The 144,179-nt window shown below is 36.1% G+C and overlaps 2 protein-coding genes across 2 annotated transcripts; one reads left to right on the top strand and one right to left on the bottom strand.

The window, feature by feature from the left end:
- Nucleotides 1–90,845: 90,845 nt before the first annotated feature.
- On the top strand, nucleotides 90,846–120,211 carry POU1F1 (POU class 1 homeobox 1). The gene is made up of 6 exons (XM_043997882.1): nucleotides 90,846–90,987; nucleotides 94,818–94,886; nucleotides 114,879–115,106; nucleotides 117,449–117,613; nucleotides 118,384–118,444; nucleotides 120,016–120,211. Exons 1-6 carry the CDS (start codon nucleotides 90,846–90,848, stop codon nucleotides 120,209–120,211), a joined length of 861 nt encoding a protein of 286 aa, XP_043853817.1.
- A 5,860-nt stretch (nucleotides 120,212–126,071) lies between these two features.
- On the bottom strand, nucleotides 126,072–143,138 carry CHMP2B (charged multivesicular body protein 2B). Its single transcript, XM_043993427.1, is given in 10 exon segments — nucleotides 126,072–127,892; nucleotides 128,942–128,962; nucleotides 128,964–129,049; nucleotides 130,608–130,710; nucleotides 132,975–133,013; nucleotides 133,015–133,065; nucleotides 133,068–133,172; nucleotides 138,191–138,210; nucleotides 138,213–138,280; nucleotides 143,011–143,138. Coding segments are annotated over 10 exon segments (735 nt in total). The 3' UTR covers nucleotides 126,072–127,778.
- Between the last annotated feature and the right edge of the window lie 1,041 nt (nucleotides 143,139–144,179).

The following is a 144,179-nucleotide window of genomic DNA, read 5'->3' as shown; positions in this document are numbered from 1 at the left end:
CTAAGCAAGTTCATCAGAGATGGAATTTGTCTTCTTAACTCCAAGGCCAGCATTCTTTTCATGATGCTACCCTGCCTCTTGAATAGTTAATATTGGTGTACATTGGTATATTTCTTATATCATTATTGGAGACTCAGGATTTAAGCAGCTCTGTGTGGAACCATATGCCTAGTATGGGAGCAAGTGTTGATAGGATTATAGATTTAGAGCAATTAAGAGACCAAAACCTCACTTTAAAGCTGTGTTTCTTTAATCATTTTTGTGTCATGGTAGTCCAGTGAAGCACTTTTCAGAATAATATCTTTAATTTATTAAATAAAATACATAGGATATAAAGAAAAGCAGTTACATTGAAATAATTACAAATTTTAAAAAAAGAATTCATGGCCCCCTGGTTAAGAACCTCTGATGTCCAGTTAAGGAAGCTAAAGCCTAGAGAAGTTCAGTAAACTTCTTCCAAAGTCACATAAGTAGGGAGTAGCAAACTAAGTTTTGAACCCAGATCCTCTGACTATATCAATGTTCTTCCCACTGTAATATGCTGTTTCAGAAGACCTAAACTTAAGTCTTCATGCTACCATTTAAGATTTATATGCACTTAGTCAAGTAACAATACTTCTGAATCTATTTCCTCATCTGCAAAATGGAGATTAAAAAATATGTTTTTTCTTCCTCCCTTGTGTCAGGATCAAATGTGTATGGTAAAGGGAAGCTGGGTGGCACAGTGGATAGAGCACCGGCCCTGGAGTCAGGAGTACCTGAGTTCAAATCTGGCCTCAGACACTTAACACTTACTAGCTGTGTGACCCTGGGCAAGTCACTTAACCCCAATTGCCTCACTAAAAAAAAATGTGTATGGTAGAATGACCAAGAGAGAAGGCACCTACATTATGAGGAAGGAAGTATAGAGTTAGGAGCAAAGTCTGGAGAGGAAGAAAATCATGAACATGGGTAGCCTGAATTTTCTTTAAAATAAATGTTCCTATGCCCAAAAGGCTATAAAACTGTGCATACCCTTTGATCCAGCAATACAAATGCTAGCTCTAAATCTCAAAGATATAAAAAGTGGGGCTCTATTTGTCAAGAAATACTATAACAGCTCTTTTTTGTGGTGGCTAAGAATTGAAAATCAAAGGGATGCCCATAAATTGGGGAATAGCTAAACAAGCTGTGGTATATGATTGTAATGGAATATTATTGTGCTATAGGAAATGACAAGCAGGATGATTTCAGAAAATACTTGGAAAGATTTACATGAACTGATGCAAAGTTAAGTGAACAGAACCAGGAGAATGTTGTACACAGTAACATCAATACTGTAAGATGAAGAATTGTGAATGACTTGGCTATTCTCAGTCATACAATGATCCAAGACAATCCCAAAGAACTAATGATAAAGCACATAATCCACTTGCAGAGAAAAAAACTGATGTTGTTTAAATACAGACTGAAGCATGTTATTTTTCACTTTCTTTTTTTCACTCTTTTTCTTTTATTCAAGTTTTCTTGTACATAATGACTAATATGGAAATGTTTTACATGACTGCACATGTATAAACTATATCTGATTTTTTACTATCTCAGGGAGGGAGGAGAGAGAGAGAGGAAGGGAGGTATAAAATTTGGAATTTAAAACAAAAAAAAATTTAATTGTTTTAACATGTAATTGGAGGTGGGGGAATAAAATATATTTTTAAAAAATAAGATAGATGTTCCAAGTTGCTGTTGTTCAGTTGTTTCAGTATTGTCCAACTGTGATCTCATTTGGAATCTTCTTGGCAAAGATATTGCATTGGTTTGCAATTTCCTTCTCCAGTTCATTTTACCATCAATGAGGCAAACGAGAGTTAAGTGACTTGAATCTAATGTTGGATTTGAACTCAGGTCTTCCTGACTCCAGTCTCATGCTCTATTCACTGTCCCACCTAGGTGCCCTGATATTTTAAGAGAAAATGATAAATCAGAGGAAGGGGACTTAAGTAGGGACCTTCCAGGATTAGAAAGTTGCTGGAAGGTGGTAGAGAAAGAAGTCCAGAAAGCCAGGAGCAGAGCTCACTGAGGAATGGACTAAATTAGAGAATTTGTAATAATATCACTTTAAAATTTATACTTGCATGACGCAGTCATGATATCCCTTCAGTTACTTAAATTGTTCTTTATTTCTTTAAGCAGTATTCTGTAATCATATCCATATAGGATGTGCTTTGATAAATTTACTTTCATTTTTTTTCTTCTTTTTCTTTTTTAGTTATTTTGAATGGGACTTTAGGTTCTATGCACTATCTTTGTCTCTGCACATCTTGCTTTTAAGGTCAAACTATGGCTGATATTACATATCCTTTTAACACTGTTGCTTTTCACTTTTCTCCTACAAGATTTTTCTCTCACTTCACTATTTTTGTATTTCAAATCTATTAGAATCTCTTTTTTGCTTCTTTAGAGGAATTTACCACAGTAGGTTCATCTCTTTTTCTAATATTCTACTTGAGGGTTTTTTTTTCTTCCAAACATTAAGCCCTCTCTGTTCTGACCTATATTCATTATTAATTTCTTCTCGTATGGATTAAAATTTTTCTTTTGAACCATTTCTTGTTCCTCTATGCTCTCTTTAGGAGCCCACAGAATTCTATATTTCCTCAGGTATGGATTCATTTTCCTTTGCCTTGTAAAATTGTTAAGAAAGTTTTGTAGGGGGCAGCTAGGTGGCGCAGTGGATAGAGCACTGGCCCTGGAGTCAGGAGTACCTGAGTTCAAATCCAACCTCAGACACTTAACACTTACTAGCTGTGTGACCGTGGGCAAGTCACTTAATCCCAATTGCCTCACTAAAAAAAAAAAAAAAAAAAAAAAAAAGTTTTGTAATCTCATTGACAGACAGGTATTTTCCCATCTAGTTTTAGGATCCTCTATTAACTTGCTTATGCGCTGTTTTTTTCTTGAGTTGCCTTCCTTATAAAATCTTTAATTTCAAGCTTTTGTCCTTCTATTCCCATCACTAATTTTCTGATTCTTCCCTTTTTGCTGGTGGATATACCCTCTGCAAAGCTGAAGCTGTCTCTTATGTTTATTCCTCCCTTTATTCTTATTTCCTTCTGGGGCTGGTCTGAATCAACATGAGCTGGTTTTTGCAAGGAGTGGGTGGGAGTCGGGGAGGATGTTTGGGGCAGAATTTCTGCATTTTTCAAGGCCTCTAAGCCAGGAAGAAGGCATCTTAATCCTTTTGCACCCAACCCATTTTTCCTCATTTTTCTAGTAGAATTGGTATCTGTAAGGTGAAAGTGGACAGGGACTGAGGTATATCTGTGAAGTCTGAAGGAGAATATCACAGTATAGGCCCAGGCAAAAGCTTGAGAGTCATTTTAGCAGTTGGGAGAGGTTTACTTAAGGATTAACATTCTCCCTTTTTAATTTATAAGAAGGTTACTTTGGTGAAGTTTTTTTTTTCTTTTTTGTCTTGTGTATTCAATTGTAATTGCTCTGTATCCTACTCTAACCCTAACCTGTGACCCCTGGAATCTGAAGGGACATTTGACTTCTCCTTTTAGAATGTAGAAATTTCATCATCATTTGATGTTTTTAAATTCTACAAATGTGTTTAGCTTTCTAGTTTTCTCTTGATCCAGATGTTTGTATTTTAGTATTTCTACTCAGCTCTGGCCTTTTCATAAGTCAGGTTTAAAATTCCATTATTTTGTATAAACGGACTTCATATTAAAAGTCTAAAAGTATAAGATTATACTCATTTTGCTGTTACTTTTAGTTTCTAAGCCTTTTGAAATGCCACATTTTTTTATTTCCTCTCATTTATCAGAATTGCTGCTAAGTCATATATAATCCTGACTGGTTCCTTGAAATTTGAACTGTCTTTCTGACTGCTGGATTTCTTTTTTTCTATGATTTAGAAGTTGAAGATTTGGGCTATGATCTTCTTCAGTGTTTTCAGTTTTGGATTTTGTTCAAAAGGTGACTGATGAATCATTTCTAGTTTCACTTTGCTCTTTAATTCCAATAGATCTGGAAAGAACTGAGAAGTAGATATATCGAATAATTTTACACACACACACACATACATACACATGCACACACATTTGTGTCTAATGGTATCCATTTCTAGAGTAGGGAGTGAGGGAAAAGAAGAAAAAAAGGGGGGAAAGAAAGTTACATGGCAATTTTATTATATATTTAAAAGGAATAGCAAGTTGTAGATAATAGATTTGCAGTTTCATGTACAATCATCTTTTTCTTAAAAAATTCTACTAAGTTATGGAAATTCTTGTTTAAATTAAAAATAAAACAAAAAAAAAAGAAAATTTAAAAAGAAATAGAGTGTCCAGGTTATTGTTGGGTTTGTTTTTGTTTTTGTTTTGGGGAGGTGTCATGGTTTTCAGGTAGTTTGATAATTCTTAAATTACCTTCATTTTACCTCTTTTCCAGGTCAAGTGTTTTTAATAGTAGATGCTTTATATTTTTTTAACTTTATACTATTCTAATATTTCTTCTTATCTCATGATTCTATTGAGTATTTTTTACTTTATTTTAATTCTTAGATAGTCCAGTTCTTATATAAGTTTTTCTACTCCCTTTTCTAAATTATCGTTTCCCCTTCCATTTTCCCCTTTCCATTTTAGCTTTTTATTGCTTGATTCTTACCTCTTATCCATTCTTTGTAACACTCTGTTGCCAAGCCATGTTTCCCGTGTGAGGTTCTGTTTGTAGTTGTTGTACAGTTACTATCTCTTTTCTGCACCTAGGTGACAAAATTAATAGAGATTTGAGCCTGAAGCAAGGAAGACAGTTCAAATATAGCTTTAGACACTTCCTAGATACATTATCCTAGGCAAGTCATTTCTATTAACCTCAAATTTCCTCAGCTGCAAAACGGGGATAATAATAGCATCTACCTTCCAAGGTTGTTGTGAAGATTAAAAGAGATAATATTTGTAAAGCACTTGGCAAGGGCCTGGCACATACTTAATAAATGCTTGTTTCCTTCCTTGTGGGTTTACTTCTTAGGTTTCCTTTAACCCATGGTATTTCTTTATTGTGATTAGTTTTTTCTTTAATTGTTGTTTAGTTTTTTTTCATTGTGTCTGAGTTTTCATGACTTCATTTGCAGTTCCTTGGAAAATATACTGGAGTGATTTGTCATTTCTTTTCCAGTTCATTTTATAGATGAGAAACTGAGGCAATTGTGGTCAGCTGACTTGCCCAGGGTCACAGTATCCAAGGACAGATTTAAACTCAGGTCTTTCTGACTCCAGACCCAGCAGTCTATTCACTGTGTTGCCTAGCTGCCCTTTGCTATTTTATGTTAATCCATACTTTCAGTCTCACTTCTTGGATTGGGATTTTTGTGCTTGGCCCAATCTTCTATATATTTGGATGGGATCAATAGGGCTTGTTTAGTTCTGTCCCCTCTGTGCTCTTGATGTTGCTTTTTCTGTCTCTGCTGATCTGAATGGGATGGCTGGTATAAGGCCCCATCATTCCCCTGAGCCTGCCCTCAGTTAAGTTCCAAAACCCCTTAGAGTTCAAGAAATTTTGGAGGTAGTACTACCATAGCCATAGGCATCACTTCCCCATCTCACTTTGCTCTATATCCAAAACTTTGACTAGAATCCAAAAGATGAGTTACATTCATTTCTTTCTCTGCTCACATAGAGATTCTATAGTCACCCTTGGCAACATGTGCACATGTTGATAAACTATTTAGTCAAGAAGTTACTGGGAAAATTGGGCTTGTAATTACATTTTTCACTCTACCTCCAGGGCCTTTGATTGCACTGGGCACTTAGCCATATCACCTGTGTGACCTTGTTTCTTGGCATCAACTGAGATGTAAGACTGCCTGTTAAACAAAAAATAAAATTGTTCTTTTTCTTTGCACCCCTTGGAGAATGCAGACCTGTAGTCAACACAAATGGAATTTAAAGCCTTGAACAGAAAAAAAAAATGAAAGTAAGGAAGTGTGCCAGAGTTAGTCTCTATCTTTCTTTTTGATTGCAAAATTTTATTTCCCAGAATACAAGATACTTAACAACTATATTTTCTACTCACTTTGAATTATGTCTTGTTTCCAGGAAAAGTTTTCACAAACTTTTTTTTGTGAACTTCCAGTTTTGTAGTAAGTATGAACTCTGGCTTTGAAATCATAGGATGAGGGGGCTGCTAGGTAGAGCATAAAGCACCTAGAGCATCTAGGTAGAGATAAAGCACCAGCCCTGGATTCAGGAGGACCTGAGTTCAAATCTGACCTCAGACATTTGACACTTGACACTTATGAGCTGTGTGACCCTGGGCAAGGCACTTAACCTCCTCCCCCCCCCCTGCCCATTGCCCCACAGAAAAATTCATAGGATGAGATTTTCAAATTTTGGTTTGATTCCCAACTCATTGCTTGACCTTGATCCTCTTCACTTCTCTGGGCCTCAGTTTCCTCATTTCAAAAATGAGGTTAAATATCTAATTCCAGTTTAAATCCTATGATCCTTATGATTCAATTTCTTTCACTGTAAGATGATAATAATACTTGTAAAATCTGTACTTACCTCATGAGGTATGGCTCAAAAGAGATGCTGTATGTAAAGTAATTTTCACACCTGAAAGTACTATATAAATGTCACCCTTGTTCCAACGCCCATTGGTATGGAACTCTCTCCTTATTAATGGAGTTGAATCCCTTGCCCTATCTAGGGGTGAGGTAGAGTTGGTGAGTGTTGAGAGAGTTCCAGCCTTAGCTATTCTCCCTTAGGGACTTGTGAATGCCCTTTGTGTATTCATTCAAGCTTTGAGTCTTCTTTCTGACTCTCCAAGCCTTGAGTCTTTCGATTACTTCTGGTTTCTAGGTTGGAGAGAGAAGATGAAAGAGGCCAACTGCACTTCAGATTACTTCAAGAAAGATTCTTGGAAGACATGAGAGGATCCACCAATATCCATCATGTCCCTACTTCTAGCTAAGCTACAGCAGAAATTTGGGAAAGTTTTCCCTTGGGTGAGATCCAGGACAGTTTTTCTTGGTTGAGCTGAGTTATCTTGTTCCCAATGGGAGAGTTCCTTCACTCTGTATTGTCTGGTATATATTCTCCTATGTATACTTTCACTTATTTTCTATGTTCCTACCTATTTGGACAGATGGATTTCTTTGCTGTTCTCTATGAGTGTTCGATGTGAAGTTAGTATTTAGTGGGAAAGCATATAGACATAGAGCTTCCCCCTCTGCAAATGACAAAGAGATCAGAATCTAGATGGAACCCAATCACATTCCCTAGACTAATAGTATTTAGAGAATCAGATAGATATACTTTCTTATCCAGTACCCATCCCCCTCTCTGAGGAAAGCAGAGAAGCCTCTGGTCCCAACCTCCTACTTCCCCTCCTGGAAGGAATGAAGTCTCCCTTGGAGAAGAGTAGGGGAAGAAGAGGGTAGAAATGTCTATTCTGCTTTCCTTTAATCCACACAAAGACAGCCCCTTGCCACATGTCTATCCTCACTACACATGTGGGGTCTGATCTTCAATTACATAAATGACAGATGTTATTAGTTATTTTGGATACAGATTTATAATTTCATTGTCGTGGGTAACACCCAGTGAGGTACTCTTTATCAGATGCAGACTAGAAGCTCTTCTGCAAAATACAGTCTTAGAGAGTAACCTGGGGCACTAAAAAGTAAGTTTCTTATCCAGGATCACACTTCCAATATGTGTTTGAGGCCAGACTCTAACCCCAATCTTTTTTACTACAAGGTTAATACTCTATCCATTATCTCTCACTGCCTCTCATTAATAATAATGTTCTCAAATTAAAATTGCAAATTTTTCTAATATCATATAATTTATTAATATTACTATCATTTAAATTTCTATTTTGTTTTACAAAGACCAGATATTCCACATAATAGTGATCTATCCCTCTTTCCTCTAAGCTTTTTTAGTTATTCATCCTTGATTTTCATTTTGGGATCTCATTTAGGAGGTGGATCCTTTCCATTTCTATTTTACCTTCTGCTTCTAGAATATTTTCCCTGACAATCTCTTGGAAGATGATGTCTAAGCTCTTTTTACGATCCTGGTTTTTAGGTAGTCTAATAATTTTCAAATGATCTCTCCTGGATCTATTTTCTAGGTCAGCTATGTTTCCAAGGAGATATTTCACATTGCCCTCCATTTTTTCATTCATTTGCATTTGCTTTATTGTGTCTTGATTTCTCATAAAGTCATTAGCTTGCATGTGTTCAATCATAATTCTTTTTTTTTTTTTTTTGCGGGGCAATGTGGGTTAAGTGACTTGCCCAGGGTCACACAGCTAGTGTCAAGTGTCTGAGGCCGGATTTGAACTCAGGTACTCCTGAATCCAGGGCTGGTGTTTTATCCACTGCACCACCTAGCTGCCCCCAATCATAATTCTTAAGCAATTATTTTCTTCAAAGAGCTTTTCCATTTGACTTTTCAAGTTGTTGACTTTTTTTTCCATGACTTTCCTGCATCACTCTCATTTCTTTTTCCATTTTTCCTCTACCTCTCTTACTTTTTCCTCTACCTGTCTTTATCTTCAAAGTCCTTTTGGAGTGCTTCTATGTCCTGAGACCAATTCACATTTTTCTTGGAAGCTTTGGATGTAGGAGCTTTGACTTTGTTATCTTATTCTGAAGGTGTATTTTGATCTTCCTTGTGATGAAAGGAACTTTCTATGGTCTGCATTTTTTTCTGTCTGTTCATGTCCCTAGCCTATTTCTAGATTTTTAACTCCTTCTTAAAGTGGGGCTCTTCTTCCAGGACACACTGTCCTATGCTTCAGGGGGTCCCACATGGTACAATTTAAGGTGAGGCACATTCTGCACTCACCTGGCCTGTGTTCTGGTCTATAAATAACCCCAGGCCTATTTGCTCTTTAACCCAGAAACAAAAAACTGTTTTTCTGTGATTGCAAACTCCATGTGAACCTGCGCCCCTCCCCGACCTGGGCTTGCCACTTAAGACTGCTTCCTGGTTCCCAGCATGGCAAAATAACCGAGTTCCTCAGCACCAGCAGAGACTCCTGTAATCTCCCTCTGGATAGCCAGCTCATTCCTCTCACCAGACCATTAGCTTAGTTCCAGAAGAAGCTGCCACTGAAGCTGATTCAGAGGCTCCTGTTGTCTCTTTCTCTGGTGTGGCCTGGGACTGGATCTGCAAAGCGCAGCAGCTGGGCTGTGCTTTCATCCCACCCCAGTAAAACAGACTTTTGCTGCCAACCTTCTAAGCTGTATTTGGCTGGAAAATGATCTTACATCATCCTTTTGTGGGTTCTGCTTCTCCAGGAATTGTCTTATGGCATTATTTGAAAGTTTTTTTCATGACCATGGGGGAGCTCCAGGAAGTTACTGCCTTTCCTCCGCCATCTTGGCTCTGCCTTTGAATCATCCCTTCCTTCATTTTCAAAGAAGACCAAGGATATCAGGGAGTGATGTCTTGACTTGCTCATAAATTGGATTTAAGTAAGGCAAAATTGCCCAAAATCATCAGCATTACTCTCTCTTCCTGAGGCATCGAAGCATAGTGGCAAGACAAAAAGTCAAGAAGAATAGTCATGGCCTGGGATGCAATAGATAACCTTGGCATCTTTGATGTCTGATGAAGCTCAAAGTGATCCATAATGCCTGCTTCAGCTGCCTTCATGGCCATTGGAACAAATTGTTCTCACCCACCCATTCCGCCCGGGGAATTCTTTGCATGCTTTGGGTAGACATCTCCCTAAATCACCAACAGGTTTGGGACCTCTGAGCTCTGATAGCATAGAAAACATCTATTCTACACTTTTAAACTGTAAGTAATGGTATATTTATTTGTGTAAATGTTTTATTTCCTCTTCTAGATTATAAATTTCGTAATGATAGACACCATTATCATTCATCTTTATTTCCCTAACACCCAGAAAAGTGATTTATTCAAGCTGAATAAAATATTTGTTGATTGAAAGTTACTGATTGAACCACTTTTTGTCATCCTTAGGACCCAAAATGATTCTGGAAGAAGTAAACTTTGAAAAAATGTCCTGAGGTTTTTTTTAAGGAAAACAGAAGAAAGGCAGGAATGGGAGGAAGAAGGAGGAAGAAAAAAAACAAACTACAAAAGATGTGGAAAACAACAAAATATTTGATCAAAGAAATTGTCTTCCCCAGTGACCATGAATTTTTTGTGAACAGTAGCGACATCTAGTGGTTAATAAAGGTAAAGTCAAATTTAAATTCCAGTTCTTAGCAAAATCTAAAGCTCAAACTTTACTCAAAATAATTAAACATACAAAGTCTTCTTCACTTGACCTTTCCTGGAGAGAAAGAGAAAAAAAGATAGAGTAATAGGCATTTGCTAGTATAGAAAAGAGGAACGGGTGGAATTTGCTATTATTTCTCATAATGGAGATGTATGAAAAGGAATGTATGTAAACATGAAGGAAGGATTAGGAAGTAATGGATGGGGGCAGCTAGGTGGTGCAGTGGATAAAGTACTGGCCCTGAATTCAGGAGGACCTGAGTTCAAACCCGGACTCAGACACTTAACACTTACTAGCTGTGTGACCCTAGGCAAGTCACTTAACCCCAATTGCCTCAACAAAACAAAACAAAAAAAAGGAAGTAATGGATGGCATCAGATGAACCTTACTAGATGAAATAGACAAGAGAGGGTTTTACACACACACACACAGACGTGCACACACACACACACACACACACACACACACAAGGACAAGAGTAGGGGAATGAGATAGCTTAAGAAGGAAGATAACATTGGGAAGGCAAGAAAAGCAGAATTCCTCTTCCTGAAGGTGAAATTTAAAATGAAAAAGGGAAAAGCAAATGACAAGAATCTAAGGTGGTTCCAATCAATTGCACAAGCGTCAAATAAACTATAGGATATGAATGTGGTAGAATATTACTGCGCTGGAAGGAATTAAAAAAAAAAGATAATTGCAAGTAATCCTGGGCAGTATGAATTGATGCAGAATGAAATGAGCAGAACTAGGAGAAGAATTTTGAACCAGGAAAACATCATTGTAAAGAAAAACAACTTTTAATCAATGCAATGATCAACCATATCTTTAGGTGATCTTTGATTAAGTCTGTTATCTACCTCCTGACAGAGAGGTGATGACCTCCTGGTACAGGTAGAGACATACATTTTTGGATGTGGTCACTCTGCAGATTTACCTTGCTTGACCTTGCTTACTGGTTAAGTGGTTTTGGTGGTGTTGTTGGTTTTTTTCTGTCATATTTTTCATTTGGGGATGAAGTTTTTGTAGGAAGTATTTACAATACTGACACTAGAAAAAGGAAGACAGCACTGAAACATGTTTTTAATGCACACAAGTCAATAAAAGGAGGTCCAGAAAGAACATATAAGCCAGGGGCAGCTAAGTGGCTCAGTGGATAAAGCACCGACCTTGGATTCAGGAGGACCTGAGTTCAAATCCAGCCTCAGACACTTGACAACTACTAGCTGTGTGACCCTGGGCAAGTCACTTAACCCTCATTGCCCTGCAAAAAAAAAAAAAAAAAGAGCATATAAGCCAGACAGTTTCGAAAGTAACACAGAACTTATCATATGCTTTTTTTTTTAAGTGAGACAATTGGGGTTAAGTGACTTGCCCAGGGTCACACAGCTAGTGTTAAGTGTCTGAAGCCAGATTTGAACTCAGGTACTCCTGACTCCAGGGCCGGTGCTCTTTCCACTGCGCCACCTAGCCACCCCCTATCATATGCTTTTTAAAAAGCAGTATAATATGGAAATTCGTGGTTTCAAAGCCAATCATCTTTGTGTTGTTTTGATATATATATTTTGGAATGTTCTTGAAGATATTTAAGGTGAAATAAAATTAAATTGAAAAAAATTCCTGAGTGTATAGTAACTGGGCATATTACCACTTATGCACATAGTGAAACATGAAAACTGCACAAAGAATCCCCCTACTCCTGAGCCTTTCTCATTAAAATATAAAATTATAGAATATCAGAACTAGAAAATACCTTAAAGTTCATTTCATTCAGTCTCATTGTGAAGCATAGATAGTTTAAATCACTCACCCAAAATCACATATAGGACTAGTACTAAAATTTTGTACTAAAAATTCTTAACTTCTACTTCAGTGTTTCCATTGTTCCTTCAATGTTTTGATGGATGGGTAATCTTAGTCATTCATTCATCCATTCAATTAATACCCACAGGATGTATTAAGTGCTTACAATGTGCCACACACCTGTTAAGCATTTGGGATATGCTGCGCACAAGCAGCATATATTCTAATGGAAAAGACAACATAAATATAATGAGCTATATACAAGTAAGAGGGCAGGATCAATATACCCCAACCTGGGTCTGATAACTTGACTAAGTAGAAATATTTTGATTAAATAAAATAATTAGAATGGAATCTCAGCAGGGCCTACATACTTCCCTGAATAGGGAATATTCTGAATATTCTCCCTGAAAAGTCATTATGTGAGACTGAGTTATTCTCTCAGCAAATTCCACAAAAGGTGGGGCAGCTAGGTGGCACAGTGGATAAAGCACTGGCCCTGGATTCAGGAGAACCTGAGTTCTAATCTGCACCCCCTACCCTGCCCCAACACTTGACACTTACTAGCTGTGTGACCCTGGGCAAGTCACTTAACCACCATTGCCTGGCAAAATAAAATAAAACAAAATTTAAAATTTAAAAAATTCCACAAAAGGGAGACAGTACATTGATTCTTCAAGAAGCGATCCTAAGAATATGGATCTGAGAAGTTGGAATAAACATGGAATAAAGATTGCGCTTTGACAGAGAAGGGAAATATTGAGGTTGATCTTTGGATCTATTGGAGTCATTATAAATGTAAGATTGGGTAGAGAACCCTACCCTTTCCTAGGAGTTACAGGAAATATTCTTACATGGGAGCTCAGAGCAATTGTGACTGAATTCAGAAGTTTTCATCTAAAATAATCGCATCAGTGTCTTCCTGTTAATCATCCAGAGAGATCTATCCAATCAATATGCTCACAGTTTTAATATAGTGTGGATTCATAGACACCAATACAGTTGTGTGTTGTCCCTCCATTATCCTCAGCTCTTCCTATCTGATTGACCCATATTCCTTTTTGGTCATACAGCTATTTGATGATATTCTTTACGTAATTTCTCTTATGTCATAAATTATTGGTGGGGAAAAAATGTTACAACCTGTTCATGCTCCCATTCCTCTTTTGTCTTTTGGGTAACCTGTAATGTTAATTCTTCAGAGACTTTGGTATTCATGATTCACAGAACTATACCATCAATGGAAGAATACTGATAGTACTAGAAAAAGGAGCTGGACAATGAAAGCCTAGTTCTTATGACCATGTACTGTGGACTCTGTGTAGTATATGCAGGCATTCTGTATCTTTTTCTGATCTGTTTACCAAGTGGTGAAGAAGAAGACTTTGGATTGGCTGCCAAACCAGCACAGGACCTATTGGCCAAAGTTATCCCTTTCTCTTTTTCTCTGTTTTCTGAATGGATTTGGGTGAAGAGTTCGAACTGTTATGAGCCTCCAGGTGAAGAAGAGGCCTCAGGCCCTATCTCACCCATAGCTGTGATATAGCCCCAAATGTATGGCTTCATTGCTTTTGAGAGAGGTAAAGGGATATTGAAGATGACTTTGGCCTTGTGAACTTTGAACATATTAGAGTTTGCCTCAAGCAGAGCTCCAAAGAATAACCTATAGAATCCATCCCAGAAATGAAACATAACTGGCAGCAGAGATGCTATTTTTTGGAGCAACTTGGTGAGATATGATCCATTTATGGAGTTATTGCTTTATAGAAAATGTTATTAACTCCTAGGACTGAGATAGTATAAGGAAGTGTGCCCCCCCCCCCATTTGGCGCATTGGTTTGTACTACCATTCTTATTATATCTTCTCAGTAAATATCCCAACATAAAAATAAATGGATGTTGATTGGTTAAATTATACTGAGGCATTAATTATTGAGGATTATTGATGATACAATGGAGATAGTAACAGTAACTGGCAATCGATATTGGGGAAAACACTGGAATGGAGGCAAGAGCCTCCATTAGAATCAGATACCTCTAGAATTCTGATGGAAGGATGCAGCCAGCTTCATTTGGGGAACCCGACCTGTGAATATGGTGAATATGGGTTGGAAGAGTAAGTCCAGAGTTCAGTTTCATTAAAAAGACAGGTCATGACAGGGAGAGGTTTGGATAATTAAAACAGTGAGCATTTTCCCAAAGGCAATCTAGCCCACTTTTCTCTAGTCATTATTGGACACAGTTTGTTGTCTATATGCAGTTTCTTCCAAGATATATGTACTACTGATGACTTCCTGTTTGTATGTCTATCCAACTGTCTGGACAATAGGGATTCTACACTCTCTAGGCTTTTCCTGTGAATTCACACAGGAGATGTTTATTTCCTGATCGTCCATGCGAGCAGCAAAGGGTAACCTCAAATTACGCCAAATTTCTTTGAGTGATTATAGATCTCGTTTAGGAGGGTTTGTTTGATGTAATCTTACCACAATGCCATCCACTATACTTGTCTGTTCAAATGAATTTATATTCTAAAACAGTGTTTATATTATAAACTCATGTTAGATTTTGGCTATGTTGTTTTCTCGATACTATGATTTTCTTGGAGAACCTTATTAATGTGGATTTAAATGCTACTGAATAGCTGAAGTATATTTGATGTACTCTAATAGTTCAAATGAAAATGTTACTGAAATATGAAATATCATAAAGGCCTAAAATATGTTAAATCTACTTTATTTAAAGTAAACTTTTAAAATTAAACCTTCCATTTATTGAATTTTAAAATACAAACTTAAAAGGTCAATGTGGATGATTTTTTTTGGGGGGGGGGGGTTTGGTGAGGCGATTGGGGTTAAGTGACTTGCCCAGGGTCACACAGCTAGTAAGTGTTAAGTGTCTGAGGTCAGATTGGAACTCAGGTCCTCCTGAATCCAGAGCTGGTGCTTTATCCACTGTGCCACCTAGCTGCCCCTATTTGGATGATTTTTGACATATTTTGAGACTTTAAAAATGCATTATAATTCTTAAGCAAAATTCTAACCCTGGATTTCAGTTTTTCAAATGTAATTCTATATTTCTGGAGTTTCCATTTTAAATTTATTAGAATAATTTGCCAGATATTGAGTAAACCCTGTGATTATCTTTTTTTTTCCCAGTAAGAAGGTAATTTCTCAATCACACCAGTGCCTTTCTTTTACTTATATAATCTTTTTTTTTTTTTTAAGGAAAATGTCACAAATTTAGAATGGAAAAGGCCACAAGTTTATAATGGAAAACCACTTCTGTGATTTGGCCCCAAAAGATCTGAACTTGACTCCTAGCATGGCCACTTACCAGATTAACTATATCCACTTAGCACAGTGCCTGACACCTCGAAGGCACTTAATACAATACTTATTAGATTAGATTAGATAGATGATATCTGTGATGGAGGTAATATAATTCTGAGGGTATTGAGGAATGTATTTACAATATATGAAGGATATCATATGTGTAGACAATATTTTAGACCTTTGAGTAACAAAAAAAGATAACCAATAAAACACGAATAACTATTGATCTATATGCCTACTTCGCCATCTGATATAAATCATCTCCACACATATCAAGAGTATCCTTGAAGATTTTATTAGGAGGGCACAGACAAGGTTTCACAAATTATATCTGACAATGGACTGCAGTTTTGTCATTATATAATTAACTCAAATATAAAATAAAGGATCCCACTGTTTATTGTTTGTTGATTTTTTTTAAAAATTGATTGAGTTGAGGGCTCTCTTCCCAAAAGATACCTTTAATTCATAAATCAAAATCATTTTAAGATTCTTGAAATATGTAATAGCAAATATGCAATGCCTTCCTGACCATGAACATCAGACAAAGCCTACACCAGGGATACATATGCTTACTAAGGTGATTGCCATTGTGATGGAAGATACCCATTGCAGAATAATACTTGAAAACGAATTTACTGTGGCTGGTGAAGTCTTCTCTCCCTGTAAGCACTCAAAAGCGTTACTCAATCCGCTCTATAAACTTTCCATCAATTCCTCTGTTTAGCTTTTAAAGCTTTAAATTACCTGGCCCCAACCTATCTTTTCAGATTTAAGGGACTTTACTTGCCAGCCATTGGGCATGCTGTTTTCCAGACAACTGTTTTTCTATCTGTGTCTTTATGTAACAAGAAATTCTTTATAGTTGGTCCACACTGGCCAGTCCCCCATCATACATGCAGAAAGCAAGGAAATATTTAAGAGTAAGAAATTACCATGATGGAGTTACAAGTTTAAGAAAGGGAATATAACACTAAGTATAGTTAAGGCATTTTGTTCTGGGCCAGACCTAGCTCAAGCCAAGCCAGAGATTCATGCTTACAAATGAAGTGCATCAAAACATTCATGAGTCAAAGAATTCAACAAAAAAATAACTTTATTTAAAATAGGATTAAAAATATCTTATTCCCTAAAAACACATATTGCTTCCTCCATACCTCTGCCACTAATGGTGAAGGGATATTACTCTAGTCTCTAGGTCAACAAAGCAGGGTTAGAAAGATAATCTATAGAACAAGTTTCAAGAACCAATTTCTCATAAGCTGAGGTCTTTAGGACTCATGTGACAAGGGAACCATGCCATTGGTTCAAACTTTAGTCATCCAAACCATATAAATCTTAAGGACATATTCACTGCCCTGTTCAAAAGAAACCAACCTAGCCTATGTGAAGCTGATATGATTCATAGCCTAGATGTATTCTCCTAAAGTGCATTTGTTACATGCAGGGGAGTGCTGGAACTAGCTTCAACCAGCTTGTGATAGGGCATTACTAAATTTTCAGTGTGAGCATCTATACTCCAGAAATTAGAAATTGTTACAAATCAGAGTTTGAGGTTTTATTTTATTGATTTCTCAACTTAAGAAAGTATTAACAATGCAGATTAAACTTAAAGTATCTGCATACTTTTCCCCCCAGACAAGGACAGTTAAATTTTTACTAGTGGACCCCTGTATAATTCTAAAAACAGGAATTCAGTAGAATGCTCAAGGAATGAAGTCATCACTAAACTGGAGGCCTAGTGACTGGAGGCTAATAATAATGATAACAACAATAACTGGCACTTTAAGGTTTACAAAGTGCTTTACATCCATTATCTCATTGAGCCCCACAACACCCCTGCTTACATGACTCATCACAAGGGAATGATGTAGAGGTTTCTTATCTAATCACATGTAATTAATTATTTATCAAAAACAACTTTCAATGTATTATCTGGATTCTTTTAAATGTCATCATTCAACTTACTAGAAGGAAAAATTATATATTGTTGAATATTAGTGATAGCTTACCTATCAGTCTACCCATATTTATTGATCTTGTCTCTGTAGCCCACCAGTTAAAATAAAACAAAAATGAAGAATGTGTGCTATTAATCCAACTAGCATTTACCTTTTTCCCTTGGTAGGAAGTTCCTTCTGATTCCACTATCGCCATCCATCCAGTTGCTGTCCTATTGATTTTATGATCACATGTCCATGAGATGGCAGCATAGCACAGTGGATGGAGGGCAAGTCAGACTCAGAAAGAGCTGGGTTGAAGCTATGCCTCTGAGGTATACTATGTGACTACTTGCAAATCATTAATTTCTCAGTGCCCCCAGGCAATTCTCTAAAAATTATACATTACAGATAATTTGCTGATCTGCTTCACAGTAGAGATCACAGGCAAGGATCCACAAGCGAATGAAACTACAGATCTTTCCCATAATTTTTTTTAATTCTTCAATTAATCCATAAACATTTATTAAATACCTATTATGTGCCAGACACTGTCCTCTCTACTGCCATTGACAATACTTTAGTGTATGCACTAATTATCACCTTTTCCTACACCACTGAAATGGGGGCAGCTAGGTGGCACAGTGGATAAAGCACCAGCCCTGGATTCAGGAGGACATGAGTTCAAATCCAGCCTCAGATACTTGACACTTACTAGCTGTGTGACACTAGGCAAATCACTTAACTCTCATTGCCCCACAAAAAAACAAACAAAAACACATATACCTATACCACTGAAATAACCTCTTCACCATGTCTAACCTTTACTCTCTCCAACTCTAATCTATCCTTCATACTACTACCAGAATAATCTTCCTGAGTTATAAATATGATCCTGTTGTTTCTTTGTCTTCCTTAATTTTTATTAAAATGTATTGTCTTGCAAATAAAATTCAGAATCCCTATAAGAACATTCAAAGCTAATATACCTATATCCTTCCTATTCTCCCAACATTGTATGGTACTTGTCCCTTCATACACTTTACTTAGCATTTCCTGTGCATGATCGATGCTTTCAGTTTATCTTTGCTCAAATTAGTCACTAAATATTTGTAATGTATTGGGAGTAAGCAAAATGCAATGGAAGAAGTGATGAACTTCAAGTCACAGGTCCTAAGTTAGAATCTTGATTTTTTCCCCTTACTAAACTGTGTGACTTTGGACAAGTCACTTAACCTCTGACTGCTTTAGTTTTCTCATCTTAAAATAAAAGTATTGACCAAGAGAATACCTGATGGAAAATGCCCTCCAAATCCAGAAAAAAAGAACTATAGAGATTGAATGCAGATTGAAGCATACTATTTCTACTTTGTGTTTATTCTTTCTTGCGGTTTTTTTGTCCTTTTGTTCTGATTCTGCTCTTACAACATGACTAATGTAGAAATATGTTTCACATGATTGTAAATGTATAACCTATATTGGATTGTTTTCTGACTTCAGGAGGGAGTAGGGAAGGGAGAGTGGGAAAGACAATTTGGAACTGAAAAATATCTTTACATGTAATTGGAAAAAAATTAAAAATGAAATTAAACTAAATTTTAAAAAAGAGAGAACAACTGAGTTTCCTGCTAGCTTTAGTTGTACTATTCAATGTACTGCTTTTGTTTCTCTTTGTCTCTACCTTGTTTCCTTATCCTACCTGTCTTTGAAAGCTCATGTTGGGTGTCACTTACTCTATTGGGAGTTAGAGAAGGTTGAACACAGACTACTGTATGCTATTTTTCACTTTCTTTTTTCTTTTATTCAAGTTTTCTTATACAAAATGACTAACATAGTAATATTTTACATTTTAAAAATCATGTATTTACCTTTCTCCCTGTATAGTTTGGCAAAGAATCAAAGGACAGTGGACCCTGACCATACAGGAGAGATGGGGGAAAATATTGCCAGTTAATAAGTCTCCCTAGCACATAAATAAAAACTTTGAGTAATGCAATGGAACCCTTAGAGAAATTTGGGGATCATTAAACTCTGAGCCATTGGAGTGATCAAATTGATCAGGGACAAATATCTCTGAGAGAGAAAGCGAAGGAAGAAAATGAAAAGTAGAGCAAAGAGAAGGGAGATGTCATCTCAGACCAATGAATCAATTGTAAGCAAATTTCATTATAATCCTTCAACTGGTTGTTGTTGTTGCTATTATTATTATTCTATAGTTTAGAAAAGAGATTTTTGAATCTTGTTTCTTAAGGCTGATTTAGTTCCCAATTTAGTTCCTAATCTCACCTAAGAGAAAATTATCTGAAGTCTCTAAAGTGGTAATAAGGAAATAAGGGATATATTAAAGTACTACATTTCCCCTACATATTTGATATCCAAAGTCTGCCACAAACAGTATAGAACCACATATGTTCTCTCTCAAAACAAGAAGGAAGAAAACCTTTTTTCTTCCATGTTTTTTGTTCCAATGTTGTCCCCACATAACCAAGCAATAGAATCTTCATTCTCTTCACTGAAGAGGAAAGTCTTATCCAAATGATCCAGATTTGAACCCCAAGTGGAGTTAGGACTAATATCTACCAGTGTTTCTCCACAACATGATTGACTCATACTCTCCTCCTTCTTACCTGTGGCTTGGATTATGTTTCTCTCTAAGATGGTTACTAAGAAGTTCCAGGACCTAATTGGCCCCCTTTTCCCTGGCATAGCTTCTTTCCCCCCACCCACAATGTGCAGTTGGTCCAGGCACCAATATATCTGTGCTTGGACTGTGCTATTAATATTTCTAACAGTGACTTGAATGAAGCAAATGATGGAATGTTCACAAAAATCTGTTGATGGGAAGACAGAGTTGTCATTCAAAATGGATCTTCATGCACTAGAGCATTGGGTTAAATATAAGATAGAATAAATAGAGATAAATGTAAAAAAAAAATGATAAGCAGAAGGGTTTCAGAAAAACCTGGAAAGATTTACATGAATTGATGCTAAGTGAAATTAGCATAACCAAGAGAACATTGTAGGCAGTGTCAACAACATTGTGTGATGATCAACATTGTGTTATATACTTAACTCTTCTTAGCAATACAATGATCCAAGGCAATGCCAAAAGACTGAGGGTGCAGTCTTGCAGATTGAATGCAGATTGAAGCATACTATTTTCATTTTTGTTTTTGTTATTGTTGTTTATTCTTTCTTGCCTTTTTTACCTTTTGTTCCGATTCTTTTCTTATAGCATGACTAATGTGGAAAAGAATCATTACATGATTATAATGTATAAGCTATATCAGATTGCTTGCTGACCTTGAGAGGGTGGAGGGAAGGGTGGCTGATAGAAAACTGTGGAACTCAAAAAAAATATCTTTATATGTAATTGGGGAATTTTTTTTTTTGTGAGGCAATGGGGGTTAAGTGACTTGCCCAGGGTCACACAGCTAGTGTCAAGTGTCTGAGGCTAGATTTGAACTTGGGTACTCCTGAATCCAGGGCCAGTGCTGTATCCACTGCGCCACCTAGCTGCCCTAATTTTTTTTCTAATTTTAAAAATTTAAAAAAGAAAAAGGAAAAAAATGTAGGTCCAGGCCCCTATGCCTTTCCTACTGCAACATGGATTAGCTTCCCCTAAAAGGCTATGCTAGAGACCTGATTGGCTATTGCTTCCCTGATTCAGCTTTCTGGTCACCTAAGGGCATAAAAAGTCCCAGGTGCATGGAATCAGAACCCCTACAATTCAATGAATTTCTGAAGACCACATAAGTCAACATGTCTTTTACCATATCCTATCCTGATGAATCAACTTGTCGCCACATGGAGATGAAGAGGGCCTTGTCCAGAAAAACTAAGTACCACCATATCCTTTTTGCACATCTTTGGCAAGTTATAGAAAAGTAAACCTCCTTTGGTTAACCATCTAATAACTTGTGAGTGCCTTATTTAGTCTCAATATTAAGCCTGAACTAAAATGAAATTTATTTTTCAGTCAAATCCGACAGCAGGTTATTTATATGTAGGCCCAGAAAAATTTTATGACTTGCACAAAGTCAGGTAGTAAGTGTCAGAAATAGGGCTGGAACTGGGTTCTTCTGTTTCCATATCTATTGTTCTTACCACTATACCACATTGCTAGAAAACTTAGAGAGTTCAGTGGCTGTATTTTTTAAAAATAGGGCATTGGAGAAAAGGGGAATGTTTGCCCCATTCTGCAAGATATGTGGATGAGAGGAATCCAGGAAAATCAGTGGTAGTGATTTTTCCAGTACAGACTGGAAAAAATGGATTCACTGTGTGGTGATGGGAGTTTCTCAAAATTTAGTAACAGGGAGAAGGCCCCCTTCCACCCCTTCTACCTAGACTAACAGAAAGTTATCCAATGAGGAGATAAATCTTCAGACATGATCTGCTCCTAGCTTCCATTTTAGTTGTAAAGCTCATTATCAGTTCCCTAATAATTGTTTTCTCTTCTCAATTTGTATCCTCTAAGGAAGAGTCAGCATTCTTCTTGAATGTGATAAGTCTCTTCCCCTTAAGGATGCCAGGTTTTCTCACCTTGCTTTCTAGAGAAATGATTGTTAATCTGGGAAAATGAGTGCAGTTAAAATGACAAATACTAAGTGAATCAAGCAATGATTGCCCTTTCTCTCAACGTTCTAGTGGGCATTTGATGAGGCTTCATTTCACAATCTGTTTCCAATGTTTAAGCCATGGCCATCTATAAGGATTTTTCAGCTCACTGAAGAAAGGTTTTATGAAGAGAAGTGGTGAAAATTATAGCATTTTTATAAACATGTTATGTTAATAGCTGAAAATGACTTCCATTAACATTTGTCACCATCTGTCCATACATCTGGGAAAGAAGAAATAAAAGTATGGAACATATCAGCTATCAGGTAATTTTAATGAGAACAAAGCTACATTCTTAAAGTCAAAGAGAAATTTGGAATGATATCTTTCATCAATATGTGAACATCTTTGTATCTTTAAAGAAATTTCCAAGGGGTTTTGGTGCCCCCAGAAAACTTTCTCAGTTTGAATTTTTGGAGTTTGAATTCACAAGCATCTAGAATAATAACAAGCAATTAGTAAGTGCTTTTTCAGAGTCATTCAATCATTCATTCTTCCAATGCACATTTTTCAATGGGAAAAAGTCAAATTACTCTTAGTTTGAATATATAGCTTAACCTTTAAAATATCTGATTAGTACTCCCTGGGTTTCTGGGCAGCATTATATGTTTGAATGACTGAAAATTATGAACCACTAACTACTGCAGTGGGCAATTTTCATTCCTCGCACAGATGCTGCCCCCTAATTCAAACAGGTTATCACAGAACCATTTTACTTCAGGACTGGTGGCAGTCTGAAACATGCCATTTCTCTTTCTGATGCTACATTAACCTGGATAACATGAGGGAATGTGCTGAAAATCATCAATATCCATCTGTATCTTGAACAAAAAGGAATGAAATCCTATACCTGCTCAGCAAAACGTTAGGCTACAATTAACAAAAGCAAGTTTATGTAAAGCTCTGTAGGTTAATGTAAATAGTATTATGGTGGTCCATAATTTTCATTCACTCAAACCTATACAATTGCCCAGAAACCAAGAATAATTTTTATTAATATTCTAATGTAAAAATGATTTTCTGTTTTCTACTGTGTGAGGACTAAGCAGGTATGTTATATTTCAATCCCCCCCCCAGGGTTCTCTGGTACCCTAAGGGGCTGGGGGTGGTGGTCTTTCATCTCTGTCATTGACTCAAGACCCCATTAAATTTATTCCCCTCAATTGGGAGGGTCTTAGCACTCCAGAACCACTAAACAGTGATATCAAATTTTACAAAGGAATATTCACTTCAGAGGTATAGAAACAGCAAACATTCAAACATCTTCCCTTAGACACCTGAGATGCATAATGCCTCTGTGTGTATGTATCTGGGAAGAAGAAGGGGGTTAGGTTCCCATTTTATCTCATTACTACATAGCATTAGTCCCTCAAGTTCCAAGTCTACTGTCCTACCACCATCCCCCGAGGTTGGAGTCCTGGCACCTTTGTTTTCATAGCTTCTCTCCTTGGCTGGCAACAACAACCAGTTTGGAATCCGCAGCTCCAAGGTACCCACAGCTCAAGCTCCACAGTCAGAACTCCATTCCCCACACCTAAAAATGAAAAAGACAAATGAAACAGATTTAAATCCCAAACTCATTTCTCAGGGCCACAGGGCCTAACAGAAGGGGAAGGTGCACCCACCCCCTTCCCCACTTGCTTTCCACCTGGTGTCCTTGTTGTGGTTGAATAAGATCTTCACCCCTGGATGCCACTGGAAAGAGAGACTGTGCCTCAGGAAATTCTGGCTATATAGACAATGGAAAGAAGAGGCTGTTTCCAAACACGTGGTAGATCACACAAAATGTCAACACATATAAGAGTCCTGTTTCCCAGGAGAAGTTCCCAAGTGTCTCACACATGGGTCTCTCCATCTTAAGTGGTTTGGGATTGTGCCAGATCTGTTTTACTAGAAATCACAAACGTCCAATTTTTCCATAAGGTGATGTTTCCGTTGTTTGTTTGTTTTTGCCATAGTCACCAATAAACAAGACAAAAAAGACAAAATAGACTTCACTTCTACATGAGTATGCCCAGCACATTTCATTAGGGTATGGATTCAGAGAATTGTATTTGTATCAGGGAAGTTAAGTTCCTGAGGCCTTGAATGTCCTCACCTGTCCTTCTCCAAACTGACTCCTGCCAGGAGGGGATACAGAAGATTGGCTTCTTTAGACCTTTCCATCACACCCTTGGGAACTTCTTTATCCTGCAGGATCACATCCGCCTTTGAACCCTTTGCCCTTGGAATACCTCCGACTAGAGTGTGGAGAGAAAAGCAACTTCTACTTAAGGAAGGTGACCAAGCCAGCTATTTTTTTTTTTCACTTTCCACTGGCCTTTGAACTTCTCCATTAGATCTCTGGCTCACGATGGACTTTCCCTCCCATACCCTTTTTCAACTTCCTTCTGTATGTTGTCTCATTTCATGTGCTATCTATACTAAATTATGAGCTCCTTGAGAGCAGGGACTATCTCCTTTTTTGTATTTTTATCCCTAGTGCTTTAGCACAGTGTTTGGCACTTATTAGGTTTTTAATAAATATTTATTGAGTCACTGACTGATCAATGGCTAGCCATTCTGTTCTCTTTAGAGAGAGGGACCAGTGCCCTATCATTGTATCTACATGCTACCACATAAATACTATTACCCAAGGGGAAATAGATTTTTAGGTTCAAGCTATGCTTCTGATTGCTATCCCTTAATGAAGAAAGAATACTTCAAACTGTATATACATGACTTGACTCCTTTCCCACCAAAAAGCAGTTCATCAAAAATCACACAGAGCTGATAAACCCATTTATCCAAGCCAAAAGCAAATAGAAGGTATACTAGCTAACACAGAGAATGAATAAGCTCTTCCACCAGGAGTTTGCTATCTCAGTAAAACAAAGGGACAGAAAGAGACACAGACACAGACACAGAGATAGAGCCACAGAGAGAAAGAGAGAGACAGAGACAGAGACAGAGACAGAGACAGACAGAGACAGACAGACAGAGACAGAGGCAGAGATCTCACTCAAAAAGAAACTGCCCTACATCTCTAGTTTAGTAAACTAGGGATAGGAATGTGATTATGGTGCTGGCTTCTGGGTACGTTGGCTATTTCCAGGGGTCTATAGTTTCAAAGACCTCTCCCTGAAGGGAATCTGGAATCACATCTTCCTTCTTGATGCCACAAGATAAAAGACTAGGATATCTTTTCCCAAACTTTCATCAAGTCTATCCTTCACACAGGTATGGAGCATTGAATTATCAATCTCCAACATTTAGGAGAGTCTAATCAGGCTTTGAGTTCATGCATGACAATTTTTTAAGGCAAAAATGTATAGAATACGTTCATAATAAAGGGCATTTTTAAATCATCAAACCAAAGAAACTAAAACAGAGATACACAAACTTTTAGAAATTTAGCAACAATATTATGGCTCACTTTAATCCAGTGTTTCTCCTTATCCTCAATACATAACAATCTTTTCAACCATATTTTCTTGGTTAAAAATAATCTTTCTGGAGCAGCTAGGTGGCGCAGTGGATAGAGCACCGGCCCTGGAGTCAGGAGTACCTGAGTTCAAATCCGGCCTCAGACACTTAGCACTTACTAGCTGTGTGACCCTGGGCAATTCACTTAAACCCAGTTGCCTCACCAAAAAAAAAAAAATCTTTCTAACTGGACCCTGCTCCTCCAAGTGCATGCTTTGCCATGAAGGGTGGGTGGTGGAGTTTAAGGACTAGTGACCAGAGGTGCACCATTTAAAATGTGACTTTTCAAACCTCGTCTTGGACCATTCAGAAATCCAGGGCCACATACTATGAGCTGAATCATCAAAAGCAAAGTACCCAAAGCAGTCAAAGGAGGGGAAATGCTTTGTTAATGTTTTGTTTTGTTAATGTTAATGAAGCTCAGAAAAAAAAAAAAAAGCAAAAACAAACAAGCAAAACAAAACTAAGAACTTAGCAATTGGTCCCATTATTTCCTAGCAAACAGAAGGAGAAGAAATAGAAGCAGTGCCAGATTCTATATTCATGGGTTCAAAGAATGCTGAAAACAGTCTGTAGCCATCAAATTAAAAGGTGCTTGCTCCTTGGAAGGAAAGCTATAGCAACTCTGGGCAGCATATTAAAAAGTAGCAATATCACCTCATGACAAAGGTCTGTATGGTCAAAGCTATGGTTTTTCCAGTAGGAATGTATGGCCGTGAGAGTTGGACTATAAGGATAGCTGAGTGCTGCAGAATTGGCACCTTCAAATTGTGGTGCTGGAGACTTTTGAGATTCCTGTGATTTTATTTTTTTTAATTATTGGGGCTAGATTGCATTTTCTACAATATTGATACTTTTTTTTTAAGTGAGGCAATTGGGGTTAAGTGACTTGCCCAGGGTCACACAGCTAGTAAGTGTTAAGTGTCTGAGGCCGGATTTGTACTCAGGTACTACTGACTCCATGGCTGGTGCTCTATCCACTGCGCCACCTAGCTGCCCCGATACTTATTATCAATGGCTATTTATATAATAATGGCTACTGCACCCGTTTTGGCAGTAAGTATTTGTTATTAATTAATATTGAATTTTAGTAAAGAAGTGACTGCATAGCAGTTAACACAAGCAGGAGGAAAGTCCCAGAGCCATACTGTGTCTAAGAGAACATATGGCCTACCAGCCTACCCTGTCCTAAGAGAAGAGTGTTCACCAATGGAGAACAGGTCAGGGAAGTGAAGCTCCTGACCCTCACCTGGTCTCAGTTTTTATCCTCTTTTGATAGAGGCAGGTCACTATACACTGATCAAAGCTAATTCCTTAACATTATTCAATTCCATTGGTTGACATGACTTGAGGGTGGTCCATATGAAAATGAGCTCTACAGTTGACATCAGGGGGAAATATACAAAAGACTACCACCAAAATTGCTCAAGGCAAAGTCCATTATCTAGGTGTGACTTAATCCCATCATTCTCTCAGTCTCATCCTAAAACCAGCTAAAGTTCTTAAGAATTGGACTCTCTGGGGTGAGGGCTAAAACTGATCTGGGTCTCCCCCAAGAAAACTTGTTATTAATAATTCTTTTCTCACAGTCCCTTGGACAGCAAGGAGATCAAATCAGTCAATCCTCAAAGAAATGAATTCAGGCTATTCACTGAAAGGTCAAATACCAAAGCTGAAACTTAAATACTTTGGCTACATAACAAGAAGATCAGACTCATTGAAAAAGACCCTAATGTTCAGGAAGTGAAGACCAAAGGAAAGGGAAATAGCAGAGGATGAGATGGATAATTAGTATCATGGAGACAATGAACATGAACTTGGAGGATAGAATGACCTGGTCACAAAGAGTTGGACACAACTGAATGACTGAACAACAATAAACAAGTATTTTCCTGCTCTATCTCCAGTCTCCAGGAAGGAGTGATGGGTTCTTAGAGATAGGAAGAAGGAAGGCACTAACTCCAAAAGGCATAGGGTTCTACCACAGAAAAGCTCTTTAGAGTAGTTGAGGTAGTGTTACAGAGAGAATAAGCAGGGCAGCTAGGTGGCACAGTGGATAAAGCACCAGCCCTAGATTCAGGAGGACCTGAGTTCAAATCTGGCCTCAGTCACTTACTAGCTGTGTGACCCTGGGCAAGTCACTTAACCCTGCTTGCCCCCCCCCCAAAAAGAGTGAATGGGAGAGAATAAGGAATACTATTGATTGGGTTCCAAGACAAAGGTATTCAAGTATCTATATTTGCCTCTTTCTTCCTTCCAAACCAGAACCTCTTTTTAAAAAGTTAATGGGAAGCAAAGGAAAAAAACACTACTAGTAGATGGCAACTGCAGAAACTGAGGAAATCTGCCCACTTCTTTGGAGGGCTCTAGATGCTAAACAATCCCCCTATCATGGTAGGACTGTGGGAATAATAGAGTGTATGTGAACATACTTGGCACATTTCTGCCCATGCATATGAGTAAGTATCCAATAACTATTTATTGACTGAATGAATCCAGCAAAGATAGAAGCTACAACAAGCTTTTAGCTAGAGTAGCAGTTAATTTTTTTTTTTAACATGGGGGTTAGGGTAAGAATAGGAGCTGGACTGGTGATTTTGTTGGTATAGGAAACTCCTAGATGAGGAGAATCCTTCTACTAAAGCAGGTCAGCACTTCCTTTGCAGCTTACAATATTAGAGAGTTGCTTAGAGTCCTGAGAGATTAAGTAACTTAACTCAGGATCACATAGCCAGTATGTTTGAATGGCTTGAATGGAAATCATCCTGACTTCAGGTCTGACTCTCTCTTTAAAAAAAAAAAAGCCTTCATTTTATAAAGTTTTTACTTATTTATTTATTTTAATTTATGGAATAAAATAAGCAATTCCATAACATAGTACAATAAAAATGATTATACATGAAACCACAAATTCACTATGTACAACTTGCTATTCCTTTTAAATGAACAACAAAGTTATCATGTAAATTTCCTTTCTTATCCTTATTTTTTCTTCCCTCTTCCCTGCCCCCCCCACCATGGTTATCTTTAAACACACACATATGTAAAATTATTCTATCCATGCTTATATTTACAAGTTCTTTTTCTGGATGCTGATAGCATTGGACTCTATCTACCACATAATGCTTCTTGTCCCTTTTAATAAATTTGCCAATTTGGGGACAGCAAGTAGTATTTGACTCAACTGTGGCAGCTAGGTGGCTCAGTGGATAAAGCACTGGCCCTGGATTCAGGAGGACCTGAGTTCAAATACAACCTCAGACACTTGACACTTACTAACTGTGTGACCCTGGGCAAGTCACTTAACCTTCATTTCCCCGCAAAAAACAAACAAAAAGTATTTAACTCAACCTTAATGTGATCAGTGATGTTTTTGTTTCTTTATATTCCCAGTGCTTAGGATAGTGCCTAACTTAAGTTATTGTTGTTCAGTAATTTCAGTTTGTTTGACTCTCCAAGACCCCATTTTGGGGTTTTCTTGGCAAAGATATAATAGGCATAATAAGACATAGTAAGTGTTTAATAAATGCTTTTTGACTTGATTCAGTAACCTTCATTATTCTTGGTATTTTATATTTAGTTAAAGAGGAAGGGAACAAACATTTACAAGGGCCTACTACCTGCCAGCTAGTTGACACAGTGGGTAGAGTGTCAGACCTGGAGTCAGGAAAACTCATCTTTGTAAACTCAAATCTGACCTCAGACACTTAACTAGCTGGGTGACCCTGGACAAGTCACTTAACCTTGTTTACCTCAATTTCCTCATCTGTAAAATGAGTTGGGAAAAAAAAATAAATTAATTAAAACTTAAATTTTTAAAAAAGGGGGCAGGGGACAGCTAGGTGGCACAGTGGATAAAATACTGGCCCTGGATTTAGGAGGACCTGAGTTCAAATCCAGCCTCAGACACTTGACATTTACTAGCTGTGTGACCCTGGGCAAGTGACTTATCCCTCATTGCCTCACAAAAAAACAAAAACAAAAACAAAGGGGACAACTAGGTGGCTAAGTGGATAAAGCATTGGCCCTAGATTCAGGAAGACCTAAGTTCAAGTCCGGCCTCAGACACTTGACACTTACTAATTGTGTGACCCTGGGCAAGTCATTTAACCCTCATTGCCCCACAAAAAAAAAGAGTTAGATAAGGAAATGGCAAATCACTCCAGTATCTCTGCAAAGAAAATTACAAATGAAGTCACAAAGAGTCAGACACAACTGAAAAATGACTGAACAACAAGACTATGTGCCAGGTACTGTGTTAAGCATTTTACAAACATTAACTTTCTTCATCTTCATAAGAACCCTGAGAGGCAGGTTATCCCCTTTTTACAATTCAGGGTTCTTGTCACTTGCTGACAGTCATGCAGCTAGTATCTGAGACTAGATTTGACCTCATGTCCTCCTAACTAGTGCTCTATCGACTATAGCACTTGGCTCCCTCCAAATTGAATAATAATGATAACAACAACTAGAATTTTTATAAAACTTTAGAGTTTCAAAGTACTTTTCAAATATGGATTCATTCTATCCTCACAACAACTTCAGGAATCATGTGCTATTATTATCATTTTCCAGATTTAAAAAAATAAGTAAAAATTTTTAAAAACTGACACAGGCAGAAGCTGAATAACTTGCCTAGGGCTATGCATCTAATAAGTGTTTGAGGCCTGATTTGAACTCAAATCTTCCTGACTCGAGGTCCAGTGCCCTATGCACCATGCCACCTGGCTATATCAGTTCATTGAGCATCAAAAGCCACTGAATTTCTGGCTACTGCGTGGTCCATTTTTCATGTCCCCAAACCCACTCAGCTAATAAGAAAAGTAGGCATAGTCCTGATTTAGTACTATAACATGAACACAATAAATTATCTATGTTAATTATTTTAAAATATTTCTCTTCAAACCTGACCCAAACTCCAGACATGTATTTCTAAATGACATTTGCTTACCCACATACCTTCCTTTTGTGAGGGTTCTTTTTCCTAGTTACTTGCTTTACTACTGGACACAGGTAATCGCCCATCTACCTTTTTAAAAAACAGCTAGAGTTTTATTAGCGTTATAATTAGGAATTTCTGGGCCTGGGGCAAAAAACACAGAGTACTCGCTCAGTTGAAAGGACAGCAGTATATAGCAGTATATGTTAGGACACTGGCCCAGATAGAGAAGAGACTTTAGGACACCTACATGAAACCACTCCTGGGGAGGCTGCCACACTGGGAAGAGTAGGCTTTGTGATAAGCTTGCCTTGGGCAGCCCTTGATAACTTCCTATTTTAAGCAATTATTCTAGCTATTGGTGTTAATCTCTGTTTCCTCCATGCTGCTGTGTTCTAAGTGCTGCAGGATTCCTCTATTTTGAATAGCCTGGACAGAACCTAGGTCATCCTATGGTAGTTAAGGCTTCTCTTTTTATCCTGTTTCTTTTTTATTTTCACACCCCACCCATGTATACCTACAGCAGACAACTACAAGTCTCTCAGGGAGATGTATGAAGAACACCACAGGATGCTACGGCTGCCTGCAAGCAGGCCATGGCTTGTTATCGGACATCAGGTATGTTGGAACATGGAATCTTTAATCTATGATGTTGTTCAGTCATTTCAGCCATGTCCGACTCTTTGTGACCTCATTTTGAATTTTCTTGGCAAAGATATTAGAGTGGTTTGCCATTTCCTTTTCCAACTCACTTTACAGATGAGAAAACTGAGGCAAATACAATTAAGTGACTTACTCAGCATCAAAAAGATACTAAGTGTCTGAGTTCTCATTTGAAGTGAGGTCCTCCTGATTCCAGGCTTTACCTTTAGCCTGGCCACTCCTCAAAAAAGCAGAAATACATTATCCAAATAGCCGAGATAAAAGGAAGCAACACAGCTGGAAGTTAGAAAGGGAACACAAGTGGTGTTATAGCATAAGGAAGGCTCCGTTTGGACCCTTACTCTACTAAAAGAAATAACTCAGGTAATGGGAACCTTAGATGTGAGAAACAGCTCAGGAGAATAGCATAGGCATCAGCTAGACTCTCTAGTGGGGCCAGATAGGACTGTCATTTTTACACCTAGGACATAGTTGCCGTACAAACAAACCATGGGAGGAGGAAATGAGAGAAAGCAATGATATGAATCATGTTCTCTGGGGGAGAAGCCCATATCACCATCTGATAGCTTCCTACTATAACTAATTACTCTTAATATCTATTCTGTTTGTTTTAAGCTATGGAGTTTCTACTCTGCTGAAGGACTGTAAGTGTGCTAGCTTTCTCTAAATTTGACACGTTGTGGCAAAACCCAGGTCACTCTGTCTGAGCCATACTTCAGATGGGAGAAAGCTGTCTTTTATGGAAACCAGCCTATACCTGGCCACAAGAGAGTTTTTGGTGAGATAGGATGCATTTAGCTAGAACTAGCAAAGAGACAACGGGCTGAGGTTATGTGGGATAATGCAGGGATCATCACTTGGTCTTAGTGCCATTGGTTTTGGTCTTAGATTTCCTTCCTTTGTATAGCCATTATGATGAATGTGTGTGTGTGTGTGTGTGTGTGTGTGTGTGTTCCTAAGATGTTGGGATTCATCCAGCAACATGGATCATGCTACCCTAGAGTACACACACACACTGCAAAGAAGAGTGCTACAATCAGAAACAACTAAGCATTGCCTCTGAATGGTACTTGCTGGAAATCTTTACTCATTTGTGTGTAGTTAATAAGGAAAATAGACATGGACCCCAAATGTCAAAGTGGAAATGTCTGGGTTTTGTGACACGACTCTCTTCTGGTTCTCTTCTTATCTATCTATCTAGCTGTTCACTTTTATCTCCTTTGTTTGGATCTATTGATATTCCCCAAGGCTCTATTCTGTACCTTCCTTCCTTTTCTCTCTATACCCTTTCTTCTGGTGATTTTATCACCTCTCAGGGGTTTACTTATTTCTATGCTGATGACTTTTTGGTCTATATATACAGCTCAAGTCTCTTCCCTCAGTTTTACTTCTGCATCACCAATTGCCTATTGGAGACATTAAAGAAGATATCCCAAAGACATCTCAAATTCAACATGTCCAAAACAGAATTCATTCTCTTTTTCCCCCTCTCCCCCCCAACTCCTCATACTTGTACCCCTCTTCCAAATATCAGTATTTTTGATGAAGACACTACTATTCTTCCCTTGTCCAAGGTTCATAACCTCAGTATTATCCTTAATTCCTTACCTTCTCTTACCCAACATATCCAATTAGTTATCAAATCTTGCTATTGCTACCTCCACATCTCCCATATTTGAGTCATCTCCAGAGTCACATAACTACTTTAGTTTAGTACCTCATCACCTCTCATCTAGATTGTTGCAACTGCCTTCTAATTGAACTCTCTATTTCATCTTTCCTCACTCCAGTCTGTACTCCACCCTGGCAGCAAAGTGATTTTCCTTAAGCACAGATCTGCCAATATTACTCTCCTACTCAATAAACTGTAGTGGTTCCCTACTGCCTGAAAGATAAAATATAAAATCCTCTATTTGACTTTTAAAGGCCCTTCACAAACTGGTCTCAATATATCTTTCTAGCTTTATTGTACATTCCTCCCCCTCCTGAGTTCTACAATCCAGCCAAACTGATTCTATTTTTAATCCTCATACACAGCACTCGATTTTCTGACTCTGTAATTTTGCACTGACTCCATGCCTGGAATACACTCTGCCTCATGGAATCTCTCTCTTCCTTTAAAGCTCAGTTTGAGGCACACCTTCTACAGGAAGTCTTTCCTAATCACTACAACCATAAGTGATCTCTCTCTCTCTCTCTCTCTCTCTCTCTCTCTCTCTCAAATTATCTTGTATATTTAATTACTTTATACTTACTTGTTTATACTTACATATGCACTGGTTGTCTTTCCTGTTAGAATGTAAGCTCCTAGAGATTAGACATTATTTCATTCTTTGTATTGGTATCCCCAGCACATACCAATGCTTTCACATGGCAAATGCTTAATAAATACTTGGTGATTGATTAACTAGGGGCATAACCTCCATGCTTTCCACTGAAGAATACCCTCGCATCCTCTCCAGGCATCTAATAATCTTGTGAACTAATTTAAGCGCTAATTATCTGTTCTTCTAGCAAACAAATACAGTCTATTGTTTCCTACACAGCATCTATTTGAGACAAAAATTATCGTTTAATGATATTATCACTCATTGAGAATAGACATGAGTAACAACCAGGGAGTCAGAATTATCTGTAAATGTCAAGTGCAATCAATTAAGTTACATAGTTCTGTAATGATGAAAGAATTAACCCCTAAATATTTATTCTGATTACCTGTCAAATACATAATATGCACATAGTTAAGGCACAGGTGGCAGGCCCAAGCAGTTTAGTCTCCCTGTCATCAAGTCATGACATTTTATGATTGATAACTAAGCAATATTTGAAGTTTGTAGGGAATACCTTTGCAGGGAAGATACTCAAAGTTACCCTTCCTGATTCTTGTAGACCATGCAAAAATTTGGGGCCATCTTCTGGGAATGTGCTAACCTAGAATTGAAAAGATTTAGTATTTTGTAATGATGTGGCAAACCCAGGGGAGTCCTTTGGTCTTCTCCCTACCCCATGATAACATGATAAGATCAGGATAAGCTTGCTACATGTTAAAAAGAGATAACTTCCATTTAATTTTCTTCCTTTGACCCTAAAGATGTCATCATACAATGCTCAGAAATTTAGTGAAGAGCGGCAAAGGGCTGACATTCTCTTTTCTAGCATCATAGCTAACTATGGGAAGATCATGTGGCAACTAATAAAGAGCGAATAAACAAAGCAAAATTGACTTTTTCCACTTTTCTGTTTGTTTTGGCCTCATTTAGGTGAATTAGTATCTCTCTCAAAATAATTTGAATTCAAACTTGAAGGCTATCTTGCGAATTTGACAGGCTCAAAGGTCCACTTAGTAAAGGTGACTGTTGTTAAGGGGAGTTTCTTTTTTTGGAAAAAATTACTGACAAGAAAAGACTTCCCCAAACCTTCCTCATTTAACCAGCAAACATAATAGGAATTGCTTGGACAGTGCAGAGCCAAGGTGATATAAAAAATGACTAACCAGTTGTCCTGCAAACTGATCTTCTGATCTTCCTGATGTTCTGATCTTCCTTTCAGCAGGTTATAATAGTAGTGTAACGATTGGAATAACGCCACCTGCTGGATACTTACTGTAGAAGAGTTCTGCCCATGAAGGGAAGGTCTTTGAGGGCAAGACCAGGAGTCAGGAAGTGACGTCTGTTAAGGGGTAAAATTCTAGCTAAACTGTCTAAAATATCTAATGTGTGGTCGCCAATAAATTATAAGCTTTAGCAAGAGTTAGACTTTTAAGCATTTATTAAGGAGAAGAAGAATTTGGTAAAGAGAGAGAGAAAGGCCTAGATTTCTATCTATTAAAGGGAGAGCACATTTTTAGCTCCCTTCTCCACCAGCATCCCCAGGAAAGAGAGAGAGCCTAAGCGCCAGTCTCTTCCTTCCTCCTCCCACTAGCCCGCGTCACTTCCTGACTCCTGGTCTTGCCCTCAAAGACCTTCCCTTCATGGGCAGAACTCTTCTACAGTAAGTATCCAGCAGGTGGCGTTATTCCAATCGTTACAGTAGTTATAAGGGAAATTACATAATCTTGTATTGTTTGTTTTTGCTAAATGCTTATTTGTGAAAATTCTGTCTTTAGCACTCCTTTTGTGTATGGGAAATAAGTATCAGTTCCATTTCTGATTTATATTGTACATTGAGTACCTTTTTAATCTCACATTTTTTTAAGTGGGGGGGGGGGGAATCCAGATGTGAACTTAAACCTAAGCTTTAGATAATTTGCCCTGGTGACACCCAGAGCTAAGGCTGAATGAACTGAGTGAGAAACAAGTGATTATATCATTTCTCCCCAACCCCCACTCCTCTAGAATTAAACCTTCTTTGCATCATCTGCCCACGTCTAAAATTGTTGTTGTTGTTGTTGTTGTTGTTTGTCCTTGGCTCTCAAAGAGTACCAATGAGGTCTAGAATACAGTGATTCCCTTAAAGTAAAGTCAGCGGAAATATTTCTCCGACCCCTGTGGTCCCAGCAATCATTTTTTGGAATTGCTGATATTGTTTTCCAGAAAGTTATCAGCCATGACTTAGCAGCTCTGTGTCTGATATGAATTATTAAGTGTATCTAACTGAAGCAAATTTAACTCTGTTGGAGTCACAACTATAACCTTTTTCTTTCCTTTGTGCACTTAAATACTAATGTTTTAGAAAGGCAATAGGTTTATTTTTCATTGCTTAAGAGGTATATAACAGTGTAAGAATGTTTATCACTCAATCTTTATAGCTTAAGTAGGAGAAATCCAAAAACCTCACTCAGGAGACTGAGTTTGGCTTTTTTATAATCTAAAAGCAAACAACTCTTAGATTAGGCAGCTCTGTGGCGATCCAAAAATACCTCTGGAGAACAACTTCATATTACAATTGACAATGAGGAAATATAGAGATATTATAATAGTGGTGGTGAATAGATCATATTCCTTTGAAAATTTGGTCAATCCTTGTTACTTTTTAGTGTATACATACAGGGTCTGTCTATGTTCAGATCAAAAGAGCATATTAACATATGCATCTTTATATACACATATGTATATGTATAAAGATAAGTATCTTTAAATGTGAATATATGAATTTTACATGCATGTGAATATTATGTTTGAACATTGACACACATGTGTTATGTTACACAAATATGCACATGTAAGATAAATTACCATGTCCTATGAATTTTGTATCTAAAACAGGAAGACTTGGAATCAATTATTTTCTCTGGTACTCCAGAGAAATTAATTACACATGTACACACATATACATATATGTATATACAGGACTCCATTCTCACCATGTACCAGCCAAAGAAACTCGAGATATATTTTTCTCAAAGTAATTTCCCCTAAAATTAACAAAAAATGTGTATATGTATTTATCTCCATTAGAATAGAACCTCTTTATTTCATTTTTTAATATTTGTTTCCCTGGAATTTAGCACAGTGTCTGACACATAGCAGGTGCTTAATAAATGCTTCTTGTTGTGCTCGTTTGTCTTATGAAATTTCCCCATCCCTCTAGAAAGACATAGTTTCCTGAAAGCATCTAAAGTCTGTGCTAGGCTGTGTTAGGCTGTGGATAGAGGGTTAGGACTGGAACCAAGAAGACAAATGCAAATCCCACCTTGAATAATTCCTAGTTGTGTATCCCTGAGCAAGTCACTTAACTTCAATCTGCTCTAGCTTCTTCATCTGTAAAACGATGATGATGATATCAATAAGGTTATCATCAGTATTAAGTGAAAAATTAAATGTAAAGCTCTTTATAAACATTAATGCTATTTTGTTGTTCTTATAATTGTTTATTATCATCTGAGGGCATCCTATGGGGGGGGGTGGAAGGACATGTCCCTGTGATTTTGTATTGGCACCTTTTCTGTATCCAAGAGGAAAAGCGACTTGACAATTATCACACAGCAGCATGTGTCAAAGGTCAAATTTAAGCCCATCTTCCTAACTCCAAGGAGAGCTCTCTGTTCAGTATACTTTGATGTCATCTCAGTTAATCAATTAAATTGAGTGAGGGAAAGGGAGAGCTAGTCCACCCCTCCTTTACATATCTAAGCCATTGATTAATCCATATTATTAAGTCACCTTTTTGCACAAAGCAAAAACATTTCTACTGACATTTCCCATTTTTATGGTGTTACTCTAGGGATAGAACTTAGCACATTGCTTAGTATAGAGTAGGCATTTTAAAAGTATGCCTAATATGGAAAATCAGTGTGCTAGTCATACCACTTAGTCATACCTTTAACATTTTTTCCAAGTCTTTATCATGACCATTTTTTAGTGTTAGCTGTTCTAATAATTCATTCCAAAACATTTCTTTTCTTTTAGAACAGGTTTTGCTTTTATAAAAATGTCTCAGATTGATAAAACTAAAATCTGATTCCTTAAAACAAATAGGAGCAAAATCAATAAATCTCTAGCCAACCCACTTAAAAAGATGTTGGCACTTATTTAGTGGTACATAATTACATTGTTATGTAGAAGAATATATATGGTAGTAGGCTAATCTGTCTATATGTGATGTCTCAATCTCACTACCAACTCTCTGCAACACTCTATTAAACAGAGCTCCATGTCAAAAGAAGAGGGGTAGGATCACTTACACTAAATATCTATTTTACATAAAATGAAGTGGAGAATTTTCACTGTATGATAGAGTAAATTTAAACAGTTAAGTACGTTCATTTTAGAGAATTTATGTCACCAAATTGTCTCTTAAAATAGCACATTTTTATTATTAAGGTAAAGTATGTTTGAGAGAACCTTGAATGCTTGTCCCCATACTGAAAATAATACCCCTTAATTCTACTTTATATAGACTTGGCCTGATTTCAATGATCATTTTTGTTTTTCATCATTTTGATAAGAAAAAAAAAGACTTTTCTATCTGATATTAGTTTCTAAACGCATCTGTGCATCTCTTCTGTCTAAGAAATAATAGTTCTGTCATACTAAGATGAACTCTTGCATAGTCCAAACTCCTGTGATTCAAGTAAAAATGTTTTATCCTTTAAGAGTAAAATAGCTATCTAGATTTGGAGTCAAGAAAACAAGTTACACCTCTGAAAAGGTTGAGTGGCCCTCATTGAAGGAGAAGGTACGAAGGTGAAGGGAGTTTATGTATCTGGGAGTTCCCTATGCCAATAAAATTACAGATCTACTACCTCTCTTTTTGTTAATAATGAGTTCTATTCATGAGATTTTTATTATTACACAAACAATATATTTGGAAATAAAGTTCAATGTTTATTTGAAGAATTGTGAAACAATTCATATAACTAGGCAAAACTGCTTAAGATCTGAATTGGTCTAAGAAATTTTATGAGAAAAATATGACATTAGATTTATAATTTTTATGTTAGCATCTTACCATCCTTTATGTTTCACAGATTGCCAAATGACCTTTAAATGAGGCTGAGATTTGATTTGAATATGCTGATGAAATCACTTTGCTCAGGTGATATCGGGGAGGGAAGTGAAACCCTAAACTGCTAATTCTGTAGAACAGATGAAGTTTTTGAGTTGAATACACTAATATTCATTATTGCAAAGTGTGTGTCCAAAGTTCAGATATGAATATAAATCAAGATTTAGATTTGGGTGCATTCAAATACTAATCTCTACTAGGACATGCTTTCTCAATGCTATTATGATCTTTGCTTTTCCCTGATATTAAAAATAAGCAATTGGCAAATTAGTATTATAAAACTCCATGTGGTAACTGAGGCTTTTTTGTTTCCATTACCGATCACTCATTTGAACTAAGATTTCCTTTTCTGTGTGTGTTCCAGCTGAACAAAATGTTGTTCATATCTTGGGACTAGCTTATTTATTTCTTGTTTACAGTTTATACCATCCTAAAATATTTTTATTCCGAGTGTGGATACAAGATATAAGTAGAAGATACCCTAAAGGATTAATTTCAGGAAAACTGCATAATTTTAACATATTTCTCTACTATCATTCCATATGAGTTGAAATGATTAATGTGTCTCCACTTCTCAGTCAGTTATGAAACCATAAAGATATGATCTGATATAGAAAAGTGACCACATTGTTTTGTCTGCTGGTTTTTCAAAATTATTTCCCTTTGATACAGAAGAATGCTTGAGGGGGAGGGGGGAGGAGGGTAAGTAGTGTATCTACAGAAATAATTGAGATGTAAATATCAAAAGAATCTATAAAATGTTAATATAAAAGTAGACTAAAAAATTGAAACAAGGAAAAAAGACAAACCAGCCGTGAAAATTTGGGTTCAAAAATTATCTCTGATGTTTATAACTTAATTAATATCCCTCAGCTTCATTTTCTTCATCTATAAAACAAATGTGTTGGACTGTTGGCCTCTGAGGCCCCTTCCAGATCTAGCTATGACCCTATGATTTGCCTATTCTTTTCTCATTTATTAAGTATAATGCATGGTATACATTTTTTTTACTTCTTTTACACAGTTCATCCATAAATCTTCCTTATAATCTGCCAATAACTTCCTTCTTTAACAAAGCTCCAGAGTCTTAATGGAAGTTTTGGATTTTTCATCCACACAAAAGCTTTGATATTGGTGCTATTATTTTATAGTTCATTTTATAGTTCAGGAAACTAAGACAAACAGAAGTTAAGTGACTTGCCCAGGGTCAAACAGCTAGTAAGTGTCTGAGGCTGAATTTGAAGTTAGGGCTTCCTAACTCCATGCCCAGTGCTCTGTCCACTGTGTCACCTAGCTGCCCACTGCTCACTTTAGTTCCAAGACTTAAGCTATTCCTGAGATGAGTTACCTAATTGCTTAAGCTTCTGGAAATATATTTAGAGGCTTCATGACATAAGGGAAAAGTGATGAACTTGGAATCAGGAGACTATAGGGTTTAATGCTACATTGGACACTGTACTAGCTATGTTACTGTGAGAAAGAACCATGTAATTTTTTTTTTCTTAGAATCTGTTTTCTTATTGTAAAGATCAAATAAGAAAATGCATGGGGAATGGCTAAACAAGTTGTGGTATATGGATGTAATGCAATACTATTGTGCTGTAAGAAATGATGAGTAGGCAGATTTCAGAAAAACCTGGAAAGACTTACATGAATTGATGCTGAGTGAAATGAGCAGAACCAAGAGAACATTGTATACAGTATCAGCAACATTGTGTGACAATCAACTGTGACAGTTCTTCTAAGCAATACAATTATTCAAGGCAATGGCAAAAGGCTCATGATGGAGTCATCCAGAAAAAGAACTATGGAGTCTGAATGCAGAATGAAGCATACTACTTTCACTTATGTTGTTATTTTAGTTGTTGTTTTTTTCTTTCTTGTGTTTTTTTTTTCCTTTTATTCTGATTCTTCTCTCACAACATGACTAATGTGGAAATATGTTTAACATGAATGTAATGTATAGCCTATATCAGATTGCCTGCTGGATTCTGGAGGGGGGAGGGAAGGGAGGTGGGAGAAAAATTTGGAATTCAAAATCTTACAAAAATGAATATTGAAAATTATATTTACATATAATTGGAAAAAAGAAAAAATATAATCTATATAAAATGTTTTGCAGACCTTAAAGGATTATAAAAGTATTGAATATTTGTATTAGAACAGACCAAATATTTATTTGATTTTGTACTTGTATGCCTTTGTGGGAATATCTCAAAAATATTTTTCTTTTTTTTTTCTTTCAACAAACATTTATTTTATTTTCCATTTACATTTAAGGGTAGTTTTCAACATTCATTTTCATAAGATTTAGAGTTTCAAAAATATTTTTCTAGTGGTTTCAATATATCTATATCTATATCCATAGCTATCCATCCAACTTTATCATCCAGCCATCCATTTATTTATCCATCTATCCATCTATCCATCTAACCATGCATCCATCTATCTATCTTTCTATCTATCCTGTTTTATGACTAGCCTAACCAGAAAGTATTTTCAGCAATGGTATTTATAAAAAAAACATATTAATTATATTTCTTTGGCGGAGGATGTTGCAACTCTTAGAATATGAATTTTTGTCTTTCTTTTAGCAGTTCACAGAAAGTATTTCTCTGACCAGAAGAAGGAGGTTGTATATAAAACAACCAATCAAAAGACAAAGAAACAAATGTTTGTCAAAAAGCAGCTATATTATATTTATTTTTATGGGGAAAAGAGGGGTTAAGTGACTTGCCCAGGGTCACACAGCTAAGCTTAATCGTTTCTAACTGATTTTTTAAATTGATATCAAATTCAGTTGTCTGAAATAGAACTCTATCTTCTTCCTTCACGTTTCCCCTGCTCCTAATTTCTCTATTACTGTTGACAGCAACACCATCCTCCTAGGCCCTCAGGCTCAAAACCTGGGAATTATCCTTGATTCTTCACTATCTCTCACCCTCATATCCAATCTATTGCTAAGGCCTGTTGACTTTACCTTTGCACTGTCTTGAATACTTCCCCTCTGGCACTGCCAACACTCTGATGAAGGCCACCATCATCCCATTCCTGGACTAATGCAATAGCTTGCTTATGTGTCTACCTATATCAAGTCTCTCCCGACTCCATTCCTTTCTCCATTCAGCCACTAATGTGATTTTCCTGATGTAAAAGTCCTACTGTGTCACCCTTCAATTCCATAAACTCCAGTGGTTCTCTATTGCCTTCAGGATGAAATGAAAAATTCTCTGTTTGGCATTCAGAGCCCTTCATAACCCAACCCCTTCTTATCTCTCTGGTTTTATTATACATTGTTCCCTACCATATATTCTTCAATCCAGTGATGCTGTCCTCCATGAACAAGACACTCCATCTCTCATCTCCAGGCATTTTCTCTGGCTGTCTCCCATGACCAGAATGTTCTCCTTTATGATCTCTGCCTACTAGCTACTCCAGCTTCCTTTAAGTACCAACTGAAAAAGAATCCTTTTTTTTTTTTTTATACCAGAAGCCTTCCCCAACCCCTCTTAATTCTAGTGCCTTCCCTCTTTGTTAATTATTTCCTAGGCCAGCTAGGTGGTTCAATGAATAGAGTACAGGCTCTGAAATTGGGAGGACCTGAGTTCAAATATGATCTCAAATACTTACTAGCTGTGTGACACTGGGCAAGTCACTTAACCCCAATTACCTTAAACATCTGGGGGCATCTCCAGTCATCTTGATGAATATCTTGCCACTGGACCCAGATGGCTCTGGAGGAGAGAGGGACATTGGTGACCTTGCATAGCCCTCCCTCACTTAAATCCAATTCAGTGTAAGTCATGACATCATCTCCTAATGTCATGGTCCTCTTCAAGAATGAAGGACAGACAACAACAATTATTTCCTATTAATCCTATGTATATATTGCTTTGTATTTATTAATTTGCATGTTGCTGAATTGGCTTGTTTTTTAAAGCTATATTAAAGTGGTTGGGGGGAGAGGGGGCATTGGGTGAGTACAGTCTAAGCACTAACAACTTCTGCTTGATCCCATATACGTAATATGCCCACCAAAGTTTCCAGTAGTTTTGTACTCACATGAGTTCTATATACCCTTCACATTTTGTGCTCTACAGAATAGCTATAAAATCCCACTGCAAAATGATATGCCAATATATTATTTTACTGCCTTTTGAAATTACTTTTTAATATAATCAGTGCTTGATGGACTATGTGAGAGTTTCATTTAATTTTAAAAATCTTATTCTACGACCTTGAACTGACCCTCAATGCTTCCCTTGAATTCTTACCACTTGTTAAAATAGAACATCCCACTGGGCCTTTAAGTCCACTTTCTCAGTCATTTCTTCCCTGACCACTTTAGACTAGGATTATATATCCTAATGACATATAGATTCACAGTGTGTTTGATATTTTCTTTTCTGACTCCCCCAATTCTTAATGCTCTCTTCCTCCTTAAAATTCCTTGTATCACCTTATTGATCTATATACTCTAATGACCATAGGCAAGTCATTTAATTCTCTGGACCTCTGTTTTCTCATCTGTAAAATGAATATAATAGACTAGATGATCTCTAAGATCTTTCCTGGTTCTAAATTATAAGATACCATGAAGATGGTACTTGTCATGTTTTATTCCTTATATTATCTTTTATACTTAGCGTAGTCTCTCACACATAATTGGAGTTCTTAAAAGCCCTTTGTTGATGATGTGAATCTCAGGATTTTTTTGCTTCCTACCCTCCCTCCCCAAACTGCTTGACAGCTATCTTGTATAAGCTTCCGTACCTGTTGTCTTTCTTGATGGAATGAAAGGGGTATTTTGAGGACAGGGGCTGTTTCATTTTTGTTTTCAAAATCCTAGTTCTTAGCACAGACTCTTCTATATAGTCATCCGTTAATAAATGCTGGTTGGATAATAATAGTCTTTCATTGACATAGTAATCTTATGAATATGGTGAAGTCTATTTTGTAATTGCTGTAACATTTTTGGTAATTCACAAACATTACCCAAATCAGTCCAGAAGTTCCCTCCAGCAATGTAGATCAAAACCCATTAATACTTGACCACTCCAAAATCTTATCTATGACCTTCCTTAAGTTTGCCATAGAAGGTCTATCCCACATGCTAAAGGCCTTCCTTATTTTCTCCTGAATTTGGGAAAATACTAGTGGAGCATTGTGTCTGTCTACCCACAATCCCTTATTCTTGCCACATATAACATACATACATACATAAATACATATGTGTTCCCAAATATATATGTGTGTGTGCACATGTGTGTATATAGTATACCATGTATATAGTACATATGTGTGCACACTATGTACACACACACATCTATAGGGTGTGTATCCAAATGCATGTTGAGATCTTAGCAAAAGACATTCTTCATCCATTTGGCCTTTTCCATGTCAATGAACAGGCCAAATTCCTTGGAGTGAACATAGATCTCTTTAAGGAGACTGTCATGTTCTGTGGATTATTACAATTAGCACAATGTAATCTCAGGGTCCCAAATGACTTCTCATTCCTTAGTCCATGGTATTGTAGGCGTTAAAATTAGCCTCAAGCTCCCTGAGCAGAGGTGCCCCTCCCCATCCATTTCAGCTGTGGGGGGGGTCCTCTGAGGCGGGCTAAGCTGCGCATGAAAAACTGGAGAGATGCCGGGGTTTGCTTCTCCCAGCCCCCAGCTCTTGGCACAGGCAGCACGGGGCTCAGCCAGCCCTGGCAGGGCCAGCCTGAGTTTCACCTGAGAGAGAAGGTTAATAAAAAGAGACACTGGGAGTTCACAGAGGGGCGGACAGAGAGGATGGAGAAAGAGCTAGCAAGAAGGTAGGGAGATGCCAAAGGAAGGAGGATGCTAAGGGGCTTTTCAGTAAGGTCGCTACAGTGGAGAGGAGAGAAGAAAAAAGGGGGAACAACAGAGCAAATAGAGAAGACATAAAGAGGAGTTGACAAAGTGAAAGGGGCTTGGACTTAGAAGAAAGAAGTGGAGCAGTGAAGCAAGGGGCTTTTGAGTTAAAAGAAGCACAGGACTGAGAAAGTTGGAGAGGACTGAAGGTGAACCTGTCCGAGCAAGGCATGGCTGTAGGCCACAGCAGCAGCAGCCAGCACACCCATGGGCAAGAGGTGGCAGAAAGTTTAAAAACTGACAGGTCATATTTTAATTTTGTTATCCTTGTTTCTACATTTAACTCTAAGTTTATTCATCTAAAAAAACCCATATTTGCTTTAATTAAAAGAGGCATTTTAATCATTTTTTCTTATCAGTCTGAGAGGCAGTGGGGGAAGGAACAGGCCTTTGTAGACTGGCTTAGGCAGCTCTAGCTTTACTAGCTAAACACAATCAGATAGCCAGCCAAAAGTCCCCAGTTAGCACCAGTTAGTTAAAATATTTTTACAGTATTTACTACAGATCTCTGCAGCTTCCAGAATGTAATGTTGCTATTCTGTGTCCCTCCCTCCACTTTTTTCAGGAAAAAAAAATCTCCTCTGTCCTGGGCCTCATATCCATAAAGCAGAGGAGAATATTTTAGAATCTCTGTATATTGGAAGTAGACACAGGTTCTCCCTGTACAAAGCACTTTACATATATTACCTTGCTAAGCCCTTACAATAACTTCATTTGGTAGATACTACCAGTATACTTATTGTTCTATCTCACACAGTTAAAAAGTCTGAGGCTTAAAGAGGGTTTAGTGATCTCTAGGCTGGCCCTAGACTGGGATATGGTGATGACAGACTCCAGTGTCCTCTCTTCCCCAATTGTCAGGGTGCTAGATTATTTGGCCATGTCTGACTCTCCCTCGGCCACCATCATTCAGCAGTATCCCCCTTTTACGTATCATGCTATCCATTTATTTCATCATATTCACATCATGTTTGTAGTTATCTACCAGCTCTTAGGTTGTTCTCCTTCCCTTCTCAAGGAACTCAGTAGCAGTTTCAAAGCCTCCACCCAACCCCTCCCCTTATAGTGCACTTTGATACACATAGCTCTTCAAACATCCTGTCCATCCAGGATGGTAATTCATCAAGTACCTCAACTACCATGACCTAAATTTTGACTCTACCTCATCAAGACATATGCGTATCAATTCCTTTGATTTTCCTTTCTCTCATCACAAACTCCTATCTTTATGATTCTTCCTCTGCCTCATTCTTCCCAAATCCATCCTTCATATTTTCTGCAACCTCCAATCATTCCCTCCTCTCATAGGAGAAAACTGAAACAAACATTAAAATATTTGGCCAGTGTTGCACAGTAATCAGTGTCTGAAGCAGGATGTAAACTCAAGTTTTCCTTCTTCAAGATCCAGTGTTCTATCCAATACACTTCCTAGCTCCCTCTTAAAAAGAAATAGCTTCTCTCAACCCTACCAATCCCTGAAGCTGTTGTGCTATGTCTTTACTGCTTTTCCATCTACACATGCTATCTCTCCTTCCTTACTTGGCATCCACTTCACAATTCCATATAATCTGGTTTCTGTCCTCAAAAGTCAATTGTCACTATCTTCAATGTTGCCAATAATGTTTTAATTTTTAAATTTAAGAAACTTTTCTCAGCATTCATCCTCATTGGTCCCTCTGCAACTTTCAACGCTGTTGACATCTCTCTCTCTCTCTCTCTCTCTCTCTCTCTCTCTCTCTCTCTCTCTCTCTCTCTCTCTCTCTCTCTCTCTCTCTCTCTCCTCCCTGGGTTTTCATAATACTTTTCTCTATTGGCTCTCTTCCTAATGACACCCAATGGTGTAGTTACAGGTTATACCTATAAGGCTTAACTCCACACAAAATGCTAATTACACCAAAGACCACCATAATGAATAGGAAGCATAAATAGATTATTTACCCAAGCAAGTAGCTAATCAAAATCATGGGAGTTCTACAGAGTAGAATATACAAGAAAATATATAAGCAAATGAGCTCTTTAGATTGTATTAAAGTGGGATCTAACTCAATTAAGAAAAGGACCCCAATTTCAAAGGGAAATTACCTAAATTTTCCATGGAGGTGAACTGCAATTCAAGACCGGTTGAGTCATCTCAGTTCCTCTATATGTCTGACACCTCCCTTTCCTCTCTCTCCAGTCTCTGAGACAATCTGTCTCAGAACAGTATGAAACTACATACATTTCTTTTAAAGAGAGAATAAAGAATGTCTATGCTCTCCAAAGCTCTTGAAACAATTTCACCCCTCACACAAGCGAGCAACATTGAATTATTCTCTCCACCAATTAGGAATCATGATTAAGCAGCAACTTGCAAAATGCCTCAAAATTGAAACCCAGGTTAAAACAGCAATTACTACATTTTTAAAAATTCATCATATTTCATGTGCTTTTAGGGGTATCAAAATAAACCATGATTATTCTATGAATGCCTTTGTTCAGAATATTGTGTAATTAAAAGAAAAACAACAAGGTACGGGGCAGTTAAGTGGTGTGGTGGATAAAAGCACTGGCCCTGGATTCAGGAGGACTTGAGTTCAAAACCGGCTTCAGACACTTGACACTTAATAGCTGTGTGACCGTGGGCAAGTCACTAAACACTCATTGCCCCACCAAAAAAAAAAAAGTTGATTTCACAAGGAATCTGATGAAATACTTTCTGAAAACAAATCTGTTGGAGATATTGTGATATTTTCTTTCTGCCTTGTTCATTTTAAATTATTCTTCTCATTTTTCTAAAGCACCTTGCTTCATCAGCAGTGATGAAATGATTGAAATAATACAATGGGATGCTGTTTCATTTGAGAACTGTGAAAAAATCTTGTTTCATTTTTCAATGGGAAGATGGAATGCAGGCATCTTTGATGTCCTTCACCCTCTTCCTCATCATTGCTTTGGGGGGAGGAGAGGCTTACAATTTGGATAGCAATTATAGTTAGGGTGTCAGAAAAGAGCTTAGAAAAGTTAGACTGCAGTTAAACATAAAGGAATTTTGCTAGTGCTCAATTAAACAGAAATAAAGAATATTTGCCATGTCACAATTGTATTTTCCAGTTAAATTAAAGGAGGAAAATGAAAATAAGAAAATGAATTCACTGAGGATAGGAATTTTCTGAATAACTTGCAATCTCTTTTTTTTCCCCCAGTTATTTAATTTTTACATTTTTCCTACTTCTAGCTGTGTGGTGGTGCCACCTGCTGGTTTTTGAAATACATTTTATTAAATAATTACTGGAGATGAGTGCATTTGAGCATTTGATGCAAGCGAGGAAAAATAAAGAAATAATGTGCATTTTTACCTTAGAAATACTTCACTTGTATAGGTGATGGTGTGAAAATAGGTGTAGAGGCAGGTAGTTGATATGATGGGTAAAAGTACTGGACAGGAAATTGGGAATATCTGAGTTCAAAACCCTCTTCAAGTACTTAATAAGCATGATACCCTGGACAAGTAACTTGACCTTGTCTGTCTCAGTTTCTTCATCTGTCAAATGCGGGTAATCGTGGCACCTACCTTATAGGGTTGGTGGGAGGATCAAATGAGAAAAGAGGTGTAAAATGCTTTCCAAAATTTAAAGTGTTATATGAATGTTATTGTTGTTGTTATTATGAAGTAGGAAAAGAACAAATGGATACTGGGAATGAACAGTTATTGGCAAGTTGCTGGAATCTATGAAAAACTTGCCTTATTTTAGTTTGGAAGTTATTCTTCTTCCCATGGTTTGTTTTTGTTTTGGTTAGTTTTGGAGTTTTTTTTATGTTCTGATACCATTAATAGTTTCTGGCTGTCTTGAAAAAAGGAATTTCAGCCCCCTCCACCCCCTTCAAATACTGACTGCATTTCTGGAAAGTGACTAGAACATCTTTTATTCCCCACAAAGTTAGATTCCCCCAGTACATACTCCATATGTATGTTAGGTATCTTAGAAAGATATATGAACTCTCTCAGGGCCTCAGAAAATAATTCAGGGAATAAATACTTTTATGAGGATTTGTTTGTCCATGTTTCTCTGTATTCATTATAGTCATCATTTCTTTTTTTTAGTTAAATTAATTTTTATTGCATTTTAAGTTCCAAGCTGTCTCATTCCCTCACCTGCACTACAGAAGGTCACCATTTATTCTTTTTTTTTTCTTTTTTCTTTTGCTGGGCAATGAGAGTTAAGTGACTTATCCAGGTCACATAGCTAGTAAGTATTAAGTGTCTAAGGCCGAACTTGAACTCAGGTCCTCCTGAATCCAGGGCCAGTGCTTTATCCACTGTGCCACCCAGCTGCCCCTATAGCCATCATTTCTTACAGCATAGTAATATCCCACTGCATTCATGACCAACAATTTGTTTAACCATTCCCCATTTGAAGAGCATCTACTGTGCTTCATGGTCTTTCTTCCCTCAAAAAGTGCTACTATAAATATTTTGGTGTATGTGAATCTATGCTTTTTCTCAATTACTTCCTTGGGATATCTAACTAACCATGGGATTTCTGGGTCAAAGGATATAAAATTTTAGTCATTTTATTTGCTTAATTCCAAATTGTTCTCCAGAAAGGTTATAAGCAATTCACAGCTTGACCAAAAAATCATCAATGTGTGCCTGTCTTTCCACAATTGCTCCAATACTGATTATTCCCATCTTTTGTCATATTTCCCAATTTGCTGCTTATGAGGTGAAATTTCAGGATGGGAGTGGGAAAAGGGGGAAGGAAGGGTTGATTACTTTTTTTGTGGGTTTGGTTTTTTTTGTTGTTGTTGTTATTGTTGTTTTTGGGGGGTAGTTGTTTGCTTTTTTTTTATTAGTGACTTGGAGCTTTCTTTCATATGGTTATTAGTAGTTTGCAGTTTGAGATTTGTATATACATATCCTTGACAGCATATCTATTAGGGAAACATAACCTTTTCTTAATGACTCAGGGTCATTATCAAGAACATGTTATTCTACTGGGCTGGAATACTTTGATGGCCTCAGGGATTATTGAGCTGACAATGAATGAGCCTAGTCTCCTGTACTTATTTTTGAGATTTCAGGTCTTCTTTTTATTTTTTCTGCCCATTTGCTCTTTCCCTGTTATCATTCTTATTGCTCTCATTGTGATTATCTCTTACTCCCACTCTGATTTGTTCTAATCTTACATTTGAACTGTTGATCTTATGAGCTCGATAGCCAAGTGCTAAAACTATGTATAAAATATAAGTAAATATTCTTGAGGATTTAAGCAGTTCTTCTATAAGAACATTATATGGTCTTCAGTTCATGAACTTTGTGACCTCTATTTTGGCTGCTCACATATCTTTTTCCCTTCCTCCTTTTGCCTGTTTTCTGGTTTGGTAAACTTGGCAGATTAGTTCTGTGTAAGTGAAATGTTGGTGTGTTCAGTCGTTTCAGTAGTATCCAACTCTCCATGACCCCTTTTGGGGTTTTCTTAGCAAAGACCCTGGAAAGATTTACCATTTCCTTCTGCAGCTCATTTTACAGATGAAGAACTGAGGCAAACAGGGTTAAGTGACTTGCCCAGAGTCACACAGATAGTAAGTGTATAAGGCCAGATTTAAACTCCAGGCCCAGAAATCTATCCACTGTGCCACCAACCTGCCCTTAAGTGAAGTGTTACTATACACACACACACATACACACACGTGTGTGTGTGTATATATACATATATATACATACATACATACATAAAATAGAATGTCATACCATAATGTGAAAATGAAAACCTTATACCTTGAAAGTTTCTTGTATCTAGCTTTTTTAAGGCACTGTTCTTTTAAGTTACTACCCTTTCACATGGGACAAATTAGTGCTGAAAGTGTCAGGGACAATACTTTTCAGTAAAGAAAAAGACAAATCAACTGGTAAGGCATGTGAGAGATATGAAAAGAGGGAACTATTGGCAAATGGCATCAATTTTTTCAGTGAAATATGAGACCAGGTTGTCAGCTGAGAGGGTCTTCTAGTAGGAGCTATGGGAAAGAATCTAATCTCATTTGAAAAGGAAGAGACAGGGGCCAGCTAGGTGGTGCAGTGGATAGAGAACCGGCCCTGGAGTCAGGAGGACCTGAGTTCAAATCCAGCCTCAGACACTTAACACTTACTAGCTGTGTGACCCTGGGCAAGTCACTTAACCCTAATTGCCTCACCAAAAAAAAGAAAGAAAGAAAGAAAGAAAGAAAGAGAGAGAGAGAGAGAGAGAGAAAGAAAGAAAGAAAAAGAAAAGGAAGGGACAGGGGAAAAACCTCATACCATATATAGTAGTTGATACAATCTAGGAAAAATAAAAGATCAGTAATTCACAAAATCTAAGAAGAAATCTATTAATAAACACTTGGCTTCTGTTGTAGATAAACAAACAGACAAAGTAGGTTTAATAAACAGACTGAACTAATGAAACTAAAGATCTTTAGGAAAATAGGCAAATTTAAACTCCAGTCATTGAGATTTGTAGGATACGATAAGAGAACAGAATATGGCTATTGAATAGTATATACCTTAATAAAAAAGGAAAAGAATAGATAAAAGGAGGAGATGATAGATTGCCATTGTGCTTTAAAAAGGTATAGCTGAATGAAGCAGCTGAATCAATCCGTGAAAAGGTTACAATTACCTAACAAGAATAAGTATAAATTTCTTCACATTCAAAAAATACACTTTGCAAGTATAGGAGTGAGGACACATAGGCTTGAAAAAACAGTTCTGTAAAAAAAAGTTTAGGAGTTTTGATGGATTTTAAGATCAATACTGTGACAATGTAGCAGAAAAAAAATCTAATGTTCTCCTAGATGACATTTATTAATTCAGAAAATGCCTTCTATGTGCTGGGCATCATACTAGAGAAAAACGAAACTGTTCTTGTTCTCAAAGAGTTTACATTATATTGGAGAAAAATCAGTCCATATTCCAGTTGTCTAAGGTAGGTAATAGATATGTTTTGCTCTGTCCAAGACAAGCTACATAGGGTACAATGAGTTCAGCTGGAACACCGTGGTTTAGCAAGGACAAAGACAAACTGAAGTGCAACCAGAAAAGGATAATCAGGATATTGAGAATTTAGGAGAAATTGACATATAAGAATTGGTTGTAGAAACTAAGCAAATTTAGCTTGGGAAAGAGAAAATTTAAGAGAAGGCAAGTTAGATGTCTTAAAGTATTTAAAGGACTAATATACAGAAGAAGTTCTAGACTTATAATGTTTGAATTCAGAAGGGAGTGCTTGAGGCCTCTTTTGTATTTCTTTCCTTGGCAGAAACTTTGTGAGTTTGAGAGGGCTAGTGGGTTCCTCACTCAGTGCTGTCTTTACTACCTGAGAGAGGACTTCTATAGGTACTACAATATGGGGAGGATGAACTCTGGTATGTAAAGGAGACCCGCCCCACCACCTCCCACGTTTTTTAGCCAGAAGACAAAGACTTTGAGGGAGACATTGCAGAGCCAAAGTGAATATAAAATGCCTATTCAGAAATCCTGTAAAATACTACATGTTTTGATATTTTAAGTACCAACCTCCAAGGAGAGTATAATTGTAGTTGTAATTTTATTGCTTCATGTTTAAGACTTTGTCAGTGTTCATTTGTGAATATTTTTTGTTTTTTAATAATTTCTTTTGAAGTGGAGAAAAAAAATAGCTGTCCTATACCTGCTCTATAATGTAGATTGACTACCTTTTTATTCCCCATTGTGGGAAAAATTGGACATGAGCCTTTAAGTGATTTCCCCTAAGCATTTTAGTATAAAGTGCTAAAGAGTTCTAGAAAAAGAGCACAAACACTCTTTAGGATCGAGGCTCCCCCACAATTGATCCTGAACCTGTACGTATAAGCCTATACTTGGGGGACATCATGGAAGAGGGAGAAGACAAGCAACTCAGATTGTAATGTGGTTCTATGAAACATAATGCATCAAGGGCACATCCTACCAGTCAACTAGTTTCTTAACTTCAGTGGTATCTCCCTCTCTTTAAGCATTCTATCCCTACATATCTAATCAGTTGCCACATCTTCTCTCCATAATATCTCTCCTGACCTTCTTCCTTCTTCCTTATATGCATCATTTTATCTCCCCTATCCATGTCTTTTCAGTTTCCATGTCTAGATTGTACCCCCTCTAGCTATAAAAATCCCTAGTTTCCTTCAAAATTCAGTCCAAATGCTACCTTCTACTCAAAATCTTACTTGATGACTCCAGTTGAAGTATTTAGTTTGCTGTGTTCCAACTATGAAGCAGGAAACAGAAGTTTATGAATAAGACTAGAAACCAGGCCTGAAAGACACAGGATGTCCTCAAAATCCTACAGATATTTACAATTGTTTGATATATAGGAAGAATGTCAGCACTCAAATTGGATCTGAAATAGAGGTTAAAAAAAAGGCAACTCAATTAAAAACCAAAGGGAAAGTGAGAATGAAGATGTAAGCAACTCCATTGTGAGGGTCCAGAGGGAATGTAGTGGCAAGTATAGATTGGGGTCAAAATGCCAGAGCAATAGTTCAAGTGTGAAAAGCTCAGAATGGTCATAGGAGACAGTTTGCTTTCATGATGCACAGTTGTCTTTAAATCTCATGCTCCTTGTTCTTTAAATGAATCAATCTTTCTGATGTTAGTGACTAGACAACTATTTTTCAAGAGCTTGCTGTCTGCTAATGAGATTGTTTGTGATAATGGCTTGTGCCATTTTCTTTCCCTGAAAACAGGAGGGGAATGTTATACCTGAAGGAATGTTAAAGATCATCTGACCCTACCCTTCTTTTTACAGATAAAGAATTGTGGGCTGGAAGAGTTTAAATCAATTAGTGACAGAGTTACATCTTGAGAACCCAAATCTCCTGATGCCTAGTATAAAGCTCTTGCTGCTTCATCCCATTGTCTCCTTCAAACACAATGTCTTAATAGAAAAAAAGAAGGTACTGTTGTTCATAATTGCATAAACCAAGCTGTCATGATGGAGATATTTGAAGGGCAGAGAGATACTTGCAGCTCCCCTAAAATCACAATCTTTTACTGGCTGCCTATTGCACTTACAGGAGCGTGTCATGGAGTGTGATAATATAGTCCTCAGGATAGGATTCAATCTAATTAAATATGTAGCCCTCTATAACTTGAAAGAAAGGATGGAAGCCTTTAGGGGAACCATGTACTCCTAGTAGGCTACCAAACTGAAAGAATGATGTAGTTATCATTATCGTTATTAGTTCATTCTAATCTTTTCCCTGGAGTTCAGCTAGAAATGGTTCAGGTACAAGTTGCTATCCTATTATTCTTTTAAAATATTCTGTGGACTGATGCACAGGAAGAAAAAAATCACTATCATTTTTATTTGAATAAAAAGCCAAAGATGTAAACTCGTCTTTGAGTTTGGAAGCTTATTGAAAACTTATTTTGGTCAACTCCAGTGTTGTACGGGATTATGGGAATGATATATAATTCATTATGTTTCCATATGGTTTTAATTTCTTCTGCTTGGTCTCTATATTTTGATAGTTTTCATTTCACATAGTTTGGAGATTAAATATATAATACAGGAACATCTATTTAAAATGTTATTCTTCAGTTTCTTTGGGTCAATGTAACATCTGGGTTATTATGGAAAACAATCTTTTTCTGTGATAATGCTCTAGTTACAACATGGTTGTTGAATTCTCAAGAATATTTTGGGCTCAATATTCATAATATGGGGATTAATCTGAGATTATAGAAAAAACTAAGCTTCTTGTGTTATACATATATATATATGGATAAACATATAGGTTGATGATAAAAAGATAGATAGAAAGATCTCATTCTGATCAACTGATGATGTCTTTGTAGATACCAATATTTTATGATTTGCAATGATAATGTTGCCACTTCAACAATTTATTTACATACTCAACTACTCAAATGTATCTGTGATCTTATCAACTTGAGAATCTCCTCCATTAATACAGATCACAGCTCATCCATGTTTGCTCATCATGTGGGACACTCATCCATGTACCATTACAGGAAATCTATACATGTTAGAGGCCTTTCTTGCTTTCCTCTGACATCATGAGGGTAACCCTTGAACTATCTACCAATTAACCCTTCCTCTTGCCATATGACCAGCCTATCTTTTCTTTGTGTCATTACAATCCCTTAATGATATCCTTTTTTTCCTGTTCTTAAAAGTTTCCCACTGGTTATGGGTTGCAGTCTGCTTATGCTCATGTGTTTTTCCTCTGTGCAATTAAGTTACAGATATTTAGTTCTGCATTAATAGTGGTATTCTAAGTCTTGATGCCATAGAATACAAGCAAAATATTTGTATTAAAAAGAAAGGACTTTGTTATTGTGGGAAATACAGAAAATATGTTTCCCAGTTTCCCAAAAGCAAATCTAGCCTGCTCTCTTTATTCTTTTAAACTTTGGGACCAGCTCATTGTCCCATCTGTGCCACATATGCATATTGTTGGAAAGCTCTATAGGGTATACATTCAGATGCATATTAAAATCTGAGCATCAAACATTCTTTATCCACTTGGTCTTTCCTATGTGGATGGACAGTTCAAACTCTTTTAAAGTTATAGATCATTCCAGAAGGCTCTTCAATTTCTTGGAACTTGATCAACACAATATCAATTATAAACAGGAACATCTGCAGGACTTTACCATCCACAGGGAATCCCTTTCAAATTGTACTGTATTCTAGGTCTCCTCCATTGCAGTGGGAAATATTTTGGTGAGAGTATTTCTTTATGTCTTGTGCATAACCTTATGGTTATCATCGGAGGGTCATTGAATAGAGCTATTTCTAAAGTTACATCTTCCAAAGAATCTTTAATAATCCTGATATATGGATAGGGCACCCTTATTATAAAAGAGCCTGTTAAGCAATGTTTTGCTCTACTAAGTTAATTCTTTCTTTTCATAATCAACAAACAATAAGCACATTGGTCACCTATATTTTCCATATCTTTCAGTCAATTGTGATATGGTAAAGAAATAATCTATTATTGAATATGCTTTTGAAAGCCTGATTGCTCCCTAATACTAATATAAAGAATGCCCTCAAACCGTATAGATGTCCCTCACAAAGATTTTGTATGTATACGTTATTTGTAAAACAGTTATTTACCTGTATAAAAAACAACTGCCTGTTTATTTTTTAAAAAGGAAGAGGAAGGATTTAAAATGCTAATTTATATGTACTAGAATATATCTAGGTATATCTAAATGTAATAATGTAGAAAATATACATTATATATGTCATATATGTGTGTATGTGTATGTTATATCTATGTTTGATATATGTATGCGATTTAATTATATAATCACAAATAAAATTTTTAAAGTATTTTGTATGGATTTCCTTACATAACAGACATTTATTTTTCTTGGTAATGACAATCATGATGATTATGGTTATTATAGAAATACATTAATGCTTCAAAGATCTATGGTTTCACAGGTAGGATATAAACAAATAGCACAACTTCTCAGTGACTTATACATTCTTATTGGATTTATGTGGCCAAAGAATTAACTATCCTCCTTCTGATCCTATGAGGAGCCTCTTCAAACTTATATTAGTCAATCAACAGATAATAATGTTTAGCCCAATATCAGACTCATTCAAATAATAACAATGTTTAAGATTTTATCATGCTTACCCATGTTCAACTCTTAAGGTCATATTTTAGTACCTACATGTATGGATATTTGTCTTTTTAAAAAACCCATAGGATTTGAGATCATAGTGACCTGATAGTACTGTTAGTTAAATGGACTAATTTCCTTTTTTCTTTTCTTTCTTTCTTTTTTTTTTTTTTTGGTAAGGAAACAGAAGATATCAGCACTGCTTTTAATTTTCCTATTACATCATTATTGAACACCAGTTACCATTGACCATCTGTTTGGATGATCCATCAGGGAAAATGACTAAGTCTATTTTGTACTTAAAGAAGCAGTGAGAAAATTTGTTAATTATTTAAATTGGAAAAAAATAAGATACTGTATCTTCTAACATTTGCCACAGCTTATCGTTTGGACAAATTCAGGAAAAGGTCCTTTTTCCAGTTCCAAACATTTATGACACTATGACTCCAAAACTATCATGTTGAAGATCTCATCATCATCTAAAAAGGAGGAACTGCTGCTGAACCTATAGGGGCTATGGTACTCTATGGACCATTCCCTCTTCTAAAACCAGGCATACGGTTTAGTCCTCTCAGGAATGGGGAAACCAGACACCAAAGAAGAGCAGTTTAGAGTTCCTGTTCTTACACTCTTTGGCTTTTTAAATCCTTATGCCAGTGCACCAGGGGCAAATGATTTACAGATTAGGTTCTGGTTCACTTTTATGTTTTCCCCAAAATGGGGGGAGTAAAAAATTAATATAATCACTACAAAATCAAGTATGAATCAGGTAATATGTTGCTATACCAAAACAAATGCTAAACATTATACACTCAAAGTGCACATTAATAGAATGACTTGAAATAGAATTCAATTTTTTAAAAAAATCTTTGAAGCTGATTCTTAAACCTCATCAGACCATAGAGCAATTTATAGAACTGTTAATTAGATATTTTATTTCACCTTGGCTCTCCATCGACCAAAAAATCCCTAAGACATGTCTGCTGACAAAATGGCGAAGCTTAGGTCAATCCTACTGCCACTGACTTTTCCCTCCAAGAATGCTCAGAAGAGTTTCTGAAGACTCCTTCCCTTAAATTATTCAGGTCTAATCTGATGGGACCCAGGACATCTGAACCCTTAGGTTCACCTAAGATTAGGAAAAAACAAATAAGCATAAAAGTTGAAATGCCAATTAGAAGCCTGAGTTCAAACTTACCTAGTCAAGTCCCTTTTCTCTAACACTGACACTGGGATAAGGTCACTGTGATGCTGGGGTAGAGCAGCTCATTCCTTCCCTACCACTTATTGAAAGCCTTGAATTACATGATGATGACTGAAACAAGAGTGATTGCACTGAAATTTGTCTCTTAGCCATAGAACCCATCTCTCCTGCTGCTGTCATGGGGGTGAGAGAGGACTAAGGTATCACTCAGGGTTTATCATGTTATACCAAATTATAAAAGTTTTGTGTTTGTTGTTTTTTTCAGTGTGGAGTCAGTTCACAGCTGGAAGCACACAACAAAAAGTTCCCAATAAATCATCTAGAACATGGAACTCTAAGCATGCTTTCCAAAAGCCAATTCAAAGGATCCAGCTACCATTTGGTAGAGAAGGGTTTTTCTTTCTCTTGGCTCACTTCTAGCCCTCTATCTATTATCAATCTACCTCTCTCTCTCTCTCTCTCTCTCTCTCTCTCCCTGTCTCTCTCTCTCTCTTCTCTCTCTCTCTCTCTCTCTCTCTCTCTCTCTCTCTCTCTCTCTCTCTCTCTCTCTCTCTCCCTGTCTCTCTCTCTCTCTCTTCTCTCTCTCTCTCTCTGTCTCTCTCTCTCTCTGTCTCTCTTCTCCATCTGCCATTGATCTCTCACTTGGGGCTCCAAGAAGCTGTAGCATGCACAGCAGTCAAACCTTGGTAAAACCATGTTTACAGAAAGGCCAAACCATGTTGAGAGTAACCAACAGACATCAAACCTCAAATGGAGTGAATTAGGGGGAATGTCTACCCAAAGCATGTGAAAACCTCCCCTGGCAGAAAAGGAAGATGAGAACAATTTGTTCCAATGGCCATAAAGGCAGAAGAAGCAGGTGCTATGGAGCACTTAGAGCTTGCTTGGTCAGACATCAAAGACACCAAGGTCATCTACTGCATTCTGGGATGTTGACAGTCATTTTGACTTTTGTCCTGCCACTGGACTTCAATGACTCAGGAAGAGAGAGTGAGACTGACAGCTCTGTGCAACTCTGCCTCACTTAATGTTAATTCACATGCAAGTCAAGACTTCACCTCGTGAGGCCATTGGTTCTCTTTGAAAATGAAGGACAAACATTATTGATCTATCTTGGTCTCTCTATCATCTAAAGTATAAACAATCATCTACTCTAATTAATAATGATTATTTCAAGTGAGTCTATTTACAAAATACTTTGCCAGGTGGGGAAATAGTAATATCAATTACTTCCCACTTAAAATATTAAGTATTCAATTAATAAGTTTTATTTAGTCTTTGCGTGGTTTGTTATCTTGCCAAAGTTGAGTCTTTCTTGGATAATTCTAAGTAGTATGTTGTTCTTTTAGTCAAGGGACCATAGTCCAGGAGCACTAAGGAGTTACTTATATATCTATCTTTATCACCTATCTCTATTTATTCTTCCTCCATTTATCATCTCTCTGTCTATATGTGTCTATACATATACATATATTTATAGATATTGCAAATAGACAATAAGCTGGATCCTGAAGTGGAGAATAAACTAGATTTCTTTGGGGAGAATAACCTAGATTTTTGGAGGGAAATTATCCAGAGCTTTCAATAACCCCAAATTGTTTCCAGTTGTCAAAACCTATTTTAACAGAAATATTCTTTCAGTAATTCCATGTGAGTGCAAATTATGACATACCATAATCTTAGAACAATGTTACAGTGGAAAGACCACTGGTTTGGGAACCAGAGTACTCAAGTTCAAAGTCAAAGAGACAGGAGATGGAATATCATATCCAAGGAACAAGTTGGCCAATTTAGCTGAACCACAGAGGGCATTGAAAGGAAATAATTCATGAAAAGCATGAAAAGGTAGCCAGACTGTTCAAAAGTGATTTTTGGTTTTGGTTTTTTAATACCAAGCAGAGCAGTTTATATTTTTAATTCTAGAAGCAGTAGGATGTTGTTGGGTCTTTTTGAGTAGAAGAGTGACATTGTTAGACATGCTTTCTAAAGATCAATTTGTCACCTGGGTAGCAGATGGATAGGAGGTGGGGGGAAACACCAGGCTGGTAAACCCCATAAGAGGATTTTGCAGAAGTCCAATAACATTCTCTGAGAGCCTGAAGTAGGTTTGTAGTTATATGAGTACAGAGAAAGAGACATTTAGGAGAGATACTATTGAGATAGAATCTTAAGACATAGCAATTGCTTGAGTATGTGGAATGATGGAGAGAGAATAGAGTCTTCTAAGGAGTATTTATATGGGTAGTTGAAAATTCTAATAATTAACTGAAGCTACAATTCTCTCTCTCTCTCTCTCTCTCTCTCTCTCTCTCTCTCTCTCTCTCTCTCTCTCAGAAGAGTAGGGATGTCAGTTGGCCTTGCAATCCCCAAATCTTACACTTTTAGAACAAACAAACATTTATTAAGAACAACCACTGTGCTAGAGGCTTTACAAATATTATCTCATTTTATCCTCACAACAACCCCGAGAGGTAGGTGCTATTATGACCTCCATTTTGCAGTTGAGGAAACTGAGGTAGACAGTGGTTAACTTGCCCCAGGGTCACACAAGTAATAAGTGTCTATGGCTGAATTCTAACTCAAATTTTCCCATGCCATCTTGCTACCTCATCATATCAAATTTGGCTGGTTTTAGAACTGCTTGTCATTGAAGATATTGTCACTCACAAAATCTCTAGCCTAAGGAATGGGAACTAATATAGACAGTTATACCAAATCTCAGTGAGGACTCTAGGGCAAGCTTTTGAGCATTTCCTCACCCCTGGCATTTTGAAGCTTTCAGTCCTCTCCAGTAAGTAGATAGCCACCATTTGCAACTTGCGAAATATAAACAATCCTCTCCTCTCATTAATAATGGTTATTTTAAATGGTTCTATTAATAAAATACTCTGCCAGGTGGAGATACTTAGTAATATCAATTAGTTCCCACTTAAAACATTAAGTATTCATTTAATAAATTTATTTATCCTCTATATGAAGTTTGTCATCTTGCCAAAGTTGATTCTTGCTGGGACAAATCTAAGAGATACATTGTTCTTCTGGTCAAGGAACAATTGTCTGGAAACTCTAAGGATCTGTTCTTGGCAATCACAGGGAAAAAATAAGGGGGAAAATCTGCCCTAACAAACATGAAGATGACTGTTGGGTGCTGGATTAAGAAAAAGGATTAGGATTGGATGGCTTTGGAAAAATCTTCTACTCAGGTAATGTATGTTTGCCAGAGTGGGCAGCTAGATCTTCAGGCAATACCAGTGGCCTATGCTTTCTTCAGTAGCTCATTTCTTAGAGATGATCTGGGCAAAGCTTTAAAGTGGAATGGAAAAGTATTTATTGAGCACTTAGTATGTGACAACCACTATGCTCAAATATATTGTATTAAATTATTAACATCTAATATCAGTACTCACAGTTAAACTTGCTTGGCTACTAGACAAAGTGTTTCATAATAATAATAAAAAAAATCTTATCTTGGCTACTATAAAATGTATAGCTTATATGTTTTCATCATAAATATCCTATCAAAGAAGTATTGCACTAATTTGAGCTGTATAAGTTTAAAAGGAAGCATATTTGCCTGGAAATCCTTCCCATATGAACACTTGAAAATGCAACATTGTAAGACAAGTATCATACCCATGTACATATGAGGTTTTTCTCAGAGTGTAGAGTTGTAAAGTCTAGGTTTGTGACAGCAACTACACCATTATAGTGTAATTTTATTCTGATTACCCCATTAAGATTTTTTTAAGTTTTTAATGAAAATTTTAGAATGAAAAAAATTAGAATGAAAGTTTAGAAAAAATAATTCTGAGCTGATTTCATATATTGCTGATCTCTGCATTAGCTATATCTCAATTATTCTTAAAGGCAACCATCTAAATATTTATAAGAAAAATAAAATTAACTCAGTTTTCTAACAACACTGAAAATTGAAAAGTTATTTGGCTTCTTTTCTGTCTTACTTCCTTAAATAATTTTTTCTATCTCCTTTCAAAAGAGCACAAAATATTACATCCATAGGCAAGAAATATATTGAAAAATGTGACCTAACTTCAACCTTTGTTTAAAAAAATGAAATTACTTCTTTAAAAAAATAAATTGCTCTTTGGATAGTGGGTTAGGGTGGGCAAGGAAGTCAAAACTGGAAAGGAAAAATAAGATGAAGATGAAGATGAAATGATTGATATGAAACAGAACAGATGCCAGTAAGGGGAAAAAGAGAAAATGTGCTAGTATGTGAGTGTGTGTGTATGTTTAAAGAAAAAAATAAGGGATATGGAAGAGAAATTATTCCAACTTTCCTTGAGCGGTCAATTCAGCTATAACTATGTATGTTTTATGAACTATGGAAAATATATGCTGTAATTTCCCTCATCTCATCTCTACGACGACATGTTTTTCCCCTCAGGGAGTAGATGTCATTTTAGAGAGTACTTAGGAAGGCTTGATGAGCATTTGAGAAATAGAATGATGCTTCACTTTGAATACAAGAACATCTTATTCCCAAAAGGCAAAGAAAAACCTCCTAAAACCTCTTCCTACATACCCCTTAATTAGCTAAATGCTAACATTGAGGGTAAATGTATATGTTCCTCGGTTCACACAGTGGGCAGATTTTATCCAAAGTAGAAGTATGGTGACATACAGCTTTCCCTTGGCTCAGGTATGGGTTAGATGGGTGTGTGATAATATCATCGGAGGTTACCAGGAGCAAATTAGCAACAACTGCTATCTGCTTACCACTATGCCTAGAGATAGAAGCATGCAGACAACTTCTTTTTAAGGATTTTCCTTTTTTATTATTATGTCTGACAAACATCAACATACATAGGTAAAATAGAAAAAGAGTACTGTATATGAAACAAAATCACTACAATGAAAACGGTCCAGTTTTGCTGTTGTTGTTCAGTATATTTCAATTTTGCCATGGCATTGCCTGTATTGTCTGCATCCCCTTCTGACTTTCTCTGTAGAGACAACTCAACCTTTCATTCTTATTCTCATTCTCATTCTTTCCTGCCTTTCCTTGTCCCAATTATTCACTTGGCATTGACTCCATTTCACACTTTTTCTAGTTAGTTCCAAAATTAAATTTTTTAGAGCTATAGATGTGGCAGAAAGGTCTTAGCAAGCTGAGGTAGGGACAGGAAGGAATTTGGAACTCAGGGAGAATGATAAATGTTATGTACATTATAAATAAATAGGCAATGATAAGAATTGTAGGAGGAAGTTCCTGTGGGATGGTTGGGTATCAGTTTCCATTTGCATCTTTGTTTATACATTTCCTTCATTTGAGAAGGGAGAAAGCACTGTGCTGAATTTATTGTGGAGAACAAGGGAGTCTCCCAGAGGTGTGTGGGAGTTCATTTATACCAGTTCAGACCCAATTGTCAAATTATCAGTGTGAGTGTTTATACCTTGGAAATCACAAAATGTTATAAATTTTGGCTTTTGTAGATTATCTAGATGAAGGAGCTATGGAAGATATTAATAATGTATAATAAACTTTAAAATAAGTTATATGAACTCCCCCCCAAAGCTGGTTTTTAAAGATTTACCAGCACATTCTTGGTAAGTCTCCCATAAGCATTTACCAATCCATCCCTGGAGTCTCCCCTAAAAGAGAAAAGGATCAAACAATTATAACTATATCCATCAGAAATATCTAAGATAATACCTGAATTTCAGAATTAGGCTTTTAGGAGCTTCTTAATGTCAAATTGGAGCTTGGCAACACTGTGAGTTGAAGTGTGACCATGGGTGACTTACTTAAATTCCCTGTTACCTCAATTTCTTCATCTGTAATATAATTGGGTTGATGGATAACCTCTGAAGTCCCTTTTAGCTCTAAATATGATTCCACAACCCTAACAGTCTATGATTTCTGAGGTTCCTTCCATCTATATAATCCCCTTTTTGCAAGAAGTTGAAGTAGTTCATAAAATTAGTATTTTGGACTGGAATGAGGTTATCTAGTCTTAACCCCTTATTGCAGATATGAGGAAACTGAATCTCAGACAGGGTAAATTGCCCAACTTCAAAGCAGAGCTGTGGCTAAAAGCCATATATCCTGACTTCTAGGTTGGTTGGTTGGTTTTTAATAATTTTTATTGATATCTCTTAATTTAACACTGCCATATTTCCTTTCTGCATATCTACTCCATAAACCTTACCCCTAATTAATTGCTCTTTCCACTGTAGCAGGATGCCTCTTTTGAATGTATGCTAGGCTGAAATTAACTTTTGAACTCCCTATGAAGGAAGTTTTCTATTCAAACCAATGGTGTAAACAAGACTTCAATGGTCGTTGAAATTGGTTAAAAGAAGGAGCATTTTTGTAGCAACCTTTTGTATACCAAAATATGCTAATCAGGAACAGTTTAAGGGCCTTAGATGGCACATACTTTCAAATATAACAACATCTTAGTTGTTTAAAAGTAATAACATTTTATTTTTAAATTGATTTTCAACATTCCATTAGTTCAAAAGCCCTGCTTGCTGTCTACCTCATAGCAATTATAAGATTTAAGTGTATTTCTTAACCTTCTTGTTTGGACTAGGAGAAAATTAAATTAATGGAATTTTTTATTTAATTGTAAAGGTCTATTTTCTACATCTTAATTAATACATCTCATTTATTTTCATATTTAATACTTGGAGTGTACATTAAGATTACAGCCTGATTTCCTTTCAGCCAAAGATATAAAATGTGATTTTTGAATCCTCTCATTAAGTTATGCATTCAAATTTCCAATGTAATTGTGTAGAATATTAAATATACATTGAAGAATATTAGATGATCTTTCTATTGTGTTGTATTTTCAGTAAATGGGTTAATGCAGCGTTGCAAATGATAATTAAAAAACAAACAAAGCAATCATCTACCTCGAAGTCCCTCCAATGAATATGAGGGTTGGGAGTAGAGAAAATCTATTACTGATGAGAGTAAAAAGTAGCAATGGTGCCTTCCTCTCAGAATGAGATTCACAGTGATAGAGCAGATAAGAATCAGCTTCTGGAGGGAGAGTCATTTCTCTCTCTCTCTCTCTCTCTCTCTCTCTCTCTCTCCTCCTCCTCTCTCCCCCTCTCTATGTGTGACCCTGGGCAAATAATTTAACTTCTTTCTTTTGGCCTCATTTTACTCATCTCTAAAATAAGAATAATAATACCACCCACCTCCCAGGATTTGTTGTGAGGATCAAATGAGATAATAATTGTAAAGTGCTTAGCACATAGTATTAGACAAATGTTATTGTTGTTGTCCCTCTCTTGAACTCCCTCATTAAATTCTTCCTTGTAATAAAAAATAGTTATTCAAAATAATGGATTCAGTTACTATGTCTGGCATCTTTATAACATTATATCTACAACTGCAATTCCCCATATTTCTATCTAAAGAAAGGAAGTGTGTTCATTATCTGTTCTCCAGGACTGACATTAATCAGTATCATTAATTACCTACTGACTCCTTTTAATGTTGATTTTGTAGTTTGATGCACCTTCACTTTCTCTGGGTTGGCTCTTCACCCAAACTGCACTGACATTAGCAGATTGGAGAATTTCCAGAAGGAATGATCACTGCTAAAATTCACTCTCAAAGTTCTAGAGGGAACATGGTTGGGAAATAAATTTTTACTCTATGCTGTAATCATGAATCCCCACTGGTGTGCTTCCCACTTAACCAGCTGAACTCCATTAACTCATTTAAAAAATTCTATTTTCTTTTAAAACAAATTTTTATTGATATATTTTGTTTTTATAGCACCAAAATTGCTCCCAGCATCCCTCCCTGAACCAACCCCCCCCCCAGAGCCATTCCATATAACAATCTTTTTTCGAAGGAAAAAAAAGAAAAAAAATCAGCAAAACTAATCATTAAGCAAAAAACTTGATAATATGTGAAATATTATATACCCATGTGTTTTCCACCTCTGTAAAGGAGTAATATGGGGATGTCTTCTCATATCTCTTCTTTAGAACCAAGGACTTTTTATGTGATGGTGGTAACATTCATGAAGCTTGATGACAACATTGGTAACCATTCACTTTGTCTCAACCCCTAAAACATGTTTCCTTTATGAAAGTTTGAAGTGTTTGTTGTGCCTAGTAGATATTGGTGGCGAAGGTGGGGATTCAGGTAAGCTATAAGTCCTAAAAGAGCTAAAGTGTGTGTTTACCAGCTTATATATGTGATTTTTGAGCCCTGACTCTCCATGACTCCATTTGGAGTTTTCTTGGCAAAGATACAGGAATGGTTTGCCATTTCCTTCTCCAGCTTATTATGCAGATCTGAAACTGAGACAAACAGGGTTAAGTGACTTGCTGCGTGACGCAGCTAGTGAGTGTCTGAGGTCAGATCTGAACTCAGGTCTTCCGGACTTCAGTCCCAGCACTCTATCCACTGTGCCACCTAGCTTCTATGCATGATAGCCAAAGCCTACTGTTAAATTTTCAGTGTAACCCTTTACATCTCAGAAAGTAGAAAACACTACAAATCAAGGTTTCATTTATTGTTTTGTTGATTGTCTAGACTTAAGATAATGATGAAGAAAGTTTTAATAATGCAAATTAAACTTTAAAGTGTGTTGTGCATGTGTGTGCATGTTAGCTATTAGTTATTAAACATTTTCAACATTTAGCAGCACTTCAAGTGATTGAATCCCAACTCTAGCTTTACACTTCATATTTTTTTTTAAATCTCTGACATGATTCTAGCATTATCACTTTTCTTCTGGAGGCAGAGTTAAGTGACTTACCTAGGGTCACATAGCTAGTAAATATCTGAGACTAGATTTGGATTCCCATACTCCTGACTCCAGGGTTAGTGCTTTTTCCACTGTACCACCCAGCTACCACACTAGCATTGTCATTTTGAAGATACAGTATATCCAGTTACATCTTTACTGCTATGGTATCCATAGGGGTTTTTAATCTGTACTTCAAGTATTACCCTCAGTAGCCATGCTATTAAAAAAATTAGGAAATGGCATCCAGCTTGACAAAGCAGCAGATCAAACTTTCAGAATTAATGCCCATGTTCTCATCTGAATGATGAGCCTCCAGCACCTGATGTTTAGTTTAGAGTCATCTTCTAAGGGCTCATCATGACAGATTTATTCAGATGAGGCTCCCAGTAGATGGTTAAACACCTATGAATCTTATCCAAAAGATTATTATTCTCCCTAAAACTCATAACAGCACTGTCTTAACTGTCCATGAAGTTAACTGTTTCAACAGCCACGGGTAGTTACATCTTGATGTGAGTTTGTCAAAGCTCGTAAATACTGATCTCTATGTCCTCTCCTACCAGTTGCCTAGATGGGTTCCTGGAGGAATCGTCACATCATCTTCTCTGTTTTTTTTTTTTTTTTTTTTAGTGAGGCAATTGGGGTTAAGTGACTTGCCCAGGGTCACATAGCTAGTAAGTGTCGTGTCAAGATTTGAACTCAGGTCCTCCTGAATCCAGGGCTGGTGCTCTATCCACTGCGCCACCAAGCTGCCTCTACATCATCTTCAGTGATGTTGTCATCTTTATTCAGGAAGAAAACCTTCTTCAAGAGGACCTTAATGGAACACTATAACTCCTCTATATCATCAGAGATGGAGAAGCATTAGTATGCTTGTTTCTAACCACCACAGCCTAGTGCTTCTACATCAGAGCAAGTAGACAGCTAAAGGATCCCTTGTCCTGCTCCTCTAGCAGCCTATCTTAAATAGGGGTTCATCTAGAATATAAGAGGATTGTCTCTGTATCTTCCTGAAGTACTGCCCTTACTGTGAGCTGCTATGTCATGCCAAAGCTATGTATCATTGATCATGACGATATCAGGTGTCAAGTTCCCTATTCAGGTGAGACCCATAGAAGGACATCCAAAACTCCCCCAAATTCATTCTTATTTCTTTCTCTTCTCAAACCTCTGAGTCTACCTCAATCTGCTTATTGTTTTTATAAGATGCCCATCTTCTCCATCAACCCCAAAGATTCTGAGTATGAATTATGTGCTCCCCTCTCTCCTAATGTCTTAGTCATTAAACCCAGCCACTTAGTCAAAATGGTATTTTACTCTCAAGACTTCTAAGGGTGCCCTAAATTAGCCCTGTTTCAGGCCGTGGCTTTGGCCTCTGTCTTGACCTCACGACCTTTTCCAGTGTTCCAGAGGCCCTCTTGGAATCAGATCCATTTCAAATTGCTATCTCCTATTTCTAATCTAGACTCTCTCAAACCATACCTTTGTCGGCTTCTAAACCTCACTGGACTCATCATCTACACTTGCTACAAAGTTCCACCTTGAGGAGGGACCTTGAACACACTAATCATCTGCCTTCCTCAATGGACTTCTCTTTAGCAAATGATATTTTTCTTGAACTTATTCTTTTCAATGATTAGCAGACTCTCAACAAGTTCTGAATCCTTAGCTATGATTGTACAAGCCCCATTCTCCATCCCCACTGACATCCTCTTAAACTCTAGCTACCAAATATCCCACTCCAAATCTACCTGCCTCTTCCACTGTGCTCTATAGTGAACAAAACTCTTCCATCTTATACCTTTTCCTTTCTCCCTCCTCCCATCCACCAAAACTCATTGAGACCTGGCTCCTTCCAGATGTGACTTAACCCTGACCAACCTTTATAATACTGATTATACTTTTTCTCATATGTCCCTGACTAATTGGTGGCAGAGTTACAATATTCCTTGATCCCCATTGCCACTTCCAAGCTTTCCATCTACCACCATCACTCAGTAACATCCTTTGAGATTCATTCAATCAAAATTTATGATCCAATCAAGATTGGTAGATATATCCACCAATCCTGAGGTCACTGCCTTTCCTTCTGAATTCAGTGCCTGGCTTATAGTATTCTGTTCCTTCCATATTCCTCTCCTCATGCTAGAGGACTTCAACATACATATTGATAATCTCTCTAACATACAAACTCCCCAGTTCCCCAATTTCCTACTCAATTTCTATGACGTACTCCTCTATCCTACTTCAGTAACATACAGAAATGGTTATACCTTTGATCTTGTCATCACCCATAAGTGTTCCACTTTCATGTTCATTAACTCCAAAATTCCCTCATCTCAGCATAAACAGTTAGTATTCTATCTTTAACTCTGCCTCATTACCCCTGTTCTTCATTTGTGCAATAACTGGATTGTCCATGCTTCAGTTCTCTCACAGGGCATCACCACCCCTACTGGCTATGCAGTTCTCCCTTCCCTGTCTGGACCCCTTGATGAACCAGTTCAACTCTGCTATTCTATATCCTTAAGTCTTTGTGAAGCCACAATCTTCAATTATTTCTACCACTTGCAGCCTTTACTTTTATTCACATGCTGATGAATAGAAGTAGAGAAAATCATAGAACTACTCATTGGGTACACAACAAGTTTATGTTGCATAACATTACTTGGGACCACAATGTAGCAAAGCAATCCTTTTTAAACTTCCTTAACACATTCGCTGGGGCAGTTAGATGGCATAATGGATAGAACCCCAGGCCTGGAATCAGAAGACTAGAGTTCGAATTTAGCTTCAGACACTTATTAGTTGTGTGACCCTGGACAAGTAATTTAATACTGTTTGCCTCAGTTTCCTCATCTGTAAAATGAACCACATAAGGAAATGGTAAATCACTCTAGTATCTTTGCCGAGGAAACCCTAAATGGGATTACGAAGAGTCAAATACCCCTGAAAGAAGTGAATGACAGATTTGCTATCTTATTAATCACATATGCTTTTCATCTACTTTATTATATTTTAAAATGTAAAAACCATTCTTAGTTCAGGGACTATACACAGAGGGACTGAATTGGCTCATACATTTAATATATAGAGATATAGATACATACATGTATGTATGCATATGAATTACATGCAATAAGTACTAAAGGAGGGAACTGATTTTATAGATAATGATATAAATAGATATCTTTGTCTATCTATATATGTGATGCATATGTACATGCATGCATGTATATATGTATGTATATCTTAGACATCCAGATGGTCCTCGAGATAGCACTTTCTTATTATCAAAGTAAAGTAGTATGGGGAGGATAGAGCACTGGCCCTGGATTCAGGAGGACCTGAGTTCAAATCTGGCCTCAGACACTTGACACTTACTAGCTGTATGACCCTGGGCAAGTCACTTAACCCCCATTGCCCCGCAAAATGAAGAAAAATATATTATGGGGAGAATTCAGACCACTTGTCCTTGTATCCAAAGACATTAAGAAAACCAAATTCCATTTGTTCTGATCTAGATGCTCATTTTTTTTCATATTTTTTCAAGGAAAAAGTATTTCTCATATTTATATTGGTATAAGTTTCTAAAGTCATTTATCTCTTCACTCTAAAAACAATAGTCACATCATTCTAAAATGAATCCTTAAATACATCATAGGTCTTATGTTTTATCTTTTCTTTGTTAAGTGAAAAAAGGTAATGTATTGCGGTAGATTGAGAGTTGACCTTGGATCAAGTTAAGAGCTGAACCAGAGCCAAGTTTAAATCATAGATCTGACATAATGGCCATATGACTCTAAGATACACAGATGGTGCTGACCTACCTTGGTTGAGGGATTTCCTCATCTGGGAGTGAAATAATAGATCCAGTCCCTTTCCCTTTTCCAAATTAAAGAACTCTGTTTCTATGGTTATTATTACTATTATTATTACTACATAAACAATTTACTTGAGTGGAAATTTTTAATTTAATTTGAAAAAGTGTGAAATAGTTCCTGAGGTTTTACCAAACTGTCCTCAATCAATTAATAAGCATTTATTAAGCACCTAGGAAATTTTATGGGGAAACGCTGACATTGCATTTAGAATTTTTAGATAAATATCTCGCCACCTTTGTCTTATGTTTCATAGATTTCAAAATGACCTTTAAATGATGCTGTGCTCTGATTTGAATATGCTGATGAAATCACTTTGCTCAGGTGACATTGGGTAGGGATGTGAAATTCTAAACTGCCAACTCTGAAGAACAGATGATGTTTTCCTGTTGAATACACTAATATTCATTACTGAAAAGTGTGTGTTCAAAGTTCAGATATGAATATAAATCAAAACTTGGATCTTCAGAGCGCTTAAAGGCTAATCTCTATTAGGTCATGCTTTCTCAGCACTAACATGACCTTTACTTTGCTCTGTTATTAAAAAAAAAAGAAGCTTTAAGAAAATTATCATTACAAAACTCCATGCAAGAACTCATAGCACTTGTGTTCTCATTACTAACCATTCTCTTGAAATAGAATTTCTCATTTTTGCGCTCCAGTTGAACAAAATGTTCTGCACCTAGGAACTGTTTTCATTAATTGCTTACAGTTCACATTGTCCCAAACAATCTTTGGTCCAAATTTGGATATAAAATATAGGTTAGAAAAGATTCTACAGAACAGGGCTTCCTAATCTTTTTCCATCTTACCTCTTGCCTTTCTGTTAAGCTAGAGCTTTTCATATACATCACATAAGAAATAAAAATAACTGTGATTAAGCAATTTTAGTTACTTAACAATATAGTTATAAAGTCATTTACTATAATATAATTATTTTCCAAATATTCCCTATACCCTCTTGACAAGTTTCTTAATCCCTTAGGATTACATATGCTTCAGAATGGGAAGCCCCTGACCAAGAGAACTTGTTCCAAGAAAACAATACAAAACAAATAATAACAACAACAAACAACAACTAGCATTTATATAACACTTTAAGGTTTGTAAAGTGTTTAGAAATATCATCTCATTTTATCCTCACAGCAACCACGGGAGGTAGGTGTTATTATTATCCCTGTTTTACGGATGAGGAAACTGAGGCAGGAAGCAGTTAAGTAATATTTAGCTAATGATGTTTCTAAGACCACATTTGAACTAAAATCTTCCTGACTCCAGGACCAGTGGTCATTTAGCTCATTGAACAATCATTCAATAGGTTTTAAATTATATAATATCCCTATACATCTCTGTCACAGAACCATAAAGATGTAGTGGTACTATAGAAAATTTATCATCATTATGACAATTGAGTTTGCAGGGTTATATTCCTTTATTACAAAGGAATTTCTTTGGGAGTAAAGGAAGGAGAATATATTCCGAAGTAATCATGATGTAAAAATTAAAAGGCACCAATAAAGCTCTAATTTTACCAAAAAAAAAAAGAATAAAGAAAGGAAAAATGAAAGGCAAACATAAATACTTCAGTTCAAATCCTGTCTCTGATGCCTATGACTTGTGTAAACTTGGACAAAGTCACTTGATTTCCCTGGGCCTCAGTTTCCTCATCTATGAAAAAGGGATATTGGACGAGAAGACATTTAGCTTTATTGCTTTATGATTTCCCTATCCCCTTTCCATTTTTGTTTTGAGGATGAACTCAGAACACTATATATTTTTCTTCTTTTACAGAGTTGATACATAAATCTACCTTTATATCCATCATTCCCTACTAATGCTCTAGAGCCACCTGGAAAGGTTTGCACTTAAGGCACTCCTGACATGGGCTCCCTAACTGGTTAGTCTCCTAGACAAGCACGTAGAAGCTGTATGGTATTGGCTGGTCTTTAACTCAAGAGATTATAGGGTTTGAATCCGGCATCAGGCACTTAAACAAGCTATGGGATTGAGGACAATAGCAATGTCACTTCTCTCTCTGAATCTGTTTCCTCATATATAAATTATTTCCTATTCCACAGGATTGTTGTTAAGATCATATAAGAAAATATATATAAAGTACTTTGTAAGCCTTAAAGTGCTATATAAATGCTAGGTATTTATTAGAGAAGACTAGATATTTATTTATTTTTGTACTCATAGTTATTTGGGGAGAGGGGGAGAGAAGATTTCTAATAAAATAATTTTCATATGGTTTCATATTAGTTAAGTGTTATCAATGTTTTAATTAGTTATTATTCACAACTTCTGAAGCGTTGATTTATTCCCCCATTAAGGATTTAATTATCACATTTATTGTACATTTAAAATGTCTTCCTATTAGAGAGCACAATAATTAGGTGATTCTGATAAGATTCTATTTTATTTTCATTAGAATAATCAAATGAAAATAGCTTGTCATAGTACATAATAACATTGGCTTATGATGATTCTTTTCAAACTCTTTCTACATGATTTTTTATGGATTTTTTGAAATAAGAGAACCAATCACTTAGAATATAGAAAGATAAACATTGAAAAAATATGTGGAAAAATAAGTTGGATATCATGCAAAAAATATAAGCTAAAACCTATTTTTGTGTGAAATAGATAAAATTATAAAACAGATTAAGTAGTGTTTATTTGACGCCATCAGGTAAAGAGATGATAAAGTTGATCAGATACTATGTGAAGAGATGGTAGTGACCTGTAAGGAAATGAAAAGCAGCTGAATTTTACCAATTAATTGCAGGAGAAATCCACACTGGAGGAGATAGAATTTTTAAAACACTCAGAAATCAGTTTTCAACCTATCTGAGGAAGGGGAAGATTCCAGGGGAATGAAAAATATTATTATGGACAGTACTTTTTTTTCCTAAGGGAGACTGAGAAGACATTACCAATTACAGATATAAATGCCTATTAATTCTTTATGAGAATGGTCTCCACCTAAAAAAAAAGATAAGAAAAGAATAAGCATGCATTTAGATGGTATTTTCTCCAGTGGTTTCATGAAACAGCCTACTATTCGGGGGGGATATTCCCTCCCCCCCCCCCCACCAGAGCCGAGTCCTCTGTAAAGCAGAGGCTTGAGGTGTCTCACTATTTTATGAAGGATGGATCTTTCTCAGGAACTTATTGAACCTTATGAAAGAGAGGACACATCAGGGGCATAATCTGCCTAAGAGCAGGGGGTGAGGAAATTCAGCATTCTTTAGAAGAGAGTTGACACTACAAGAGCCTCAGTTCCCCCTTGGGATATATTGTATTTCACTTAAGAAGAAATGGTTATGGTTAGAGTTATAATGTTCTTCCTGTTGAGGAAGGGGAAATTGAATCCTCTTAGGAGGAAGAAGCTTCTTGTGCTCCAAGAATTATGGAAGCATGGGTACCCCCCAAAAGAGAGACCATCTACTAAGAGAAATTATTATTATTATTATAATTATTGAATCAGGACCAAGGATTTTCCCTTTGCTACTTCCGCATCCACAAATCAATCATTATGGGAAATCCTTCTCAAAGGATATTCCTTCTGATTGTGTTTACTTAGACACAATCTAAGGTCTCTGAAAAATGGGATTCTCCCTTTTGTCAGACAGGTGATATGGAAATCGATGCGTCTTTGACCAAAATTTGGGTGATCCAAGTCACATACTCCCAACACCTCATTAGAATGAACCCACATCTCATTATGATATTCATTCTTTCATTGTTAACCAATCAGAGTTGATTGCTACCATCAAGAACACTCACTCTTTCAAGGACATATAAACTGTGAATCCACTGCCATGAGGAGTCTTACCGCATTTGAGAGTGCCACTAATCTCTTTTATTAACAACATGCTAGCCTTATTAATAAAAAGATTAAATTACCCACAAATTGTCTCTAGAACTTTTAAACGTCACACTAGCAATGATCAGAGAAAGAAGAGATGAATAGTTAGTTGTTCCTCACTACTGAAGAATATCCAGGCATTTATTTGTTGACCTGACGGAAAACAAAGAAAGGCCCTACTTTCTTTCTGGGGAATGTATACCAAAAGCCAAGACTTGCTAAGCCTAAGGCCTACAATCCACTGCTATTAATTCATGTATAGTCAAATAGGGCTACCACCGGTAGGAACCCAGAAAGTATTGCTAAGTATTATAAAATCCTCAGCAAAAAGCTGAAGAGCTTAGGGTCACACTGTTTTAGTCATTACTTCCTCAGTATGTATAAAGCATGTTTCCCATCCTTTATTTGGACAGTAGAATGTCCTTCCTCCTTAATTCTACTTCTTGGAATCTGTAAGTCTTCCTGGCTCAAATCAAGTACCACCTTATAAAGAAAAGCCATTTCTGATCTCACTTCATTGTTAAGGCTCTCCCTTACCAATCACTGAAATTACTTTAGATTTGCTAATCTGACTACCTGTTGTCCCTCCCTGTTCCCTATAGAATGCAAATTCCTTGAGGGCAGTAAAATTTTCACTTTTGTCTTTGTATATTTTGTCTTTGTGTGCACAGTGTCTGAAATAATAAATTCTTACTGAATTTAACTGTATTTAGTGATTTACCATCAATGGCCCTTTTATATAAAAGTATCTTAGTGGCCCCCAAAACAATGGAATCCCATAATAACTAGATTAGCAAGTGAAAATAATGTTAAATTATAGATTAACCATGTTATATCAAGTTTTTGTAGTTGGACTTTGTAGAACATGACTGGACCAGGGTTATAACTAGCTCCATTTAATCAATTAATTCATCATTTAATAAATATTTATTATGTACCATCTATGCACAATACACTTCCCTGAATCCATTGGGTATACAAAGAAACATAATGCCACAGATTCACCCACCTCTGGGGGCTTAAAATCTAGTTGAGAGGATAACTAGGTGCATTTCCCTTAAAGACAGTATGATAACCTGTGTTATGATGGAGGTCTATAGCAGTTAATGATTTTCTCCATGGGGGCAGCTAGGTGGCACAGTGGATAAAGCACCCACCCTGGATTCAGGAAGACCTGAGTTCAAATCTGACCTCAGACACTTGACATGTACTAACTGTGTGACCCTGGGCAAGTCACTTAACCCCAATTGCCTCACCAAAAAATATATATATATTCCCCATGGTGATAAATATTAATTATATAAATGATCAAAGGAATAAAGATGTATGAATTTAAACAGAGAAATTTAGCTCTGCTAAACCAGAAGTTATACATCTTTCCTATTTATGATATCCAATAGTTAGTCAAAGGTAAACCAATCGAGAGAGTGGGGGAAGAATGTGAGGGGTCCTTTACCCATGAGCTCCTGTTCCCTGATATCCGTGGGAACATCAGCAGAGTTCAGGTGATAGTTCTTGACTGCAACATACCTTTCTACAGGTTTTCATTTGCAGAGCCAATCTAGTGCAAGGACAGGTGGCTCAGTGAAAGAAATTCTTACTTTATCCTTTATCAAATAGCCTCACTTTTTTTCTGAATTGGGATTTAAGGCTATTGTCAACTGTAATGCAATTACACTTGTTTTTATTCAGACCCCAAGGAACCAGACTTTGGCAGCCACACCTAATAAGCCTTCTATATGTTTTTAAAGTCCAGTGAAATTGTTTAGGGCATGGGAAAGTGTCTTCCTATAAAACCTCTTAATCTGTTCTCATCATTTACCTTGGCTGAGGTAAAAACGACTAGCTTATTGTCAGTATCCCATTTTTCTAAAGGAAGAATTAGTATTGATTTTATATCCCCATGCTTAAATATCAAATATGCCAAAAGAACATTGAGCCTTGCACTTAATGAAAGTATCTGTACAGAGATTAGGATTTTTCAAGTTATATACCATTAAAAGAAATTGGGTAATGGTGTGATAGTAACTATTAAAAGACATTTAAGGAAGTACAGATAGTTTCTTTCAGTCACGAAAAACTGAAATAAACTTATATTAATTGATGATGATGCTTATGATAAAATCAGGTTAATAACATTTAAAATACAATTTCTTTTTCTGAAAAATCCTGAAAGATTTTTTTCCTCTTAGTTACCTAGAGATTAAATCTGTGATTTCATTTAGCATAGAGAACTCACAAGTGAGAAAATTTGCTCCATTGTGATAGGTCAGCACCTTCTCTACAACTTACAGTCTCAGAGAGTTGTTTAGATAGAGCACTGAGGGTGTCAAGTGAATTGCCCAAGATGACCAAACCAATATGTCATATCGGGAGGACTTGAACACTGTTGTCTCTCTTTCCACTATGCCTCTCTTAATGGTTAATTCCTTTGGGGGAAATATTCTAAACTTGATGACTACTAAAGTCTTGTCTAACTGTAAAATTTTATGATTCTATAAACCAGTTACCTTAAGGTAAAAGGCTAATTTAAGACAATGGGTTTAGAATAACTCATAGATTTTTTTAAAAAAAACTGTTTACAATGCACTATTCTCACAGGAACTCATTAAAATATGTAGATTCAAATTCCATGTGGGTCAATTATCTTTGCTGAATTCCATGGACAAAATCTGAACCCTTAATCCCTTCTTGTCACTGTGACATTGTCACTGGCCACAAATGGGTAAAGAATGAATAAATGTAGATAAAGGGGCAGCTAGGTGGTGCAGTGGACAGAGCACCGGCCCTGGAGTCAGGAGGACCTGAGTTCAAATTCGGCCTCAGACACTTGACACTTACTAGCTGTGTGACCCTGAGAAAGTCACTTAACCCCAATTCCTCACCAAAAAAAAAAAATTAGATAGGTGTAAGTACTAGTTTACTAGTGGAAAAACAACTCAAAGTGGATATAATGCATTGATACATACATACACAAATATGTATGTACATGTCTATATATAACATATATAACAACATATAATACACATTGATACATACATCTCACACACATATATACATATGTGTATCTAAGAACATATATACACATTCTGTTTTGTTCTGCTTTATATAATTTTGTCATTTTTTCAGTGGTGGTATCTATAAAGCTATATATACATACATAATATATATATACACATATAAAATATATACATACACATATATGCACACACCTATATATATACACACCTGAAAAATAATCCTTCTTCAACTCTAGTTTTCAGAATTCTTAGTTTGCCTCATGGTTCAGTTCACATGCTATGTCCAACATACAGGAAGCTTTTCTTGATTTGTTGATTCCCTAGGTGTCAATGGCAATACTCTCTTTATATAAACAACTTTGTGCATGCACACATATATGTATGTAAAGATATATGTGTGTATTGTATATGCATATGTTTGTATATAGACAACACTTAACTTTCACAGGGTTAACGTTCCCAGAAAACAGCATGAAAGTCAATGCTGATACATTAAACCTATGGGAAATAGGGGGTTAGGTTCCTGCAACCACCATAAACTGTAATCTTTCACTAGAGATTGCTGAAAATACACTTTTCTGCACACAATTCTTTATAACAAAACAATGATTCTGATGATAAGCACTTTTCCTAACACACTAGCCATAAAATAACCCATAAAATGAAGTACACAAAATAAAATTGGTGCCATGCAAAATATTTTTTCTCACTAGTAATTCCCTAGAATTCTGTGACCTTTTGTGCTAACATTTAAATTTTTAAAAATTGATTTCAGACAAGATTCACTTTTCATAACACATCAAATCTACAGGATAATAAATGCTGTAAAGCAAATAAATACTATTCTTAAGACTAAAACATTTTTTAACCTGGATCTTAATCTTCCACTGTATCAGATAGTGGTGTGAGGACATTGTACTGTATACTTTAGTGCCGTAAACCTCTCTACCTTGGCCACCCTCTGAAAACCAAGGTAGAGGTTGCTGGGGCACTATTCACTACTGTCAGAAAATGCCAAGATTGGTGAGGTCTCAACATCACTTTTAACATTCTGTCTTTCATGGCTGGTAAATGGTGTTGGAGGTCATGAAGGATGCACCAGACTGATCAGATCAGTGAGGGCATAATTACAACAAAAAACTTGAGTTTTAAAGGCAAACAATAAAAAATATGCAATGAATGCATGGGGAGCTCTTTATAAGGACGAACCAGTGAAGCACCTAGTAGGATACCAGCCACACCACAAATTTGTGTTCATTGTGCCTCGTGTTTGTTTGTTTCTTCCTATTGCACACAGCCCAGTTCCCAACATGAAAGTGAAATGAGGTTATTAATAAAATCACTGAATGCTTGAAGTTGGAAAAGTTAAATGTGGGAATGTTGTGGATTAACTCATTTGTGTGTATGTGTTTGTGTGTGTGTGTGTGTGTGTGTGTTCACGCGCAGTGGTTGTTCAGTCATGTCCAATGCTTTGTAACACTGAGGACCATAACAACACTGTCCATGTGTTTTTCTTGGCAAGGATACTGGAGTAGTTTGTCATTTCCTTCTCCAATGGATTAAGACAAACAGAGGTTAAGTGACTTGCTCAGGGTCACACAGCTAGTAATTTCTTATGCTGTACCTGAACTTGAGGGAGGGGGGAGGGAGGGAGGGAAAGAGAGGGGGAGAGAGGGAGAAGGAGGGAAAGGGAGGGAAGGGAGGTTGTAGCTCCTGGAAGAATATAAAGCACTTCAACGGGTAGAACTTTTTTCTTTCCTTCATATTCCTCTTGGCTAGCAAGGGATCTTACACATATCAATTGGTGCTTAATAAATGCTTGTTAGACTGGAGACTGGATTGTTATAATACTGACAGAGTCAAAATTGGGGGAGGGAATGGTTTTGTTCTAAAGAAAGTGATATTGGCAACTTCCTTGAGGAAGAATATTTGAGGTAAAAATTTGGGATAGAGTTCAAGTCATAACCTCATATAGAGCCTCTTAGATTTATAGAAAGAAGGAACATCAAAGGCTATCTAGACTAATCCTTTCATTTTACAGATGTAGAAACTGAGACCAAGGAAAATTAAGTGACTTGCATGAGGCTGCAGAAGTAATATTAAGTGCAGAGTTGGGAATTGAACCCAAGTGCTCTAATTTCAGAATCAGTTCTCTTTCCAATATGATTTAGTCTTCCCTAAAGTGCTCAATTTCTCCCTATGTTCTATGGCAAGACTCCATTACCTGCATATTTATTAAATTTGCTCTAGTGAATACAATACGGAGCTTAAAGGCAAGAAGATCTGGATTTGAATTGCTCACCCCTTGGTTGTCTACAATAGATGCTACTGTAAATATATACATATGGCAGTGGAGACGTATGCTTGCCTATGTGAATCTGAGACTAGATCACAAGTCCTTGGCTATCTCATCTGATTTTGTGTTGCTTTTATTAAAAACAAGTTATCAAAAGTGAAAGGTAGCTATTCTTTGAGCTCAAGAAGTCTGGAGTCATTGAAAGGTGTAAGTGTGTCCCAAAAGAAAGTGTTCCTTGCAACTACACTGTTTTTAGAGTAGATGATAACCCAAAGGAGGAGGAATCATGAATGTCAGGATGGCCAGACATAGGCATCTTGAGTGAATTGTTCAGAAGGTAAAACTCCAAGGTGAAAGTGAAATACCTGTATTTTCAGCATGAACTTCCTGGACTAGAATACTAGAGATAATGGATTGTAGTTTACAGTATATTTTAAGTATGTATTATTATGTGCTTGTGAGCTTTTTGTGTGTTTTAAGCATTTCTTTTTTGGTGGAAGAAATAAATAGCTTATCTCTGTGTGTATATGTGTATATATGTATACACACATATACACACACGTACAGGTAGAACCTAATTGGCACAGTGGATAGAGCACCACACCTGGAGTCAGGAAGATTCATCTTCCTGAGTTCAAATCTGACTTCAGACACTTACTAGCTGTGCGAACCTGAGCAAGTCACTTAACCCTCTTTGCCTCAGTTCCTCATCTGTAAAATGAGCTGAAGAAGGAAATGGCAAACCACTCCAGTACCTTTGCCAAGAAAATCCCAAATAGGGTCACAAAGAGTTAGCTATGCCTGAAATAACTCAACAACAAATATAGAGATAGAGATAGATATGTGTATGTTTGTATATGTGTATGCATATGTATATGAATATGTGCATGGATGTATGTATATACATCTAAATGTGTGTTTATATAAATAGATATTGTGTACACATATATGCACATACATATTTAATGCACGCACACACACATTGCTATGTGCTGGACACTGTATTAAGTGCTTTACAATTATTTCATTTGGTCATTACAACAACCCTGAGAAGTAGATAGTATTATTATTTCTGTTTTACAGATGAGGAAACTAAGACAAATCAAAGTTAAGTGAATTGCCAAAGGTCCTACAGGTCATAAATATCTGAGGCCAGATTTGAACTCAGATCTTCCTGACACCACACAACCCATAATGAACCATACTTAAGTTTTCTTTAAGAGATTTCTTTTGGGGTTTTACCACAGTTCAGTTTATATTGAGCCAGGATTGCTGGGAAAAGCCTCTTTTAGGAGGTCAAGTTTTCCCAAAATTGAACCTAGTTTGGAGAGTCCAATGACAAAGCCCTATTGAGCAAAGGGATAGCCCTTGTGCTGTAGACAACATTAGAATAAGAATTTAAGGAATGAAAACTCTTGCTTTTTGTAGAGGTAGGGTTGTCAAGCAGTTCTTCCATAAAAGATTCATTTCTTAAAAACAATTGAATGTCTATGAATCTGTCAAGGCTGCTGATTGAACTTCCAAGCAAAGTTCTTTCTCCATGTAATCCCATTAGAAAGCAGCAATCTTGTCTTGGTATGAACCATAATCACTGTTGCACATTAGAAAAAGACAGAAAGGACATTAAATCTCCCTCTCTGCCTCAAAATGACTATAGAGCATCCTTACAAGTGAACATCATTTCTGAGTCAATGCAACATTTATTTCCATGAATACCAAGGTTGCCTTTTAGACGCCATCAGGAAAGCATTCATCTCCAGCAGAATGGTAAGCCATTGACATTATCTTTTCCCATTGGTTGTCATGGACTCTTGATTTCTTAGTGTGTAGTAATTCAGGCGAGAAGGAACGACCTGATACTCACATTTATTACATTCAGGATCAATAAAGAGCGGTGCCTGAGATTCATTACTGATACACAATTTCAATAGTCTACTGCCAACTTTACAGAGTTACAGTTCAATACAGATAGCTGTGGACTCCTCCCTAACAAAATCACTTTTGGTTAATTTGCATTTTCGAAAGGGATCAGCAATAAACAAAATTCACAACTTTTTAAATTGGCTGAGTAAATTCTATTAGATTCATTCACCAATACTGTAGGTTTTCCCTTTCCTCTTGACAAAACTACCTTTTTTTCCTCCCAAGTATCCAAAACCTTGAAATACTACACATTCACAGCATAAACAAAGTTAGAAAGGTAATAAAAAACATCTATCAATTGAAAATATCATTGTGGAGGTCTGAACTGTCCATCTGTATTATTTCCCTTACTTTATAATGGAATCATGGATTTAGAACTTGCGGGGAACTTAGAGGTCACCAAGTCCAACTTCCCTTCCTTTTACAGATAAGGAAACTGAGTCCAAGATAGGGTAAATGATTTGTACACATTCAATGCAGCTAATAAGTATCTGTGGGAGGAAGTAAATGAATGAATATAATGAATGAATGAATGAGTGAATAAATGAGTGATGAATGAATGAAAAAGCATTTATTAAATACTTAATATAACAAAGCACTGTTCTAGGAGCTGGAGATATGAAAAGAAAAATTAAGACAGACTTTGCTCTCAGGGAACTTACATCTAATGCGGAGATGATAAATATAACAGTTTTCAGCCACAATATAGATGGGAAAGCCCCATGAGTAGAGCAGTAGCAAAGCAGGTGGTAATCCACTATCTTTGATGTCATTTTCATTAAGCAAATGATGTTATTTTCTGTCATTTTCTGATGTTGAACCATTTGACAGTGCCAAGAAGTTTATGGCTGGTGATGGGTCAGATGCTCCAGTAGCTGCAAGGGAAGTCACCACAAGGTTTACTTCCCTGGGTGATGCCTATAGATACAGGTTCTCCCAGATAATGATGTCTTAGCACAATGCCTAGAACATGATAGGTGCTTAGTAAATGTTTTTTGACTTTGTTAACTTGACTTGTGTTTCTAAGTCTAGCACTCTATCCATTATAGGAGGATGCCTCTCGAAAGCAAAATCAAGATGTTGACCATCTAAAATCAGTGGTATCAAACTCAAATAGAAACAAAGGCCACTGACATACATAAGGATCCCCAAAGGCTGCATATTGACTTGGAAAACCCACATATTGCCATTATCTATGATCTACTGTATTGTAATTATTTTTGTTAAATGTCTTCTGATCACATTTTAATCTGGTTCAGTCTTACTCAATAATTCTGGGCTGTTCCATGTATTTGACAGCTCTGATCTAAATAACATAAAATGGGCATCAAAACTTATTTTAAAGGATACCATAAACAAATTCCATGAGTTGCTATATTATTAATCCTAAAGGATGAGCATCAGAAAAAGTGATATAGGACTACCATGATTTACTGATGTAATCTTGCTTGTATTGAAACCTCAAATTAATTTCCTCTCCTCCCCGAGTTCTGTCTTGTATCAAAAAATATATATATATGTATGTATACACACATACATGTATATTAAAAATAGCAAAAAAAGTCCACTGTGTCTATAGATAGGAAATATGGACAAACCAAGAAAAACTTTGAGTTTGATAAACAATTTAATCTGTTAACACTTTTCCCCCCAACAAGTAAAACTGAAAAGGTTTCAGATGTATTGTAATTCTGAAATGTGCAAGAAGCTACAAAATATACTTATAGTCACATAATTACTCATGGAAAAACTAAAATGCCAAATGGAGGAAAATGTTCAGGAATGGAACAAAAGAACAGAAAGGAAAAAACTGATTGTGTGTTTCTGACTATGATTATCAATCAATTAATAAGTATTTATTAAATGTCTACTATGTGCCAGGTGTTGTGGGATACAAATACAGAGAATAATACAATCCTAAGAAGAAAAGAATAGAGACAAAAAGAAAGGCAGATTTTAGCTTGGGCGGGGGTACTACCTAAAAGAGGGATTCAAAAGTAAAATATCCTCCCTTGGGTGGTAGTGGGCCCCTCCTCACTACTAAAAGTCTTCAAGTGAAATCTGGATGACCACTTGTTGAAGATGTTATAAAGATTATTTTGTGTTAAATATATGTGGGACTAGCTGGGTGTTTTGAGTCTGAGATACTCTAATTTTCTATGATTTTGAAAGGGAAAGAAAACAAAAGGCTAAATTAAAATGTAGCTTTTGCTACATTTTCTTGCTGGTAGGCTATGTAGTCAAAGTATATTTCTATTCTAAGACCTATTTAAGACCTGTTTCATTGCCCTCCACATACCCATCTCTGGCAGCTGAATGTCCTTCATAGGTTGCTTCTCAAATCATTGATTTGGGCTTCCACTATTCTCTTAAAGATCACCAGAGATGCTCTAAGCATCCTATTTGCCGATCTTTTTTTTTTAGACTTCATCCTCTTGACCTCTCCTCACCACCTGGAACTGCTGAGTATATCCCTCCTTCCATAAATTTTTGTCTGGAATGATGGAGATTGAATTGAAAGGTCCATCATTCTTATTAGTCTGAATGTAAAACTTTACTGTTAGCTTTAACTCTTTCCTTTCCCTCACTATCCCCTACCCAATTAGTAATCCAATCTTACTGCTTCTACTATGTCAATATTTCTTGTACCTTGATACTCCTTCTCAGTTTCCATTGTCATTATGCAATTTAGACTCTCATTACTTCTCTCTCATTTTTTTTTTTGCAGGCAATGAGGGTTAAGTGACTTGCCCAGGGTCACACAGCTAGTGAGTGTTAAGTGTCTGAGGCTGGATTTGAAGTCAGGTACTCCTGAATCCAGGGCCAGTGCTTTATCCACTGCGCCACCTAGCTGCCCCCCCCTCTCATTACTTCTCACCTAAAAGTAGTCATCACTAATAACCCTTTCAATATCCTGTCATCAGATTAGTTTTAAGGCAGTCTCAGATCATGTCCCATTTTTACTCAAATCCCTTTGGTACTCCCCACTGACAACTGAATAAAATCTATATTCCTCAGTATGACTTTAGAGACCCTCCATGATTTAAACTTGCTTTGGTTTCCTAGTCATATCTTCCCATATTCTTCTATATGTATGTACATCATGTTTTGACCAAATTGAAGTATTAAACTAAGTTGAGTTTCTTACTCTGAGTTTTTGCTCATATTGTACTTTCCATTCAAATGCCTTCTTCCACCTATTTATTACCCTGCTTTACCCCAGGTCCACTTTTTAAACAATTATAGTCCTTCAAGACAACTTGGATGATACCTCCTTCCATGAAACCTATCTTGATGTCCACAACTAGAAAGTAATATTTCTGTCTTCTGGACCCTAGTAGTATTTTATTTGTACCTTCCTTATTGTACTTGGTTTTCTCTTTTACCATTTATGAATAATATATGTATACATCTCATAATCTCCTGCTAGAAACATAAGATCCAAGGGCCATGTCTTATTCATCTTTGTTCCCCTTCCTTTTTTCTCCTTTCTCATTCCTTCTCTCTCCTTCCTTCAATCTTTCTTTCCTTCTTCCCTTTCTTCACTCCTTTTCTTCTCTTTTTTTCTTCTAGACTATATTTGGCATCTGCTTCTAGTCATGTGTAACTTGTAGCTAAAAAGCTTACACTTGCAGTTGATGAGGTATTCCTTTATTGGCTGCAGAGTCAAAAATGCTGATAACTCAGTGAATATATAAAAAGGAATTGCCCTCTCAGCTTCCATCTTCCTTTCTATTTGTGAATTTTTGTCAAGAAGTTTTTGAAATGCTTTTCATGAGAAGATTGGGAAAAGAAATGGCTTGTTTTATTCATGCCTCAGTGGGTACATGCCATCTAAAGTATATATCCTACCTAGACAACCCTGAGCCTGGGTCTGGCCCCCTTTTGTCTTTGTTCTTAGGTGGATTAGTACCTATCCCACAATGGACATGTCCAACCTTGGAGAAAACCCCTAATTGGAGAGGTCCAGAACTGAAAGGAGGTAGGGAGAGGCCAGGGGAGCTACTCCAGTTGTCTTGGAGAAGATGGCTACCAATAAGACAATTGGCCCAAGCTTGTCTGTTTTTATCACAAAGGAATTATAAGGAGTTGTTTGGACTAGTATAGAGTGAAAGTAAAATGTAAAATACCTAATTAGCAGTCCTATAAACTACTTTATTTTTTGATGAAGTTAATCAGGCTCCCAGTGAATATAACAATAGTCACAAGTTTAACTTCCAGAATCCTGTTTAAGTCATTGTGTGAACATACATTGTGAGTCTCTTATATTTAGTATTTATTTTATGTAATAGGAATAAATTACTTGTCCCATACTTGATTCATGTTGAATATTGAATATCCTTTTACTCCCACTTTTGGAGTCATGAGCCATAGCCTAAGTTATAAGTAAAATCATCTCTGGAGGGCACAGGGTGATAGAAGAGCCTAACTTTCTCTCCATAGGGGCTGGCTCCCTAGGACTGAACCCAGTCCAAACAGCAATACTGCGTAAAGAAAATGGATTAGGCATAATAACCCATTCTGGGTAGACCCAGCAGGTTTCTCAAGGTTTTCCTCCTTTCTTCTTGCCTCCTTATATTCACTGCTTTACTCTCTCATTGATCAGAGTACCATTCCCCAAGGGACCAGGACAATCCTTTACTACTTTGATAAACTAATCAAAGCTAATGGCATAATACTTGGTTAATGCCTTACTCCTCCAGGGTAACACATTTGCATTTTAAGTGGGGCTTTCTCAAGATAATGCCTTACCCCAAATGAATGATGTTAATAGCAGGAATTTAATATACTAGCTGGTAGGCTATTTTTGAGGTGGGGAGGTCTTGTAGTGCCCATCATATCATATCATATCATATCATATCATATCATATCATATCATTTAAACAGTCAGCTTTGAATAGTAAGAACACAAAAGATAATTTGCATGACTATTATATATCTCATTGTTTTATCTTATAATTTAAAAAAATCCACAGTACCAAGCACACATTAATTTGAGTAACTTCTGTTCAAGCTCATACAGAAAACATTGCTTTAGCATATCTGAGGCTTAGGGTTTAAAGGAATAGTAGATGAATGCAATACTACTGATAACATAAAGCCTGGCACCTGGTCCCTTTCAGTACCAAATCCCATGATCCTATTATCAAAGGAAACTAATATAAGTATAGATAAAACTCCTTAAAAGAATCTAAATTTAGAAATGAGAAACCTGGTCTCTACACTGATTGAAAATATCTTGAAATATTTAGCAATTTGAGTAACTTTCTACAATTTTATCACCACAAAATATCTGTCATTTTTGTTAGTATATACAATACAATTTTAAAATCCTGTTATTATTCAACATGTCAGCAATTTATAAATATTAACATACCTTATTACTTTTACTTTCATTATACTTCTATTTCTCCTTCCTCCTATAGGATGTGGTAGCATTCACTGTTATTAATGATAAAAATAGTTTATTGAAACACTAATAAATTTGTTCTATTTTCTGTGCTTTTTTGTGGGTTCCTATTTTACCTATAAATAATCTTGAAATGATCCAGCTTAGTTGAGTCTCATGACAAGATTTTTAATAACTTATTTCCCCAGTTAAATTCTACTATTTTGTGAGGTGATATTACTCAAACTTTTTCCTTCTCTTTAAAATTTTACATATGAATTTGTATTTGTACAATAAACTAGCATTATTCTTGATTATCTCGTATTTCTACTTTGTAAGGATATATCGTTTTTTATGGTTAGGGTGGTTTCTTGGTTCTTATAATTACATAATTATCAATTAATCTGCTATATGAAATTATATCAATATCTAATATGTATATAGTAGTTTAAGATTTGCAAAATCATTTGTGTATATTATCTTATTTATCTTACAACATGCTTCTGAATTAGGTATTGTTAGCATTATAATCCTCATTTTTTCATATTACAAAAAAAACACCAACCTGAGCTTTAGAGAAGTTTAGTAACATTGTTTGTGTCATCTGTAGTCTTTAAATGCAGGTCTTTCTGACTTAAATTCAGAATAGTATCCACTCTGCAGTGCTGCCCTTCTGTAAGAATCAATGTTATTTTCTTTCTCCAATATACAGGTGGACTTGTTATCTTATTTATGTATGTCCTCTCTCTAGTGATGAAGATCACAAACTACCTGTACTGCTCATTCTTTATTTATTTTCCCTTTTTCAGCATCACTGTGTTTGCTGAGGAGGCCCTGAATGGAGCTATGATAATTGCATTCCATGTCTTCTTATCATCTTTATCCTTCTAATTTGCTATTGATTTTAACCTTTTCTTTAACTATTTGGTAATCTGTTAGCATAAGTCTAGATGAATTTGAAATCATTCCCACATCATTAACTAGTCATTCCCTATCTATTAAGATGCAGCTAATTTCATTCTTGCGATGTTGCTCAGTGCTCATTATATCCAGTTTAAAAAAAAAAGCATTCATGATAAAGTTGGAAGTTCATGAAAGATGAACTACCTCCCTGTAGAGTGAATAGGTGTGTTCCCTAGAGAAGGCAAAACCCTCCAGATGTTCATCTTTCAGAAGACATATTGCTGATTGCATCAAGTCCCAGAGTATTGAAGACTTCCTCAGTGAAATTCATGAACACTCAAAAGACATTGTTCTTACAGTGCACACAGAAAAACAATGAGAACAGCAATGGAAGAAGACAATCTATTATATGGAATACAGTCTGCAGTTTGCGACCTTCTGAGTTAATCTATCAATACTTATTTCTGGGAAAGGCAGTGGCAAAAGACAATGAACTGGGCCTATAACTGAATGGCATTTTTTCAAATGATATTCAGGACTCTCCATATGCAGGGAAAGCAAACTGTATTTATTGCATTTGGGAAATTGTGCAGTTCTGAACTATTCACTGACATCTAAATAAAACAAAGCAAAACAAAATCAATAACCATATTTAACACAAATAGTTTCCTGGTAACTGCCCAATCTCTGAAGAACCAAAAATGCAGATGACCCAAAGGGCAATATAAAGATGATAATAGGAGTAAGTAGAATGCTCCATATTACCAGTGATAATTTGCATGTAAGAAGTAGAATAAAAGACATCTTCTAGGAAAAGTATGATCAGAAAAGGATATCAAAGATCATTGAAATATCAGTCTTCTTATTCTCCTCGTGGATCTGTAAACTGCAGTATTAATTGCATATTACTTATTTCTGTAACTGATTTCTAAAACCCATTGAAGCTTTAGGCAATTTCAAATTTTTGAAATGCTCATTTCAAAAGTTTTTACTGTTGGCATTTGACTTCAAGAAGATAGACTGATCCATAAATAAGACTTAAGATCTGTTTAATTCAAATTTCAATCTTCATACCCTTTTTCACTGTACCACATGTGGAGAAAGCCAGTCAAGCCCTTCAGAAGTATATTGGGGGGCACCTATATGGCGCAGTGGATAAAGCACTGGTCCTGGATTCAGGAGGACCTGAGTTCAAATCCAGCCTCAGACACTTGACACTTAACTAGCTGTGTGACTCTGGGCAAGTCACTTAACCCTCATTGCCCTGAAAAAAAAAATGGAAAAAAACAAGTATATTGGGAACAGACAGAAAATAAAAAATGTTAAGGAGGGAAGTTGAAGCAAAGAGTTCCTTATTTCTAATTAGTTGAATTCCATGCTGGTGGATATTGTATATATTTTATTGGTACATGCTCTGAAATAGTAATGATTTTTCAAGTACTTTGTTGAAATGATCAATTATTACATAGTTTATCCCTATTTGTTTTTGAATCAAGTTTCAGGTTTGTTTGTTTGTTTTGGGGGGGGGTTGTACTAAATAATACATTTTTATTGCCTGGAGAGTGGTGGAGGGGGAAAAGCTTGGGATTTGCTTTTGTTAGACTTGTATTTCAATCCTAACTCTGCTACTTTCTAGCCATGTGACTCTGAACCAGTCACTTAACTAACTGCTCAGCCTCAAAATGTTCATCTGTAAAATGGAAAAATCGAGAATTAATAATGCTTCTGCTAATTGGTCTATAAGATTATTAGAAGAAAATGTTTTTTTAAAGTGTAAAATGTTTACTATAGAAAAGAGTGGAGCTCATTTCATTCTTGAAAACTGTTCTCATCCCATAATTCCATCATGGGAAATCTTAACATGCTTGGGGAAGACATCCCACTAGTTCACTGACAGGTTTGAGGCCTATCAATTACCCTCAACCTGGTTTGTTCCAATTGCTGTGTGTTTAGGGTGTTGAGGGTGCCAGGTATATGGGGTGTTCAGGGAAGAAGTATTAGTGAGAGCCATTACAACCCTGTGGACCATGCTGATGCACACCCAGATCAGATATATAGAGCAGGTTCACAGAAAGACACACACAGACAGAAAGAGACAGAGAGACACAGAACAATAAAATGACTGAGTGCAAGAAAGAGAAAGAGACCAAGACAGAGACAGAGACAGAGACAGAGACCATTGAAGAGAATATCAGATCCAAGGGCCAGTCAGTGGAAGAACTAAAGCCAAGCAGCCATGAAACACAGAAATTATTAAATGGAGAAGCAAACCTGGACCTTGCCCTTTATTAGTATCATGAATCATATGGACCATGAATATCCAAAGAAAAAACTCTCCAACGATTCTTAGTCCTTTCCCTTCTTTGAATTTGGCTTATGAAGACATATAGGGATGAACTAAACATAAGCCAAATTCAAATGTTCCTAGGAACTGAGCCTAGATTGGTTGTAAAACTAAGGATAGGGACAGGGTTAAGAATCATCAAATCTATGGGAAATTCTGCCTCTTCCAATGCAAATCAGCAACTTCTCTGTAATTTAGTTCTAGAGAATTGCCTAGAAAATATAAAGCAGTTAAGTGACTTGCCCAGGATGATTCAGTCAGTATGTTTCAGTCAAGATTTGAACCTGGAGTCTTCTTCTGTCCACTACACTGTGCTGCATCTCACAATGAGCCAGAGAATATTGATTATTGAGAAGATTCTAATATTGAACTCAGGTCCACGTGAGTCCAAGGCTGATTTTTCAAGGTAATAGACATAGCAAAATTTGACCCAAATCCAGGGAAGTTAGTGGTGGGTGAGAGTAGGGTCAAAAGTGAAAAGAAAATGAGGGAAACTGAAACTCTTTTCTTCGTTTTTTGTGCCAATTTCTATGAAACATAGTGCTCCATTTCACAGTTAAGCCTTATAAAAAACCACCAAAATAAATAAAACAGATATTGAATATCATAGATTAACATTTTTAAATTTGCACAGATGATAGGTTATCTATTGACAGACTCACTAGTTGAAATAAATTCACCCCAAAAGGTAAAAAATCATTCTACAATGTGTTCATTTTTACTTTTTTTTTAAAAAACAGATTTATGACTGAATTATGAGCTTTGATTTTCAGAATAACTCATATTTACATTTGAGATTGTGTTAGCCAATAAATGCCTATCTGATGTTAGTGTTGTTTGTTTGGGTGTTTTGTTTTGTTTTGTTTTTCATCTGTTGCTGGACCTTCTAGAAAGCAACTTTTTCTAAACTACTACATTCCTTTCTAAAAGGCTTGACTTGTAGGAGCTGTCAATTATGGTCTCAAGTTTCTCTCTTCCCTCAACCTGCTACCCTCCCTCTACCTGTTTAATTGGGTGTGGGTTCTGTTTGGATAAGAAAGAAGGCTTTGGGTTTATACTGCAATACTCCTGGAGAAAGAATATTAAAATGTAAGAAGGGATTTCCAGGTGGTATAAATACCTGCACACGCTCTGCGTGTGCTTCAGAACCCTCATGATGTATATATGCAAGTAAGGAAAATTGAGCTAGCACTTTGTAGGATAAAAGCCTAAAGTTCTAATCCAGCAAACAGCATTTTTTTCTTTTCTTTCTCTTATTTTGGGGATGAGTTGCCAACCTTTTACTTCAGCTGATAGCTTTGTACCTCTGAATTCTGAATCTTCTGCCACTCTGCCTCTGATAATGCATCACAGTGCTGCTGAATGCCTGCCAGCCTCCAATCATGCTACCAATGTGGTGTCAACAGGTACTGAACGCTATTAATTCCAATAACATTGTTTTTCAGGTCTAATCATTTCAGAATTTTAGCTTTAAAATTTACATCATTATAAATTCATTAGTAAAATTTAAGCATACTTAAGGAAATAGGGTACGTGTTATGGAGCATTATGAATTAAAGCCAAAAAATGAAACTAGATGCTAAAACACTCTTCTTAATAAAAAATCTTGTGTTAATGGCTACATATATAAAGGAAAAGTAATATGGGGAAGAAAAATGCTAAGTAATGTAATTTGTGATATAGGCAATGAAATTCTGGTTTTTGGTTATTAGCAAATGAATCTGAATTTGTTATTTCATGGCTGAGTAATTAACATTTGTAACATTGTAATGTAACATTTGTAACCTGATGACTGTTTTAAAGGAAAACTTTTTTATAAAGCATAACAAATTAACTAAATGAACTAATACCTTGGAAATTACAACTAAGAAGTGTTACGTCTCACTGATTTTGGAAACTAATTGGTTCTCTTAAGGATTTACCTCCCTTTTAGCTTCAATTACACCATATCCTCTTAAGTCCCCAAAATTCATCCCAAAAGCAGATGGCATGTGAAATTGTTGTAAAATATCCATGATTAAATTTCTAGTAGATTTTGATGATTGGAAAAATTAAAGAAACACCAATAAAGTCATAAGTTTTTAGCAAAGCACAAAAAAAGAAAACAGCTAGAACCAATATATTTGTAGAACTAATATGAAAAATATTTAAAATTGTAACAATTCCTAAACTGTGGTCATTATCCTCAATACTGAATAAAGAAGAAACTTTTTAAAAAAAATAAATTTTCCACATCATTGTTCTAGAATTGAACAGTCCTTAACTAAAATTTGATGATTCAAACAGATTATTACATAACTAACAACTTATGGACTACGTATAGCTAATTTTCCTTTTTATTGTGTAATGATATAGTTATATTGCATTCTAAAAAGTTGATCTGGAAAGTGGACTAGTCCATGAGAATGTAAATTGTCAATACTAACAATACTGGAAGAGTAGATTGAAATTTTCCCCTTTTTGAAATACATGTAAAAATCTTTATTGAAAAGATATAAACTTTTTATAAATAGACTATATTTTTAAATTTCTGGCTTTTTCAGAACATGCTTTTATGATAAAATTCATAGGTTGAATATAAGTAGGTCTACAAATACAAATACACTGTTCACTTAAGTCTAATACATAATAAAAATGGAATAGCAACTTTTTTGAAGGTTTAAATGTCTGGGTTCTGGTGAAATCATGTAACTATTAAGACAATTTTTCTCATGTATAATGAATCACCTTTGCTACCTAAAATTCTCAAGATATAACATTTCATCATGGATAATTTTACAGGCCAAATTAAAAGAAAATTCCATTAATACAATAGTAGTAACAAAAGTTCTGAAAAATAAATTCCATTTGAAGAAAAAAGGACATAAAGCATAATTACTGAAATGGTTGATTTTTTTTCTCATAAAGCAATAATGAACCACCAAATATACTTACTCAGGGGTAAATATGGAGAAAGTAACACGCTGTAACTTCATACTACGTAGCAATGTAAAAAGATCTTCTATGTTGCCTGCTTGTGCATAAAAAGAAGTATAAAACACAGGCAATTATCTATATGATTAATTAGCTTAAAATCCTGATTTTTATATATTTTTTAAAAATCATTAAATGAACCTGTGTGTCCCAAGATAATTCCATGTATTAAATTTCAATGTAGCATACTTTTCTCCTTTCCCAAATTTCAAATCAAAAGAATACAAAAATAAATGAAAATCCAGAAGGTTAAGTGAGAATTAACTGTAAACATGACAAATACATTTTGAAGAATACTAAAAAGCTATTTTTTTTAAATAAAAAAGTCCACCATTTCTCAATGGCTATGCTAACCTAGTGCAAGTTCTGTCTACAAACCTGGAAAGGCTTCACATATGATTCCAGGGATGGACTGTTGTCTGAGGTGAGTATAGGTAAATTGGAGAGTCTTATTATCAGGCTTGCTACAGGGTGTTGAATTTTTCAGCCACAAAGCAAAGAACTGTATTGACCACAGTAAACTAAAAAGACTCTCTTCTAAGACAATCTACGTTGGCACAGTAAATACTTGATACTTGGAACTGTTGAGGAAAAATCTTTTTGGTATTGTCAAATTGAAGTTTTGTAATGAGTCATTATTGACAGCAAAATATTTAGACTTCAAATTTTGTGTGTATATATGTTTAGTTACATATTTTCCTAGACCATAGTAAGGAATTTAAATTTATCAAACTTTATTATTTAAAGGTGAGTTAGATTCTATATATTAGATGAAATAAGAGGCCTCATCAATACCATAAATTTCTTTTTTGAATTCCTATATTTACAGGGAAAGCATTTCCTTTCAGAAGAGAGGAAGAATGTTCTTAGTTAATTTTTAAGTCCCTAAACTTGACCCCAGTTCAGATTTCCCTACTTTTAAACTTTGTTTTATCTTTTACATTTTTATTTTTTAAAGATTTTAGTATTCTTATACTAAGGAAATCTAACACTATAATCTGCATGGAAACGATGACAAATAAATAATATCAAAACTAATAGCAATATAGATATATTAATCTACATTATTATGTATTGCTTATTATTATGGTTTCTGGTCTTCTAAAATTTGATATGAATTTTATTAATGTGGCAAGCATGATAGGTTGGAAATGGGATTTCACTGGTATAGGGGCTCCAAGAAGGAAATCCCCTCTACCAATGCAGATCTACACATTTTCCTTATTTTATGAATTTAGAGAGTTAAATGATACACTAAAAAGGTAAGGAACTTGGCCAATACACAGCCAGTATTTGCCAGAGATGGGACTCAAAGTCAGGCCTTCTTGAAGCTAGTTTTCTATGCACTTTATCACCTTGACTTTGGCAAACATGATAAAGTTCTCAAGTTGCATATTCAAATCATAAGAACATTAGTTTTGAATGAAGCAATATCTGTACATGTAGCTGCTTCAACTATCAAAGCCAAGCTACTCAAGACATTTTGGGACTACCTTGAATAATTTTTAGAAGACCAGAATGGTAGAATTGGCTGAGTGTACTGATTCAATTGTATGGGTACCAAGAGTATGAGCAAATTATCAATGTAAATACCCCATATACCACTGTGTCTAATAAGCTAATCTTAATGGAGTCTTTTATTTTAATATCAGCCTTTTGGTGCTTTTCTGTCTGCTTTTCCCCCCTAGTATAAGGTGTACATATTGAGTGCATTTCCTAGCTTACTTTTGTAGGAAAATTCTGTAAAAGGTCCAGAAATCCAGTTTGTAGGACGTTTTAATTACCATTAAATTTAATAAAAAGATCACTTTGCAATTTACCCTTGCTAAATGAAGTTTGCAATATGGTCCAATTCAGAGTATGTATCTTAGGAAATCTAGTCACCAAAGTACCCCACAAATCTCACTATGAAGCAATTTCGTCTCTAAAGTTGCTGGATGACTTGGAATTACAGTGAGGTTTTAGTCAAGAAAGACCTTTTGATAATTATCATTTCTGAGAAATGAAAATACCTCATTCTAAGTTATTTACATGAGAATTTCATTCAAATGAGAAATTATTAGCAATTAATTTTTAAAATAACAGAATAAATATATACATATAATATATATATATATATATATATATATATATTTCTGGGTTGAAAGAATATGTCTTGAATCCTCATACATTTTCTTACCAGTCCCGTCTATTTTGTCTTTGATCCAAACTCCTAAATTTTCGCACATGCATTTCTCCATGACAACTTTCGGAAACACATCAGCAAGTCTTCATTATTCCGTTCCTTCCTGCCATTATGGAAACCAACAGTCTACCTATGGGGTGATGACAGGTAAGAGAGTATATCTTTATCTGATGAGTTTTCAGCAGACTTGATTAAGAAACAAATTAAGATTAAAGATGTCCAAAATTACTAGGTGAGTTTAGTTTGGGATATTTACCTGGAAAGAAGAGTTGTCATGTGGCAACAGTTCTCTAGCTATATTTTCTAGTACTTAGACAATAATTACATAAATGTAGTAACTTCTCAAAAAAAAAAAACCAAAAGGAATTATAAATTCCTAACTTTTTCTAGTTTCTGTTAAAAAAATGAACAGAAATTGGAAAAGTAATGTTAAAATATTTTGTTAATTGTCTCATTTTACTCTGAGCTGCTAGGTTTATAGAATTTAGGCAGTTGGGTGACACAAGAGAGAACAGGAGTTGGAGTAAGGAAGACCTGATTTTGAACCCTGTTTGATGTGTGTGTGTGTGTGTGTGTGTGTGTGTGTGTGTGTGTGTGTGTGTTTGTGTGTGTGACTGTATGACCCTGGAAATGTTATTTAATTTGTCTGCTTCCTCAACTGTAAAACAATAGTAATAATAACACTTATCTCACAGGCTTGTTATGAAGATAAAATGAGTTAACCATATGCAAAGTGCTTTGCAAACTATAAAATACTACATAAATACTAGTTTTATTACTACTCTGGACCCAGACTTATCTATTCCAAATATTCTTACTGCAATCACTATATGAATTAGAGGAAAATATTTTAGAAAGAAAATATCTCTAGGTAGCCTTCTGTAGGTAGGCTATGAAACTTAATAAATCTATTTTAAAGCTATATAAATGTAATGATTTGTATTCAGCATGAGATTTTTATAATAATTTATAATGCATCAAATCTATTCTCTTGTCTTTTTCTTTCTCTTGTCTCCTAATGTAAAATTTTGGCTCTGGGAGGCGTCTTTGTTTGATTCTGAGAATACAGAGCAGTCAGTCACTCTACTCCTTTCCTACCTTTTTGTGGGCAGAGCTATCCCAGGATTCACTGCTCCAGTGGGGTGGGACTTTCTCTCTAGTCATTTCTCTGGTGGGGGACATAGGCTTTCAAAATGGGCTCTTGCAAGGGTTTTGTGGTTACTGCCTAGTTTGCTCCATCACAGTGATTATTAACTTGCTTTAAGTGTGAGAGTATTCCTCTCTCCGCACTCACACCTAGTGAAAGTATTCCCTGTGCTCTGAGAATTCGTAAAAGAAAGTAAATCAGTAAATTATCTTTCTTTCTTTTACTATAATCTCAGTCCTCACCCCCTCCTGCCTGCAGATGCTGGTGAAGCACGTGTTTTACATTTTCTTCCCCTCCGAGTTTTTCTAGTTGCCTCCCTTAATACTGCTTCCAAGCACTGTGGTTTTGATTGCATAGGAATTACGGGAAATTTTAGACAAAAACTTCCAAACCTGCAGCTTAGTCTGCCACTAAGAGAGGCAGCCAACTGGTCTATCTCAGGAGCTATGGGAAAGCTGGGTTGTGGTGAGAAACTCTTGTGCTGTGGGCTTCTAGAACCCTGACTGACCAACAGCAGCAGCTTTTTGATTTGTCACCATCTCACCTCAGCATCGCAGTTCTGCTCTGCTGTGATAATCTTCTGCTCCTTTTCATATGGTTAACCTGGAATCTCTGCAACGACAATCTTTTGGCTACCTTTCCTTTCCGAGGAAGCTCCATGCTCCCAAGGTCAAGTTTCCTTTCCCTTTTGGGATGCTCTATCACTGTCCCAAGAAACCACTGAGAACCTTAAATTGCTGCAGATGAAAAGGACTGCACCTACATCTGCTCCGCAGTCTTCCCCCAATTCTTGTTGGTCTCTACAAAAGGCTAGGAAAAACTGAACTCAAGTAGTGCCTCTGATGAATGCCCAAAACTGCATATAACCCTGGACAACTCACTCAACCTTTTAGTGCCCCCTGACAGTTCTCTGGGACTATAAATTCCAGAAAAGGAAGCTGCACTGGCAAAGGGAGTTTGGGAGTTCCTTTAAACCAATGAAAAAATCACAGATCCAAATTTTATGCCCAATTCAGACTTTTATCAAAATTTTCTTTCCAATATGCTACACAAGCTCCTCAAAAAAGTAACATTCCTTAATATTAATGAATTCAAATCCAGCCGTAGACATTTACTAGCCCCTTGACACAGAGCAAATAACAAAACTTTTTGACTCAGTTTCTTCATCAGCAAAAAAGGGATAATAATAGCACTTACTTCCCAGGATTGTTGTTATTAATTTTTATTTCTATAACTTAATTGGCATAATTTTTTAAGCTGATTGTAAAGTCCTCTTCAAATGATTATGTGATTTTCTGCTTTTCTTTTCTCCCTTTCACCTTTTCTACTTATCTTATTAATATACATTAGCATAGTAAACATTAACATAGCAAAATTATAAAACATGCTGTTGGATCCCTCTGGGAAACTGATTTGACTTTCCTTCTATGAATTTATTTATAGGGGGGCAGCTAGATGGTTCAGCGGAAAAAGCACCAGCCCTGGATTCAGGAGGACCTGAGTTCAAATCCGGCCTCAGACACTTGACATTTCTTTGTGACACTGGGCAAAGTCACTTGACTCTCATTGCAGATATAGATATAGATATAGATATAGATATAGATATAGATATAGATATAGATATAGATATAGATATAGATATAGATATAGATATAGATATAGATATAGATATAGATATAGATATAGATATAGATATAGATATAGATATAGATATAGATATAGATATAGATATAGACACATACATACATACACACACATATACACACATACATATATATATATATATATATATATATATAAATATATATGAGCAATAAGAAGATAAGTTAAATTAAGTATGCCTTAAAACTGCACTAAAACTTTTGGGATTTTGTATTCCCCCAATTTTTTTTTCTGGAGAAATGCTTTTCCCCAAAAAATTTTCTGGTGCAAGTAAATTGTATATGATAAACCTAAAAGCTCCTTTTTAAAAAGACATAAAATAAATAAAATAAATAAATCTTTAGCTAAATTGGTCAAAAAGAAGAGAGAAAAATAAAATTGCCAAGGCAAAAATGAACAAGGTGAATTCATAATACAGGACAAATAAAAAACTTATTAGAACATATTAAAAAATAAAAAGGGGGCAGCTAGGTGGTGCAGTGGATAAAGCACTGGCCTTGGATTCAGGAGTACCTGAGTTCAAATCCAGCCTCAGACACTTGACACTTAACTAGCTATGTGACCCTGGGCAAGTCACTTAACCCTCATTGCCCTACAAAAAAGATAAATAAATAAAAATAAAAGGGGGGGGGGCAGCTAGGTGGCACAGTGGATAGAGCAGTGGCCCTGGATTCAGGAGGACCTGAGTTCAAATCCGGCCTCAGACACTTGACACTTAATAGCTGTGTGACCCTGGGCAAGTCACAACCCCAATTGCCCTGCAAAAATAAAATAAAATAAAATAAAAAAGAACTTATAGTCACTATGTCATAGAAACAGAATTTAAAGAAAAAGATACATGCATGTATAAACACATGTATGTATGTCTGTGTTTATATGTATATCCCCTGAGCAATTTTTATTAAATTAAATGGAATTCTTAAAATAATCCTATTTCAGAAAACAAAATCTAAGTACCTATAAAGCAAACTGCCTGGAGGTTGAGTGAGGTGTGTGCAACTCTAGTGCAAACAGATTTACAGGTAAGTTCTTATAGGTAGGCCTTTATCCATTTAATAAACAAACAAACAAAAAACACTTTTAGGGGCAGCTAGGTGGAGCAGTAGATGAAGCACCAGCCCTGGATTCAGGAGGACCTGAGTTCAAATCCAGCCTCAGCCACTTGACACTTACTAGCTGTGTGACCCTGGGCAAGTCACTTAACCCTCATTGCCCTGCAAAAAACACACAAACAAACCACTTTTAGAAAATAATTAATAACTATTTAGCATAATTCAAAAAATTGAGAAAGAAAACACTCTATCAAGCTCCTTTTACAAAACAAGTGAGATCTTAATTAAGAGATAAATGAGGGGAGGCTAAAACAGTGAAAGTAAAATGTAGGCCAGTATCACCCACACATATTGATAGAAAAACACAAATAAAATCCTAGGAAACGAATGGAAAGTCCTTTGTCAGTAGAGACCATTTCTTTTACTTCTTTAGAGTCCTCCTCAATGCTAACACAGTGATAGGCACATAAAAGAATAATGAAGTAAATTAACAGCACCCTGGCCATTCCATGATCAAGGCACTCATCTCTCCAGGCATTTCTCTGGCTATTCCCTATGGCTGGAATACTCTCCCTCCTCAACTCAAACTATCAATCTCCCTGACTGAAGTTACCCAAACCCTCTTTTTTTTTTGGGGGGGGGGGGCAATGAGAGTTAAGTGACTTGCCCAGGGTCACACAGCTAGTAAATGTCAAGTGTCTGAGGCCGGATTTGAACTCAGGTACTCCTGACTCCAGGGCTAGTGCTCTATCCACTGCACCACCTAGCTGCCCCCTACCCAACCCTTCTTAATTCCAGTGTCTTCCCTCTGTTAATAACTTCCTATTAATCCTGTATGTAACTTGCTTTGTATATCTTTACAGGTTGCTTTCCTCATTAAATTGAAGGCTCCTTGAGGGCAGGGACTATCTTTTTCTTCTTTTTGTATCCCTGGTCTTTAGGATAGTGTCAGGTACATAGCAGGCACCTAATACATGTTGTTTGATTGCTTGATCAGGTAGCACTTTAAGGTTTATAAAGTGCTTTACTTCTTTGGGGGGGGGGTGCAGGGCAATGGGGGTTAAGTGACTTGCCCAGGGTCACATAGCTAGTAAGTGTCAAGTGTTGGAGGCCAGATTTGAACTCAGATACTCCTGAATCCAGGGCTAGTGTTTTATGCACTGTGCCACCTAGCTGCCCCAAGTGCTTTACTTCTAATAACTTTGTAAGATTGGGAGCAGAAGTTTTATTATTCCTGTTTCTAAAAGAGAAAAACTGAGGAAGAAAGCAGTAAAGTGACTTGCTTATCAGCATACTTTTAATCAATAAATCAATTACTCTATTAATCAGTAGATATTTACTAAAGGCCTACAACACATGAGGCACTGTGCTAAGCACTAAAAATCCAAAGACAAAAATGAAACTGTCCAATTCTTTGTGACCCCATTTGGGGTTTTCTTGACAAAGATACTGTAGTGGTTTGTCATTTCCTTCTCCTGCTCATTTTATAGATGAGGAAACTGAGACAAACAGGGTTAAATGACTTGCCCAGGGTCACACAGCTAGTAAGTGTCAAAAGCGCTATTTGAACTCAGGAAGATGAGCCTTCCTGACTCCAGGCCCACCACTCTATCCACTTCACCACTTTGCACTGGCCTGTCCTTGCAGTAATGATCCTAGTTCATGGTGGGTGGGAAAGGGGATAGCTGATACTAAAAACTATGACTGGTTTTTGGTTTGGGGGTTTGTTTGTTGTTGTTGTTTGCTATCACAAGGAAGTTTTAGGTAAAACTAAAAGTGTATCTTGGACAGTTATCATAAATGTATGTTAGCTTGCTCTAGAATATTCCTCTTTCAAAATGTTCTAGACTTAGACCCTTTTCTGTATCCACAAATGGAAAGATAGATATTTATTCCCCTAATTGATTATGAAGAATCAGAGGTTTCCCTAAGTAGTTTTTTCTTCACAAAAAGGAACAGAAGAGCTCAATCATTGTGTATTGATCAGACTGAAAACTACACATTAAGGTTCTAATTATTGGAATATTTTTTCATATGGTTTTCATTTTTCATCTTCCTAATGACTATCAAAAAATAGAGCATGGGGCAGCTAGGTGGTTCAGTGTATAGAGCACTAGCCCTGGAGTCAGGAGTACTGGAGTTCAAATCCAGCCTCAGACACTTAACACTTACTAGCTGTGTGACCCTGGGTAAGTCACTTAACCCCAATTGCCTCACTAAAAAAATAAATAAATTCATTTAAAAAATAGAGCATTCGCCCTGGAGTCAGAAAGATCTAGTTTCAGATATTCACTAGCTGTGTGACCAGGGACAAATGACTTAACCTCTGTCTGCCTCAGTCTCCTCAATGGTAAATTAAAGATAATGGTAGCACCTACCTCAACAGAGTTGTTGTGAAGATCAAATGAGATATTTATAAAGCACTTGATATAGTGCCAGTCACATAGTAGACACTTGATAAATGCTTATTCCCTTCCCTCTTATCAAAGATGAACATAAACCGATACTGACATAATGCCATGATACCTCATTTAACAGTCTCAAAAAGTGTTTCACTTAAGTGAATTTTCCAAATACTAAAGTTTAAGAACCAAACTAGTTTTTATTTTAGCCATTTAGATGAAAATCTTTTAAAATGAACTATATAATCCCTCCCTTATTAAAAGGAGAATATTGGTTATATGTTAATGTTATATGATTTGGTGTCATTATTGTGATCATTACAGCACTCTGCTACAGAAAGACTGCATAATATAGAAGATAGAATGCTAGACTTGGTTTCAATTTGTGACCACCACTTCCTAGTTGTTATCTGGGGCAAACTGTTTAACTTCTGGGAGTGTCAACCTAAAAATGTTATATTAAGAGCATGCCCCATTTATATTTCTGCAAGGTTGTAAGTTATAAGAGACAAAGACACCAAAATGTTAATGGAAGGGTAAAAAGTACTGTGATACTCTAGCTAAAAAGGGAGTTATAACACTCAGCCTAGACAGGGACTAAAGCTGATTAAAAAACTGCACCTGCATGTTGAAGAATGAACCGATGGAGCCAGTGAATCAATAAGTCCAATAGAAATGCAGCCACTGTGAAAACCCAGCAGCTAAGCAAACTGTCCCATACAACCCAGTCAGTGTGACCTGCCCAGCCTGGTCTAATAGAAGCAGATAAGTGACCTAGTCTTCCTACCCCAATAGCAGCAGCAACTCCCAGTGAAAAGCCAATTCCATAAATTGACCTAGACAACTAGAAGTTGGACCTATGCAAATGAGACACCATTCTCTTTGCTGAAGCAGCCCAACTGAGTAACAGAAGTACAATGCAGGAAACTTCATGAGGACCCTCTGGAGAAAGAAAGTACATCAAGACACAGATGTTTCAGAGCTCTGAATTGCCTTAGCCATGAATACAGCACTACAAATGTGCCTAGCTATATTTTGTACATGCCCTTTGTTATCATTATACATTGTGTTCACTCCCCCTCACAGCCTGTGAATTTCTGCCTTAAAATTTTTGGGGAAATGCTTTGTACCTACTTTTCTTGCTATGCCATTTGAATAAGTGCCTTTTCTAAAAAGCTAAATGAGAATACTATCTGAAGGGGAAGTTTACTGGTTGAGGCTCATGGGTTACATTGTCGGGAGGATAGCCAGTCACAAAATGACCACTTCGGCCCTGAGAGAAGTATCGGCTACCCTTATGGTCACCCCACCTGTACGTGCCTACTTGAAATGGGATGGTAGAGAAATGATGTTGGTAAAATAAATTATGAGGCAATCCAGCGAGTCCCATAGGCTGGTGAAGTATGTGTGGTTGCTTGACCCTATAACAAATAAACCCAACCTATACTTATAGTTCTAGAATTTCTTTTTAGTTTTTTTCCCCTTGATTTTTTTTTCCTTGGTGCTAGCTATTATTCTCAATTGAGACATTTTGAGGGACAGATAGGTGGTGTAGTGGATAAAGCACTGGCCCTGCATTCAGGAGGACCTGAGTTCAAATCCGACCTCAGACACTTTATACTTACTAGCTGTGTGACCCTGGGCAAATCACTTAACCCTCATTGTCCCACCCCCAAAAAAGAGACATTTTGAGAGCTTCTAGTATCATACCTCCCTGTCAAATTTAACATTTGCAAATAATAATCTGTTTCATTCTGACAAACTATCTCCTCTGTGCACTAGAATATATGGACTTTGTGACATTTTCATCATTCCGAGGCTTTTAATTTTTGTTGATGAAGTTTTAGAGGTGTTATCCAACTGCCAGGTCATGAACTGGTACTGAGGCAAAGCAAATTTCAGCTTCCTGTGAAATCTTAAATACTAAAGCTATCTGTAAACTTTTTTGCTATCAAAGGGACATACTTTTTTTAAAACTTAGGAACTTTAACAATTGATCATTCTTCTTTTCTTTCCCTAAATCCTGCTTCTTTCACCTAAAGAATATATCTCCCCTGATTCTAATAGTCCCCTCCATTGGTAAAACTTAGTTAAGTTCTACTGCAACGAGGAGCCTAAGAAGTTTTGCTATAAAGTAATGAAATGCAATTAAAAATATTTTCAAGTTAGATTTATCAGTTTTTTTAAAACTTGACAATTTCTTTTATCAATCATTTATTCTTCATTTTCTGTGCCAAGAAATAACAAAAGTTGCATTTCTTCTTAAGATTATGAAATGAAATGAAATTGAAGACAAAAATTTTTGAACTTATCTCACGTATGTTTTACTTTGAGGTACAACTTAATTTAGCCCCAAATAGGTTTCTTTCAACTTCCAACATGGAATAAAAATCCAGACAGAACTAGTTATCTGTTATTCTATCATTCATAACTCCCTTGGAACTGATGTTTTCACTGATTTTATGATACAATAAAAGTTGATGTTCATAATGATGAAAATGATGGAAAACCTGTTAGATCTTGAAGTACTTTCTATCAAAGGAAGAGCACCCCAAATTTAGTAGAAATTTGACATTTTTATGTTTATGAAAAATGGTCATTTGTATGTCATATGATCATTCTCATTGGCCAGAATATATTATTTAACAGCACATTGACATTATCAAATTCTTGAGTTTCCTATGACGTTCCATAAGCTAGTATTTATGTACTGCTTTAAGGTTTGAGAAGCACTATATGCTTATTAACTCATTTGGTCCTCACAAAAACCCTGTGATATGGGTGCTGTTATTATCCCCATTTCTCAAGAAACTAAGACACAGGGAAGTTAAATGATTTGGCCAGGGTCACATAGCAAATATGCATCTGAAGCAGAATTGAAATTTGGGTCTTCCCGACTCCAAGTCCTGTGCTCCGTCCACCAACTATCTCACAATCTATACAAATATAGCTAAAGAATATATGGCTTGGCAAAGAGGTCATAAACATAATTTGATGTTGTTGTCAAGACATTTTTCAGTCATGTCTGACTCTCCATGATCCCATACCTCCATGTAATTCACTGGATCGCACCACACACTTTATATGCTTTGGTAGTCAAAAACCACTTGCCATTTGTTTAACAAATGAGGTGATCACTGACCACACACTCATATCATCTACTTGCCTTTCTTCTCTGTATAAAGCATCCAGCACTAAAGAACTGACATCCCCTCCTTACATGCTAGACTGTAGCTGATAATTAGCAATTATAGCTAATGGTATATAGTATATTCAGTTTTGCAAAACACTTTGCAGACATTATCTCATTGGATCTTCATTACAACACTGTTGGGCAGGTCCTATGACTGCTATTATTCACTTTTCCCCAACCCCTACCTTTTTACAGAAGAGAAAACTCAACTCAGATTTAAGAGGGAGGAGAAGGAAAGGGAATAAGTATTTTATATAGCACCTACTTATTATATGCTAGAACTTTACAAATATTATCTCATTTGATCCTCACAGCCACCCTGGGAGGTAGGTCCTGTTATTATCCCCATTTTATAGTTGAAGAAACTGAGGCAAACAGACTTGTCCTGAGTCATAGTATCTAATATATGAGGTTACATTTGAACTCAGGTCTTCCTGACTCCAGGCCCAGTGTCATTTAATAGTGGCCTTCTCATAGTTACCTAGTTAGTAAATAGTGGACAGGATTCTAAACTAGTTCTCCTCACCTCAAGTTCAGTTTACTTCCCACAACACTACTCAGACTTTTAGGTGACAACCTTCCCAGGGACCAGTCCTCTTTCTCCACAGTGTCTTCCAATCTGCAGCAAATGATTTTTAACACAACTCATTTAGAAGGAGTCCAATCCTTTCTGTGGTAACAATAAAAAGCAAATGGGCTCTCTAAAGATTTATGAGAGTCTCCTGAGATTGTAAAATAAAATCAAAATGCATTTTGAATCTGTATGTGTACTTTATTTAGAAACAACAACAGAAAACCTTAGCCTAGAAAGAATGATCAGCTGTTATGTTATTCTTAGAGAGAAATGGTATTAGAGTGCTTTACGATTTGGAATTTGTCAAAATTTTGACACATGATCAGGATTATCATTTGCTACTTGACAAATTAAATGTCTAGAATCTGCACTCCCTGCCCCCCATCTCCACAGAGGATATAAAAATTGAGTAGTCAAACACAGAATTTCAGATATGAAAAAGAAAGGATATAAAAATACATAAATGGAAACCTAGTTCTGTCATTTGAAACCTCTCCTTATTCCCAAGACATTCAGGAACATAGTTACTTCCATGCAATCCCAGAAATCATTGTGTCACCTGCTATAAAGCTATTCTCAGCATCACACTCTATATGAAAATGAAGATACCAATGAAACTATATTTCAGATGATAGGAAATTACTTCATTTTAATGTTGTTATTTTATTGCATGTACTGTGAGGCTTAGATATAGTGAGGACATTTCATTAATAATAGTACTTTGGGACAGGAAAACAATCATTGAAGTGATGCATTTGAAGGTTGTCTGGTTAATTCAGTGTACTTCTGTGGGACAGGAGATAACATGTCAGTGTAAGCACTGGGTTGGTTTAGATTTTTGCTTTTGTCCAAGTCTGTGATTTCATAGATGTGGAAACTCCCTCCATCAATGCAGATGGTCAACTCATCTGCATTTAGTCCTTGAAAGTTGTCTGCTGTACTAAAATTTTCAAGGACTTGCCCAGGATAGTTGGCATCTGCCAGTCTGTAGCCAATGCAGAGATTGAACTGGGGAGATACAAAATTTAAATAATTTACAGTGCCTAAACTCAAAAAGTTTACAGTCAGGCAGGAGGACATGACATAAATTAGATGCGTGTACTACCCAATTTTGAAAATAAGTGTATGGAGAGGGGCAGTTAGTTGGTGCAGTGGCTAGAGCACCGGCCCTGGATTCAGGATGACCTGAGTTCAAATCTGGCCTCAGACAATTAACATTTACTAGCTGTGTGACCCTGGGCAAGTCACTCAACTCCAAATGCCTCACCAAAATAAATAAAGAAAATAAAAAAGAAAATAAGTGTATGGAGCAGTTATAAAACAAAATGTTGAATCAGGGAGGCCTAAGTGAGAGAGGAAGGGAGAAGGCAACCTCCTGGAGGAGGTGGCATTGGAAATGATCTTTCTAAGTGCTATTTAGTGAGGAACCTTAGGAATCCTACATATCTACTATATTCTTCTCATTCTATAATTCTAATTTTTCTAAAGGAGAGCCAAAATAAGGAATGAACTTAATTCTCATTTTTAAATTGTTCCCTTATAATGCCATTCTTTGATACTGCTGTTTAAATTGGGTACATTTCCTTCTTTGGCAATTATTTTTGGGAAAAAAGAAAAATGACCACATAAAACAATGGCCATGTAAGCAGATGTCCAAATTTAATGGCACAAATCATCCTAATTTTCAGGGCGGGGAGGAACAAAGTGCATACTTTTTGTTACTTCCTGGTAAAATTCTAGAATGGCTTATTAAAGGGATCTTAAGAGATGGTTTGTGAGTACTTAGAAAGTCAAAAGGCAATCTCTAAGAGCAAGCATTGGTTCATGGGTAACAAGTCATATTAGACTGATTTTACCCCTTTTTGACAAACTTTGTATCTCCTCAGGTGCATGGTATATACTTCATAAATGTTTTCTGTATTGTATATCATTTTGAGGCATAAAGAATAATACTCCTCTAGAAAACAGATCGGGGTGATGCCTATACATGAAGCTGTAGTGTGGGCTGGATGTAAATCATTGTCTGTATTGACTAAATCATGAGACTCACTTTTCATTTTCATCCACCAATTATACAGACTTGCTGAAATGTAGGAATTTAACAATTTCCTTGCTTTCAATCAATTAGTTCTTCAAACTAAAGAGTTGCATTTTTATATTTTTAACAAATGAGTTCAAAATGTATTGAAATTTTTCATTTCAATGATTTTTAACATGTCCAAGTTTTTCCAGTATGCAGATGAGTTTTCATAGGCGACGCATATTTTCAGCAACAATATCATATAATGACATAAATGTTTTAAGTATCCCTTTTTAAAATGTGTTTTCCATACTGTGAGGTTTTCTCCCCTCAAAAAAATGTAGTTACTTTCTTACTTATTGTTAGAACATCATCTGTGTCTGATATTATAAATATATAGAAAAATAATACAAATAGATAACACCAAAAATTACTCCCCAATGGACAAGTAATCAAAGGATGTGAAGAAGAACGAATTATTATTGACAACCATATAAAAAAGAACCAATTTTTAAAAAATGAACCAAATTACCAATAATAGAAGAATGCAAATCAACACAATCCTGAGACTTCACCTCATCCCCAGAAAATTAACAAAGTTGATGAAATTTTGGAATAGTCAGTGGTGGAGGGGTTACCAAAAGATAGGCACACTGATAAATAGTGATGTTGTGAATTATTCCAACTGTTTTAGTGAATTTTTTAAAAAATTATGCTAAGATAGAGACTAAACTGTTCATACACTTTGATCCTGAGACCCCACTGCTAGGCATACAATACAAGAAGTTTAAAGATAGAAAAGAGAGAATTAAAGTTTTTGGAATATTCTGTTTGTTTTGGTAGCACTTTAATGGTGAAATATTTGCATTTTCCAATACTTGACTCTATAATGCAAATGTTTTGATACCGTATTGCACATCTCTTCTCCTATCTTTTCTTCATATTCATATATTATTTGTTCTGTGTCTCATTCATGAATTTGTGAATTCAGGTAAGTGTGTAGATGTAAGTCAAGCAGGTAAATTTTTTAAATTGTGAAGTGAATCTGGAATCTTATCATTTTGGAAGTTTTTCATGAATGATTAATCAACTAATCCATAAGTTTTAGGTTGATGGATATAATTCCAAGGATTAGAAAGATGATTTGTCTCTCTTACCCATTCCTCAACAACTAGCAGAGAATACTCTACAAATTATATATGTGGTAGACGTAATCCTATGTAGGGATGCTTAACAACTGCTTCTCCAAAAACCAAAACAGATATAGATATGTAAATATACTCAACACACTTTTAAAATTTAATCAGCATTACTGACATTTTCTCAATCACTTTCATAAATTTAGACAATAAACAAAATAACAAGTCAAGTCTTGGTTTATATAAAGCATTTTCAGATTTCTGTGGTTCAGATGTTCACACTGAAAATTTAACAACCATTTCTGAGTTGTGTGAGTTAGTTCTGATCCATCAGTAACCAGTGTCACTAAAAGGTGAAAGCCAATCCAACATAGAACTCACATATATGGTAAGAAGGATGGAAAAAAGGAAGGGGCTAAGTTGTGAAAGATTTTAAATATAAAACAGATTTTATTTTGATTCTAAGAACAATAGGACACCATTGAAGATTATTAAGCAAATCATTTAATAAGTAGGAGGATAACATGGTCAGATTTGTGCTTTGGGAAAATCACTTTGGTAGCTGAGTGAAGGATGGTTTGGAGTAAGGAGAGAATTGAGGCAGCAATACAAGAAAAAGCCTATTGCAATAGTCCAAGCATGAGGTGATAAAAGTCTGCATCAGGGTGACGACAGTATGAGTGGGGAGAAGGTACTATATACAAGAAATGTCATGAAGGTAGAAACAAGACTTGGCAACATATTGGATATGTGGGATGAATACAAGAGAGGAATTGATAATGATACCAAGGTTGTAAGGCTAATGGTTCCCTTGACAGGATTAGGGAAGTTTGGAGAAGGAAGGGTTTTGAGAGAAAGATGGGTCCTTTTTTGGACATTTTGAGTTTGAGATATCTATAGGACATCCTGATTGAGATTTCCAGTAGGCAGTTGGTGATGTTGAAGTGGGATAGATAGGTAGATCTGTGAATCTCTTTCTAAGGGATGAAAACTAAACTCATTGGTGCTGATGAGATCAACAAGCAAAAGAAAAAAGAAGGAGAAAAGAAGATGATTCAGGAAAACCCTTGGAGGAAGTCAGTCCATTATTAGTGGTTATGATTTGGATGAAGATGTAGCAAAGGAGACAGAAAAACATCAGTCAGACAGATAGGAGAGCCAGGAGAAAGCAGTATCATAAAAACCTATAAAAGAGAGTGTTTGGTGACTACATGATGGAGTTAAAAAAAATAATGCTTCAAAGAAAACAATTACCCCTTACCATGAAAGAGACAGGAATTGCAATAAACGTTTGATTAATACAAAAAATTCTTTTAGGAAAATAGTTTGTCAAAATTGAGGCTGTTCTTGCAGTTGCAATAGATAATAACTAATGATGATGGCAATAATAACATGAGTTTGATACTGTGCTCAGCTTCATTTCTTTAGGTAGCACCTTGAACACTGAGAGGTTATAGCAATCAAAATAAGGCATTGGCTGACCAGTTTTATTTAAAGACCACACAGTACTAGGGAAATAGGCAAAAAATGAAATAGTCCTCAAAAAGCTTTTATTTTGCAGGGTAAGAAAACTTGTACATAAATTAATACAAATAGAATACATGCAAAAAATACATGGTGATTTTGGAAAAGAGGGCACTAAAAACTAAGGGCTCCAGGTAGATGGTGGTATTGTATTCAGTCTTGAAAGAAACAAGGGATACTACAGGTGAGAATAGAGGTCATTACAGGTATGAAATTAGACTGAGCTCCTTGCAGAGACCGTCTTTTGCCTTTCTCTGTATACCTGACACTAAGTACAGTGACTTGTACATAGTATGCACTTAGCAAATATTTACTGACTGATTAAGTGACTGAGACAACCAGTGCAAACCAGATGACAGAAAATGGAATGTAATATAGGAGAGAGGGAGAGGAAGAAGGCCAGTTTAGATAGAACATAGACTGCTAGAAAGTAAGGTTGCAGCCAGAATGATTTTTATTTAATCCCAGAATTAACTGGGACCTAGTAGAATTTATTGACAAGGTGAGAGGGTTGCCTCAGGAAAAGGTAGTGGGTCCCTCAATTCCTCTCTAGTCTTTAGGTGGAAGCTAGATATCTATCTGTCTGTAGTTATTCTTTGGGAAGAAGCTGGACTAGGTCCCTTCAAATTTTGCATTTCTATGGTTTGAAGTGCCTCATTTTGACAATGAAAAAAACTTACGTGTGTGCTATATCAATCATCTTAATGAAAAACAAGGAAAATATTACATTTAATTATTGAGTTGGAATCAAGAAACCATTCATTACTTTGGAATGATATGATAATGGAAAAAAATCTGTAACTGAAAAGATAAAGGTTACTGCTCTTGTTACTATAATTCCCATCTTATTCTGAACCAAACCCACCCTGTCATCACCATCTGCACTAGTAGTTAATAGAGATAAGCTGAAGGAACAGTATCGACTACTAATTATCTTGCCCTGTGCTCTGTAGAGTGGAGTCTTCATTGCTGTTGTTATTACTGTAAGACCTCCTCATTCCTACCTATACCGATTGACCCTATTCATGTCATAGTTATCTTAAGTACTAGAAAAAGGCAAAGAAATAATCATTTATCTCTGCATCACATTAAGCTGTTCATTTAGCTATACACTTTTCCTTATGGGTGAAGAGGAGCTGTGCAGCGCCATCCAATTATAAGGGCGAAATAATGATATCAAAACATCATTCAGAAAAGACTATGGTAGAAAGAAAGGAGAACAAAGAAAGCATGCATGTTCCTGACATTTAAGACAATATGACCTATTTTACCTGGGTTACTTGATTCACTTGTTTTTTTGTAATTTAATGTTATTTATTTTTTATTATTTTTTTTTTTTGCAGGGCAATGGGGGTTAAGTGACTTGCCCAGGGTCACACAGCTAGTAAGTGTCAAGTGTCTGAGGCTGGATTTGAACTCAGGTCCTCCTGAATCCAGGGCCACTGCTCTATCCACTGTGCCACCTAGCTGCCCCTTGTTCATTTGTTTTTAAGGGATCAGTCCCACAACTCTGGGGTTGTTATCAGCTATTTCCTCTCAGGGTCACATGTTACAGGCTTTCAGCATGTCCCATTCCAAAGCAATGAATGAAATCGGCCCTGTACAAAGGAAATCTTGGGTTTTTTTTCCATATTTATTACTTTGAAATAATTTATATCCCTACCCAAACCACCACTAAATCCTAAAACAGATGTATGGAACAATTTTCAGATTATATAGTGGGTTATTTAGTCAAAACCAATGAATATATTTTGTGCTGTAGGGAATAATCAAAAAGTTTCTAAATCTGTTCAAGTAGCTACATATGCAAACAGGTATTGCCAGTGGGTTTTGTGCTTAGAAATACTTTAGAAAATGTTTATAACATCCTTGCTGCACACATGTTCTTTAAACAAACAACCAAGTAGCTTGTAGAAAGATTAGAAGAATTCGACATCTATGTAGCCTTCAAAACAAATGGTACTTAACATACAGCTGGTGTTGTTTTTGTACTGGCACATTGTCTTGAATTTAGCAGGTACATCATTATTATTTCTAGAATTGAATTAATAGGGAAAAAAACTTTTTTCCCTTTTTGGATGTATTTACCTGTCACGTGAGAGAATTTTTTTTCTTGAGGTTAGTGCTAGAATGAAAATGGTTTTTCTGAAGCACACACCTATTTTCTCTTGTCTGAGAGACACTGACAACATTATATGTCCTCTATTCTATTAGATGTCAGGAATCTTACAGCCAAATTCAGTGCTCTTTTGGTACTTGTTGACTCCTCTCAGACACCTGCTGTCTCATATACTCCCATTTAAAAAATATGCTACAACTATTTATTAAGAGTATCCTATTTTACTTTACCCCTGTGTGTCTTATTTTGCAGTATGTTTCAATTAGTAAGGCACCTCAAAATATCTTGAAATATGGTGGGGTAACATCTTAAGGAAATAATGTTTGCCCATAATGAAATCAAGTATAAAAACTGCCATTACTTGATTAAACAAACTTTTTGTAAATACAGGCTGGGTTATTATATATCTAAACATAGTGGATACTAAAAGCAGTTTCATGGATCAAAGTTATAGCTCTAAGAAGGAATCAGGTCAAAATCCTAAATTCCCCACTAACTCTGTGTGTTGTTGGGCAAATCACTTAACATTCCTCTAACTTATATTCCCCACCTGTAAACTAGAGATAATTATACCTGCCTTGTCTAACTAATGAGGTTGTTGGGAAGATACAAGTAGATAATGGATGTGAGAGCACTTTGAAAGATAAATGACCACATGTATTCCATGTCATCTATTCAGATCTTTCCCACAGATTTCCCCTAGCTGATGAACTTGTAGTTATTTTTTTTAGCCATGAGAAGTTTGTTGCAAATCATTCGGGTTATTGATCCCTCCCTCAGTGATCCTTCCGTCACAGGAGACCATAAAACACTTCTCACTAGCCCTCTAGATTTACTGATTTAGTGCAAGAGCTGCCCATTTCAAAATTTATCCAGTATCCCTAAAGGAATATGTAATAGGCAGAATACTAGACTCTTAGAAAGGAAAAAAGACATAAAATACTAAGACTGGCATATGATGATAGGACCATGGCAGGCAAGAATAATATTAATATAAAATAGAATTCTTTTAAGTTGATGAGAAATCTGTCTGGCGGTATGGGGTGACAAAAATTCACAATGAAGAGTTTAAGTAAATGAAAAATTAGTTGACATGAGTTAAATATGGTTTAATTACTTTAAATGACTTGGCACCTCTTAGGAAAACTAAATGAGAGATACAGTCACGATTCATGGAAATGAAACAAACATCCTCTGAAGTAGATGAAAACATTGAAAAACAGGAACCTTATACTGAAACATGAACAAAATCAGTTTAACATTGTTATGGATGATTAGTACTTTTTTATTATCAGTAAAACTTGTAGTATATATACATGTATACATGCATAATGAATTCATACTCAATTCATCAATTAATTTTTCTTTTATATGAACATTTCATTTTTCATTTATGCTATCAGTAACTACCCTGGCCAGATTAGTTAGTAATTTTAAAGTATTCACTATAAATTCCACTCTAAAGCAATTGCAAAGAGAATTTTCCAATGTGATCTCTGTTCCATATTTCCAGTTTATTCTACTGAGTTGACCAGATGAACACGTCTAGTTGTAAATCAATGGTCCCTAGATCCTTTGAGTACACACAGGATAGAAATCATTAAGTGGAAAATGTCCTGACAAATCTTAGAAACATGAACAGGCAAAACTGGATTTTCTTTTAAAAAGTAAAGCAACATGCATTCTACATCTTTATCTTAATTTTTATTTCTTACCTTTATGATACTTCCCTATTTTCTTTCTAAAAATGAGGCATTTCATTGTATGGATGATTGTTTTTAAACTAATAGTCCATAACAAGGGTTCTTAACCTGGGCTCCAGGGATATGTGGACCGTGTTCAGGTGTTCCATTAACTTGGATGGGGGGAGAAGGGGAGGGGAAGTACATTTTTATTTTCATTAACCTCTACCTGAAATTTAGCATTTCCTTCTATTATGAATATAACATTATTCAAAGAAAGGTCTGTAGGCCTCAAGGGTCCATGACACCAAAAAAAGATTACAAAAATTATCTTTGAATCTTAAAAATTGTCAATTTTCTTACCTCCTTTCTCCTCTTCTCAATTTAGCAGGTTTTCCACATCACATTCCAGCAAAATTAAATGCTGTTACATGTGCTTTAGATTTCTGAATATGTTTGTGAGATAATCAGGAAACATGAAATTCTGATGCAAATATTTTGAGTCATTTGCTGAAGATGATTTTTATTTCCTTCTTCTTTTAAATGTTAATTATTTACCCCCATCAGCAACATGGCTAATTATTTACTATTTTTGTGCAACAGAATTTCTCAGTTGTATAATCCGCAATTAAATGTAAATTGGAAGTAGAGGTTCCACTGATGAATGACACAAGATCATGATTGTAAGGAAAAATGGAAACACAATGTAGTATAATTCTGTCAATCAAAAAAAGAGGAAGATGAAAGGTCTTTGTCTTACTAGCAGACATTCCTTCCCAGTGTCATCATCTCATTGGTGATGCCTACTAAGAAATGATCAATACATAATGATAGTAACATTCTCAAAACCCTTTATGAAGATTTTCTATTTGACGATGTAAAATATTTTAGCACTTAGAACAACAGAAAGCATGTCTTTCTCTTCCGTCTTATTGCCTATTTGTTTGACCCCCTTTAAGTGACTTCATCTTTCTATATAGTCAACTCTCCAGTATTTGTGAATTGATGCTCCAGTTTGTGGTTTATCTAGGATTATTCCTCTCCCTCCTTTCTACTTTCCTTGTAAACTATCAAATGGATAATTAGGAAGTGATTCAGTTAAATCTAATAATCATCTCTTAAGAAATCTGACAGGCAACTAATTTTTATATAACTTTTCAAATTCTTCATTACTTTGTAGTGAATGTTAGAAACTTCTTGCCAATATAAAACAATTCTTATGCTTCTTTTTCCTCTTCCTTTTGATTAAGAATCATGATTTTCAACCATAAGAATATTCACATCTGAAATTTCAAAGTTACTTATCCTTTATTAAATGTTGCCTGTATTCCCCACTTTCTATTTGTCAATGAAAGCAAAGGCACTTCCATATAATTTAACAAAAGCAAAACTAAGTATATTGTAAAACTTACTAGGGCTTAGGTAAGAAGCAGGTGTGTGTGTGTGTGTGTGTGTGTGTGTGTGTGTGTGTGTGTGTGTGTAGCCCCCAGTAGCAATTATAGTACTATTGGTACTAGCACTGATAGTAGCTGCAATAATAACTAGTATTGTAGTAGTAGTGGTGGTGGTGAAATGAAGGATTATTTTACCTAGTTCTTTATTTTATTTTATTTTTATCATCCTAGCAGGTAGTTTAACCCCTTGCCTTTATAAGTTTCCTGACCATGCCTTGAGTCATGGATTTCCTCCCATGCATCAGCCTCTCCTGGGAGATGACCCCACAGCCATTGACTTCAAGCAAGAATTCCGTAGAAAAAGCAAATCGGTTGATGAGCCAATGGACATGGATTCTCCTGAAATCCAAGAATTAGAAAAGTTTGCCAATGAATTCAAATTAAGAAGAATTAAATTAGGTGTGTATTTGCTATGAATCATAGTTATGTCTTGATTTGGGTCTCATATAAGGTAAAATGCCCCTACATGAGTGAGCAAGGCCAGGAAATTCAATTCTACAATCTTACTGTGGATTAAAAAGATAACCAAACCCTCTTTTAGCCATCTGGCAGTGTTACTATCATGGTACACACATGAATATACTGACTGACGCACTCAAAAGCACTAACAAAGCAGAGAAGAAACAAAAATGCCAAGTTGTTAATAATTGCCTGGTCCTTAAATGTGATGATGAAACATGCCAAAATATTGGGGAATTTGAGGTCCTTAATGATTACAGAGCAGGAAATATTGTTGCAAACCTCATGGGCAGGTTAAACAATTGTTGAATAATCAATCCCAGAGTTCATTTTCAATGGAAAGATCTGGAAAATTGTTGTAAAAATATGCTATCATCCTGTCAGTTTGGGTTCATTGTGCCTATGACATCATGATCATAAAGATGTAAAATTAAAAAAAAGAAACATAAGAGGAAAACTTCTAGGATGCTTTTCTAAGGGAAGGAAACATGCAAACAAAAGAAATGTTCCAATCAGGAAAACAAAACAAAACATGTAAATCTTAGTAAAGGTCTTACATGCTGATATGTTTGTGGTAGTCTAAGTTTAAAGTTTTTTAAAATACCAACATTCCTTTCTGCCTCCCTCACCTGGAGATTTATTAGGGAATGGAGGGAGTTACAATCATTGCAACATTTTAATTCTAAAAGTAGCTATAACAATTTGCAATTGCTTAAAATGTAGACAATTTTCAAAATAGAAAAAAAAAAAGATCCTTCCTATCATCCTAATGGTTGTTCATATTCTAAAAGATCATTTCCATCTTTGAATGGACAGTAATTCATTTCATGATGACATTCATTGTGGTGAATCATAAGAATTCAATTTTTGCCTCAGGCACAAAAATATTTGTAATTACAGGGAATTGTGAATATAAACAGCAGCTGGCGTCTAAACGATATAGAGTTTCAGTTTTCTGTTTATATTAACTGCTGATAATGTTCATCTGCTTTTCATGTTTTGTCTCAACTTGGAGTACAAAGTGTTTCTGGATCATTATTAAGATGCCATCCCTCTTGATGGGAGATCAAAAATCATTTATGGGGGCAGCTAGGTGGCACAGTGGATAAAGCACTGGACCTGGATTCAGGAGGACCTGAGTTCAGATACAACCTCAGACACTTGACACTTACTAGCTGTATGACCCTGGGCAAGTCACTTAACCCTCACTGCCCCCTCTTTCCCCCCCCCCCAAAAAAAAAACCCCACATTTTTGACAAATGGGAATAAATATGCTCAGGTAGGTCCTGAATTATGATGTATGATTACAGTTTCCTCATAAGCATGTTACATAAAGGAAATAAAAGATGCTTTCTAGTCCTTACTGATACTAGTGCAATTCAATTTTTAAATTTTGTGGTTGAGAAATTAAGTATTTTTTTTACTTCATCAAAGTAGAAAAAATACTGCATATCATGACTATTACCCAACATAATATTTTCATGATATATTAACCAGGTCAACCAATGTATTAACCAATCCCAAACAAGATCTTTGGTCTAAGATGTTTTTGTGAAAGTGGTGACAGCCTGGTATTCTGTTTAGCTAAATAATTAATATAAATGACACATACAGCAAGGGAAAATTTCTTCCCTATTAATGGAGAAAAAGGATTCCATTTACTGACTGGACACAACTTGATCCTTTCAAAAGAGGATCAATGATTTTTGGTTGTAGTTTTCATTTCCTGTACTTCTCAAACCCTTGTTGGATAATCTAAAATTACCATTACACAGCATTTAATAATAGACAAAGGAAGTTTAGTGAAAATTTTTACCAATGGCCAGTGCAAAGAAATACCTCTAGCTGTGGGAAGAGGGAAGGGGAGGCGACCTGTGGTTTTAAAAAATATTTTAATAACTATTTCACTTGAAATCTTATATATTTTATGCATTTAATGATGACAATTATAGTAACCAGAGTTTGTATAATGCTTTAAGATTTGCAAAAGTTCTTTATAAATATTAGCTCATTTTATGTGAAGTAGGGACCCTTATTTTCATTATACATTTGAAGAAACTAAGGCAAACTGAAGTACACAGAGGTTGTGTGTGAGGCTAGATTCAAACTCAAAATAAAATAAATAACTATGCAATAAAAATAAAAATATTATTCTTATAAGACTTAACCTGTCTTGCAATGGAGTCCATGACACACAAAAAAAAGTTAAGAACTCTTGCTAGTAAAATAACGTTGTTGTTGTAGTCATCACTGTTGTTATCATTGTTGTTGTTGATTCACAGGCTACACCCAGACAAACGTTGGGGAGGCCCTGGCTGCAGTGCATGGCTCTGAATTCAGTCAAACAACTATTTGCCGATTTGAAAACCTGCAGCTCAGTTTTAAAAATGCTTGCAAACTAAAATCAATATTATCCAAGTGGTTGGATGAAGCTGAGCAAGTAGGAGGTACCACATAGCTACATTTCTGCTGTTTCTGGAGTTTTAAACATATCAATAATTCCTTTGTGGAAAGATTAATGATAAATGGAGAACTTTCTTCCCCTTCTTTAGTGTTAAAAAAGATTTTTAAATGGGCATTCTGCTGTCAGCTTTTCTCCTTAAAAAGAAAGAACTCAAGTATAGAAATAAATGTTTTGAAGGGAAACAGCATTTAGCAATGAATGAATGAATGAATGAACTGTTTGGAAGAAAAATATTAAAGATAAAATGATAGTAGGTAAGAAGATGAAACTGAAATGCATTCCGATAGTTTCTTCTTTCATTTCTAAGTGTAACATATGAATACTATAATATGTGAATCTGTCCTTAACTTGATATTAGTTAAAGCATTTCACAATACAAATCTTGTAAGTCAAAATAGAGTTGCCTTTGAGATGACTTATTAAATTATTAAAATAACTCTCACACTAATGGTAAAAAGGATTATGAAGTGAGAGTAGGGAATGAGGGGGTAGAATTTAAGAACATGTTTTAAATCTTAGAAAAGTTATTTCTTCATATAAATTGCTAAAATAGAAACTATTTGTTGTAAAGTTTTTAATAATTTTCCTATTAATAATTTTATTCAATGTTAAATGAGCTATTTGGCACAGATATAATCCTCAAAGAAAATATTGTAAGGTTTAATTTTATAATGTTTTAAAGAAATATAATACCATAAATTGTTGTTGTTCTCTGTGTGTGTGTTCTTCTTTCTTTGTTTTCCATAAATATAGCTTTATACAATGATAAAGTGGGGGCAAATGAACGGAAAAGGAAAAGGCGAACAACCATAAGGTAATTATCTCTGAGATACTAAAAGTTGCCCAAAAAATGCAGTAGTTTATTGGGGGTAAAGCATCTTTTTTTTGTTTTGTTTTGTTTTTTATGAGGCAATTGGGGTTAAGTGACTTGCCCAGGGTCACACAGCTAGTAACTATTAAGTGTCTTGAGGCTGTATTTGAACTCAGGTCCTCCTGAATCCAGGGCCTCTGCTCTATCCACTGCACCACCTAGCTGCCCCAAAGCATCTTTTTTTGCCAAGTCCTTGAGCCTTTGAGGCTCTACCAAGATCGTTCTCACCAGAGGAGGAATCCTTTCTGGTGTTTCTTATTTAGCTTAGGCCTTGAAGGCAATCTTTCAACTTTTTTCAGAAAGGTTTAGAAAGGTTTAACCTTACATGGTAATCTGACCAGAGAAAAGCATCTTTTTTTTCTCCAAAAGTCAGCCAGGCAGGCAATATACATTTATTAAGCTGTGTGTCAAACACTGGGCTAAGCATCTGGCACACAAAGAAACTCAAAAGACAGGGCCTGTGCACAAGTGGCTCACAACCTAACAGCGAAGTTGGTTGGCTCCCAGAGTCAACTCCAGGGGCTAAGATATTTTGGAATACAAACTAGTCAACCAGCTAACTAGAGACTGTAAGCCCTTTGTCTCTGGACTTGTTCCTCCTACTGGCAGAATACATATTCTTGTTCCTGAGGCTTGATTTCATTTAGGGCTAGAAAATCTCCTTTAATTCCAGTCAATTTATGATAGTCCGCCTACTTTCCCAGTTAGACCATTTAGAAGAATACATGCCAACAAACATTAGAGTTAGGTGGGTCTGAGGTACTACCGTTTTTCTTAGATCCTCTAGGCCTCACAAGCAGATGAAAACAAGAATTGTAAAAAAAAAAAAAAAGAAGCCAAAGCTATTCTAAGGTTGTGCTTCAATTCCTCTTTTCTAAATTCCTGACTTTTACATTGAAGTATGACTGGAAACAAATCTCTCATTCTTTGAATTACCTTATGATTGGTGCATAGATTTAGAATTGAAATGAACTTTAGAGATCACCTAGTTCAACCTCCTCATTTTGCTTTGCAAATGTGTTTACATGATCTTTCCAAAGTCGCACAGGAGAAAGATCTGGGATACAAATCCAGATAAAAGAAGTGCTGCCGGTTAGAAATGTTTTCCTGTTTGTTAGGCCCAAATCACTATATCTTACAAATGCTTTAGATTTGAATAAACGGTTGACCCACAATTCAGTAGTCTCTATATAAGAGGGCCTAGTAATTTATTTCCCTTGTGAAGAGTGTAGTGCCCTCTCCTGGTATAATGAAAGGAAACTAGTGATCTGTGATTGCCTTGATCTCTTGCTGGATATGGATACTAAAGGGAAGTTCATTTTTGACTATACTACTACAAGAAATCAAGTTTAGATGAGCATATTAAGAAGGGTTCTAGCATTTCAAATATTTTCCAAAAAAAGTTCTTTAAAAATAATTTTCAGATCCTTTTTTAGGAATTTAACACCAGAAGGAATAGATATTTGAATCTGCAATTCTCACTGAAATGATTCAATTGTATTTTTTTCCCCCAGCATTGCTGCTAAGGAAGCTCTCGAGAGATATTTTGGAGGACAAAGTAAACCCTCTTCTCAAGAGATAATGCGGATGGCTGAGGGCCTGAATCTGGAGAAAGAAGTAGTAAGAGTTTGGTTTTGCAACAGAAGACAGAGAGAAAAAAGAGTGAAAACAAGTTTACACCAAAATTCATTTCCCTCTATTGTTAAGTAGCATCAGGATTATGGATGAGATGTACCTCCTTAGAGAAGTAGATCTCTTCATCATTCATCATTTTCCCTGCCCAAAACTTGGATAGTAGCTATTTGGGTTGCTTCTTCCCCAAACATAATTATGGAAAGTAAATTATTATATTATCAAACTTATTTCTTTAAAAATCATTCAGAATATTATAAAATATAAAAATTATAATAAAACTATATTTTCACTTAAAATATTTATGTTCAGAAGACATGCTATATTTTAAGCTAAAGATGGCTATTTATGGGAATAATGTGACATTCACACATGGAGAATGTACATTACTGTACAGGTAGGTTTGTTTTCACACAGTCTGCTTAGCATATCTTTATTTCTAAGCTTCTGAAGTATTGGATAGATAATAAAAGGCTGTTAGCAACAGGGAAGAGCAAGCAAATTATTTAACTAGGGTACGAGTTACATTTCTGTTATCAATTCTTAGTTTATTTAAATCATAATTTTTGAACTTCCTTAAAGATTCAGTTGTGACTATCAGTGAACAGTTAAATTTTAAATTTCCTCAAGTATGTTAGAATTTTTCGACTAGCCAGGATGAGTCAATATTTTCATCTGGTCACACCCATAATTAAGGTAGAAGGTGTTAATGTTAACAATATTCAAGACCTCTAAGCAAAACTCTGCTTTATGAATTTGCTAATGATCCTTCCCAGACATTAAAGTCTTTGGAACTTAACTATAGCACATTCATCCCATATGTCCATCTGAATACACAACCACTGTTAGTTATGACTATATGCTTGTTTATTGTTATAACCCATCCTTGTTATAAACCCAGCCCATTCTTCTGATCTTCTGAAAGTGAGATGTTGTCCTCTCATAAAAGGCCAACATTGACAGGTTAGGCTGTATTTTATTAGCAATGAAAAGGCTAGGTCTGCCCAATGTTTTTCTTTCAACTCCTAGGCACATATTTGAGTAGAATTTATTTAATTTTTAAGAATGAACTATTTGAAACTTGGAAATAGTGGCTCACTGTGTTGAAAAATAAATCCACAAAGTAACATTTTGCTTTTTATCTGTGTGTGGTGTGTTTGCTTGCATTACTTTATATAAATGTACATTTAGATATGTATTTTCTAAGTTGTAATTTAAGAGTACTTACTAAATAAACCATATCCTCTAAAGTCTCATGCTTTTTTAAGTCAATGTTAATATAGCAAACCCTGAAAGTACTAGCAATTATCCTCAGGGGAAAGTAACCACCATTTTCTTTCATCTTTCTTCTTCTTAGACTGAGAACTCTTTTGGAGTAAGGACAATCCTTTGCCTTTCTTTGTAGCCGCATCACTTAGCACAGTGTCTGACACTTAGTAGGCATTTAATACATGTTTTTCACTGATTTTTTTTTTTAAATCTTGTTCTGTTTTTTGTTTTTTTTTGGTGAGGCAATTGGGGTTAAGTGACTTGCCCAGGGTCACACAGCTAGTAAGTGTTAAGTGTCTGAGGCCAGATTTGAACTCAGGTACTCCTGACTCCAAGGCTGGTGCTCTATCCACTGCGCCACCTAGCTGCCCCCACTGATTTTTTAAACAGTTCCTTCCTAACTTTTCCTCCTGTGGTTTGGTCCTCCATGCCAATGTGATTGCCTTGCTCTGTATACTATCTGACATTCCATATGTGCTTTGGTTTTGTTTCAACATAGAGAGACTCTCAAAGTCTCAGTGCAGCACTAAGACTTTTTGGAATGCTAAACTAAAAGTCAGATGAGCTAGATTTAACTCTTGGTTTTTGCTGTTTATGACTTATAAAGACTGAGGGTAAGTCAAAACTGGTTGCAAAATGAGACTCAAAACTGCATCACAAATCTATTAGATTAAATGAAATGACCAAGTGAAAGTCCCTTGTAAATTAGAAAAAACACAAATGCCAGCAGCTAGCAAAAGGACAAGAGTGGTTTTGTTTTTGTCTTTGCATCCTAAAGATCCAGTAAATGTCTGGCACATAGAAAGTACTTAATACATTATTGATGAATTAAGCAAATAGAAGGTAGGCCCTTTTTGCTTTTGTATAGGATATTGTGAATGGCTAGCAGCAATTTGTCTGAAAAATAACTGAGTTAGATAAACAGCAACCTTAGTTTAAACCATAGTGAGATATGGTAGCTGCTACAGTCAATGAATTTTAAACTGCATCACATAATAGTGTCTTAGGGTTGTAAGATCATGTCATCACTCAGTCTTGGTCTTACTGCATGGGTCTACTGCATGTAGAATGTTGGATACAGTTCTGGGCACCACATTTTAAGAGGGTATTGATAAGCTGCTTGATAAGCTGCTGCATGTTTAGAGGGAGGGCAATCAAGATGGTGATAGGCCTCTAGATTAGGGAACCACTTTTTCCCCCTTTTCTGTACTTTGAGAGTTTAAATACTATTTTTATTTCCTCTACTGTTTTTCTTAAGGGGAATTTCCTGTGTTATTACATAGGCAGTATAAAAATTAAATCCTAAGTTTTGTTTCATTTTTTTAAAAAATTAGACCTTGAATGTAAAGTACCCTTAGCAACTGAATATTTTTAAGAAAGATTATTAAATATTGAATTTATTTTTGTTGGGTATTTAATTATATATAGTGTTATTTAAGTGTGTATATATATATATTATACACACACACACAGACACACTATTGAATGTTTAATTTAAATCTTTCTTGCTGGATTTTTTTTCTCTGTCCATCAATTTTGATATGGAATTTTATTTTGAACAATGCCTTTATTTACGGTTGTATTTTTTCTCTTATTTAAATCCAAATGATTTTTGTTCTGAATAATTTCATTTATTTTACCATTGAATTTAGAATAATATCTTGAGATTGTTTCCACTGATAACCTCTCCAATACTCTATTATTGTATATGAATAATACTTGCCATTTGATGATGCTAAATGAATACTGTTAGACAGCTGTCTATTTGATATACAAGTAGGATGCTATTTTTCTGCATGTTTGCCTTAATGATAACCATTTGCTGGCACTTGTTATTGTTGCTGATTTGCATGTGTCATTGTTGGCCATATTACCTGGGTGAATAGTTCTTTGGTTATTGGTTAAATATTGTCATTATGTATTAGTCTTACTTGCTTGGAAAGAATTATGTTTTTGAACTAGGAATTCATAGGAGTCTCCTGATCCTTCTAGTAGTGAACCCAGAGATTAGAAACAGGGGCATTATAAGGACATTGAAAAGAAAAGTCAATGAATTGGGTGAATGCAAAGTAATTCTTAGTAAGGTCAGGGGGGAAGAGCAGGGAATAAGCATTTAAGTATCTAGTATTGCTAGGTACTATGCTCTGTGCTTTACAAATATTGCCTTATCAGATTTGGACTTTTTGATCAAAGCTTAAAATATAAGGTTGACAGAGATCCTGGACAGAGATGGTGTACACCTAACAAAGACTAGTAAGAATATATTTGATGGGTGTCTAGTAAATCTAATCAAAAGGGTTTTAAACTAAAGAAGATGAAGGAGATTACCTATATATATACCCCAGTCTAGATTACATAGAAATTACATCAAGGAGCTGTAATTCAGATACCTAAAACTTCCATACACAAATTTCTAAAATTCAGGTAACAAAAAATCCCAATATAAGGAAGCAAATTTGACTTTAAGGGTGTCACTAATGGAAGAATGAAATGGAATAAAACATTGACTGGGACAATGGTTGTAGACAGGTATACTTTATTCAAAAGAAACAGGATGAATAAAATGAGAGGTAGGGTAACATCACCTGTTAGGTATATTTATATCTGGAAATCCAAGAGCCAGAGGGAATAAACATGATAGAGTATTGGGTGAAGGTCAACAACAGGAACAGGTGATTTTGGCTTTGGAGTCACTGGAGGCAGTTAGGTGGTACAATAAACAGAGCTCTAGACATGGAGTCAGGAAAGCCTGAGTTCAAATCCAACTTCAAAAACTTACTAGAAGTATGACCCTGATTAAGTCACTTAACCTCTTTCGGCCCTGGTTTTCCTTATCTACAAAATGGGGGTGATGATGATGATAAAAGCCCTTACCTTTCAGGTCATATTTGTAAACTGCTTTGAAAACCTCTTTAAAGTGCTATATAAATACTAGTTGTTGTTATTATTATTATTATTATTACTACTACTACTACTACTGGGCCATTGGGACAGAAACATAAAGAGCTTGGGAAATATCACAAGCTGGCATAGAGACATGGTATAGTAGTGGTAAGGCTTCAAGTATTCCAGAAACCTTCTGGAATTCTATCAAAAGCAGAGCACCTGAGAACTTCAACTTCATATTTCAAAAGGTTGAGGAACCAAAAAGGGGAAATTTTATTCTGGACCTGATTTTGAGTAACAAGTGAAAGATTAGTTGTTTGGATACAAAGGATGGAATCCGTCTGAGAGAAGTGAGTACTCCCACCAAAAATTTATTGAAAGAAAATATCAGTACATAAATTGATAAGCACCCTAGATTTGGGAAGCTGGTTTCAAAAGGTTCAGAGGAAAGGACATGTTAGAATTCTAATGTTCAGCAGGAAATCAGCCCAGGAGGGATAGAAAACTCTCAGGGAAAGAAATAATTCCAATGGAGAGGAAAAATAGGATCTGTCTGCACAGAACAACATGGATGAATGGGGGACTCACAAACTAACTTAAAATTTTAAAAAGAAATGAACAGAAGATGGAAGCAAGTGACAGGATAAATATAATAGCAAAAACAGAAAAAGAACAATATTAAAACTCCCACCATGGTTCTCTAAGACAATGTTGAGGGTACTGAAGGAGATATGGGTGAATTGGGGAACCAAGGAGAAAAATATAAAGGATTTTTTAAAAAGCAATATTGAGAAGACAACGTAGGATTGAAGAAGGGGTAGACCATTGCTTGAAGTGGATGGGATGATAATTGATGAGAGAAGGCCAAGCTGCTCCCTTATTTTGTTTCCTGTTCTTAATACTTAATTTGAAAACACCAACCATCCCTTTAACAACAAATTCTAGGGTTTTGCCAAGAATTAAAGTTAAACTCACTATCCAGTATATAGGTTCTATTATATTCCCCTTTTTTGAAAACCAGTACAAAGTTCCTCTTTGTTTCTTAAAATGAGGATGTAAAATAGTAGACAGTTTGGAAATGGAATTACTGATGTTCACATTTGAGCCTTACAACACTGTGAGGTAACTACTACATTTGGATTTGATCAGGTTTTATAGATCATGCATATCTTAAATCTTTTAATCTTAAATTTTGAAGAGTCATATATAAAAGAATCTTAACAAGTAGGTCTTTTGTCCATATCTGATTTCTGCAAGTTAGCCATAGAACTGGGAATACTAAGAGATTATGTGACTTGTCATAATCACATAGACCAACGTATTTGAGGCTACTATATATATATATAACTCTATTTCTTATGCTATGCAAACACGTGCTCTCTTTACATTTTTTATATTTATGTGAATACACAAATATGTTTATGTACATTTACATATGGAAACAAAACCAAATATACAAATATGACTATTCACTACACAATGGAGCTCCATCTCTGTACAAATACACACCCCCACACAAATAAAACATATGTATATACACATAGAGAGCTTTATCACTGGAAAGACAACTCCAATAGTGCATGTAGCCCTGGCCTCAGGGCTAGGTTTAAGTCTAGGCTCTCATATATACTGGTTGTGTACCCCTGTATAAGTCACTTAGCCTCTCAAATTCTAATAGTAACTGCAACTTATCATTTTCCCTAAAAATAATGATTATCAGGCAACAATTCTAAGATTAGCAGACATCAAACATTTACTGTGAAGTAAAAAGGAAAAAAAGACATCCAGGAATAAAACCTTTATTGGATTTTTTAAAACAAAATAATTTATAAAAATGAAGAGTCCCCCAAAAAATAAATGAAAAAGAAGTAAACACAGTTAGAACTATTATTTACACTCAAGAGCACCAAAGAGTTTCAGGTTTTTTCTTTTCTTTTCGTAATTCAGTAATCTCTAGGTGGGCTTTTAAAGTTCAGAGAAGCAATGTGAACTAAATAATTCTCATTATCAAATCCTAAATCAAAGTGCAATTTTTTGATTATCTAAGTGTAGAGTCCAGTTTCCCCTTCCTGCCTATTAATCCTTATGGGGTATCTGTTTCCCCTATTTTTGGTTTTGTTCAGGGTTTCATTCATCATCATAATAGTAAACAACTCCCACCACCCTCAATTTTCCAAATGACTTAACTCTGGTCTCTCCTTGTTTATTGTGACATGTTCTTAGGGAAAAAGTATTAAACACATTTTCTATCATGAAGTTATTTTAAAGAACAATACAAACGGACACAAGGACTTAGAACCTATTTCTGTTCAGTTTTTCCAATATATACACATTAAATCCTACAGCATTTCTACCTTAAAAAAATACAGCATAGTATATTAATACACTTTTTAGGCAGCATTTTTCTGACAAAAGTTTATTTACAAAAACTTCAATTAGTTTTGCTTTAAAATTGCAATGTGTAATATCCTCTTAGTAGTAGTGCTTAACACTGGATACAATGGCATCTGGAAAGTAACTTCACTCTAAGGATGAATATAGCTCATAAGAATGTGGAAGGAAGAGTAGGATTCATATAGAGAAAGGCACGATAGTTCTTTCAAGGATCAACAAATTGTTACATTATTATAGTAATAAAAAAAATCAGTGCCCTTCACTGCTAATTTTATAGAATTTTAGAGCTGGAAGAGACCTTTTGCAGATCATCTTGTACAAACCCTCTCATTATTCAGCTTGAGGAAACTGACGTACAGAGAGGGCAGGTGACTTTTCCAAGGCCACACCACTCGTCAGAGTTCAGTCTAGAACTCAGGTCTCTTGACTACCAATTCTGTGCACTAACTAGTTAAGTAAAGTGATAGGTCCCCAGATAAGAAACCTGGAGAATTCTCAAACTAGATCTCAATTTAAATTTAAAACTGATAATTCAAGTTTTTCACTAATAATTTAAAGATCTGCACAATATTTTTGTGCTACAAGCATTTAAGGCAGGTGCCAAGAATCTTTTAAAAAGTTGTGAACTTTACATATTGAAAGAGGGCTTTTCTTTCAAACCATTTTTAAATACAATTTGATAACTGGAGTTCTCGTGGCCATGGCTCAAAATTAGTTTCAAAATACAAGCAGCAGATGCAGGTCTCTTTTCATTTGAATCTTTTGCAATGTTGGTGTTTAGTGCCATTTCTCTACATGGGGAGAAAAGATTTAGAATGCAAGTATGATCTGGCACCAAACTTAACAGAATCTTAGAATAATATACCATGCAGGAAAGAGGTTTAGACATAATCATTTCAAAGTATTTGGTAATTAAGATTCAAACTGTTTGCTCTTTTTGTAAATCATTCTTTGGCAAAAAGATTTCAAACAAGGTATGGATTGAAACTTCACTGACTGTCTTTTTTTCACAATAAATAAGTTTTGTAAAAGGAATCTACAGTGCCAGTTTTATACTGATTGTAAATCATTAATACATATTCTAAATAAATTTCAGCTAATCTACTCCCAAAGCTTTAAGTTGCCGTTCAATCTCTTCATCAGAGATTGTAGATGCTTTTGATGTAGATGCAGATGGTAAACCTCGGGCAGCTGATGGTGCTTTGGCCATCTATTTAAAACAGAAGAAAAAGGAAAAACAGATTATCAAAAATTTGACTGACACCTAAAACAATATGAAAAGTTAAGAAGTCTCACAAATAAAACTGAGATTATAAATTCTGGATATGAAAAATCAATGTATTCACTAGGCTGGCCAAAAGTCAATAAATTGAGGTCAGAGATCTCTCTCAGCGATGAAAGTCAAAAAGGGAATCTCTGAACCACCTTAAATCACATGTTTTCTTTCTGAAAGGGATGGTCCTTGACAAGCAAAAGGCAACTCTGATCAGTAGACATTTAATCTAAATGCTCTCAACTCTTCCAGATTACTTCATTGTAAGGGGATAGGGGGTTGTTACCAGCTGAAGAATGAGGCCTGGTGATGAGATTCAGACACCTCCAGCAACCTGGGCAAGTAAAACTACTCTACTCTAGCTCAGTTTCTCCTTCCTGAGGCAGGTCACTCCAACTTTGATTAGAAAGCAAGGATACAAGAGCCATTTCTAAGTAGCATGGACTCATTCAGGTTAGCTTTTGTTTAAGGGACAGAGACCCAGATCAGACCCTGAGAAGGGTTTAGCCAGAGCTATACTAAAAAGTGGGGATTTTAAACAGAGATGGGAATATTATAAATCAATATTAATAATCAAATGACACCACATTAAAATTAATTTTCCTCAGAAGGTTTATATTATTTTTGAGAACTACAAAATTACCTATAAAGAACAAAAAATTTTAAATGACATAAATGACATATTTGATAATAATATTTCCAGATAATATTAAGAGCAGCTAGGTGGCACAGTGGATAGGGGGCTGGGGCTGGATTCCGAAAGACATTTTCCTGAATTCAAATCTGGCCTTAGACACTTACTAGCTGTCTGTGACCCTGGGCAAGTCACTTAACCTTATTTGCCTCAGTTTCCTCATCTGTAAATGATCAAGAGAAGAAAATGGCAAACCACCTCAGTGTCGTTAAGAAACCCCAAATGGAGTCACAAAGAATTTTCATGACTGAAAATAGCTAAACACTAGCAGAGCCCACAACAATGTCCGTACCTTTCCAGAGATTTCAATTCCCAATTTCATCAAGCACCTGGTTCACAATATCTTGGCTTTCTTCTTCATCATCAGATGCATCGAAAATGTCATCCAGTGTATCATTGACTTAGAAAACGGAGAAAACAGAACTGTTATTCTAAACAGCTAGGTATACATATCAAATGACATTTAGAAGACAATCCAATCCTAAAATCTAAGTGAACTGTTAAGCTCTGAGCCTAAATCCAAAAGCCAGTGTCATCACAAGTAAATGCACTAAGTTTTAGAATAGTCAGTGTCCCTACCAAAGTTCTGTCTCCTCCCTAACTTTCAGTGTCCTTCAATATAGGGCAATTATCTTTCTTGAGCTTACGGTTTCAAAGTGACATTTTTCTAAAGTAATCAATTACTTGGGGGGAAATATGGTAAGAGTGAAAATAAAATACAGTTCTTGGGAAATTGAGAGATAATTCAAGCCACCTCCCTGAATATCCTTTTTATGAATGAAATGTAAATTTTTCTCTTACTTGTGATTTTTTTCTATTATTAGAAATATTTTTCTGATCTTGGTAAATGGTTATGAAGTTTAATATTAAAATGTAAATTTAGTGAAGATCATATAAAACTTATTTTCTATTTGAAACTCAGAATTAGAATAACTGCAATGAAAATTAACAGAGATGAAGAAAAAGCTTTTAGGAATGCTTCCTCGTGAGCCAAGTCTTAAATTACTAAGAAATATCAAATCTTTTTAAAGATCTTGTTTCCTGAAATCTGGACAAAGGATAGGTTAGTGTTAAAACTAACACTGCTGCTGATAAATCTGAGTTTCATACTCTACTTTTCTTATCCAAGAGGGGACAAATATTAACTCACAAAGTGTTGGGGGAATTGAATCAATAACTCACGTATTTTTCAAAGGGATTTACAAATTAATAAAAATGAAATTAAACAAAGCAGCCCTTTCAGTGGGGAGGAGAGAGCGAAGATACTTTCATAAAAATGAAATTAAGAAGAGTGGTTATGAATTTTAAATACATCAACAGTTTTATATGATTCCTTTCATTATAGCTTAATGGAAAAGTTAATTCCTCTGATAAGGCTTGCTCACACCTGTGCCATCATTGAAAATACATAAACATATTAGATGTCATGATCATAAATAAATTGACAATTCTGTAGCAATTAAAATTCACTAACCAAGTTTCAGGTGCTGGGTAAAAGACAAATTATAATACACAAAGAGATTAAAGTAAGACTGATATAAAGAACTTTAGAGTTTTGAAAAATACTTATAAACAAGGTTTAAAATCTTGCAGAAAGGACACAGAACATTAGGAGAATGGGTGGTTTTAGTCGTATCCTGATAATAATTAAAACAATTTTAGTAGTTTAGTGAAATTAAAATAAGACTAGACATACTATAGAGTACAGGAATATAAAATAACATCTTTTCATATTTTGTTATTAAATTTGGATTTGTGAGTTTCACACATGGCCAACATTAAAGTATAAAGTTACAATAAAATGTAGATCTAGTTAACCTATTTTTCATCAATATTCAGTTATGAGTAAAAGTTTTGGTTTTATTAAAAATTTAAAAATTGAGATTGTTTAAAAGCTTGGAACACTGATAGCTGAAACATGTAAGTATCATCAATACTACAAATTATATTAAACTTACTCATTTCTTCAGTCATTTCCATTTTCATGTTTTCCTTCTGGAAATTCTGCATTGTTTGTAATGTCTTTTGTGGATCCATCTTCTTGTTAACTGCCTGCATTGTCTTTCAATATGAGATAGAATGCATGTTATTTGCATAATTTAGAAAATTTTACATGAAAATAAGGCCAAAGAAAGTACATTAAATTGCCACTTGCTATGAAGATAAATTCATACAACCTTCCAAAACTGCGCACAGGGGTTTTTAAGAATGCTAACAAAATGAAAGAATTTAATATGGAAAACATCTGTTTAGCAACTACTTTAAGGAGATCAGAATGTAAGCAACCTCATCTGAACAGTAGTCAAAAGCATACTGACAAACAAGGGAATGCAACTAACCCTGATAATTCTGACCTACAAAAGTGCGTGAACACAGAATTTCTTTTAGAAACAAGATTTAAGTTCTTAGGCCCAATATACAGATACTAAGGTCTGACAAATTTTAGGGCACTTGAGATATCAATGTGTTGGATATTATGATAAAAGTTATTCAAACGCCTTCAATGAAAATGCTCTCACATTAAACACTGACTAAACATTTCTTTAAAAATCAATCTATGTTCCGTATGTTGTACACACACACACACACACACACACACACACACACACACACACACACATCAATTGCTTCAATTGAGTAAATACTTAATAAGTATTTTCTACATGGACTAGAGATGAGTACCTTTCATTTCACATACCATCTTTTATACTTGGTCTTAAGCCTTGAATAGGCTGAGAAGTGATACATGCACTATTTTCCTAAAGGTTTACAATGAAAATTCCAAGAAAAATTTGCATGGCAAGACCTTTTTGAGGGCAAATCCTGAATTTTTCTTTTGTAGGCTAGTAGTGCCAGAGGAAAGAAGAGAGACAAGCTTTGTTTCTCTCCACTGCTAATGGTCTGTCTTTGCAGACATGTATGACATTTTTTCTTATTCATTTTGGTTAACCACCAAAGGGACATAGACCTTACAGACCTTTTCACTAACTCTCTTAAACTGTGTATATATGTTGTGGCTAGATTATGTAAAAAGTCTGTCCAACAGTAATTAGGAATTAGACAATTTTTGTCTTTCTTAATTAATACATGTTCAATTAATATAAAAATACTGAGTCTAGCAAGGTTCAATGAAGGTTCTATGTAGGTTCAAAAAACCCAAATTCTTTATTTCAATATCTTAACCAAAATGATTTCCATCGTCCAACCCTCACTCAGTGACTTACACTTGAATGTCCTTCCACTCTTTCCCACTTGTATAAATCCTCCCCACTGTTGCAGACTCAGATTCTCTATGCAGGTTCCCTTTCCACATATACAGCATTTCCTGTTTGTAGCAGCCATTGGCACATCATATACTGTCTAGTTATTCACATTCCCCTCACCATTCTAACTCCCCCCAAAATTCCAAACACATCAAGGAGAGGAAATTTATTTTTCTTTCTTTCTCTCTATTACAGAACCTATTAAAAAGGCTTGGTAAATGGTAGTAATTTAACAAGTATTAAACTGACTGAAAGACGAATAGTACTTTAAGATGAAGCAACTAATGAAGACACCTAATGTTAAGTAAGCAATATACAAATGAACAAAAGTACTACAATTTATTCGAAAGCTGAGATATCCCAAAGACATATTCTCAGATGGTCTTGGTTTTTATTTACTTATTTTATTTAGAATAATTTGTCAGGATAGAATAAAATAAAAGGAAATCATAATTTATGCTCACAATTCACTGAAATAACAACAATCGTTTTCTGTCAAATTCAGTAAAAGAACACTACCTTCTTAAGTTAATTATGTATGTGACATTTGCCTGCTTTGATAACTTCAGAGTTCAGTAATTTCAGTACTGTGGGTAATCCGTAATCCTTCCACCAAAAGCAGACCACAACCTACCTAGGACTTGGCCAACAGTCTCTTGAACTTAACTAGGCTAATCATTAGACAAAAGACAGGTAGTATATCATCAGGCCCAAACTCAAAACATTTCTAGTTTCAGAGAATGTGCTAGAGCTTTCATTTTGGAGGCCAAAGCCTCAAAAGATCCAGTCACACTTCCACACCACAATGAGGCACTACAGTAGGATTCTAGTAGAAGGAAGGTATCCAATTTTGAGAAAACGGAAATAACCTGAATCTAAACTAAAATGTGACATTAAAGCAATGCTAATATTTAAATTTTTACATTTGTAAACAGAAATCATTAGAAATATCATTTAATCTATTACAAATAATTTTACTAACACATTTTCATGCTTAACAGACATTTTTATATTGACTACATACCAGTACTAAGAACATACATATAAAAAGACAAAACTTACTTTTGCAGTAGTTGACATGGCTCCAGCCATCTTCATCTGGGGAGTTCATTACTTTAGTTTGTGTAGACATAGAAGTGACTTTTGAACTTACAAGCAAAAGTTCCTAGTTTTCTGTTTCCTCAGTTGCACAAGCTGTTTAGCTAAAACCCTGCAGGCTTCTTTGTTACCCATCTTGGCCCATTTCTTAATTTCTAATTCCTACATTTAATGGAAGAGAAAAAGTAGACAATTTTCATACACAAGGCATGGAGAATTTATTACATGTAACATGTCCCATTTTCAATATAACAGATGGGAGCAAGCTTTCAAAGCTATGGAAGAATATCATTAGTCTCACTCTAATATGAAAGAACAAAAAGGCAAGCATATGAGTTCTTTACAGCAAAATTTGTACATAAAATTTGTACCCTGGCCATACAAGTCAGCAGAAGTAATTCTTTTGGGACAGGGCAGAACTAGTGATTTGCATGACCTTCCAAGTGTATGTTTCTATATGAGATTAGCAATGGAAAATGAGAGGGAGAAAAAAAAAGGTAATTTCTAATATTACTGTTACAGGAATAAAGAAACTACTCATCTATATATTCAACTCTTTCTATGACCCAGTTACCTAAGCCAGGACCAAAGATTTTCCTAGGCCCCATATCTCTCCCTGGGGAGATAAGCTATTCACCAAAGAAGGAAGCTTCGGGGAGGGCTGATTGCCTGAAGACTAGAGGGTGAGCACCCTTTAACAGATAAATCCTTCTAACAACAAGCTAGGCCAGGATCTCCACTGACTTCTCTTTTGGATGTCTTTCTATACAGTTCAAGAAAAGAGCATGAAATCTACTTCCCTGTAGCATGACTCACAATTCCCTGTAATTCTGAGTTGAAAGAAGCCTAAGTGGAGCTCTCTTTCCAGCAACCACTTCACATTCTCTATATCATTCATGTCAGCACCATTGCTCCCATTTCTCTAATTCCATTCAGTTTTCCATTGTGCCCTCTGGAAATCCCATTTTATTGTTAACAAACTGTCTTTCATATTAAGAACTCTGCCTTTTCCCTGGATAAAGTGCTTCATGAATATATATTTTGTATTTAATTTTGTGGGCACATGTTGTATCACCCCAGGAAGAACAAGGATTGCTTGTCTTTGTTCTCTTAAGGGCTAACATAGGTACTTAAGAGATGCTAGTTAAACTGACCACAGGAAAAAAAATATAACGATTTATATTAACCTAATTTAAGTAAAATAAAACCATTTTGACCACCCTTATACTCTGAAAATGTTATAATGTGTATTCTACAGATATTTTTATCTATCCAAACAATTTATTAATATGCATGCAGGGGGGCAGCTAGGTAGCACAGTAGATAAAGCACTGGCCCTGGATTCAAGAGGACCTGAGTTCAAATCTGACCTCAGACACTTGACACTTACTAGCTGTGTGACCCTGGGCAAGTCACTTAACCCTCATTGCCCTGCCCCTCCCCCAAAAATGCATGTAGGTATCAAACTGTCATCAGGTTTTCTTCTAACTCATATGTAATTTATGAAATTATCACCCAAATAGGTTTTGGGGGAGAAAAATCTATGTGCTAAGCAAATTTTTGCTCAGAAAAGTCCATTTTAAATGTTTTTCATTAATTTGCCCTTATTAAGTAAATAGTAAACTATGTAAGCTTATCTAGAAACTCGCCTATCTTTCCAGTTTCAAAGGAGGGTACTCCCTCTCCATGAAGAACAAACTAGACAAACTAACCTCTGTTCCTCACTCTTATCTCCTCTGTCCATGCCTTTTCACTGGTCGTCCCCATGCCCAGAATGCATGCCCTCCACATCTCCACCTCACAGAATCCCTTTCTTCAAGTATCACCTAAATGAAAGCTTTCATGATTCCAATGGCTAGTGCCCTTATCTAAATTGCATTTAACTGCTTTATACTTAATATCTTTATATTTATTCTGCATATATATTTACATATGTCTACGCTGTTCCAAATTAGACAGTAGGAATTGTTTCCTTTTTTGCATTTGTATCCCCACTATTTAGCAGTGTTGGTACACAGCAGATAGCAGGCACTTAAATCCTCACTGACTGACTGACTGCAAAGTACTCTCGTAGGATAGAGAGAAAACCAAAAAACAAACCTCAATCCCATGGCAATTTATTTTCTTTTGGGGAGGTATAAGGCATAAACAATAATAAAAATTGAGAAGGGAGAGATGATTACAGGAGAATCAGGAAAGACCAGCAGTAGCTGGCTTGTGAGGTAAACCTTGGAGGAAGGTGGAATTCTAGGGGACATATGTAAGACAGTATTACACACTCCAGTCATAGAGCACAGTTTGAGCAAAGGGATGGATGAAAATGGAGAATGGAATATCCTATTTTAGGGAACAGCAAGAAGGCTAGTTTGTGCTGGAAACTATATGAATGGGAGATTAATGTGCTACAAGTCTAGAAAGGTAGGCTAGAGCCATAGGATGAAGGAATTTAAATGTCAAGATGAAAAGTTTATATTTTATTACACAGTCAATTAGAGTTGATAAAAGATTTCTGAGTAGTGAGTGATACGGTTAGGCTTGTGTTCCAGTAAGATAATTCTGCAGTTGTGTGAAGGATAGACTTGAAGGGCAAAAAAACTGCAAGACAGGCCACTACAAGAATAGTACACATAAGAGATAATGAATGAGAGCCTAAACTAGTTGGGATAGTGGTCACATAAGTAGAGAAAAGGATGGAGATAGAACAGACCCTATGTGGTAACTGAATGGATATGGGAAAGAGCTAAGAAAGAGGGAAGGGCTGAGGATGATTTCAAGATTGTGAAGATGAGTAAGTGGAAGTATGGTAATGTTCCTAACCTCCCAAACCCCCCAAATAAAGGGGAGGGAGGAATTTAGGTGGAAAAACGACTTCTCTTTGTTTCAGATGTAAACAGAACCATTTAGGTGGAGATAAGGACTGAAATTTAAGTGAGAAATGAGGAAGATCTAAGTGTCATCTGAATGGCAATGATAATACAAGGTACAGCAACTGATAAAATCAGCAAGAGACAGAGGGCAGAAAGAGAAAAGAGGGTACAGGAGGGGACCTTGGGATAAATCCACTGTTAGAGGAGATGGACTCAGCCAAGGATGCTAAGAAGGAGAAAAAAGGAGAACCAGGAGAAAATACTATCATGAAAATTCAGGGTTGTGGTTTGGTAAGGCATTAAAGTGAAGAGAACAAAGGAAAATTTATTTGAAAGCTGAGGAGAGGGTGCAATGAAGTGGCTGACAATAGAATTGAAGTTGTGAAGGGAAGAAAGTGAGGCTGAGACTAAGGTGCTGACTTGGGACAATAATGGGGGATAACAACTAGAGGTCATAATGAATATCAAGACTAGGGTTGGAGGGCAGGTAGGTGGTACAGTAGATAAAGCACTGGCCCTGGAGTCAGGAAGACCTGAGCTCAAATCTAGCCTCAGACACTTGACACTTACTAGCTGTGTGACCCTGGGCAAGTCACTCAACTCTCATTGCCCCACCAAAAAAAAAAAAAAAGACTAGGGTTAGGCAGAGAATGACAGAAGGCTAGAAAGTTCTGGTCAAAGAGATATATTTTAGAATTATTTTTATTTATTTATTTGTTTGTTTGTTTGTTTGTTTATTTATTTTGGCAGGTCAATGAGGGTTAAGTGACTTGCCCAGGGTCACACAGCTAGTAAGTGTCAAGTGTCTGGGGCCGGATTTGAACAAAGGTCCTCCTGAATCCAGGACCAGTGCTTTATCTACTGTGCCACCTAGCTGCCCCCTACATTTCAGAATTCTTGATTAAGGAGTTAGGGCATTTAAAGCTGAGAATGACGGGCAGCTAGATGGTGCAGTGGATAGAGCACCGGCCCTGGATTCAGTAGTACCTGAGTTCAAATCCGGCCTCAGACACTTAACACTTACTAGCTGTGTGACCCTGGTTAAGTCACTTAACCCCAATTGCCCCGCAAAAAAAAAAAAAAAAAAAGCTCAGAATGAGATTAAGGGAATTATCAAATCTGTATGACCAAATTAGAGTACAGATGTAGATTGTGGGAATTAAGGTTTGAAAAGCTGAGAGGCCAGAGTGCTTCAGGAGATGTCAGCATGTATATTGGAGCCACCAAGTACAAGAGTAGAAGTTGGACAAGAAAACTTTGAGCCAGATACTAAATTCCTTGAAAAAGGAGAAGGAATGATCTTCTGCTACCAGTATTGGGACAGGTTGATTCACCTGGATAGAACCTGAGTGATGCTAGGAGAACAGTTTTGAAGTGGCAGTGAGGAGTAAGGAGTATGTATGGTCTTTGCCTAGTGTGCCACAGTCCATGAGAAGGGGTAATCCAGGACTGTAGACACTGTCTAGAGATGCAGTGTCTTCTTGGGGGAAGGGGTGGGTGCAGAACCAGAGGGGGAGCTAGAGTTCATGCGCACAAGGAGATAGATAGAAGTAACATGAGGAAAAGGTCTATGATGAAGGAAAATTTCTTATTATAAAAGGGACTCCAGAAAGAATAACCTGAAGGGAAAAGAGAGTCAGATCAGGACTTGGAAGTATTGCTTCTGTGCAGGCACAGTAAAAGACCTTGAGGTGCAGACCATTAACTCTGAGGTTCTGTGAGAAGATGGAGGAGTCCAATTCTGGGATTGGTCCTTCTGATAGTGACCAAAACTGCCTTTCTTCTCCTTGACCTAAGAGATTAAATGGTTCCCTCTGTAAGAAAGTTCATTATATTCTTGAGCCAGGCTTCCTTTAACTTTTTTCCACTCGCAACCATTTACTTGACCCCAGGTATATAGGTATATAAAACAGGTATACATACCTTTTCCTGTCTGCCAAATTTTTCGTAACCCCCGTATTCAGTTACACAACCACATATGAGGTCAGGACCCACAGTTAAGAAGCTAGGTTCTAGAGTCTCTAAATATAAGTTTGTTATATTCTAATTAAAGAATCTCAAAAAATGGAAATATGTTGATATTCTATATGTAGAAAACAAAAACTGAATAAAAGGATAAAAAGGGGGATGGAGAGTAGAATGAAAAGGAGAAAAAAGCAAAAGAAACACAATCAGGAAGGCTTTGATATGACCAAGAAATGATGCTCCATCACTTGCCACCTGCCACGCTGTCTTACTAGTTAGCTAATTATCCCCAATGCTAATTTCCAAATTTGTCTGAAAAGTTAAACTGAAATTTAATGTTCTACTTACCAGCTGTTTTTCCTGTTTTCTAACGCGGCTCGATCTCTCATTATGGCCCTCTGTGTACCTCGTAACTCTCGATTTCGACCTTTATTACATCTAAGAGAACAACAACAAAAAAATCTCTAAATTTATGGATTGTAAAGTCTTCCTCAATATTATTTAAAATATCAAGCCCAAAGAAAGTAATAAAAACCCTGCACTTTGTTAGAATGTATTTTTTCTTTCTCCTATTGTTATTAATAATAATATAAAACTAGTCAGGCTTCAAACGTGAAACTCTAAATGGAAAGGAAAAAAAGAAAGAAGGAAGGAAGGAAGGAGGAAGGAAGGAAGGAAGGAAGGAAGGAAGGAAGGAAGGAAGGAAGAAGGAAGGAAGGAAGGAAGGAAGGAAAGGAAGGAGGGAAGGAAGGAAGAGAGAAAGGCTGAAAATAATAACAGTTAGCTTGCAAAATTTTTTATTTTTTAATAGTGCTTCAACATAAATTACATAGTTCACCACAAAATTATACTTGATTTCCTTGGAGAAGCTATAAAAGTGTGTATAACTATAAAAATATTTTGTTCAATCTTCAAAAAAAATAATAAAAACAAAAAAAACCACCACATAAGTCTGAATTGATGCCATTCCTTAATACATAAGTCAAACAGTCAGGCTTTTACTGCAGATCAGGCACAAATAGTCCCTATTAAGCTTCTAGGAGGAAGATATCTAAATTTGCGCATCTCATGTTTCTTTTGAGCTGCTGAAATTCTGGTTTGCTCATAGAGCATAGTGCCTACCAAAGTTCTTGAGAGAGACCATTAGGGTGTCCCTGTATTGCTTCTTCTGACTACCATGTAAGGGCCTGCCTTGTGTGAATTCTCCATAAGAGAGTCTTTTAGGCAAGCATACATTTGACATTTGAACATGGCCAGCCCACTGGAGTTGCACTCTCTGCAACAGAATCTGGATGCTCTGTAGTTCAGCTTGAGAAAGGACCTCAGTGTTTGGTACCTTATTTTTCCACAGTCATAATCTTCCTAAGACAAGTCAAATGGAAGTGGGTTCATTTTTCTGGCATGTTGCTAATGAGCAGTTTGGGTTTCACAGGTATACAACCATGAGGTCAGCACAACAGTTCTGTAGACTTTCTGTTTGGTATAATACCTATATCTCTTCTCTCCCACACATTCTTTGGGAACCTCCCAAATCCTGAGTTAGTTCTTGGCAATCTGTATCAGTCTCATCATCTGTGTGAACATCCCTGGAAACTATACTGCTAAAGTAAGTGAATTCATCCACAGCATTCAAGATTTCTCCATTTGCTATAATCTTGATGGTTCCACATATGGATGGTACAGTGCTGGCTGGGGGAGAACTTGTGTTTTCTTGGTGGTAATTGTTAGGCCAAAATTAGCACAATTGGAAGAGAATTAATCCAAGCTTTGTGGCGTCTCAGCCTCAGAGACCGCATACACAATCATCTATGAATGAAGAGTAGAGCATTAACTCTAATCTAGCCTTGTAGCCTTTTCAAATTAATACTTCAATGAATTGCATAACTCCATCCCTTCTTAATCTCCCAATGCTAGTGGTACTAAACCCCCCAATCCCTACTTCCAATGATTCCCAACCTAAGCTGTCCCTTATACCACTCATGTAAACCCAAACCAACACCTCCAGTGTCATACTTCAGATCTTTTCAACCCTTTGATTATGCAGTTTCGAACACCTACTCTATAACAACTTCCTTTTATTTTAGACATCCATCTTTGCTTCTACCATCTTCTGGCACTGAGATTTGGCTTTCCCCTATTCCCAATGACACTGCATCCCTGACTGTCCTTTCAAGTATGCATTACAACTGCTTTCTTACCTACTTCCCCTTCTGATTAACTGTAACTTTGTTAATTGGGTAGGGAAATCTGTACACTCCTTGCTCTTCATGGCTACTACAAGATGCTATCTACTGCTATCATTTACCAAATGTTCATTCCAAATTTATTAACCAAACCAATTCCTGGTGGCCATTATCTACTGACCCACGGAGTATTCTTCCTCCTTTTTCAATAAGTTCAATGCCTGGCTCCCACTCTAGTTCTCCACCCCAATTATCTTTTCATACTAAAACTACTGATGTTCCCTCAAATATATTCTTTTTGCTCAGTTCCTCCAGTCTAATGAACTCACATGATCTACTCCTTTATTCTAGTTCAGCCATTCACAAGAATGGTCTTACTCAGAATCTGATCATCCCCAAGCATTTTACTTCTACATAGCAAGAACTCTTTTTTATTTTTTTAAACTTTACTCCTTTATTTAGAAATTTTCCCCAAGGTTTACACATAATTTAAACCAAATTTTCACATCAATTTTTAACATTTTGTGTTCCAAATTCTCTGTCCTCCCTCCCTCTCCACCCCCACCTTAAGTACTCAAGCAATTCAATACACGTTTATACATGTGCAGTCATGCAAAACATTTCTACATTAGTCAGGTCTGTGAAAGAAAACAGACAAAAAACTTTAGAAAGAGGAACTACAAAAAAATTATGCTTCAATCTGTATTCATATACCATCAGTTCTTTCTCTATAGATGGACTGAATTTTTCATAAGTCCTTCTGACAGCATTCTGCTCGTCATTTCCCACAGCACAATAGTGTTTCATTCTAATCTCATCTCCCAATTGATAGGCATCCTCCAATTTTGAATTCAACTTTTTAAAAAATCTCTTTTAGGGTACCAAGAGTATGCATGGTTTTATAGCCCTTGGCCATAGTTCCAAAATGCTCTACAGAATGTTTGAATCAGTTTAGAACTTTACCAAGAGTTATTAATGTCCTCTTTTCCCCATATCTCCCACAACATGTCATTTTCCTCTGCTGCCTATTATCCAATCCAATAGGTAAGATGTAGCACCCAGAATTGCTTTGACCTGAATCTCTCTGATTAATACTGAGTTAGAGCATTTTTTTTTAACATGGCTATTGGTGGCTTTGATTATTTCATCTGAAAACTTCATGTCTTTTGCTCATCTATCAGTTGGGGAATGGCTCTCATTTTAACAAATCTGACTTAGTTCTCTATGTGTTTGAGAACTGAGGCCTATCAGATAAACTTGCTTCAAATATTTTTTTTCAGTTACTATTGCTAACTGTATTACCCTCCATTATATTCCCTCCCCTTGATATTTACTCTATTTTCTACCTTCTTTCACCCTATCCCTCCTCGAAAGTGTTTTGCTTCTGACTGTTCCCTTCCCCAATCTGTCCTCCCTTCCCACTTTTCCAACAGGGCAAAATATATTACTATACCCAACTGAGTGTGTATGTTATTCCCCCTTTGAGCCAATTCTGATGAGTTGTCAAACTCTGTCATCTCTTTCTCTCCATTATTTCTTAAGTATGTCCCAGCTATCACTCTAGCCTTATCAACTCTTGGCTGAATTATTACAATTGATTTCTAATTGTTCTCACTGCCTCTAGTCTTTCTACTATAATCCTCACCACATTACTCTCCACAATTAGTCAAAAAAATCCAGTGGCTCCCTATTATCTCTAGGATCAAATATAAACTCCTTGCTGGGCATTTAAAGCTAGTCATAACCTGGCCCTTCCCATCTTTATAGTCTTCTTACACATTACTTCCCTCCATATACTCTATAGTTGAGTCACACTGGCCTACTTGATGCTCCATCTCCTGTCACAGTACCTTTGCACCGGCTGTCTATCATGTCTATCTCCCTCCTTACCTCATCTCCTAGATTCTTGACTTCTATTAAGATTCAGTTCAAATGCCACCTTCCACAAGAAGTCTTTTCCAGCCATTCTTGGTCATGTTTTCCCTTCTGAGATTACCTTCCAACTACTCCACACGTATAATGTATGTACACATACATTTGTATACATGTACAATGTAGTTTCTCCCAATAGAATGTAAGCTCCTTGAGGGTAATAACTTTTTACCTTTTTTGTATTCTAGTTTTTAGTATAATACCTAGAATGCAGTAAATCCTTAATACTTGTTGATGAATAATCACTGCATCAAATTCTTGCAAAAATAAATTGGAGAATTCCTACCCTAAAAAGATAATTTTGAAAATTAGACACTTAATAGTGATTTTCTTCTTCTTTTTTGTTTAATTAGAGAATGATGAATTGACAATAGACAAGAATAGTATTGGTAGGGAACTAGGACAGTGAGAAAACTGAAAATTATGCCATATGAGATCAGCTGAAGAAAAGGGGAAGAGTTATCCTGAAATGGTCACCCAAATCTACCTCTTAGGCAAACCATAAAAGGTATCTCCAAATGAAATCTTAGATATTATGTCTTCCTGCCTCTAGTCTCTCCTCACTCCAATTCATCTTACACATTGTTGCCTAAATAATGGACTTTAACAACAGATCTAACGAAGTGACTTCCCTACTCAACCAGTGGCTTGCTCCTATTGCTCGCAGGGTAAAATATAAACTACTCAGTTTAGCTTTTAAGGCTTTAAACAACTTGGCCACAACCTATCTTTCCAACCTCAATGGACATTTTTACCCTCTCACAGTCAGCAATCCAGTCAAACTGGTCTTTTCTCTGCTACTCACACATCATTCATCTCTAGATTCCAGGTCTTTATAAATGATCACACCTCATCTCTGAAATTCCCTCTTTACCTCTTCTTCAGAGTTCCTCTCCTCCTTTAAGATGCAACTCAGGCACCATCAGGCATGCGACCTCTTCTGGTGCCTACCTCTCTGAGTGTCCTCCCTAACAAACTCCCTCGTATTCAGCCTTAAACTTGTTGAAGAATGGGAGAATGGATTTTAAATTTAAAAGAGTTTTGGCAGCTTACAGTGGAGAATTTCCACTGCTCAACTGGTTGGCTGTCAAGTTCTGCCTTTGAATAGCAAAAATGGGAGACTTAAGTCTGCTCTGGCTAAACAATTGTATTAAATAAACCTTCATAAAAGTTACTGCCATAACTAGTATACTTGTTGGGACCCTTTTTTAGATTGGAGTTTCTTGTTATTTCCCACCTCCCCTTCCTCCAGTTATGTGAATGCTGTGAAGATTTTATTCTGACCTTTTAAAAATGTTTTGTTCTATACAATACTGAAAAGTTAGTAGTATAATACACACGCACACATTCTCTGTACTTCTATTTATTGCTGCTCAGTCGTTTTTCTGTCATGTCAGACTCTTCATGACCCCATATTTGTATTTGTGAAGTTCATATTTATGCTGTACTTATTTTAATATATAATTTCTGTGTCCTCCATTAGACTGTAAACTCCTTGCAAGAAGTGATTGTTTCATTCTTTGTGCTTGTATCTCACATGTCGTGAACAGTGTCTGGCACATAGTGGGTGCTTAATAAGCAACTGTTGATTTGAATAAGAGTAGCAGCATTATACAGTGGATAGAAAGCTAGCTATGGAGACAGCAAGACCTGGATTCAAACTCTAGTCCCACACACTAAGGCACTATGCCTTTGGGCAAGTCATTTAACCACTCAGCTCTAAACAACTTTCTAGGACTATAAATTGCAGAGGCTGTTCTGACCTGCACAGTTAGAGGGATTTTCCTATACCAATGAAATCAATTTCAGTTCCGGTTCTATGTAGTTCCAGTGGAGATAAGAATGATATACCAAAGGTGAATAGTACTTCAAGAGTGTAAGACACATAGGTAGCTGTAAAAAAGTGTTCCTGTAATTTGTCAATTATGTCAGTATGACAAATGCTAATGGCATCTTGAGTTACAGGTTAATACTTAGCTACAAAAATAGGTCATCATTACTTCACTGAAGGAAAAGAAAGACATGTCTATAACAGCTGCCTTCCCTCCCCACCCCCAAAGTCTTTACACTTATTTCCCAATTTAAAAAACAAAAAACAAAAACAGTATTTGGTATTATGCTATTCTTCTCATTATCAGCGTGATGATTTATTCATTTTAATGTCAATAATGAATTAAACAAATAAAAATCGTAGAGAATGCCATAATTTTGTTTAATTTGCA

This window comes from Dromiciops gliroides, chromosome 3 (assembly GCF_019393635.1).
Source record: "Dromiciops gliroides isolate mDroGli1 chromosome 3, mDroGli1.pri, whole genome shotgun sequence".
In the NCBI taxonomy this organism is placed as follows: domain Eukaryota; kingdom Metazoa; phylum Chordata; class Mammalia; order Microbiotheria; family Microbiotheriidae; genus Dromiciops; species Dromiciops gliroides.
The sequence above is the reverse complement of the archived record's forward strand: the minus strand, read 5'-3'. Positions and strand labels throughout refer to the sequence as shown.

Bases quoted from the DNA above. Each gene is read 5' to 3' on its own strand.
- POU1F1 (XM_043997882.1), top strand. From the start codon at position 90,846: ATGAGTTGCCAACCTTTTACTTCAGCTGATAGCTTTGTACCTCTGAAT. The intron at 90,988-94,817 runs GTACTGAACGCT...GAAACACATCAG, and splicing joins TACCAATGTGGTGTCAACAG to CAAGTCTTCATTATTCCGTT. The intron at 117,614-118,383 runs GTACCACATAGC...CCATAAATATAG, and splicing joins TGAAGCTGAGCAAGTAGGAG to CTTTATACAATGATAAAGTG.